This window comes from Periophthalmus magnuspinnatus, chromosome 23 (genome assembly GCF_009829125.3).
Source record: "Periophthalmus magnuspinnatus isolate fPerMag1 chromosome 23, fPerMag1.2.pri, whole genome shotgun sequence".
NCBI classification, from domain to species: Eukaryota; Metazoa; Chordata; class Actinopteri; order Gobiiformes; family Gobiidae; genus Periophthalmus; species Periophthalmus magnuspinnatus.
The window spans coordinates 21,209,263-21,352,720 of NC_047148.1; the positions used below are offsets into that span (position 1 = coordinate 21,209,263).

General features: G+C 40.3%; 8 protein-coding genes across 15 annotated transcripts; 2 read left to right on the top strand and 6 right to left on the bottom strand.

The window, feature by feature from the left end:
- The first annotated feature begins 21,083 nt into the window (after positions 1–21,083).
- LOC117391395 (inactive tyrosine-protein kinase PRAG1) lies at positions 21,084–31,080 on the top strand. The gene is made up of 6 exons (XM_033989191.2): positions 21,084–21,412; positions 23,742–24,065; positions 24,142–25,790; positions 28,073–28,215; positions 28,534–29,285; positions 29,416–31,080. Exons 2-6 carry the CDS (start codon positions 23,817–23,819, stop codon positions 30,511–30,513), a joined length of 3,891 nt encoding a protein of 1,296 aa, XP_033845082.1. The 5' UTR covers positions 21,084–21,412; positions 23,742–23,816; the 3' UTR covers positions 30,514–31,080.
- Positions 31,081–31,847: 767 nt separating this feature from the next.
- edf1 (endothelial differentiation-related factor 1) lies at positions 31,848–34,076 on the bottom strand. The gene is made up of 5 exons (XM_033989226.2): positions 33,855–34,076; positions 33,025–33,076; positions 32,598–32,758; positions 32,397–32,490; positions 31,848–32,307 (listed from the first exon to the last, which is right to left on the bottom strand). The coding sequence occupies exons 1-5, from the start codon at positions 33,930–33,932 to the stop codon at positions 32,246–32,248; spliced, it is 447 nt and encodes a 148-aa protein (XP_033845117.1). The 5' UTR covers positions 33,933–34,076; the 3' UTR covers positions 31,848–32,245.
- An 8,523-nt stretch (positions 34,077–42,599) lies between these two features.
- Positions 42,600–57,660, bottom strand: prrc2b (proline-rich coiled-coil 2B). 3 transcript variants are annotated; one of them, XM_033989185.2, is made up of 30 exons: positions 57,494–57,659; positions 56,130–56,307; positions 55,872–56,049; positions 55,662–55,764; positions 54,738–54,945; positions 54,343–54,656; positions 54,138–54,262; positions 53,887–54,050; positions 53,720–53,807; positions 53,481–53,637; positions 52,850–53,186; positions 52,572–52,759; positions 51,728–51,917; positions 51,455–51,656; positions 49,404–51,383; positions 49,142–49,299; positions 48,946–49,061; positions 48,722–48,863; positions 48,578–48,654; positions 48,221–48,508; positions 48,043–48,144; positions 47,769–47,961; positions 47,598–47,695; positions 47,402–47,529; positions 47,058–47,298; positions 46,556–46,723; positions 46,390–46,469; positions 46,243–46,315; positions 45,672–45,881; positions 42,600–44,482 (listed from the first exon to the last, which is right to left on the bottom strand). In XM_033989185.2, the coding sequence occupies exons 2-30, from the start codon at positions 56,242–56,244 to the stop codon at positions 44,318–44,320; spliced, it is 6,588 nt and encodes a 2,195-aa protein (XP_033845076.1). In that variant the 5' UTR covers positions 56,245–56,307; positions 57,494–57,659; the 3' UTR covers positions 42,600–44,317. The 3 variants fall into 3 exon arrangements, with proteins under 3 accessions (XP_033845076.1, XP_033845075.1, XP_033845079.1); XM_033989184.2 differs by having other exon boundaries at positions 52,850–53,189; XM_033989188.2 differs by having other exon boundaries at positions 44,347–44,482; positions 45,648–45,881; positions 52,850–53,189; positions 57,494–57,660.
- Positions 57,661–58,730: 1,070 nt separating this feature from the next.
- Positions 58,731–61,893, bottom strand: LOC117391412 (inactive phospholipid phosphatase 7). The gene is made up of 2 exons (XM_033989224.2): positions 60,904–61,893; positions 58,731–59,797 (listed from the first exon to the last, which is right to left on the bottom strand). The coding sequence occupies exons 1-2, from the start codon at positions 61,364–61,366 to the stop codon at positions 59,409–59,411; spliced, it is 852 nt and encodes a 283-aa protein (XP_033845115.1). The 5' UTR covers positions 61,367–61,893; the 3' UTR covers positions 58,731–59,408.
- A 641-nt stretch (positions 61,894–62,534) lies between these two features.
- fam78ab (family with sequence similarity 78 member Ab) lies at positions 62,535–71,762 on the top strand. Of its 3 annotated transcripts, none has more exons than XM_033989222.2 (3): positions 62,535–62,971; positions 64,135–64,438; positions 67,723–71,702. In XM_033989222.2, the coding sequence occupies exons 2-3, from the start codon at positions 64,176–64,178 to the stop codon at positions 68,246–68,248; spliced, it is 789 nt and encodes a 262-aa protein (XP_033845113.1). In that variant the 5' UTR covers positions 62,535–62,971; positions 64,135–64,175; the 3' UTR covers positions 68,249–71,702. The 3 variants fall into 3 exon arrangements, with proteins under 3 accessions (XP_033845113.1, XP_033845114.1, XP_033845112.1); XM_033989223.2 differs by having other exon boundaries at positions 62,535–62,898; XM_033989221.2 differs by having other exon boundaries at positions 62,535–64,438; positions 67,723–71,762.
- A 4,250-nt stretch (positions 71,763–76,012) lies between these two features.
- nup214 (nucleoporin 214) lies at positions 76,013–91,965 on the bottom strand. 2 transcript variants are annotated; one of them, XM_033989190.2, is made up of 36 exons: positions 91,788–91,965; positions 91,181–91,376; positions 90,964–91,115; positions 89,917–90,115; positions 89,768–89,838; positions 89,624–89,687; positions 89,438–89,541; positions 88,865–88,971; positions 88,714–88,780; positions 88,440–88,563; positions 87,475–87,633; positions 86,948–87,347; positions 86,737–86,873; positions 86,579–86,667; positions 85,606–85,689; positions 85,367–85,516; positions 85,088–85,246; positions 84,895–84,998; positions 84,544–84,714; positions 84,346–84,431; positions 84,173–84,259; positions 83,770–84,087; positions 83,531–83,689; positions 83,210–83,318; positions 82,817–82,892; positions 82,439–82,505; positions 82,288–82,351; positions 82,051–82,103; positions 80,521–81,978; positions 80,028–80,092; positions 79,777–79,945; positions 79,530–79,682; positions 78,505–78,676; positions 77,828–77,991; positions 77,709–77,742; positions 76,013–76,490 (listed from the first exon to the last, which is right to left on the bottom strand). In XM_033989190.2, exons 1-36 carry the CDS (start codon positions 91,827–91,829, stop codon positions 76,460–76,462), a joined length of 5,844 nt encoding a protein of 1,947 aa, XP_033845081.1. In that variant the 5' UTR covers positions 91,830–91,965; the 3' UTR covers positions 76,013–76,459. The 2 variants fall into 2 exon arrangements, with proteins under 2 accessions (XP_033845081.1, XP_033845080.1); XM_033989189.2 differs by having other exon boundaries at positions 79,777–79,948.
- Positions 91,966–92,577: 612 nt separating this feature from the next.
- On the bottom strand, positions 92,578–116,317 carry LOC117391404 (nucleus accumbens-associated protein 2). Of its 3 annotated transcripts, XM_033989213.2 has the most exons (8): positions 115,827–116,317; positions 112,813–112,869; positions 99,230–99,411; positions 98,391–99,146; positions 97,467–97,643; positions 97,221–97,326; positions 96,904–97,001; positions 92,578–96,821 (listed from the first exon to the last, which is right to left on the bottom strand). In XM_033989213.2, the coding sequence occupies exons 3-8, from the start codon at positions 99,339–99,341 to the stop codon at positions 96,298–96,300; spliced, it is 1,773 nt and encodes a 590-aa protein (XP_033845104.1). In that variant the 5' UTR covers positions 99,342–99,411; positions 112,813–112,869; positions 115,827–116,317; the 3' UTR covers positions 92,578–96,297. The 3 variants fall into 3 exon arrangements, with proteins under 3 accessions (XP_033845104.1, XP_033845103.1, XP_033845105.1); XM_033989212.2 differs by lacking the exon at positions 112,813–112,869 and having other exon boundaries at positions 115,827–116,316; XM_033989214.2 differs by lacking the exons at positions 112,813–112,869; positions 115,827–116,317 and adding an exon at positions 100,374–101,096.
- A 1,548-nt stretch (positions 116,318–117,865) lies between these two features.
- LOC117391415 (transmembrane protein 250) lies at positions 117,866–119,399 on the bottom strand. The gene is made up of 2 exons (XM_033989227.2): positions 119,278–119,399; positions 117,866–119,023 (listed from the first exon to the last, which is right to left on the bottom strand). The coding sequence occupies exon 2, from the start codon at positions 118,857–118,859 to the stop codon at positions 118,440–118,442; it is 420 nt and encodes a 139-aa protein (XP_033845118.1). The 5' UTR covers positions 118,860–119,023; positions 119,278–119,399; the 3' UTR covers positions 117,866–118,439.
- Between the last annotated feature and the right edge of the window lie 24,059 nt (positions 119,400–143,458).

The following is a 143,458-nucleotide window of genomic DNA, read 5'->3' on the forward strand; positions in this document are numbered from 1 at the left end:
AAAAAAAAACGTTTTAGTCTTTGTTTCCTTGACTCGACGCCTTTCATCCAAATAACTAATGCAAATGCAGTCTTTGGTGATCCTTAGATCCTCACCCTCTGGCCACACTTGAATGCTTAAAGTGAATAAAATCAATAATGTCTGCAGGCTGTTATTTTTATCGATTTGAGAGGACGGTTTAACGCAGAAACAGAAATGTAAGCAGCAAACATAAAAACTGGTCACAGTTTCTCCTTAAAAGAACATATACAACACCACAATAACCCACTTGTACTTGTACTTCGCTCCGATCACACGTCTGCGCTGTGTGAATGATTAGCTTTAACAGTTTCGATTGTTTTTTTTTTCAAGTTTTGGTCAGATTACTGCTGGACGCTGCCTTATATCTGAGTTTCTGTTTGTTCGCCAGGTCTACAGCTACAGGAAGTGTGAACTGTGCCTGAGTCATAATCATTCAGGCCCTTAATGGATGCTCTTACACCTATTAGCATACTGGCTTGGACGCGCAGTAAAACGTCTTCACTCCTACAACTTTTTGTCCAGTTACAGGTTTGATTTTCTCTGTTACGGTGGATCAGACCTGGGCGACTGAGGGATTACACACACATGTTTGATCACACGTCACACAAAGCCTGAAGAGAAAGGAAACAAAGGACAGACAACGAGAAAAAAGTCTGTTGTGGAGTATTAAAGGAGCTGTGTCACGTGACCAAGCAGCAGGCTCCACTGTAGACGTCTTAAAATAAATATGTGTCGCGTTTTTACTGAGAAACACGTTTATCTCAATGTTTGTAGCACAGTGTTCAACACCAATAAAAGAAAAATCATGATTTCAAAAGGGAAATCTATTCAAATCTCCACCCTGCTTCCTAACCTTGTTTCCTAACCCTGCTTCCTAACCCTAACCTTGCTTCCTAACCTTGCTTCCTAACCTTGCTTCCTAACCCTAACCCTGCTTCCTAACCTTGTTTCCTAATCCTGCTTCCTAATCCTTCTTCCTAACCCTGCTTCCTAACCCTGCTTCCTAACCCTGCTTCCTAACTCTACTTCCTAACCCAGCTTCCTAACCCTAGCCCTGCCTCCTAACCCTGCTTCCTAACCTTGCTTCCTAACCCTGCTTCCTAACCTTGCTTCCTAACCCTGCTTCCTAACCCTGCTTCCTAACCCTGCTTCCTAACCCTTGCTTCCTAACCCTTGCTTCCTAACCCTGCTTCCTAACCTTGCTTCCTAACCCTGCTTCCTAACCCTGCTTCCTAACCCTGCTTCCTAACCCTGCTTCCTAACCCTGCTTCCTAACCCTGCTTCCTAACCCTTGCTTCCTAACCTTGCTTCCTAACTCTGCTTCCTAACCTTGCTTCCTAACCCTGCTTCCTAACCCTGCTTCCTAACCTTGCTTCCTAACCTTGCTTCCTAACCCTGCTTCCTAACCCTGCTTCCTAACCCTAGAATCATAGAATCAAGACGATGTCAAATCCTCCGTCAGAAAAGTTACGTATTCCAGGTTTAACGTCATCAGCATCGGCACAGAAGGCTAATTAATTAAAACAACTCCAGCTGGTCATATGATTCCAACCCTGGCGAAGTTTATTTCTTGCTTTGACAAGTAGAAACGATGTAGTCCTCAAGTTTATATTGCCAGAGGACACAACAACAGCGAACAAACCACTGCACATGAATCACTGATACAAGCAGACAGACGGTGAGGATGTCCCAGGTGTTGCCTCCTGGTCAATTTTGTCAAGGAATTGGCACAAGTACATGGCTGCTGTGGTGGTGTACCCCCCGAGGCTTCTGTGCCAGCCTACATGTCCCATCATGCCTTGTGCAGGGAGTGCTCTCACTAAATCTCGCTGAGCCTCAAAGCGGTTGGCATCCAAATAGTGCGATTGTAGCCCCTTCTCCTGTGCATTCCAGTCATACCAAGAGGCCGACCAACGCCAAGATTAAACAAAGGAAGCACATCTTTTTTCCTAATGCATATTTATTCAGGAAGTCCCAGTTAGAGCGGGGTTTACGCGAGGTTTACGGGAGGCGACGACTTAAAAGGCAAACGCAGCGACGGTTCAGATCAGTCGGGCTTTAAATGAAACGAAATGGATTATCATTCCTGTTTAATGTCTAATGAAACCCTCTCAAGATACACCACCTGTTTTGTCCACAGAGATCTTACTGCTTTACCTGGAATGTTACACAGTAGGGCATTAAGCTTATCTATTTGCATGGAGACAGGTCGTATCTGTGGAAAGGCGACCCCTCTCGCAGTAAGAACGCAACTCGACTCAATTTCGCCATACAGTGATACGTTCCAAGCAAAGTAATAAATAATAATCCGGTGGAGCTACAGGTGTCAGGCCCCACAGTGAGACTAAGTTACAAGTCAGGTCTGTGAAAAGGCCACCCAGTTCACTGTAAGCCAATAAACCTGCGAAATAGTGGCACATTTCTGGTATTGTCGCAACAAAATGCGTATAAGCTAATGCGTTAGATACTTAAATAAGACCGTGGTGAGTCAGAAGTGCACATTTAGAAAAGTGTCATCTTTCCTGTTCTGGGACAGGAAGAGAAACTGCAGCTCTCTCAGATAGACTGACCACACACACACACACACACACACAGAACGACGCACAACAATAGGCCGGTACAGGACGACTCTGACACCGTCCTTCCACCAGCCTCTCTTTGTTCACGCGGGTGATTCATGGCCAAAAAATGCTTTCACGAGTCTCTTTTGTTGAACTAAATGACTTCTTTGTTTCATAACAGACAAAAACATACACCTTCAGCATATTTTGGAGTCACAGCCAAATTAATCACACTGTAAACTGTTGTCTCATCAAAACACACCTGATAAAACAACGAGGACGTGTCTTATACAGTGGACGGTGTGTGTGTAGGAGATTCGTATGGTTTTATGGCTTGTATTGTTACTGGGGGATCACGTATGATCAGGGAACAGCGTCCAAAAGTGCATTTACACATGATCCATGAAGCTTTCTCAATGTGGATGAGAAAAAGAAAGAGGTTTTACCATAACTTGAACAATTAAGTAAAGCTGTCATCATTGGCTTTTGTATAATGTCCAGTTTTATGTCGTATCCATAAAGGTTCTATACAATTTTAAAATTAATTAGTAATTACAAAGCCAATTGATAAGATATTCAGTCCAATTCATCTTTATTCCAGACTCATGGTCAAGGACAGTGCAAAAACAAAACAAACAGTAACATTTAGGTTTTAAAAACATCTTGGACTGAAGCGGATTGCACTGAATCTTATGTTTGTGAGTGAGATTATTTCATTTTCTGACTTATTCTGCTGCAAATAAAACTGTACATTAAAGTTCTTAGTACGGCAAAGTGTTCACTGGTGCATTGACAAACATCTTTATTAATTAGATTTGTTCTTTTCTACTCAGTGGTTATAAACGTTTTAATCATGTTGCATTTTTGTATTTCAGGCGTCCTGTTGATTACTGAGACACTTTTGGAAATGGCTCCTCCTCAACAGAAACCACAATGTGTATCATGGTTTATTGAGACAAAATGGGAGACGCAGACTCAACGAAACTACAGGACAAAGTATAGAAGAGACCAATCAACACGTCTGTCTATTCCTGCATGGCACAAGAAACGTTTGGAGACAGGGACAGTGTCAGAGAGAAAGAGAAATGGGTCAAGAACATCTGAGGAAAACATTGATTGTGTAAGAAATGTGTGTTAAAGATCAAAAACTATAGTGGACAACTGCCTTTGTGATGCATTTTTTTAATTGTAAAGAGACTTAATGGACAGTTTGTATTTTAAATGTGTTTATGTGGTCATTAATTACGATAAATTTACATTAAAAACAATTATAACTCCACTTGTTCGACTCTACTGTACTCTGGGAACCCATAATAAGCGAGAAGCAAGCCAAGAGCTCAATGCAACCTTAACAGTAAATAAGAACTCTGTGTGGGCTTGACTAAACTGCTAACAATGTCTGAACAATTGAATAGATTATGCTTCACCAAGTTCAGGTTGGCGCGCTCGCTCTGACTCGCCACAATACCACAAACAGAGCATGGCCAATTAAACAAGAGGAGCAGTGGCTTGGGCTTACTGGAAACTCACAAAAGGGTATTGTGTTGAAGCTCCAAAAAGGACACTCCAGCTGAATGTATGGGAAAAGATTAAGCACGCGTATTACTCCGGCCAGTCTCTAACTATTACACAGGGTCTCGTCCGGCTTTTAGCAGCAGAAGGGATTGTCAAAATTGAGCGCCAAGCTTATTTGGGACAAGGATTATGTGGATTAAGAAAGAAACTAAATTTAATCTATGGTGTGAAAAGTGTATAGCGAGGTTACAGTGTGGAAAACAATCGGCTGAACTGGGCCCGCAAGTGGAACGTCGCTCGCTGTTACGCAAAAAGTGCTCTTGTTTTGAGTGTAAGATGGAAGAGGAAAGGCTGAGAGTGGAGGAGAGACTGAAGGGGAGATCTTGGAGGAAACAGGCAATGAAAAATAAGAGAGAAACCGAGCGCCAACCTGGGAAAACGGTAAAATAGGCCCCGGCGACAATAGCACGCGTGTGGAGGGTTTGGCACTCATTTGGCTGTGGGTACCTTCCCAGAAAGTCCTACAAACGCTCCTGACAATGGCAACGGTAGCTGACCTCCTGTCGTATTGAATGGTGGATCACAGATACAGACTCGGGGTACAGGTTTAACAGTTTATTGCCAACAAGAGGACGTGAATGTCGGTTGGATGAGCTGGTAGTAGGAAGCTGGGTCGGAGGCTGAGGTGCACGGTGGATCCAAAAAAAATCGGAGGATACTCTGAGAAGAAAACTGGGCGATGACACGAAGGATGACTTGTAGAAACACAGGAAGATGACATGAAGGTGTGTAGTGGGTGGTACCAGAGTCTCCGCCCAGCTCCAGGCAAGGAAGGGAAAAAACAGCACAGAAAACACAAAAAACCCAAATCCTGACAAATCCAAAAAAATACTACTAATAATAAGACTTTTGGACTTCATACATGTAAATTTGGAGACATTTGAGACAGTAAAGGCGTATCTTGTGGGTATTATTACTCAGATGTGTCTGTGGAATCCCTCAGTCGTCCAAGTATGATCCATAGTAAAAGAAACAAAAAGTTACGCTTCTTCAGTTCTGGACAGATTACTGGTGGACACTGATAGATATATCTGTCTAGAACTGAAGAAGCGGCTTGGACGAGCAGTAAAACGTCTTCACTCTTACAACTTTTTGTCCATCCATCCATTTTCTTTTGCTTATCCGGAGCCGGGGCAGCAGTCTAAGCAGGGAATCCCAGACTTCCCTCACCCCAGACACATCCTCCAGCTCCTCCAGTGGGACCCCAAGGCGTTCCCGGGCCAGAGGACAGACAAAGTCCCTCCTGGGTCTTCCCCGGGGCCTCCTTCTGGTGGGACATACCCGGAACACCTCCCTTTTTGTCCTGCTGACAAATTTAATGTTTCTTTTACTATTACTCAGATGTTACCCTTTCCTTTCATGAGTCACTTTCCGTCAGGAGTCACGTGAGTTTCCGACCACCTGCGGCCCCTGATAGCACCAACCAGCAGCACCACTTTACAACGTTATGAATCAAACCAGAATATGAATAAAACACAAGATTACGCACACATATTTTTGACTGATTTACACTTGACATTTACGATGAGCTCTTCACTTTGGGCCCGTGTGAATCCGGGGCCAGCAGCACATGTTTGGAGTTCCTTCCTTCTTGTTCACAGGATGTTCACACAGATTTTAAGAGAACCCGCTTCTGTCTCGGTATCTTTGACAGTGTCGGAGAGGAATGCGGCAAATCATCGCCAATGGGGGAAAGTGTTCAGGAAGGCTTGTTATTACACTTAGCAGTTTGTGTTTGGCATTCTTTCCATTCACGGACGGAAAGGCATCTAGTATGGATCATATATAGAGATGATGAAGGCTTTGAAATGTAGAGAAGAGGTTTATATGATCTGGCAGCTGAAATTACAACTCTGTCAATGGAAAGCTTCAGACTCTTATCAAATACAGGGTGTCTATGTCCCAGGACTCTGCTCCAAACAGTAAACTCAGTGCTTTTCTCTCACTCTTTGTATTATCACGGGCGTTTGGAACACCACATTCAGCACTTCACTGTATTACAAAAGCAATCAGCGGTGTCCCAGAGCGCTCGGGTTTAGACCGTCTTATTTCCTCAGAGACAAGCTGCAGTTTTCTCCCTGTCCTCTGAAGGCAGCGTCTTCTTCTCCATCTTATCAGCGTGGGCTCGGAGCTGCTGATGTGTGCGCCGCGACTAACAAATCTATTTTCGTAAAGCCACACACTTCCCTTTTTCACTATTATTATTATTATTATTACGCAACCTGATGAGACAGTTTATTTTTGCTGTTGGGACAATATTCCGTTCGGCGATAGCAACCAATTTTGACAATGATTTTTAGGGTTTTTTTGCTGTAAAATTACACCGTCGCTGCAAAATGACAACACTGTACAGTTGCAATACATTTAACCATGATATTATACTTACAAGTGATAATAATTAGGTAATAAGTAAGTACGGCAGGTCCCTGTGTTGTGTGTGTACAGATTTTAGTCCCTCCAAAGTGATATATACCTTCCCATACGCAAATTACAATTGATTTCATACAGTCTTGTAATAATAATAGATCTTCATTACTTAGGATCAATATATTCCGTTGCACACATTAGTTTTAGTTATTTTATATCACAAATGAAATTAAAAACACATTCCATCATCGGGCTGACTATGTCTAGACTCTCCCTATCGATTTTGTTTGTTCGTTACAGTCAAATAACACTAGAAACTGGCTTTTCTTAAACCGCCAGCAGCTTTCAAAACAACCTGAAATATCCAAACGTTTGCTCCTTAACGGACACCGACTCGCCCGTCGACAAACGCTCGGCTAATTTCTGTTGTGATTGGCTTTTGCAAACACACAAACGCTCACGCAAACACACACACACACACAAATCAAGCAGGAATGTCTGGTCTTCCCCTCACCCCACTCCCCCCCCAAACAGGTGCTTATTAAGTTGAGTTCCTCTGCCCGGGTCTCCAGGCCCATTTGGCTCCAGTCCTGCATTTTAATATGAAGAAAGAGAATAAGAGAAAGCGGCTTCCCCAGACCACCCACATGTCGTCAAAGCAAGAACAGCTCTTTCTGCAGCAGGGCTTCAATTACCACAGTTCTGTCGCATCATCCTGGAATCTTTAGTGATCTCTGTAACACTTTATATGCAGTGATTCATAATGAGTAAATGGTTTATTAAGAATGATTCAGTCGTAGCAGCTAATTAATGAGTACCCGAAATCCTAATCCCCCTGATAAACAATTTGTTCATTAGGAATTAAGCCCTTGGTCTTGTTTTACTAAGGTGTAATTTTTATGTGTTTATGCCAGACGTGGATTAAGTGAGTGTGACGTCACCCACAGGGCAGTTATAAGGGCCAATTTGGAGCTGATTTCCATATTTGGAGCGCTGACTGTGAGTATCATAGCAACCAAAGAGCCAATCAGGAGGGAGAATGTTGAAGGTAAATAAATGGATAAATAAATAAATGGATAAATAAATGGATAAATAGATAAATAAATAAATAAATAAATGGATAAATAAATAGATAAATAAATAAATAATTAAATGAATGGATAGATAGATAAATAAATAAATAAATAAATAAATAAATAAATAAATGGATACATAGATAAATGAATAAATAAATAAATAAATGGATATATAAATAAATGTATAAATAAATGGATAAATAGATAAATAAATAAATGGATAAATAAATAGATGAATAAATAATTAAATTAATGGATAGATAAATAAATAAATAAATAAATAAATGGATAAATAGATAAATGAATAAATAAATAAATGGATAAATAGATAAATGAATAAATAAATTAATAGATAAATAAGTAAATGGATAAATAAATAAATGGATAGATAAATAAATAAAAGGAGAAATAAATGGATAGATGAATAAATAAATAAATGGATAGATGGATAAATGAATAAATAAATAAATAAATAAATAAATAAATAAATAAATAAATAAATAAGCTTATATAATGCCTTCTATCCTTACCTTTTATGGATTGATTCAGTTTGTCTGCAAGGCTAAATCTAATAATCCTGAAATATAAACCAAACACAGTGCTACTGGCCCCACAGTTTACAGACACTGACCTTCACGTTGACCAGTCCAATGGTCACGCATAACAAACAGCTTTCTAAAAATACACTTCTAATGGAGAAGAACATTAAAACAGTTTTGTGTTGACGTGACTTTCCAAAGAGCGTCAAAATAAATCTATACGCAGTAAAACAACACCTTTAATATCACTCTCATGCATTTTTAAAGCTCTGCGCTCGCTGTTATCTTATGACCAGCCATGTTTTCTCCTGACCCCACAAACTGTATAATAAATCTGCACCATTCCGTGTAACGCTGAGCTCTGCAGTTTGTAGCTGGTTGTGTTTTTCATATTCTCCCTCTGCTGTGGCTCTCCTCGGCCTGTTGTTAATCTGCGGAGCGTTTGATATGAGAGGCCTGGGTCTGCGGGGGCTTCTGTGGAGACTATTGAAGTACTTGTGTGTTCTTTATGAATCAGTGATCAATGAGCGTGTGTGTGTGTGGGTGTGTGTGTGTGTGTGTGTGTGTGTGGGAGGGGGGAGTACTTCCTGAATGTGGGCATGAAATGTGGCACTGGGCAAACTCAGCTGTGAGGTGTTTCCCTGCCGACTCCAGCACTGGCTCATGTCTAAAGCAAGTGTGCAATAAATATCACGTCTTTCTTCAAACTAGAAACGTGATACTCATGCACACAGTTTCACTCAGTATTTAGCATAGCCTGCGACGTGTGAAGGATTTATATTTTTTACATAGTATTATCTTTCATTCTCAAAATATATCCCCAGTGTGCCAGTTAAAAATGAATAAAAACACATATAAAATGCATTTTTAAAAATGGACTGAGGCTGGAATTATTATTATTATTATTATTATTATTATTATTATTATTATTATTATTATTATTATTATTATTATTATTATTATTATTATTATTTTATTTATGTATTTATTGTTTTCATTATTTATTATTATTATTATTATTATTATTATTATTATTTTATTTATGTATTTATTTATGTATTTATTTTTTCATTATTTATTTATTATTATTATTATTATTTTATTTATGCATTTAATTATTTATTTTTGCCATTATTTTTTAATATTATTATTATTATTATTATTATTATTATTATTATTATTATTATTATTATTATTATTATTATTATTATTTACTGAAAAAGTCTGACAAAACAAATTAGCACTTTCGTTGCCATTCCTACACAAATACAAAAATTCGATATCCCACTTACCTCATCTCTCTTATTTCCTTTCTCCTATATAATAATTAATCTGCACATTTTAATTTACCATCCTCATCTCAGGTCATCAGCCCTTGTTTCAGTCGGAGATAAGTCGTGCAGTGAGCAGGTGCTCTCATTATCTTAATGCACTGCTGGTAATGCAATCTCGTGGGCAGACGCCGCTCCCCGCCGTCCACAGGGTCCCACGAGACGATACGGACGCTTACATCACACCCTCAAATGGACAGCACTGTAAATGATTTATTACATTGATATTTGTATTGCTCGCCGGGTTGATATCTGCAGTTACTTCTACACTTGTGGTCGACAAACATATACCGTTGACCAAAATGTTTCCCTTGAGGTCATGACGGGTATAGGAGGTGTCAGCTCCTCCTTTTTCTCAAGTCTGTCCACAGCTGAGACCCCAAACATCTCGGCAGTGTCAGAGGAACGCCTGTTATATCCACCAGAGAGGCCAGATCGTATGTGGCGTAGACTGCGATCACCCACCACCATCGCCACGGGGCTGAGTGCCAGATGTGGCCTTGTTCAATTATACATGACACTGTCTGGCTGTGTGTCCTTGAAGCTGCACGTGTCAATAGCGTTTTAGCTCTTTGTGGAAACCTCCTTATAAAATGCTTGAATTAGTGACATGTTACTATACTATTGCATGAATTATGAGAGAAAAAAATGAGTATATCGTTACCAAAGTCTTAAATTATATTGAGCTAAACTGGCTACTTCTGAAACCTCTTGTGAATAAAGTGGTCCCTCGTTTATCACGGTTGTTACGTTCTAAAAATAACCCGTAATAAGCGAAATCCACGAAGTATCAGCTTTATTTTTACAATTATTCTATATGTTTTTGTCTGTAAAACCCCTCACCACACACTTTATACACTTTTCCCACACAGGCGTTAACATTTTCTCACATTTCTCTCTCGTTTAAACTCTCTCAAAGTTCAAACCTTCGCCTTTGTCGGTGCAGAACGTTTCATCGACATTGTGGGTTTTGTCGGGGAGAAAACAAATTGCAAACATACAGCACTTCAGAGTCACACTGCGATACAACGTTTATGTAAATTTGTCTGAACACATTCTGTACTGGACAGGAGACACGGCACGGAGGAGACTGATGGACAATGGTCTACAGTCCAACAGCCAATCAGGACGCACAACACAATGGTCTACAGTCCAACAGCCAATCAGGACGCACAACACAATGGTCTACAGTCCAACAGCCAATCAGGACGCACAACACAATGGTCTACAGTCCAACAGCCAATCAGGACGCAGAACACAATGGTCTACAGTCCAACAGCCAATCAGGACGCAGAACGCAATGCACGCTCAGACGGTGTAAAAAATCATGTAAAATTGCACCAAAAAAATCTGCAAAAACAGCGAGACCGCAAAAGGTGAACCGTGATATAGCGAGGGACAACCGTACCATATTTTCTGGATTATAAGTCGCACTTTTCATCATAGTTTGCCCGGGGGTGCGACTTATATGTGAATATATATGTTTTTTTGTTAATTTTTATGCATTTTTTGGCTGGAGCGACTTATACTCCAGAAAATACGGTACATATACTGCGCTAATAATGTTTTTTGGTGATTGTAATAAAAGATGTAGAGGAGGACACTATTACATCATCAACACAACAGTTTTATTTGAGTTTTATCAGCGTTTTCAGACAAAGATCACAGTATTATGAACATTATTATTAAAATGCATGAGCTCACTTTGTCGTTTATGTAGTAAGTGCTGCTTCAGTTAGAATAAACATTGTTTCTCGTGCTGTTTTTGTGTCTCTGTGGTTTCTTTGAACGTCGACGTGTTCCTGTCTGCTGTCGTCTGTGTGGTTTCACATGAGCTCGCTTAGGTGCTCGACGTAACCATTTCCGTACTGGAAACGCCACATACAGTTCTAGATCATCTTGTTCTTGTTTGTACAAAATGTGATGCGCAACGATTCTATTTGCACGTTAAATGTATGCAAGTTCAGTTCAATGTTATTTTTACAGTATAGCACATTTAAAAAACAACTTAAGTGCGTCACATAAACAACAGCAACAGATAAAAACAGATATACGGTACATAAAATACGACACATAGGCAAAAACAATCATGAAGTACTGGTACAGAATATCAGCTGTCAGACAAAACACAGACTTGTACATAACGACACAAACTCAAATATGTCTTTCTTAACTCCTGACATGTGTTTTCTGGTTTAGTCCTGACTCTAGTTGTGGGTGAGGGTCCACACAGCAGCTTCTTGTGTCTCGTTTGATAAATGCAGAGTGAAAACGCACTGGTCTGACAGGTTCCTCGCAACTTGACCTGACTTTGACTAACCTGTGAGGAATTTCAAGCTTTAGTGGCCAAACTGCTTTTGAGAGGGACAAGAAATGTTACACATTCTTCAGACGGCTCTCGAAGCGGCGTTGAAGTTAGTGGGAACACAAAAATAAAAATGTACACCAGCATTTTTAAAGATAAGTTTAGATTTGTGTGGAAGAAGATAAGAAAAGAGTGTGAATAAAGCGAACTGGGCACAAGTCGCTCAAATTTAAAGCTGTAAACACATTTTCAGACATCACCCACCCATCACTTTATGAGATAGTTGTGGCTTTATTTTAATCTGACTCGTTTTTGTTTGTGTTTTTGCAGTTTCCTTTACAATGAGCCTACACTTTTGTCATTGCACGTTGAAAATAAAAGCGAACGGCTACAAACTGTGGTCTACGGAGAGAATCGCCGAGGTCTGACTGAGCCAAAATGTTATTATATGTCGTGAGGATGGTTGCGAATACAGTAGAAAGTACCCAACTTATCTTCATTATTTATCTGAAAGTCTGGGCCAATCAAATTACCCTTAAGGCCGCATTTTATTCCCACGTATTTGAGCAATTCTTGTCTCGCCCCGGTGCAGACACAAGCAGCTCGAGACGTTAAAATACTGTAAGTCTGCCATGTGCGTCTAATTATGGATACGGTTTTATTTTCCGACAATCGTGAAATGCACGTTTAGCTTGATAGTCGTTAAAAAAACCCAAAAAAAACCTCTTCTCTGGTGTCTGAAGGTTATGAAAAGTGCTTATACTCATCTCTGTGAATAATTTGGCATGAGATAAATCAGGAATAACTGCAAACCATTCGTTTTTTTTACACATTTAAGTCAATAAAAAACAGGTACAGCCCCTTTGAGTCCATCAGTCCATGTCTTTCATTTGCCCCCATTAGATGTTTTGTTGTTGGACATGAAATAGAGACACACTGACCTCCAGAGGGTCACACCGCAGAGACAGGAGTTGGGGGGAGGTGAAGTGAAACAGTGTGATTCAGTCTCGGCTCACGCTCGCTCGCTCTGCACTTCGCCCCGGGGACTGTACACAGTGAGGGGAACTTTTGTGTGTGGGCTTTATAAAACATCGCCGAGATTATTAACTGTAAACTTCACTTGAAAACAGACAAATTCCCAGCTCAGGGTGCATTACTGCGCGCCTTTGTACAAGTCTTTAGTGAAGCACGCCGAACAAACGAGCTGTCGATAGTCAATCAGTTTATTTACTTAGATATGTTCACGTTCTTTCATTTATAAATATATTTAAATCTCAAATCATAGACTGTTTAAAGAAGTGAGTGTGACGTCACCCACAGCGCTCAGCTTCAGTCAAATGAAGCACATAGAGCAGTTATAGCGGCGAATTTGGAGCCGCTATAGCCACTGTGAGTATCATAGCAACCAAAGAGCCAATCAGGAGTGAAGCTGTTGAAGGTAACGCCCCTTTCCGTCCGTATAGCTGGTTTAGCAGAGAACAAATGCTTAACAACGCTTGTCAATCAAACCTGTTGCTAACGCTAACTCGGGGAACGTCAGGCAGTAGATTTGTCTCTTATTAACGTTCATATTTTGAGTTATGGACACATTAGCGAAATAAAAACAGCAGGATCACGTAGAGCGGGTTAATACAAACATTTAAGACCAAAATGACGAGGCTCAGAGTCGATGGAGCAGGACGCGCAGCACATGATCAATTCCGGTTTGAAACGTCCATTTATATAAACAGTCTATGTCCCAAATACTTTACTATTAAACATCACACAATGATTAAAGTAGGTAAAAGATAAACAGCTCCACAAAAGTCACAACTAAATTGAGCTATATACAGTTGTCCGTCGCTATATCGCAGGTCACCTTTCGCGGTCTCACTGTTTTGCTGATTTTTTTATTGCAATTTTGCGTATGTGTTCAGCCAAATTTACATAAATGTTCGATCAACACTGCAGCGGAGCGGCGCCAGGACGAAGAGGTACAGTCAGAGGAACTGTGAAATACATGAGAGCCACTATTAAGTAATGAAACAAGAGAGAAATGTGAGAAAATGTTAATGGCTGTGTGAGAAAAGTGTATAAAGTGTGTGGTGAGGGGTTTTACAGCTGCACAACATAGAGAATAATTGTGAAAAATAAAGCTGATTTCGCCTATTGCGGGTTATTTTTAGAACGTAACGAGGGACCGCTGTATTTCACTTATGCCAGGGGTGTCAAACATATTTTCACCGAGGGCCACATCAGCAAAATGGCTGCTCTCAAAGGGCCAGATGTAAAATAAATCTAACTCATTTTTCAACTTGTTAATTAACTGTTTCTGTATTTATGACTTATTCAAATTACAAATATTGCATATGCATTTGCCTAGATGTAAAAATATGGATGTGTAACTGTGTAATTTTAAGACCATCATACCTTTTAATTTACCCTGTCGAGGGCCACATAAAATGATGTGGAGGGCCGCATTTGGCCCACGGGCCTTGACTTTGACACATGTGACTTATGCTAAAAAAACAATAGTTACTTTCCCAAACCCCTCCTGCCACGTCAAAGAACGTCGTCATTAGCAGCAAATTGGTCAATTACCCCGAGCGACCCCCAGCGCGGCGTTAACAAAGTCAGAACGAGCTCACAGCGACAAACCAGGACACAAATAACTCAACATCACAACCCAAATGTAACAGTAACACGGACGAGGTTTCACGGGATGTACGAGGACCAGTTTGTTTTGTATTTAACCGGATTTTTCACGTAGCAGATGTTTTGGTGCATGTCTAGGGAAACTCTAAAATTTGTTTATGTGGGTTAATTACTCAAGCAGATCAGTGTCACAATGTGGGACAAACAAGTCGCCGTCGGGTCAAAGGGAAGTGGTCAGCTGCTCTTCACATGTGTGTCTGATGAGATTACAGGAGAAGATGGAGTCAAAACATGATGGATTTCAACTTTAGCTTTGGTCTCGCAGTACTGGGCAATGTTGGGAAGAATAGTTTTAGAATATAGTTACAGAATTGTGAATAGTTGTATTAAAATGTGTTTTGTTTGTGTGACAACGTGGGCCTTTGTTTGTCCCATAATTTTGTTGATTCACAATTGCACATTTGTTCATTTCCAATAATTTTTCATAACTATCCTGGGTTTGTTTTGTTTAGTCTTTCAGTCACACACACACGTTTTACTCTAAAGATATTTGATTTGGTTATATTTAGTCCATTAACACATCCATTGACTCTTACCTGGATCACAACATGGTCCAGACACAGAAGGGGCGTGTCTTATGTCGGCCATTTTTAAAGCTCTGGGCGTGGTTGTGGGTCGGACCATGTGGAGCAGAGAACCAGTTAAGATTATATTTTTGTGTGTTTCAATGTTTGTTTGTTTTTTATTTTAAACTCTTTCTAAGTTAGTTAAGTCTGCTGTGTGTGATAAGAACCTGCTAAAGTTGTACCTGCCCGTTGAACCCGTGAAGTAAATGGCGTTTACCTGGGGGAGGGGATATAAACAGGGCACGTCAGGCATTCACGGAGAATCAAGTAGCTGGGTGCATGTGGGTTTTTCCCTTAGTTTCTCAATTTCTGTTGCGTTTGCTTTAGTTACGCACTGCTAATTGTCGTAAATACGTATTATTTTTCCACAGTGAACCACGGTGAGCTGTAATAAATGTTATTAATAGGGAATTTTTCTGAGTTTGCCTCCTACTTCTAACACATCGGGTCAGCTTCTCCACAGTTATATGTTCTGTTACAGCACATGTCAAACTCAAGGCCCGTGGGCCAAATGTGGCCCGCCATGTCATTTTATGTGGCCCGTGACAAAGTAAATTAAAAGGTATGACTGTTTTAATATGTCAGTTTATCATTAGATACACAGTTAAACAGCTATTTTTTCATATCTATGCAAATCCATCTGCAGTATTTGTAACTTGAATAAGTAATAAATACAGAAACGGTTAATTAACAAGATTCAAAAGTAGCTGCATTTAGTTGACATTAAATTTGGTTGCATTTAGTGACATTTATCTTACAGTTAGTTACATCTGGCCCTTTGAGAGCGGCCATTTTGTTGATGTGGCCCTTTGTGAAAATGAGTTTGACGCCCCTGTGTTACAGTATATTACAATAGTACAACACTGGTAATAGTGGCCTACGCAACAATGGTAGGATTATGATGGAGATGTGACACGCAGACTTCAGCCTCTGCCCTTTGTTTTATTACAGGTGATGGATTTAAACTCATCACTGTGTTCTCTGTGGAAAAGTGGGTTGGCCGTGACTGTCTGTTAGAAGAGAACAGCCCCGTATGAAATGTATCTACGCGGGACGACTTCAAAACCCGCCAGAATCCTTCACCTGCTGCTTGTTAATCATTGATACAGAAACATTTAACCCCAGATCACGTGACTGCGTAAAGCAAAGGACGAGCCGCACCAAAACTGAGACGGGGAAAGAGAGTTTTAGCTGCTTTACTTCACAAAAATGGAAAACACTTCGAGGAAAAGCAAAACTGGAGACGTTAGTGACACAATCGCGGTTTAATAATCTGGTAACAAACTTTTCTTCACACATCAGCTCGTATTTTTAATGTTTATATGGACTTGTTTTGTTCGTTTTTCTGTTTTTTTTAAAATTGCATTTTAAACAGGGCGTCCATGAAAAGGGCCCAAGTGCTCTCATTGTTCCACTGTGTAAATAAAGACAGCAGAAGAAGAAAGAAGAAGCAGACAAATTGTTAAATATCAAACTAATTATTATTAAAAAAAGATAACATTGTGAAAAGTTGTCAAAGTTGAAAATCTTTCCTAATTTCGCTCGATACTGTGTTGTACCACTTGAGTAATCCGGATGATGAAGGCGGTTTATATAAGCCCCTGTTAATCTTATAAAGGAATTATGTGGGGTGGATGTGGAAATGAAAAGTGGCAGTGTAGAGCATTTCATAAGCGCCGGCGCGGCCTGTAGGGGCAGGTGCTGGAATGTGACGAGGAGCAATCTCGTCATCAGAGCATGTGGGTGATACGACTTAAAGGAGGAGGGCTTGTGTGTGCGAGGTGCGGCTCGTTCTTGCGTTATCTTTGGTTTACCCACTTTACACGGTGTCATGGCAACAAAGGACACAAGAACGGAAACTTCTAGATGTAGATGTACACGTACGGCGTATTGACATTAGAAAAGGAGAGAAAAATGTGACGGTCAGAGTCAGCGGTGGATGAAGTACTCAGTTTTGTTGCTTATGTAAAAGTACAGATATAGAGGTAAAAAGTTAGTCAAGAAAAAGTAAAAGAAATGTACTTAAAGAGTAAAAAGTTAAAGTATTTCCCACAAGTGTCGTTAACTTGTTGTTGTATTTTGGTCAACAGTAGCAATACGACTCAATTTCTCAATTTTTCTTATAAATGTTGCGTAGTTTTGTTTGCTCAAAGTCAAAGCTTGAACTCAAAAACTTTAGTCAGGATGTTTCTACGAACATGGTAAAAATAACCCTTCAAAATACATGAAAAGTACTTTTTACTTTTCAGTCCAGTTCAAAAATGTAGTGAAGTAGAAAGTACAGATACTGCTCTCAAATGTACCACTGTAAAAAGTACTTAAGTAAAGTACAAATACCTAAAAATTTCTACTTAAGTACACTGTTTTACTACTTGTACTTTGTTACCTTCCACCTCTGGTCAGGACATTTAGTTTTGGGAAAATAAAAACTCATTCCCAACAATTTATACTTACATTTGATGATATCCCTCAATTAAAACCTGACTCAATTACAACAAAACCTGTTATTTTTACTTGTAAATCACGTACAAATATCCTATAATCCTAACATAATCCAAGACCAAAACCAACAGTATCTCTGCCCCAGCTGCACTTTGTTTAAAGCTTCTTTCCGTGCGGCTGGTGACTTGTCGTACCATCTATCCTGCCATTGTCTTTGCCCTGTGTGGTCTTGACTGTCTCACTAAATCAAAAGTGATAATTTACACGGCTCCTTTCCCCCCCTACTTTAGTCATTTTTGCAGTAGAGTAAGTAACAGTACTTCTTGATAATTGCAAGGCAGCTCTTTCTCCCCATAGAAGTGCCACGTCGCCAAAACACCACTACTGTACCAGGCGCACAACATCATTAGATCCAGGTGGCTGGCTCTCAAAGGCATACAGTTACACAGCGAGGTCACCTTTAAACTTTAAGAGGGACGACCTGTGGAGAAGAAAGCGAGTCCTGGGGGGGCAGGTGTACATTTTGGCCTTCTTTTGTCGTTTTTCTGAAAAGTCGTAAACATGGGCAGACTACAAACAGCTCGTATCCTTTCATCCCAGTCTTCAAATTACACCCGAACCCAAAACTCGAGCCATTTCGCAGTAGATTTCCATCAAAGGTGAATTGGAGAGCAGCGTTGGATTTCAAATGGTAAGTCGCGAGTATCGAGTAACGAGATTAAGAGTATTTCTGACGTGTGGGCCAATCGCAAACAAAGGCCTTTTGGTGTTGTGACAGGACGTCTATTATGGGCCTCCTGCAGAAGAGGGAAGTGACACGCTGAAACAGAAAGCAGAACAGAAACGCAGTTCGTCAATCAGGCAAATAAACACAGCATGAGTCAACATGGAGCTTCTCTTTTAATGGAAGTAAGGTTGACGCTAACTGGAAATACTATAAAAAGGTTGAGATTATATAAGCTAATCAATAATTATCAACTAAATTAGGAATCAAATCACTGCTATGGACGATACACGGACTGTAGAACATGCCACGTGTTGAGAAGAGACGTTTTGTGACTCAGACAAAGCAGTAATTACACCAAAATGAAGCAAGAAATGAGTAAAATTGTTGTTTTGTTTAAAATCGTACCTCTATATGTTCATTTCCTATATCGTCTTTAAGTCTACCCCAACAGGAAAGTCTCAAACGGCGTCGCTTTAGCTTCATCTGGACCCAAAAGCAGTACATAACCGGGAAGTAGCTCAACTGTTTATCGTCCAAGCTAGTAATCAGGTAAATGTGGTAAGTATCAGGCTGGGGGGTCCAGAGGTGCAGGTAGGCTGGGCTGGCTAACAGGCGGGTAGGTAGGCAGGCAGACAGACAGACAGATAGGTAAGGGGCACGTAGGCTGGTAAACCTGGGAGGAGACAGACAGGCACCTTCTAAAAATAACAACATAAGCACCTGGACACTGAACAAAACACTGAAACTGTTAACTTGTCTCATGGAGCTAAACGCCGCTACTAACTGGAGTCGTATCAATGACAAACTGGCGAGGAGCACATGAAAAACTAGGCTTCTTATACTGAAGGTAATGAGGGAAAAATGATCCAGGTGTGCAGCTGTCAGGTAAGACGACGCCCATGTGGGAGGAGAGACAGACAACGCACAAACGGAGGGAAAACAGCAGCAGAGAGGAGCCTGACAGGTCAATTTGAGTAAGTTTGTATTCGCGACTTTCACCTCATCCGTGTGGAGATTTAAACGGAAGAAAACGACCATTTGAGACGGCGTAATCCTGCATTTGTCCAGAAGGGAGTTTAGTGTAGAAACGGTTTCAAAAGTGGTCATCTGGACACTGTTTCTGCAATAAAGACATTTCAGCTCCCATCCACAACTTATTCTCAATTTGATGGTACTGGTTTAAAAAATTCCCAGTGTTTCAAGCCAGTACCACCAAATTGAAAATATCTTGTGGATGGGAGCTGAAACGGAGTCCAGATGACCACCGCTGAAACCATCTCTACATTTTTTATTCACACACAGGATGCCCTTCCTGGTGCAACTTCCTCCCTTTTCCCCATTTACCTCCTGACCTACCTCAGCCTCTCTGACAATCACAGTCCAGTGTCTCCAGCAGAACAGGAAGACCGACTTCCCTCATCTGCACGTGTCCTTCCTAAAAATACAATTGTCTTTGGTTAAATTTCCTGAAACTGGAAGTTAAATGCAGGCTGTTTAACTCTTGAAACTACACTGTTTGCCTTTCTGTGTTAGGACATGTAGGAGAGTGATACTAAGACCATACATCACTACATTGCTCATATTCCTGTCTCCTGATGCTGCAGCAGTGTTGGCTCTTTTCCAAAATCATCCCATATTGCAGTATTTGCTCATTGCCTGGTTTCGTCTTAAAAAAAAAAGGTCTGACTTGTCTGATGTGCATTTCTCGTGACATTTCTTTGATCAAAACTGAAGAGATTTTCTTTTCCATTTGACATATTACACAGGATGCCCTTCCACACAATCCCTGCGCATTTGACTTGGCTTTAATGGATTTGATATGGGATATAAATGATGAAATATTATGTGTGTGATTCAGAAACAAACATTTCCCGCATGTAATTTCAGCTGAAGAAATGATGTGGTGAGAGCCTTTAATGGATGTAGCTCCCGTGGCTGTTCTGTAATTAAAATTCTCACAGCATCAACAATTATTTGGAGATTTCCATTTGCACTGCTGTTTATGAAGGCAGATTTATGTCCTGCCTAAGCCTTTGCAACCAAGATGATCATAATTATGCTCATGATGCAGAACAAAGTATGTGATATGAATCTGGGGAATACAATTTTTGCATATATACAATTTCCCTCTTTGCTTTTTTTAATCTAGTTATCATTTCTCACTGGATCAAGCATGTGGTGTGTGGCACTGTTATAAATCTTCTGATTAGTTTCAGGAAACTGGGAGGAGCTGCATATCCAATTGATCCACACACATATAACCATGTCCTTCAGAGAAAGTGGGTGCACTGTGGGGTGAAACTGTTCTGTCCTTTGCCTTTTCTTATAATGAAACTGCATCAGTTTCATTTGGCTCAGCTGTGCAATAGTTGTTTTTTTCTGTAGTAGTACCACATTCCAAGATATGGAACAGCTGAGCAATGATAAGGAAACAAATGTGTCCAAACTGACCATTTTGGTAACACTGTCATATTCATATAGTCACTGCTTCACTGTTCAGTTCTTCAAACACATCCACTCCTCTTGACCTAAATAAACAAGAAACATGTGGATCTGACTATGAAGTGTGAACTTTCAGAAGGTTTTCCTACACATTTAACTTCTGTACTTTTTAAATAACTTTGCTTTTTGTGAGTTTCAGAAAATGAGTCAATGGAAATGAAATAAAATGTTCAGGAAACACGGTGCTACGCGCAGCTCGAGGCCACTACAAACCAGGCCCATAGATAGATTTGGGTTTGGATTTAGCTCGATTTAGCCTTGGTTTATCTGCCTACAGCATGAAGCCTCTGTGTGTGCGGACGCAGTGCTGTCTGTGCTGTAAGAGGACAAGCCCAGCCGTCTGTAAACTGTGTAAACTGTGAAAGCCACTGGACACAGGGCGCATGGCTGTCGGCTCCTCCCACCTCCTTGTGCGGCTCCAGTGCGCTGCCTGCTGCTGCAGAGGAGTCTCGCTTGTGCTCCGCCTGTTTCAGTCACTCCAGTCCACCTCTGCACCGTGCAGCAGTGGCAGTATGCCCGGGCCGACAGCCACGACCAGCCCCTGCGTCTCCTGCGTCTCCAGCCGCTGCAGCGCGCGCTCTGAATGACCACGACCAGGACCGTGACCACCGCACTGTCCACACCTGGAATTATAGCAGTTTTTGGCTTTAATTTTTCACGCTTTATTGAAGAGATTTCGTGTTGCCAGGGAAGAAAGTCTAAGCAGGTAAGCAGCCAGTTTGCACCAGGCAACACTGGACACATCAGAAAGATCACGCAGCCCTTTTGTTTGAGCGCAATGTCTAAATGTTTGACACTAAATACTCAACCTACATCACCTCTTTTAAATTAGGCTATGCCAGATGTTTGAGATTTGCTAGAATCCTCTTTACTTCAGCATTTATTAAACTTGAATGATCAAACTATAGGCTGTAATAGACGCTGCTGTGGGACCCAAACAAGCGCACGTCCAAAGCGCAGGATAATGTTACGTTTCGCCTCTGAAACAGGTGGTGGCTGAGCTGCCAAACACTTGTAGTCTGCTGCTTTGTCTACGAGGCGATGCTGCTTTAGTCTGTGAACTTTTGGCGGAAATCTTTTGCGACTTCTGGGGGAAACAGACTTTGAGTGAATGGGCCGTGGGAGCGGAGTGGACAAGCGTGACACATTCTGCCCATAAAAGAATTTGTATTCAGTGTGCGTGGCTGACTGCGCGCGGATGGAGCAGGGCAAACAGACCTAAACACACACGGCAAGTGCAGCATTCACAGTTTAAATGATGTCCCAGCTGGACGTAGCCCACTATGTCCACTTTTATCACCGTTTTACCAAAGTATTATTGTTTTAAAAGGCTGTGGGGAAACATGGGAGACTCCTAACCTTTAAGCAGCAGCACATGGCACGTTGCTCCTGTTGTGCCTGGGCTGTGTGCACGCCCTCTGCAGAAAGATTTGGGCAGGCGTTTTAACAGCTGTTGGATGTAGATAACGTTGCTAATTGGGCTCCTTTTCACTCATTAATTCTTACTATTCTAAAGCTTATATATTATTTGGTTTGAGCCTGACCCACTGCTTGCAATAGTCTAAATGGATGTGATTACTTTCATACATTTATACATATTACTGAGCATTTAAGACTATTGTGCTGCTACAAGTGAGAAATATTGGACCTTGAGCTTGAGAAGGTGTGGGGACAGCAGGGTCTATCTCTGTTCAAACAAGCACAACTGAACATGTCAACAGGGACTGCATTTACCTCTTAAGAACTATACTTCAGTCTGCTCTGTTTGCACACAGTTTGTCTTTGAAAGTAACTTGTCATCTGTTGTCGTTTCCTGCTGGGAAAAGTGGAAGAACAGAGATCTATCTGTCAGCGTCAGTCGCGTTTAATTTACTAAACAGTCGACTCTCGGCCAAAGGGCACAGTATGAATGACTTGACATTGTTTTTATGGCCTCAATTGTCCCACAAAACTCCATTCTTTCTGGCAACACAGACTTTTTGTAGCCTTCTTGTAGTCTGTGTGTCTGATCAGTCATCTCTGCGGATGAGTCATATAAAAACATAAGATGTGTTAGGCAATTTCCCCTGTGGGTGCGAGTTATACAAACAATGGACCAGTGGGTGCTTCCACGCTTTAAGTCAGGCAAATGGATCAGAGAATATTGTAACTGGTGATTTGTTGGATAAGAAAGATCCCAAAGTGTGATTTTGGTAGATTTCATAGTGGACACTCAAGCTGTTAATTCTCTACACTGTTGTCATGGTATTAACTTAAATTATCTTGAATAATTTGGCAGTTTTTTATTTAAGATCTGGTCATTCCAAGTCAAGTTTGTCCCCCTTTTTCTCTGTGTGAATAATGAGTTTAGGAGGTGGGCTAATGTTCCTAGGATGTCATTGCAGCACCTTGTTGAGAAGCAATTAAAGCAAAGCAAAGAACATAAAGTGGGACACGGTGCCACAGGAAAAACAAGGGAAGGCTGTGAAGCAGTGTTGATCTTTTCACTGTCAAAATGGTTAAACAGGACACAGCGGCTGTGGGAAGAGGAGGACACACAAGGAGAATAGGGTTTTTGGGTGACTGTTTGTAGAAAGAGGAGGGGGCAGGGGGTTGTTGTGGGTGTGAAATTCACCCTGGTGAGACCTGCGGCTTCAGACATTCCTGACATTCCGACCTCTAGGATGCTTGAACCTTCTTCATCTGCTCGGTGCAGCGGGGGCAGTGGAGGACTCAAGAGGGACTCGCTGTTTTAGTGAACAGAAACCACATACCCTCTAATTTGGGAGACCCTGGGAACAAGTAATGTAGCGACTCTTAGGTTACCAGTGTAGACGGCAGCTTAAGTAGATCTTCAGTTAACTGTGCAGAGCAGGAGATGACCTGAGGGTGATGTGTGTAAAGGGATGCTTTGCTCAACATCTTTCATATAAGAATCCTTCTCACTAAACGTGCCTTAAAATGACTATTTAAGCATTGATTAGCCCCAAGCGATCAATGTGTGAATATATCAATACTTCCGTGTTTTTAAATGTCTGTATCTGTCTCTCTTTTAGCAATGACAGCGCTTCAGCTCATTGCATCATCACACCAAAGCCTCTTCTGACCAAACATCACCAAGTGCATCAAAGATGTCTGCCTGCAGCGACTTTGCAGAACACGTGTGGAAACCCGGCTCTTGTAAAAACTGCTTCCACCCACTCAGTGCACACCGGGCCGGCAGCGGGCCCACCCTGAGAAGAAACAGCCAGAGAGGTGATGAAGAGGGTGCAGTAACAGCACCTTCACCTTATAGTAAGCCCACCATTGCTGTCAAACCCACGATGATGAATCTGGAGTCTAATGAGACAATGACAGATATCAACATGAACATCGAGCAGGTGAGTATATTTTTATATGTTTTGTATTTATGTCTGTGAACCGTGTTATTCATTTTGTGTGTGAATTATTTCCTAGGAAAGTCCCAGGAGTCCAGTCGACCGATTTGGACTGAAAAAGCTCCTTGGTTTGTCCTCACTGTACATTGATAAAAATGGATGTAACAAGGTTCCCAGAGAAACTGGTCTGCGTAGCCCTGAGAATAAGATGGATAAATGCTTCTCTTTGAGCGCTTTGTCTCCAACTAAGATCCCTAAAGATTCAGTGCTTATCAGTAACATTTTTGTTACACAGGAAGATGGTCAGAACTTTAGAAAGAATGACATTTGCAGACAGATAAACTCCACTGAAGCTGCCCGAAGCAGCAAAAGCACTTATATTGGCAATGGCGTTAAAACACACTATCAAGAGCATGATCAAGCTTCACGGGGGATGGATGTCAGTGTTTCTAGTCCTACCAAAGTTCATAATGGTTATGAATCCAAAGCCTTGGTCATTACTGAGGCCACCAGCACTTCCTTTAGCACAGTCTTAAATGTGGACACTAATGGCAGCACTCCACTGTCTTCACAACAGTCCCCTCCCAGTCCATCGGGTTCATCCTGCTCCTGTCAGAGCAGTAATGGTTCACTTTCAGATGGTTTTGGAAGTAAACATGAGCTCGGTAGCACCCAAACCCCAACGAGCTCACTTTCAGTATCTGTCTCTCCCACTGGACCTCTGGACAAAGAGCCTATATACGCAGAAAGCACGAAGAAAAAGCAAAGAACACCTGACAATTTGAAATCACCAACCAAAATCAAGAGATCTCCATGTTCTCCTGAAGGTTCGGGAGAGTGTCAGCGGGCCACGATCACTGTAATGGCCGCTCACACAGAGGAAAACAACAGGACATTTTATCTGAGCAGCCCTGATTCAGCCGTCAGCACCCAGTGTCACTTTAGTCCATCTGCCCGAAAAGACACAAGCTCCCCAGCCTTCCTGTGGCCCAGTCCCAGCCGAAGTGCCCCGTCATTGACACCAGAGACCGTTGCTTGTCTGCCTGTTGTTCCCAAACCCCAGACAAGTCCACCTATTCCCCCAAAAAGAACTAACCGGACGCCTAAACTGGGCACCTCCAGCCTCACATCTTCTTTTTCTTCTCCTGTGCCTCTGCCTGAACTTCCCAAACTAAGTGCCTCCAGTCTTACCCCGTCCGCCTCGTCCTCTGTGCCCCTACCAGAACTTCCTATGCTTTTTCTCGTCACATCCAAAGAGTGCCACTTTAAGGTCCACGCTAACAACCAGAGCCTGGCTGCTGATCGGCACAAGTCTCATCACCACATTCCTGGATGGAACTGTCGCATTGAGGAAGAGGAGGAAGATGAGGAGAAAAACGCTAAAGAAGGTGAGAAAAAGCACTCGGCTAAACATCAGGGGACCACCGCTCAAGAGGAGAGGCCGGTCAACGGTGAAGCTGCAAACCGGAAGGAGGCCAGGACATGTAAGGCCCAAAGCAGCCCTCCACCAATCACAGAGCCAGGCACTGCCCCCGTCGCTGCCACCAACAATGGCCCCTGTCAGGACGCTCTGCATGGCACCGGTGCAGGGGAGGAAGGCAAGCAGAACGGCAGCATGCCAGCCAAGCAGCCATCGCATGTCGGCTCAACTGAGCTACTGGCAGGAGGGAAGGGAGCGTTCAACTGTGAGACCAATCCCCCACCACCCCCACCCAAGAAGTTACACAGGTGAGGACAAATACACCCTCACAAGACGGGATATAGAGTGAATTGTATTTATTTATTTCTTACTTTTAATCATCCTGTTGCTGGCAGAAAGGCTGGATTCAAAATAACGCTACAAAACAGCTCTATCTTAGAAAATTTGAATCATCTAATTGACTAATCTCTGTAAATATTACTTCATGTCTCTGTAATACTTCTTATACTTTGAGCCCATTCCACTTTATGCTTTAAGTTTTGATTTGGGGGGTAAATCTGTGGCTCACACTGGTGCTTGGTGGTGCACGTACACACTCGCATCTCAGTGTCGTGTGTGCAGTAACTGTTGTTTTCATTCACAGCATCATTCTCCCTTCACTCTCATGACTTGTGATCACTGAGCCTGGTCCGGTCGATGGCTCAATGCGTGCCTTGTTCCATTCAGGACAGTAATGTGACTTTTCAATTCATCATCGCCACACAAAAAGTACAGTTCGATCCAGTCTCTGCTGTGTCACTGTATACAGACTGACAAACAGGTTGCTTAAATTTAACTCCTGATTTTATGTTGTTCCTCGCCCTGACAACTATTTGCAACTATTTACAGTTTCAAGTAACGCACGCTCATGAGTTAATGTAGGTGTTTTCGTGGCTAAGTATACATACACTGCTGTCTGCAAGTTCACTTCTGCTACTTATTTAAGTTACCGACTCAGTTTTAAACCTTAGCTGATATCCGAAGTGCTTTAAGATGGTATTAACTTCGAGCAGATGTTTTAAGCGAGTGTGTACCTCTCAAATTAAGTAATGGCTGATCACATTTCAAGGGTCCTTATGTTTATGGTAATTCTAGAAAGGGCCTAACTCTGCTGTTATGACATTGCAAACATTCTGCACCGATAAAAATACACCTTGTTGAGACACATGTGGCAGCACGCCTTTAGCCGAGCCGTGACTGTTGTGTCCCTGTGTTTGCCGGGGGGGTAGGTGGTACGTGTACACATATCGCAGTGACTGGTGAAAATAAATAAACGGATATTATGATGATTAAGTGTCTGATGGGGAAGAAACTCTGCATGTACTGCGGCATATCCGTCGTGCACCTTCATTTATTGATTCCCAGGCTGATCCCACCACACCGAGTAATTTACAGTTTAGTATTTATGTGCTGAACAGGTTATTTGGACCAAAAGGCAGTGATGAAGACGAGCAATGATCAGATGTTGCCCTAGGGAGGGGTTTTACAGAGCAGATTGTTGCCCAGGGCGACCCCCAAACAGCCCCCCTTTGGCACTTAGTCATCAGCAGGAGAAATACAGCACATTTATAGACTGGGCATAGATTCAGTTTCAGGGGGTCTCATTCGGATTAGAGTCTTTAATGTTTCATTGTAGGACCCCCCCCCCCCATGCCCCGCCCACCACTGTGCCACTTTGCGCCCTCTCTGCTACACTACACATAGCATCTTGGGGCCATAAGACAAAGTCGGGGCTTCTCTAAATCGATCGGCTTGCATTGCTGAATACTGTGAGGGTATTTTCATTTTGCGGATCTTTTCCTGTGGACAGTACCTTAAAATACACCTATGACTCGTGTGGATGCAGGGTTGTATTACTACTTTCATGCTGTAGCAAAGCACAGTGTGATCCAGGGGCATTCTCAGTCTGACACCTGAACAAGAGCTCTTTCTTTTTCAACATGAGGTAGGCACCTGTTGGCAGATTATGTTCATTTAGATGTCAAAATGATACCTTAGTGTGGTAAAGTTTGACAGGGCGATGCAATCTTACAAACATAAAATGAGCATGTATTCTGAAAAAGTAATGGTATAGTTGGACGCCATTGTCATGTCACTGAAGGAATATCAGGATGAGCACAAATGCAAAGGACCTCAGTTTGTTTCGGATACAAAACTGAAGAATCTTTTGGGCCATGGACGTACTGGAATCAGCACTTCTCATGCATTTCAACATTGATATTTTAATATTTACCACGTCTGTCCCTGCGTTGAGTGTGAGCCAGTATCTTTATAAATGAACATTGAGCAGAGACCATCTTGCATAATTCGACGCATTGATTTAAAATGTGTTAGTTTTATCCGTGTTTTTTAATTGTGGAAGTAAAGCACTTGACAATGTCTTTAATACAACAACAGAAAAAAGCAAATAAAAGGGGAATTGGAAAGTGTGCTTTGTCGTCACATGATGCCACGGGAACTGTTTTTATATCACATTTTATGTCACCAGCAGACAACTGTGCACCCTAGTTTTGAAGTGTTTTGAAGTGTTATTTTTTTTGTACCTTTTTAGACTATGTGGAAGAATGAGTGGCAGTAACATGGAGCTGGATCGCTGCAGTAACGCAGGGTCAGTAGAGAGCTGTGCGTCTTCTCATCGAGGCCTGGGGCATGTCAGTTTACCTACAGCCTCCACTGACAGTCTGGCTGATCCTGGTGAGTATCCAGTGTTAGCTGTAAACAAAATTTTGGACAGTTTTAAGCTGTATATATAACAATAAATTTAGAACAGATAAGTGCACCCTCATTATCAGGCTGAAATGTTTTTACTCTAGTCCACTGGTATAATGCTATGCTAGGAGTGTTTCACGTTTGGATTGTTTTTACCTGCTAATTGTCAAATAAGTTGCCTCTTAATTAGTAGTTTTTAGTAGGACTTATAATGAAAGTGAAACATTGTACGTGTCTTTGTCTCTAAACCTAACAAACTGTCTGAAGACGATCATGACTGAAATGCAACTTCTGCTCACACAGGGTCCCGAGATGTTACACAATTGTCCTGCTCCTCTCCATTTCCTCGCAGTCCATTGCCATCAGCCCCAGGCTCTCCTCATCCAAACACAAGTGACAGCACAAATAACCAACCTCCTCCTCTCCCAGAGAAGAAAATGGTCAACAGAACCATGTCAGCTCCTGATAGTGGAAAACAGTTCATTCGGTCCTATCCAAACCTTCTATTGACTGGTTCAGAAAGCCCAAGGTGTCAGCCTGAAACCACCTCCCAGTCGAGTTTACCATCCAGTCCTGTGGACCCAAAGTCCATGTTCTCCTCTAATGAATGTCTGGAGCGATGTCATGCTCCCCTCAGTAAACCCTCCAGATCAAGAACATTAGATGAACCATTCAAAAGACGGCTTGGGGTCCACTGTCGAAGCAGCATCACCTGTTCTTCATCCCCTCAACTCAGCGACCCTCTGCCAGCCACTGAACTAGGTACAGGTCCAAATGTAGGCTCTACTCTCCAGCTACAGACACTGCTCAGTAACATCGACAGTAGAGAAGGAGTGTACTCCAAACTTGGGGGACTGTATGCAGAGTCTCTGCGAAGGTTAGCTCTAAAATGTGAGGATCACTTCACTCGCTCACAGAGAAACCCCCTGAGGTTTGAAGAGAGCAACTGGTCTCTGTTTCGGCTCATTTCCAACAAACCAAGCTGCATTGGAGGAGATTCAGTGTACTATTCAGCTGCCTGTGCTTCAGACCCCAGTAACTCCTATGCTGTTAAGGTAAACAAGCACACTATTTTTGAATGATTGATGAGTCTGTGGTAGTTAGTTACTGCTCTAACAAGAATTCCCATTATTTTTTACTCATGTTTATTAGTGGAGTTTGACCTTTTGATCTCCTTGTTTTTAGATCTGCAAGAGTCCATTTGTGGAGGCCAAGCAGGGTCATCTCTATGGCCTGTCTGTGCTGCAGAGCATGCCCACACACTTCAACCTCCAGCAGGACTGTGGACACTTCATGGCATGTGTACCTCAGAGTATGTTGCCCTCTGAGGAGGTAATCAAGCCAACAGCCTCGTCCAATGCCCAGCCAATGGACAGAGAAAGAGTGGTGGTCATCACTCCGGATGTCCCACAACAGACTGCAGCAGATTTTGTCCGTGAATGGGGGGCATTCCATAAAGAACAGCCTGAGGTGTACGAGAGGAGAGTGTGCTTCCTTCTCTTGCAGCTGTGTAATGGACTTGAGCACCTAAAGGAACATGGAGTGACACACAGAGACCTCTGCCTGGAGAACCTTTTATTGGTTCCACATCACCGGCGACCACCGACTGACAGTGATTCCAACCCTCTGGCCATTCAGCGCCACCTCCCTCGACTCCTCATTAGCAACTTTGCAAAAGCTAAGCGTCGATCTGCTGAAGATGGAGCTTTCCACAGCGTGGACCCTAGAACCAAACGAGACCATGCCAGACTAGCTCCAGAAATTGTCTCAGCTGCTCAGTATCGCAAATTTGATGAGTTCCAGACTGGCATCTTAATTTATGAGCTCCTTCACCAGCCCAACCCATTTGAAGTTAGTCCAGCACTAAAAGAACAGGACTACCGCTGCGAGGACTTGCCTTCCATCCCATCTGTGTCCCTGTATTCAGATGGTCTTCAGAAGCTGGCCCAGCTGTTACTTCAACCAGACCCCATCAAACGTATCCACATACAGGAGGCTAAGCGTATTCTCCAAAGCCTGCTGTGGGGCCCAAGGAAGGACTTAATGGAGCAGCAGAGGGAGAGGCATAGCCAGGGGGCCAACCTCATGGATGCCTCCATACACGAGGGTCTCCTCAACTGGCTGGATGTGAAGCGAGCCTTGCTCATGATGAAATTTGCGGAGCGCTCACTGGAGCCAGAGAGAAATGCTGAGCTGGAGGACTGGCTCTGCTGTCAGTATTTCTCCTCAGCTCACCCTCTGTCTCTGTGCCACACGGCAGAACTGCTCTACTCTCTCAAATGACAGACTTCAGTGGACTGTGGAGAATGGCTGTGCAGCCCTATTATACATGTAAAGGTTCTTTTCTTCATGTAGTAAATGTGAATCTGCAGTGTTAATTACAGTAAAACGTGCCACAAACATGAATGAACAAAGATGCAAAAGGTTCTTTGATCAAGCTGAGGAGCAATGAATGTTTGTGGTCTGGCTCTGGCGATCAATGAGGTACTAATGTTTCATCCAGTTAGTTTACAGTATGTTGCTTTGTAAATGTGCAGCTAAACCTCATATGTCTTACTTGATCTGTTTTTAAAAATGCGACTAACGTATCCTCATTAGCACATAGGGCTATTTGTTGTTTGCCACATAATCTGTAAAACACATTTTGGCTAGAATTCATCATTAGACAGCATTTTACTGAATTACACTGAAATGTAAATGTCATGACATTTGTGACAGTGCCTTTTGTTGTTTTGTATGTTACAGCAACTTTGACACAATGTAAATATATTTGAGTTTTGTGAAACTGGCATTTCACATCCTTGTACACTGATTTGAAGTTATAGATTAAAAGAAAATCAACAAGCCCAAGCTGGTCTTAAGAATGATATCAGTATCACAGTATCAGTTAAGTATTTATATTGGTTTCATTTTCTCTAAGTGTCACTGAAATGTTTTTACAATCATTTTCTATTCTAGACACAGAACTCATAACCAGAAACTATTATTTTTCACGCTCTATTAGATTGGATTCTTACAGGTCCTTTTAATTCTGGTCTGATTTAAAATTAAACTGATTTGGTGAAAAACTTCTTTCTTTGCATTTTTAAATAAATGTGTCAATTATTTCATCTGAATTGTGAATGTTTCTAAAGTGATTCAATGATCTATGGCAGTTTGGCATAAAGCAGGTTTCTGCGTCACTTGTTCAAAACACTGTCTGGTCCCATGTTATAGGTGGAACTTTGTTGCTATGGCATCTTGACCAATGGAATGGCATTGCAGGTCTCCCAGTTTTCATCCAGAGCAGTGTTAGCAGGAATCCATGAAGCATTTCTAAACAAAACTGGCAACTCTGGGCCCGGCTTTTTATTTTCTAAAACAGTACATATTTGACGAGTTCAGACGCGATTGTTTCCCAGGTTCAATTGTGTTAAGCTGCCAGAGTCAGTGTAGCCCAATGGTCCAACAAAGAATAAACTAATAGTGACACCTAGTGGTAGCTCTAGATCACGTGTGTAGGAATCAATACCACTTCTGCTGATATTTAACGCCCCAAAGATAAATTGGATACTGGTGACATCTGGTGGTCAAACGCTCCCAGTACAACATCTCATTTTTAAAAGATAATCGCACACATTTGCTATCTTTATTGTGTTGGTTGAAAGCACAAAAAAATCCACCCATTGTGAGATACAATCAAGCACTTTTGGCAGAATATTAAGTGTGTGGTCATGAAATTGATTCATGGACAGTAACCTTTAATATGAAGTAATCATACCAACGCCCATGGCAAAGAATAAAAGTCTTCACAAAGCTTTTCAAGCAGAAAATGCATTCAATCATTCATTTTAAGTATAACTGAGATTTTGCCAGTATACAATGAAGCACCAGGTTCTAACACTGGTGTGATCAGCCCAGAAGGGGGACAGGGGGGCAATTCAGGTAAAGGTATAAGGGGCAAGGTAAGGATGAGATTCAAAGGACATTATTAGGAACAATGGGTGAGGGGAGGGCTGATTTCGAGGCTTTGTGTTCATTTCTTTTTGGGTTTTGCCTCTAGAGGTTGGCCAATTTCCCTCCCACGTAGTTTGAGCCCTGTAGAAAGACAGTTCACAGTTCATTCACGGTTTGTAACAAACTTGAGTCAATACATTTGTGAATCATAAAGTATGAATTGTCCTCACCAATCGCTCTTTCTATTTTGCCCATAATCTGGTTGTTGGGGATTGCTTTTCCAGCCTCATAGTCTGCAATAATCTGGGGTTTCTCATTTATTTTCTATAGTGTAAGAAATTAAAATTAGGAGTGGGTTAAAACAGAGCATTTTACAAAACATTAAAGCCACTAGTAAAGTAGTAAGTAAGTTCTGATGGGGAAATACTCACAGTGGCCAAGTCTTTCTGAGTCAGGCCTTTGTCTTGTCTCCCTTTCATAATAACTTTCCCCACTTCAAGTGGAACTCTATCATGGTGCAGCTCCTCAGTCTCTCTATCCAGTTTGGCTGTGTTCTTTGTAACAAGATGCTGCTTATTCTGTCCTGCAGACCCTAAATAGAGGGGAATACCATGTTAACTGCCCAGATACTTCTCTGTACAACATATAAACACATGAATTATCTGAGGCCACCATTACACTCTTGGGCAGATTCAGGTAACTCAATCTTCACAAACGTGTATAATGATCATAAATATTGATTGTAATTTTATAATTACATATTTAGTGTAAGCCTAAAGCAATAATAAACTTTAAGTAACTTTAAAATAGACTGGACAATTACAACAAACTAAACTGATTAAATCTGCAGTTGTTTACATTTCTTGGACGTCTCCACCTCTTCTCCACGCCTCTGGGCCGCAGTGATCGCCTGGACACAACAGAACAACATGGATTTTATTGGCAGTTGACCGTTTGTGTCAATAATTACCCAGTTTATGATCACAACTGACACAAAACTGGGGCTTAACAAAAAGGAACAGCTTAATTACAAACTTCCAGCATTATAAATATGACAGATAGTTAACTAAACAGCAGTACCATGTGGTGGGCTGTAGTTATTTGTAGTGTAACATTAGTTCAGTGAGGCCTGTCACAGTTAGCTTTACTGTTAGCATCATGACCCAAAAACACAACAACTCTCGAGAACTTTCTGCAAACTAACACGTCCATCTTAAATAAATGCTTAGTTTCTGTTGGGCAAAGTGTGACTCGGGTGGTTCTCGTGAATAGATAAGATTAACATAAAAGCCTGAGGTGAAACTGTGTCTGAAACGGGACACGGGCCGAAGCACGAAGCGTCGGACTGAAGCGCAGCAGCTTCACTCGACACATAACTTCACTTTCTGTTTACGTAGTCTGCGTTAAACTGTGAGATAGTGGTCCAACTAGAGAGATAACATGCACATATTTACTTTTAATCAAGTGTTTTCAAACTGCCAAAGGAGGAGATGAACTTTGACCCTCCCAAACTGAACGAGCTCATCATGTGTCCACTTCACACGGACATAACTGACCGGAACTGGACATTTCAGTTGTAACGTTTACACCATTTTCCGATCCAGCGTGAAATACAGTTGATTAATAACGGCTTTTACTTTAAACATGTGTGATATTTGTGTGTTAGTGAGTGTAGCCGCGTTGCTAACCTGTTTGGATCTGGCCTGAGCTGCGGTCGGCCCCTTCTTCCTCAGGACGGTCACTGTGTCCCAGTCGCTTTCGGCCATGTCTTCGACCTCGTTTAGTTTACGTTATAAATACTTTTACTTGGCTTTAATGTGGTTATTGTCTCGGATCGGGACGTTACGCCGTTCCTTCTGGAAGTCTCATCCACGCGCCACGGCTCTGCTTTATTTACAACACGCGAGATAAATATAATGTGCCTTTAGCGACACTCGGCGGTGAGGAATGGAACTACACCCACTCCTGTCTTTATTTACAACACAAGATAAAGAGCAATGCGCCTTTAGCGACACTCGGCGGTGAGGAATGGAACTACACCCACTCCTGTCTTTATTTACAACACAAGATAAAGAGCAATGTGCCTTTAGCGACACTCGGCGGTGAGGAATGGAACTACACCCACTCCTGTCTTTATTTACAACACAAGATAAAGAGCAATGTGCCTTTAGCGACACTCGGCGGTGAGGAATGGAACTACACCCCACCACTCACTTTGAGCTGCTCCACCAAGAACTCAACTATTCTTTAAATGGTAAAAGCCAAAAGTAAAATCTGTCAGCTGGACAAAAAATTTTTAGGGTGAAGATGTTTCTTGTTTCTTCAGTTCTGGTCAGATTACTGCAGGACACCGCCTTATATCTGTCTGAAGGGAGAACTTAACTACACTGAAACTGGAAACAGCTTTTGTTTACAGTTTCTATTTGTAGGCTCGGTCTATTGAGCTACAATAAATGTGCACTGTGCCTGAGTCATAATTAGTAAATACATTTAACTCTTAATGAATTACTATGGATCAGACCTGGTCGACTGAGGGATTACACTGACATCATACTTTAAATATTCTTTACATTGATTTCTTGCCCGTGCAATTAAGGTGTACTAATGAATACAAAAAAGCTAACTGAAATGCATTTGAGGAGGCCTAACATTAATTGAAGTACTAAATCTACATAAAGGCCTATTATGCAAACACATGCAGCTACATGAAGTGACCTGTACCTGCTGAATGATGTAGTCCAGTGGGTCTGTCACGTGTAACTGGACCATTTCATGCTCATCCTCTGCCCCCTGCTCTGCTAATAAGAAAGTGAGGAGTAAACATGTTGCATAATACACCTTAATTATAGTTTTATCATTTTTCCTCATTGTTGATTATTAAAAACAGACATTAATCAAGATAATTCAATTTATTACCCAGCCCTAAATGTGCAGCCTGCTAAAAACGCTGATCTATGGAGCCAGAACTACACACTTTGACAAAACTTTGCAAAACAGAATGTAGAAGGGACTGGCCGGTCAGGCAACTAAAAACATCACTCTGGTTAAAAAGACAAAAGGTCACCTGCTCAAATGTTGCCATTAGCCAAAAGAAAAACGTACAAAACTGTATTTGTCAAAAAGTTGAAACAAAACTCATTTCACACTCAAAAAACATAATTTACATGATTTAAAAAGTATGTGTGTAACAATGTATGAGTCTGAGCCTTGAGCATAAAATGTCACTGAGGTTCAGGTTTGATCTATAGTTTTTGTCATACCCGGGCCTCCTGCCTTGTCCTTCCTGGTCCTTCCTGGTCCTTCCTGGTCCTTCCTGGTCCTTCCTGGTCCTTCCTGGTCCTTCCTGTCCTTTTCCTTGACATTTGAGAGCTACGTCAACAGTAAGTACCAAAGAAGAGTAAGGAGCAGTGAGGAGAAGGAGCTGTGGCAGTGGGACCAGCAGCTGTTCAGTAAAAACTACAACACCCATAAAACGGACTACAAGCGCATCATCCTCTATTGTGCTGAGTCTTATGTGAAATATTTCAACCTTTCAGGCTTCAGAGTCAGTGTTTTCATCACAACACAAACAAAATAACTGTACATGACTGAAATGAGAGATGTTAAATAAAGAGCTGCACTAAACCTGCACGTGTATCTCTGAAAAGTTTACACAGAAACCACCTCCAATGTGATGTAAGCACAAGTGTGGACACGAGCAATTTAGTGTATGTGTCTCACCATCAGCAAAACACACCCCCCGTCACAGGAAGAACAAGTATATTACACTTATAGCAGCTGCAGAAGGACTGAGCTGTTATAGTTTATGCAAATTATAGTTTATAGTTTATGCAAATTAGCCAAGTTGTTTAAAAACCTCTTTCCTACATGTGGTTTTAAGTTTCCTTTCTGTAAAATGTAAACAAATATGTGCAAAGCTCAAACGGGCTGATGTGGCTCTGCAGTAGAGAGTCAGTTGTAGTAAAAGTTTAATATGTTGTAAAGTTGAGTTTATGCAGAAGATTTTCATTCATAATCTGCTACAGTGTGTGATTTTCACATTAGTATTTGAAAACTGTGGGTCTGATCTGTGCAGTGGCTCCGAATTCATCAAACTGGCCCCGAAGCTCCAGAGTCCAGACACTAAAACAGGACGTGACTGTCTGCCGTGACAAGGACCGTCCACGTCTGCCGTGACAAGGACCGTCCACGTCTGCCGTGACAAGGACCGTCCACGTCTGCCGTGACAAGGACCGTCCACGTCTGCCGTGACAAGGACCGTCCACGTCTGCCGTGACAAGGACCGTCCACGTCTGCCGTGACAAGGACCGTCCACGTCATCACTTCAGCTGAGAAGCCTGCATGTTCTCTTTCTCTCTTTATTTGTTTCTCTCTTTCTTTCTCCCTCTCTTTATTTGTTTATTTCTCTCTCTCTTTCTTTCTTTGTTTATTTCTCTTTCTTTGTTTGTTTATTTCTTTCTTTCTCTTTCTTCCTTTCTTTGTTTAAGGCAAGGCAAGTTTATTTGTATAGCACAATTCGTACACAAGGTAATTCACAGTGCTTTACAGAATAAGAAAGGCATTAAAATCACACATTATTATTTCTCTTTCTCTCTCTTTGTTTATTTCTTTCTCTTTCTTTCACTCTTCCTTTCTTTGTTTATTTCTTTCTCTTCCTTTCTTTGTTTATTTCTTTCTCTCTTTCTTTGTTTGTTTATTTCTTTCTTTCTTTCTCTCTCTTTCTTTCTTTGTTTATTTCTTCCTCTCTTTCTTCCTTTCACTCTGTATCTGTTCACTACATCATGACATCAGGGACGATTTGGACACTTTCTTTCTCTCTTTCTTTCTTCCTTTGTTTATTTCTCTCTTTCTCTCTTCCTTTGTTTATTTCTCTCTTTCTCTCTTCCTTTGTTTATTTCTTTCTTTCTCTCTTTCTTCCTTTCACTCTGTATCTGTTCACTACATCATGACATCAGAGACGATTTGGACACTTTGTTTATTTCTTTCTCTCTTTCTTTCTCTCTCTTTCTTCCTTTCTCTCTTTCTTTCTTTCTTTGTTTATATCTTTCTCTCTTCCTTTGTTTATTTCTCTCTTTCTCTCTTCTTTTGTTTATTTCTCTCTTTCTTTCTTCCTTTCTTTCTTTCTCTCTTCCTTTCACTCTATCTGTTCACTACATCATGACATCAGGGACGATTTGGACACTTTGTTTATTTCTTTCTCTCTTTCTTTCTTCCTCTCTTTGTTTATTTTACGATTTGGACACTTTGTTTATTACAGAAATCAAACTTAAAGTCACACGTCTCATTTGCATAACTCTGCTGATGGAGCCTGGAGCACCACCCCATGCTCCTGCAGACGGACTGAAGGACGGGGTTTGGTGGAGTATTTGTTGGGACAGAAGCTGGAGGAGGAGGAGATGTTGGAGGTGGTTCATGTTGAAACTTTTCAGAGTCAGATCAGAGCTTTTTATTCCACAGCAGCATCTTCTCTCTTCTCAACAATCGGGACATTTATGTGCTCGGCCGTGTTGAAATTCTCAGGCCCCTACGCTAAAGGAGATATAAAAGGACGCTCCTTTTCTTACTTCTTCCTAACTTCACTGATGAATTTGGCTGTCATGGCTGAAGATGGAGCACTTCCGGGTCGAGGCAAGGAAAGGAAAGGAGGTTCCTAGACACGTTTAACCGTTTCGGATGGGGCCCGGCTGTGTTCTGAGCGAGGATCATTATTCTGATGAAAGCGACTTCTGCGGGAGCGCTGTTTTGAGTCATGTTTCCCAGCTCTCACACAGGGCTTTGGATTCATCTGTAAAGAGATAAAAAGTTAAATAACATCATACATAGGTTGTTCTTGTTTCCACAGGTCAAAAAAGCTCTTTATATATTGCCAAACGTAATGTCTCTGTGCACTGTCCCAAAAAACTAAACACAAATGAAAGACATACAGCAGTTAGAAGGCTATTTATGTCGACACTATTCCATCTTATCAGTTGGAAATATTTATTATTATAGCCACATTTCATATAATTAATTATTGCACAGTGTGATAGGAGCGTCTCAAGATATGGCGGCCATTTTGGATCATAAAGAGCCATAGTGGAATGGGCAGTGACTGTGTTTTAGTCACCTCATTGTTACTTGAAAAACCTTTCTCCTTTGAACAATATTAAATCAACTGGGTATTTTTTAAGCAAATTGTGTTTTCTATGTAACAGCCTGTCCCGAAACTCCAAATGCTATAACAAGGAACACTATACTATGTTAATCCACTCCAGCTTTATTTATAAAGCACTTTATTTATTTATTTATTTATTTATTTATTTATTTATTCATTTATTTATGTATTTATTTAAGTATTTATTTATATATTTTTTATTCATTCATTTATTTATGTATTTTTATTTATTTATTCATTCATTCATTTATTTATATATTTATTCATTATTTTTATTTATTTATTTATTTATGTATGTATTATTTATATATTTATTTATTTATTTATTTATTCATTCATTTATTTATGTATTTATATATTTTTTTATTCATTCATTTATTTATGTATTTATTATTTTTATTTATTTATTTATTCATTCATTCATTCATTTATTTATGTATTTATTATTTTTATTTATTATTTATTTATTTATGTATTATTTATGTATTTATTTATTTATTTCTATATTTATTTATGTATTTATTTATTTATTTATTTGACAGGGACAATGCAATCAGACATAGTTACAAAATGAACATTGCAGCTGATGTGATGCATACAGAGTTTATAGTCCCGTCCCTGGTTGGACTTTTTTACAATTTACTTTAATATGCAAAGTATATTAAAACACTTATCCCTTAAAATAGTTACAATATACATTTAACACTCACACTTTCTCTCACTCACCAACTGTCATACTACTTATTTACAAGTGGGTACAGTTTGGACTCATTTTCAGCCAGTTCTTAACCCTAGAGGTGAACATTTTTAACTCAGAAATGTTTTTTATTTCAGTGGGCAGTGAGTCTTTACACTGAGTTAAAAGCCAAACTAAAAAAAAAAAAGAGTTTTAAGAAGAGATTTAAAAACAGGAAGTGAGTCGTCAGTGGAAGTGCAGAGTCCAGAGTCTTGGAGCAGCCACTGAAAAAGCCCCATCAGCCCTAAGTTTCCTTTTTGGCTTAGGGACCACGAGGAGAACCCGACCTCCAGACCTGAGAGAGCGGGAGGGCATCTGAGGCACCAGCAGCTCAGACAGATACAGAGGGGCCAGGCCAAATAGAAGAATCTTAAAATCAATGCGAAACTGAACAGGCCAATGGAGAGATTTGAGAATGGGAGTTATGGGATCAAATTTCCCAGAACCAGTTAAAAGACGATGCAGCGGCGTTCTGGACCAGCTGAAGACGGGAAAGTAAGGTTTTGTTGAGACCTGAGTATAAGGCGAGATAAAAGCGTGGATTAAAATTTCAAAATGATGTCGAGATAAAAGCCTCAGATGAAAAAAACTGGTCTTTACAACTGCCTTAATTTGAGCATCAAGTTAATGCAATGTGCTCTTTCTATTCAAACAAATGACAAATATAACGTGTCACCCCTTTGTCATAGTTCTGTAGTTTTAGAACTCTTTTGAAGAACCCATGAGGACAAACATAACCCAAAGACGATGAAGTAAAATCACCTGAACAAAAACAGTTGTATTCATGTGAAGGTCGTCCAAACGTTCTGACAAGTCACTTAACCAGGCCAGATGGTGTGAAACCGCCTCGTTTAAGTCGCTTCTATTTGCCTGTAAAGAAGAAAAGGGAGTTCTTAGTACAGTCAGTCTATTTCAATCTTTTTACACTTGTGTCTTTAGGGCGAGTACCGCTGACAGATTTTCCTTAATGTTTAGTGCAGCGAGGCGAATGTGTTCAAGTTTATCAATCTGCTCCTTAAGGCGATCCTCCAGCTCCTGCATCATCATCAGATTTTCGTCGGGTCTGACTGCGCTCTCTGGAGCCATTCTGAATCAGAGAAGAAGACACTTAAGAGTCATTTAGGGAAAGGCAATCCCTAGAACAGAGGTTTACCAGAGCGGGAGTCAGGAAACTGGGTTGAGATCATTTAAAACATGGCATTTTAAAATTAAGATACTGTAGTTAACCATAAAAAAATAAAAAAAATCAATACATAAAAAAAAAATTAAATAAATAAAAATAAATCTAAATGAAAATAAATAAAAAAATAAAAAAATAAAATAAAATGAAATAAAAATATTAATTAAATTAGATAAAAATAAATAAAAAATAAATACAAATAAAATATGAATGAAATTAAAATTAAATAAAAAAAATTTAATTAAAATTTAATTAAAATTAATTAAATTTAATTAAAATTAAAATAAAAAAAATGTCTGTCTACGAGTTTCAGAGTGACGAATTAATTAGGATCATTACCATGGCAACAAACAATATAAAAATGTTTTGAATGGTGAAAAATGTTACCTACAGTTTAACCAGCAGTTTACGTACACTATATACAAAGACATATGCACTTTTTGTCCTCACTTTCTGACATAAAATCAGACTAAACTTTACATGCTTTAGGTGAATTAGGATTCCCAAAATTATTTCTATTTGCTAAGTGCTAGAATATTGAGAAGAGATTTTTTTTTCATTACATTCTCATCTTTTTTGTCCTCAGCCAAAGTTTGTAGACGGCCTTGTCCGCACATGGATTTTCAGGTCTGCCCATAAATTTCCAATCGGGATAGACCAGGGCACCAAAACATTGACTTTGTTATCCTTAAGCCACTTTGTAACCAGTTTGGCAGTGTGATTCAGGTCACTGTCCTTTGGGAAGACTGATTTGTGCATTTCACTGTGGATAATGTCACACTCTCACCAGCTTCAGCATCTTCACAAAGTCTTTTGCTTTTGTTCTTGGGTTGATCTGCACATTTTGGACCAAATCACGTTCATCTCTGGGACAGAACCCGTCTCCTTCCTGAGCGGTGTGATGCTGGACATTCCCATGGTGTTTATACTTGTGTATAATTGTTTGAACAGATAAACGTGGCTCCTTCAGGCATCTGGAAATTGCACCCATAATTCTCTTCCTGATCTTGGCTGATAACATCTTATATCTTTTGACTTTCCCATGATGTTACACAAAGAAGCAGTGTGTTTCAGGTGTGCTTCAAACACATCCACAGGTGTGTCTCTAATTAACTCAAATTCTGTCAATAAACCAGAAGTTTCCAAAGACCTGACATCATCATCTGTGTTTTCCCAAAGGCAGAGTCATTTTACTGAAGAAAGCAATAATTCTAATACTGGCATTTAGCAAATAGAAATGATTTTGGTTATCGTAATTGACCTAAATTATATTGTAATAGGAAAAGCATTCAAATTTCAAAGACTCTGTCAAATACGAGCACGTTATCTGTGTTATCTGTGTTACAGGTCACAACAAACCACTGTGTGTGTTCTCTGATCCAGAGGAGAGAACACACACAGTGTGGTCACGTGACTCGAAATCTGATTATCATCAAATTATAATGATTATATTCTATTAAGGCTATTAAAATTTTTAAAAAGCAAAATAATCTGATTTTTTTCTCATCGTGGTCCCTCTGATTACTCACATCAGATTTTATGTCTTACATGCAAATTAAAAAATCTTAAAGGTCCAGAAATCAGATTATAATCAGACTTTGGTGACATAATCTAAAGAACAGTTTTATAGAGACTATTGACTGTTTCCAGCATTTATCCACATTTCCACTTCTGCTGTGGTAGAGACATAATCACGAGAGAGCAGTTTTAAAGATTTGTGTTTGTCTCCTGCATTTGACCCATCTTTAAAATGACTCAAGTGTTGCCTGGTGAGCCAAAATGATGTTCTAGTCATATTCTGTACAGAGAAATTCTGTTAGTTTCAGGCAAAATAAGTGAACCATAACCTTTGTACAATAGACTCCTGCATCATTGGATCATTTTTCTTCACATAAAATCATGCAAATTCTTGAATCCTCTTCAACTGTGCAGTCTAAAAAAAACTGAGTAATAACAACAGAGCTAGAAGTAAACAACTTTTATGACATAATTATAACGCTGCAAGTTGTGTACTCCTTTTGAATGAAAACAATGTGTGTTAAACAAGTGTTAAAGGTTTGTGTGAAAATCGAACCATCGGAGATAAACATACCTTCTTAAATGCAATGTAGAGTTCACCCTCCTACTCTGAAGTTAGGTTACAACTTACAAGTAATCCGGTTTCCAGTAAAGTGAGCGGTTGATTTGCCAGCCCTTTGGCCAGTGGGGCGGCCCAGACATGCCCGTGTATGAAGTGGGCTCGTCTGAAACAAGAATCTGAAGAATGTGTCGTAGGGGGCGGGTCGAGCCTTGAGACATCAGGGTTTACACACAGATAACAAATGCATTCTGTTCAGTTCACAAATGAGAAGACGGCTTTACTATACATTTATGAAATCACCACTGCTTTATTACTTTTCTTTCAATTGTCGCTTTTTAACAAGGGAGCGCAATAACCAAGTATCTGAAAGGATAAAGATCAGTAGCATAAGTGCTGGACCAGCTGTAGAAACTGCTAGTACATTGACAATGAAATAATGAGTCTTAAAAGTACAAAAAGTTGGTAAAACATTTTGATACAATGAGAAGCATCAAGATCTTTTTGCAGTAATAGAGAAGAGGCAAAGCACTTCAAGCCCCGCCCAAAACATGAAAAGCTGTCCATTCTTAAAACACAGTGACCTTTAAATGATAAATCTTATAGTGCCACAATATTTATTTGAAATGAAATGTGTGCATTTAGGCCTCTTCTGAACCACTCAACTGTACATTTAAGAATGCATACACAAATAGTGAAACACTGTAGAAGAGAAACTGCAACATTTTGTAGTGTCATGAAGCATTTTAGTAAGCAACATTTAAACGGTTTGACATGGCATTGTGAGTTTTAAAACAAGTGATCATTACAAAACCAAAAATGAGTAATTTCAACAGCTTCACATTTTGAGAGAAAAAGTTTAAAAGTCCTTCTTTGTCCAATGAAACGACACTGCTCACACAAAAAAAAAACACCTCCAAATTTAGGTAATGCCAAACGACCGCTGTACTCGGACTCAGACAGTTCCTTGGACTCTACATGTGATTATATCTAGGCAGCATGTTATTGCTTGTGCCACTTGAGAAAAAGCTGAATAAACAATGGCAGAGCTATCCTCGAAGCACAAAAAAACAATTTGTAGAACAAGTTTTGACCTTAAACAACAAAAAGGAAAGAAAAGTTGAAACACCAGATTAAATGTAAAATCACATTTTTATGTGGCAGTAGAACTCCAAAAATCATAATTATGCCACCACTTCAATCAGCTATTGTGTTTTACAGCTATGGTGGATCAGTTCAAGACCCTCTCCCAAAAAGCAGTTGTCACCACATTGTTTGATCACAGTATGTGGCTCAATTTGAGTTAATGTTTTTTATGTTCAGCACATCACATGCACACATTGTTTAAATGTCAGTTGTTTTCATGGAAGCAACATGATTTTGGTAAAATGTTCTCAAGCAAGCAACAGCTGAAAAGCCCCCATATATCTTCAAAAAGCCAAATAACAGGCAAAAAAGATCACCCAGGAAAAAAAAATGCATTGACATGCAGTCAGTTTTCTGCTCTGATTAAAAATCAGTCCTTGAATTTTATAGTTTGAGGCTCTAATATCGAGCAAAAAGCCCAATAAAGTGTCAAAAGCCTCTCTGCACTGTTCTAAAAATGAGTTTTGCTTAATGATATAAATGCATCCTTTGTTTTGAGGGCTAGATGCTGCAATAGTGATCGCTGCAATAGTGGGTCAATATTTTGGCAAAATATTATGAAAATCCCAGTCTTTCCCCCACTTTAGGAACAAACGCACAAAACATATTTTCTCTATAGCATTTTGCTCTTAAAATGACTAATAATAAATTAAAGATGACATTGAATAGATCTGCTTAAAAGACTGTTTATTTCTATGTATATATATTTATATATCTCTATATGCGGTGTGGAATAATGTCCAGTTCTGAAAGTCTGTGAGGACATTTTATTTTGTTAGTCCCTTGCCCTAAGAAAAGAGAGAGGGGCAAGGGGCTGTGTGTTTGCAGGCTGTGTAATGAGGATTTTAGGGTCCATTTTTACGCCTTGCCCTCCTCTACTTTAACAGCCTGGGGTTTGATAGCTCCAGTGCGTGCTGGTTTGGCTTGCCCTGTAGGAAGAGGCTCCTGTAGTTTGCTGGTTAATCCCACTGGTGGTGCCTTGCCTTCACCAACTGCCTTGCGCACATCTCGGATGGTTTTGGTCTATAAAAAAACATTTTCATTAGATGATGTTGTAAGTAAACATTGAGATGAGCAATTATTTTTGCTTAATAAAATATTTGTTTTATAAATAAACTGGGCTCCTTTTTAAGAAGCAGGTAAAAGACAAACTCGAGCTCAATTAACCCTGAAAAGAAAAGGTTTTGTTTCAAAGAGAATGTTAACCTGCCTTGTACCGCACTTCTCTGAACTTATATAAAAAAATACTGTAAGCACAAGATAAATGATGATCTATCCAGACACATGACTTTCTGTTTGGCATATTCTTCCCGCGTGACTTCCCATGTTAACTCTTTTTATTGCATTGATAATGTTTTTGCCCTCTGCTAAACTTAAGTTTAGAATCTTATTGCTTGGCTCTGCGCACGGCGGTCGCGGGCTAGTCCCAATCAGAGGGAGGGTCAGTGCGACCATTTTCGCTCTAATGTAATATCTATGAAGTTTTTGCTGAGTTGTGTGGAAATCAATAAATCCTGACAAATCAGGCAGTGGAAAGACTGTGCTGTGGGTGGATGTCACTGACACATGTTAAACACTTACATATGTGACATGTGTGGGAAACACTTCTGTGTTTACAAAGGTGTGCCTTTTTGAGTCTGTGCTAACACTAATTTTGAAGCCTAATAAATATTTAAAACACCAGACTAAAATTATCTACAACACATCAAGAAATAATCAGTTGGGTTTTTAAAAAAAATAAAAGTCAGCATTAGCATTGGGACACAAAGATGTCCCTTAAACACTGGCAAACTTCACAAATGAAAAGTTGGAAACTTTTCGGTGACATCCACCCACAGCGCCCTGTCCACTGCCAGATCTGCCAGTACTTCTTGATTTTAGCTCGGTTTGGAAAAAACCTCAGAGGTTACATTAGAGCGTGAATGGCTGCACTGATCCGCCCTCTGACTGGATGTAACCAGCTGCCTTTGTGCACAGGGCCTGTTGTCTAAACAGTTAACTTCTAAACTGACAATTAAACTCAAGAGTTGCTTAAACGTGCTTTGTGAAATAGGGCCCTGGAATGTAAGATCAATAGCTCTAAATATTAAAAACATAACACAAACATGCTTAAGATTCTCACATATCTAACATGAAAGTCTAACAGAATGATTTGTGTGGGAGAAGTAAAATAAAATGATTGAATTACCTATATTTACAGTGGGTGGCTCACCTTCATGCCATCCTCTGGCCCTTTGATAGGGGGCTCAGGGGCTGAGGGAGGAGTAGAGTGAGGAGGGTCACGGCCAGGGTTGGAATAAGGGGGGGAGCGGATTATGACAGATTTGTTGACCTGCATGACTGGTCTCTGTATGGGGTTAGGGAAAGGGCCTGTGGTGGGTGGGCGCATGTGCATCATCATGCTGCCCTGAGCAGTGGGAACCTGGAGCAAATTAAAAAGGAAACATTAACATTCGAATGTCACACAACCCGAGATCATATGCAATGAAGAAGTTTGTATAAAGCTCAAAACAATGTCTCCTCAGAGATTACATTACACTAGGCATGTTTAAGTGCCTAGTGTAAAGTCTGTTGGAGCCACGTTTCAGTATTATTATTTTTTTAATATGGAAATGTCCGGTTTTATCTAAACAAAAATCATTGGTATTGCCCATCTCTGACGTAGTGACTCTAGGGTTTCTAACGTATTTTAGGACTTCCCACTTTCCTTAGCACATCATGCATGCCCCTAAAATCTACATCATTTGGAAAAAATATTAGTTTAGGCAAGAAATAAGCTATACCTGTTGAGAAAAGTGCGCTGGCAGAGGTCCTCCAGGACCAGAGGGCTTCCCACTGGGACTTGCAGACCCAGGCCTAAAACAAAATTAGCTTTAGAACACAGAATAAACAGCAAATGTCACTATTGTGAACAGAATGGTTTAACACACCTATATGTTCCTCCAGAGATACCCGGGGAATGACTGGGTTTTTCAGAAAACTGAAAATTCTTCATGTCCATCTGTGACCCCTGAGATTAAATAAACCAAACATGTAAATATTTGTCTAAAAGTCAAATCTGACAAAAATAACTTGTGCTGGGGGACATGTATGTACCTCTCTACTGCCAGGCATGACAGGGGGCTGAGAACCTGGAGGCATCATTCGACGTGGCGCTCCCACAGACAAGTTCTGCCCCTGTTGCAACTGTATGGACTGGGGGAGAATCAGATGCTGCTGCGCAGATCCATAGCGTAGCTGGGACCCAGGTAGAGGCATGGTCACCTGCAAGATAAAGGTACTCTACAATAATGGATTGGAAAACATTCAAATCAAGAGTTAGCCTACTATTAAAACAACTTATAAATGCCAACTGGTTTAATAAAAACATACAAGACGCCCGCTCAAGCTCACAAAACTATAATGCTTCCGTCCTAAACTGCACAAGACCACAAGCTCAAGAGAGTTTGTGTGATAACCATCATGTAACAGAAATGTACTACTAAAAAGCGTATGAATAATTCTTCATTGCTACTTTACCAAGGGAGTTTCTACATAACCTTTTTTTTTTTAAACCAGACTGACAAATAAATAATGGTGCATCAACGACCAAACTGACCTGGATGAGTTGAGAGTCCATCAACTGGGAAGACCCCATCCCAGGACCCTGATTCATCTGGTTATCATAGACCATAGGCTGGTTGCCATTCATTGGCTGATAGTGGGAGCTAGACTGAGGCTTCACCATTTCAGACGGCTGCATACCAGGAAAACCCGAGTAGGGCCCTTTGAGGGGGGCTCCACCTGACAGAACCATGGGGTTGGGCTGGGATAGATTTGGGTGCATGTAAACCTGGGATCTAAACAAAACAAAAGAATATGTATGACATATGGCAAACAGCAAGTGGTACATGCAGGTAGCATTTACATTTCCAAGGTTGTACCACATAGGATGGGCAGTACCTGAATGGGGGAATTGAACTGAACATCTCTTGAGATTGAGAGACAGGAAGACCCCCTCGAAGCCCCAGCTGAGCCTGAGCCTGAAGAGATGTGTGCAAAGAGATAGGAATCTGCTGGGCTGCAGCCGCCTGAAATGAAAAACAAATGTAACACACAGACTACAAACGAATGGAGATGTTTCCGTTTGTCAATGTACCTGTTGATAAGACTGTTGTTGTGTCAAGGTGGGTGGCACAAGGCGAGGCTGGCTAGGAAATACATGACCGTCCAAGTACAAAGGGGGGATATGGTTTCCTACAGAGACAAATCATTACGTTATTTGTGTGAAATGAAACATTGTGTAATGAACTGTTTTGTTTTTTTTTACCTTGCATTGACATGGAGGGTGCGACTGATGCTACAGGCATTGGGGGCATGGACACTCCACCAAAAGAGCTGTAGCTGACACCACTAGATGAACCTACACTGCATGGAGGCTGAGGGCCTGAACTACTACCTCCAGGAGATCCCTGCTCAGGCAGTGACTGGGAGTTCTCCCACGCTTTACGAGCAGACTCCATCTGCACGGTAAAAGAAGACATCTTTGATCAAAAACAGAGAAAGGTAAAGAAATATAATGTAATCTTAGGCAAAATACATACTTTCAATGTCAAGTCAGCAGAAGGAAATGATAAGGGATTGAGGTTTATACCAGGCTGCAAATGGTTTGAACGGAGCATTGGGATAGTCTGATTAAGCGCAGTCTAGAAATAAACATATTGGTGTATATAATGTTACTCTTTTGTAAATCAATCTGATTTTAAAGTTTAAACCACTTACATTATTGGTAAGTGCATCCTGAAGCTTGTTTACAGGATTTGACACAGGCACTGCAGTAGAACCTGGCTGTATACTAAAATCAGAGTCTTTGGCACTAACACCAAACTCAATCGGAGGCACAGGCAGCACACTGTCCACATGAAGATCCACACCATTGACTGGAGTAATAGGACCACCTTCAAGCCTATCAACACCCTCTGAACCTTTGCGGTTCTTCAAGGAGCGTTCGTTTCCAATAGGACCTGGCTTGTGCTGTTCTTTGCTTTGATCTGGGCTTGCATCAGAGTCCTGATTCAAGAAAAAAAAAACATTTTTAGAATATATTACATCTTTGAACTACAATTTGAGGGAGTATACCTCAGAGTTGGGCTCACTCCCCGTGTACGAGACCTGTTTAGTCCAAGAATCTCCACCTGAAGCGGGAACTGAAAGAGCTACAAAATGGTAAAATGAAAACATGCTCTAGGTTTCTCTTCATTGTAAATATTAAGATCAAAGTACCTGAGCTATTCGTTTCCCAGATTTCTGTTCCAAGATTATTAGAAGAGAGTGCATCCTCAGGATGGTCGAGAGTCACGCTTCCTTGTTTTTTTGCAAAGCGAGGAGGAATCTTGGATGCCATAACCCTGTTCTTCCCTGGCATCTAAAAAAAAAAAAAGAGGAAGAAAAATAAAATTTACAAATTATACATTCAGATTGCCAGATTGAGTAAGTGCTCATCTTACTGTAGCTCCCTGTTCCTTTCTCCTCCTTTCTTCATCTTGTGGCCGTCTCTGCTTCTTAGACAAAGCTTCTTGGTAACCATCTGAGCTTGGCACTGGTCCTCCTGTGTCACTTTCAACTATCGGAACAATGCAAATAGTTCAAATATACAGCCAGTTATAAAATACTTCACTGAAAAATACTGAAAACAGAACTCACGTTGATAGCTACCAAGCTCATACTGTGACAAGGATTCAATGTCTGTCTTCACAGGTCCTTGCTTCAGGTCCTTGTTTAACTTCTTCCCAGTGGACTCACAGGAGTCCCTTTCCTCAGGCTGATCTATGCCATAAACTGATCCTGCCTCTTCTGGGGTCCTGGGTTTAAGAAAAGCCATTTTGTAAAGTTAGGTTAACACATATAAAACCATGAAAATCTATGCAATACAATACACAGAAATATGCTAAAGCTTAAACCTTACCTCCTACAAGACACATTTCCATTAGGCCAATTGTCACTTCTGTTTGATGAAGTTGGAGGATTTTCAGGTGTACGTGACATCTTGTTTGTTTCCAGGACAGGCGGCTCTCCTTTTCTGTTCTGTCGATCTACAAGAGGTCTTTGACTGGAAAAGCTTCTCTTTGAAAGTTCTCTTTTCTCACTGGCACCTGGTTCACCATGACTTGGGTCTGAAGGGATATCAGAGAGGCCCTGTTGAGCTGAGCTGCCACTTCCACTCCTCTTGTCCCGCCAGTCCCCAAAGTCACTGTTTTCTGAACCAGTTTCCCATTCCTCTGCTTGGCCATGTTGAGCAGAACGCCCAGTATAGGATCCACTGGGCCAGCTGTCATCTCCTTTGGCGCGTCCAGGCCAGTTTGCAAAGTCACCGTTTAAGTATTCATCACTTGTCCATTGGTTTGAGCCAGGGTCACGTTCTTGCCTTAACCTTCGGAAACGTGGGGGTTTGTCTTGACGTGGAGGTCTGCGTCTTCTTAAAACTTGTCTGTCAGGGTTGTCATTGTCAAAGTAGTACTCCCCTTCACGGTCTTCAGTGCCATTTTCATTTAAGGATACTGTAAATTTAGGGGTGTATTTCAGATTCTCAACAGCAGATCTACGGGAGTAGACATTTTCATGTCCTGGATCATAACCGTTTTCTTGCCCCGATGCACTGTTGTTAGTAAACTGAGTTCCCCGGCCCCTCCATGAGGACATGTCTCTAGACCCACCATAGTTTCGATTGTAGCCTCCACTCATGTTCAGTCTTGGAGGAAGGGCACGACCTCCAACACCCCTTGCTTTAGGTTTTTCTCTGGAATCAGTTGATGCTTGGTCATCAGTATACACCTTGTTTGATCTCCACGAATCCCTGTCAGCTTTCCGGACTTCAGATTCTGTGTATATTTCACTATTTTCTGAGCCCTTCTGGCGGCGTCTCTTGGGCATTTCTTCATATTCTGAAGCTTCGCTCAAGGTTTCACTGACATTGCGTCTCCTCGGCTTACCCCTTTGGAATTCTTCCATTTTTACATGATCCCTAGGGACTGCACGGCCTCTGCTTGCCCGGTGAGGGGCACTTCCACTGTTGTTATTGTTGTAAGTTCCTCTGAGACCATCTCCATTTCTTCCACCTCTCCCTCCACCTCTAGAGTTAAATTCCCTAAAGCCACGACTGCCACCCCTCCCTGTGACCCTCACACCACCAAAGGCCTGCTCTTCATCAATAAAAATCCAGTTATTACGACGATGCAACTGTGGCTCACGACCTTCATGGCCATCTCTAGGTGAATGAATCTTGCCATTCTCCCAGCTGTTGTCTTTTGTAAAGTCTTCATTGTGGGTGCTCAAAGGTTTGTCAGTTTTAGTAGGAGCAGGGGACTGACGCTGCTTCTCTTCAGGCTGTTTTTCAATAGGTGAAGCCGAGCGCCTGCTGTTTGGTGGCTGGTTGTCTTTCTTCAAGTCATATACATTGGTGAGAACTTCTTTTTCAAAGCGATATGGTACAGGTTTCTCATCAGGCTCCGGTTTAGGCTTCTCGTTTTCCTTATCTTCTACTTTTAGAGCTTTAAGAACTGGCTTTTTGATTGGGCCAGTTCTGCGAGTAAGCATTCTGCCACTAGTCTCAGAAGGCTGTCCAACACTGCTGCAGCTGGAACTGGGTTCAGACCACTGACCATTGTCTTTCTTGAGTGAATCCCTTTTCCAAATATCCTTGTCTGATGCATCATCATGTGACTCAGCTGCCTCCCTCATGTATTTGTCTCTGTGGTCCAATCTTTGATAATCCGTGTCTCCATGATGAGGAGGGTGAGCTGGAGACAGTAATTCATCATGGTGTCTGTTTTCCCTGTCCGACCCTCTATTGAGGTATGAATGACAAGGGAGATTATCTTGAAGACGGTCTAGGCGTTCTTTAGCTCTCTCCTCATAAGAGTCATGTTGGGGGCATGTCATGTCACCTCTTTAAAAAAAAATAGAAACAAGTTAATTACACGAAAGTACAGGGTATTTGTATCAGCATAAAATATTTGCCTGTCATCTCGGCGCAAACTCTCAGAGCTTTCATGTTGTCTTTGATAGGGTGGAGTGAAGCTGCGCAAGGGATAGCTTTCTTGGTTCCACATGGTGCACGATTCAGTGGATGGTGCTCTCCTCTCTGGATGTAAACTTGAATGGCAACCTTCATCAGACACAGGGCTGTGATCCTGGGGCATCATAGGTTTTATCATCCCAGCTAAAAAAAATAAATAAAATGTATTACTTAAAGTTAGCTACATTCATATATGCACAGTAATCACAGTCTACCTGACGATGAATAATATTCCACCGGAGATCTTCCTTGGGTCATGCGGGGATCCATATAAGGTGGCATCATCATCCAGCGAGGGTCAAATCCGAGAACATGTGGGGGATAATAACCCCGTTGAGCATGGCTTGAGCTCGTGGTAGAGGGATGGCCTGATTGTTGCCAGTGCTGCATTTTGTATGATTGCTCCTAGTAAAAAATAAAAATAAAATTAGTCTCATAATAACCTGTGTGTTTTCCACACTGACCTCTAAGGATATGCTCACAATAGCTCAATTATACTGCACCCATGGAAAGACCCTAAGGCGCATTATGTTTGTCCAGTACAAACTGGACAAACTTGCGTGCTCCTTTATCAGATTTCAGACATCATCGAAAATCTCATATCTGTTGCTCTACATTAGATATATTTCATGACACTGGGCTTATTTGTTCCACTACATTGTTGGCACTTCAGGTGACATGTACACATACAGAGCTGCATGATGACATTTACTTAACGGTCTCTGATCCATCTTTAAGTTAATGGTGTTATTTTAAATACAAACAGAATTGGCCTTGAAATTTTAATATAGTGAAGGATAGGGCTTCTCAAAATGTGGGGCCAGGGGGAACTCATGGGGAAACGTTCGTAGTACATGGATGAGTTTTAAGCAAACAACAAACTTTCGACAAATGCAGTGTAACTCACTGACTTAATATGCAGCAAATTTTGCTTGTATTTTCTCAAACGTCACGCGTGAAACTCGAAACACACCAAGCAACATCGGACAAGCTTAGACCCCAATACACGTCTTCCTTTACTTGTGGGCTGGAAATACCGTATTTTCAAAATAAATTCACCTGTTGCTGGTGATGTGGCTGCTTTTGAAATCGGGGAGGAATTGGTTTAGTTGTATGGCGAACAGTACTGTCTCCTGGGGGGGAAGAGGACTCTAGACCTTCCTCGTCACTTCCACGGTAACCAGAGAAGCCCGACTCCTCTTGATAGCTATGCGCTGAAGTGTTATCAGTGGCACTTTGATTTCCATCTGGTAGGTAAATGAGAAGAAAATGTGCAGTGTTAGCACCAAATTGTTACATAAAAAAGGCAACATTCTGAAGACTAACAGCATTTTTACCTTTTGTGCTGTATTGCCAGTTGTCATGGTGGCATTTATTTTGATCTCGGTTGGGAGAGAGAGTAACATCCCTTCCCTCTAGATCTTTGTGACCGTCATCTGTTTTAGAAGTCTGTCTCTCAATTTTGCCAAACTTTTCATCTAGTTTCTTAAGTTTTTCAGCACATGCAGCTAATCGTTCCTCCCGCGCTCGCCGCTCCTCCTCCTCCCGACGTCTGCGAGCTCTTTCAACAGCCTCAGACAACTCGGCCGGCACAAACTTCCCCCTGCCCGGAGGCTGAACATGAGATTGCCGTTGATGGTCCTCTTGTTCCAGTGCAGGGTCACCATGGTGTTTCTGCTGTGGTTAATTATACAAAGAATAAAAAATAAAAAAGTAAGTGTGATTGTATGCAATTAAAAGTATAAACATTATAAATATATTATTATGGCTGCATCACTATGATAACAGGGTCATCTGGCCCAATTCACAAAGGCTTAGAGACATTGTGCCTTTCATATTCCCTTTAGTGTAGGTCTCTCAGGAATTTTAATCCTTAATGTGTTCACTCTGTGACTAACAACGTTAGAGTTAAACTTAGCCCCGTTGTCTCAAAAGAGAGAAGAAAAACAAGATGCCATATGGATAGACCTGACTGTCTGCAGAGCTGCATCTGCCGCTGGTTTTCCTCAGAGGTTCATGATGATGTTGGTAGCGATAGTTATCTTCTGGGCTCTCCTGGGGGTGAGAGTCGTCTATACTTAGGGAGGAGTGGCAGTCACGCTGGTTTTCATTTTCCCAATCAGTCCTGTGGTATTGTAAACACAAACAATCAGAACTATATGGTCATGGTATTTCTTAAAACTGTTTCAAAGAAAAAAAGGTTTTACCATGCTTTGTTTTTCTCACAAGGGGCATGATCCTCTTCATCATCACTAAATTTAAGTTTTTCACTATAATCCACTTCTTCATGGAGTCCTAAGGGAGACACAAAAATAACATTTGTCATTTAAAAGTGTCCAAGTTGTACCTTGAAATCTGATTGTGAGACAATTACCTGCCCATCCATCCTCACAGTCATTGTCTAGCTCATCCAGATCCTTCAGGTCTTCAGGATTGATGATAGCTGGCCGAAGTGGCTTGTCACCTGGCCTATGGATGGGCTGAGAGGAGACCCTGGGTGGTGCACGAACAAAACGATTCTCTCTCCTCAAGTCTCCGCTGCTCAAATATACAATTCAAATTAGCAGTGTGCTATTCAACCGTCATGTAATTTTCCGTTACTGCATGAGCCGTGTGTGCACTTACTTTACCAACTCCGGTTTAGCATAATTGTGTTTAAAAGTTGGTTTACTTTCAAAACGAACGGGGGCTGATACAGTATTATGTGCATGGTCTGGTCCTGGGGCTTCCCGTGTTTCCTTAGAACACATCTATGGAAGAACAAAAAATACAAATTGTACCTGGTGTTTAAGGTCCGACCAAAGAGCAGCAGAGACTTAAATGTACTTACAAATGCAGGTAACATATCATGGTAGACAGCGGTTGAAGTGTGTTGAAGTTGGTATTGCAGGGCTGTAGGGACTGTTGTTCTGCGAACAGGCTGAGCTGGTCTCAAGGAAGGCTCTTTAGCATCAAAGCTTGGTGACGGAGTTATTGTTGAAGTGGATGTAGTGGTAGCAGTGGCAGAGGAAGGGTGAGATGAGGCTGGGAGTGTCCCAGACTCACCTATGGCAGTAGGCTTCCCCTCAGGATCTGCTGGCACAGCGAGGGTCAGGGATGAAGGTTGAAGGTTCCTGCCACCGCCTTCCCTCCAACTTGTTACATCTAGTGAGAAACAGATGTATAGAGTTATAGAGTACTGCCACTCAAATACAGTTCAGAGAGGCAGTTTAGAAGAGGACTTACTCTGGGGGCGGAGGCTTGGTCCTGGCCCATACGACGGATCGAAGCCGCTTCTTTCCTTGCCAGCCTTGTCCTGTTCTCCAGCTGCTTTCAGTGTGGGAAATTCCTCGTGAGAGAAGGGTTGAAGTCGGCTTGAGCCCCTTAAACCATCCGGCTCTACTCCCTTTCCATTTAGCTGGGCCCATTGCTTTGGTCCACCTGTGTTTGTGTTCTGCAAAGACACGTGAAAAATAATCACCAACTACATTCAATGACAAAGTACACCAAGATGCTTTTTACCACGTTTAGTACAATTAGTCTAATCATGTATTATAGTAGACAGTTTTACAAACGCATCCATACAGATTACATATAGAGTCCTAAGCTTAACCATGGTCAAAATATGAGTTTAGAGCTAGCCCAATGTATTAACTTTACAAAATTTATGTGGAACATCTTACACCGTTTTCACTTTAGTTTAATGCAGTTTAAGAGGTGGTGGGGCAATTGAACAAGCGACACTGCAAAAAAAATCGAATTCTAATTTCAACTGTTAAAAATGACTTATCTATATAAATGTAACTTAAGGCATTTTAATTCTGGGGCTCTGACTTTGATTAAAATCAATTTAAAATTGTAATCATAAAATGTTTTTATCTTATTTTTTGGATATATCATCTGGCCCCAAGAGGCAGTGACGCAAAAAATGCATTAAAATGATTGGATTTGTTTAATGATGCATTCACCATTTCAAGAAATGTCTGCTCACGTATATGAGCACATTCGTAAACCTAATTATCAGTATTGAGATTAGGTCTGAAAAGCCGTACTGGTGCATGGCCACACTGTGTATAATTCCATAGACAATACAGCCACCACAGTGGTCATGTATAGCCATTAGGTGAACGGTATTCCACACTGAGCAATACAAAACCATAAAAAACACACCTCTGGGTTGGCTATTGGTGATGGTTTCTGAAGATTGGAGACAGATTTCTGTAAAGCCTGCTGTGGCTGCAACTCCTGCAGCTGTTGTATTGATACAATAGAACTGTAGAATAAAAAGAAGAAAAAAAACAACCCTTGAAGGTCTAATGGCGGACATGTCAATTTTTAATTTCTCTGATGACTTTGTAACCAAATTTAGCCTCCATTTACCTCTTTTGATCGGGTTGTTCCTGCTTGTTTGCCCATCCTGTTCCGTCTTTAGGCACAATGACCACGTTTGGATCGTTTCCTTTGTTTTCAGATTTTAAACTCGGCAGATGAGCAGGTGGGGGCATACGCCGGGCTGTTGCCACTTTGCCAAGACTCTGTAAGCCATGTCGAGGAACTACTACATTTTTGGTGAGAAAGGAATATTGAAAATTAATATTTAATATTTTCTGAAATATAAACAACAGTAAATGCAATTACCTGTATTTTTGGGGGTTTCTATTGATTTTCCCTTGTACTTGTCAAATAGGCTGAGCGAGGAATACTTGCTTTTCCCATCCTTGGACTTGGTAATTTGCCCCAAACGATCGGACATTGCGATGTAATGTCATCGAGTATGGAAATTTTTCTTTTCTCCTCTTCCCAATGCCTTCTGATACTTCAACAAAACACAAATTGTATGACAGAATAAAAAGTAATAACAGTGTTATTTTTAGTTTTACAGTAGATTATTGCAACCTCTCAGCCGTAAATATTTCTTTCTGCCATTGCCATTTTATTAACCTAGATACAAGTTTCACTTGTAGAAAAATGATCCACTTCCACTTAAAAATGATATAATGGGTCAGTCCACAGGCCCACACATTTATAACATGTTTATAATGCTACAGAGGTCTGACAAATGAAGAGTGGAAGGAACTTGAAATGTGCCACAGTGTTTTTAAAACACATGGAGATATGACAAAGTGGAAGAACAGTTAAATCACAGCGCAGAGCCTTGGGTCTGTGATGTAATGGAGTTTTCATATGGCTAACCATCACAAGGGGACAATTACGCTGCTTTTGGGGTTTGACGAACAAAATATAATCTATAATAGTTTTACAGTCGACACAGCACTGAAAACACACAATAATACATGATGTTATCCAGAGACAGGCCCTGGGTCACTCTCACACTCTCAACTACACTAACAGGCCTATGAGCAGCTCTTGTTTTGTTTTTTGAAAACAAATGCAGGTTTGAAATACAAATATCGCCACCAAATACACGAAGTTTGCCCAAATGACACTGAAGATTCACGAGCTCAGCGCAGAGAAGCAGCTAGTGGAAAATGCTAGCAGCGGCTAGGCTAATGGAAATGGTAATGTAAACATTAGACACTGGTGGCTACCATTTTCATGTTCGACATTCTAAAGACAACTCACCAGGCCAAATACAAGTGTTCTTGACTAGTATGGGACTATAATACTTAAATATAAATCACAACATGCGCCAAAGCTGCATTAGAGCTTGATCGCAGGTTGTCCACAAACTAGCGAAAGGACATTCCCATTAAACTAGCCGCCTACTAGTCTCCCCAACAACAACCATGACAGGCCATGGAGCCACTGTCTTTATTTGCACACACCATAATCAAACGCACAGTGTGTTATGGACATTTCCAGAGCTCTCCCATGTGACTGTTATTAACCTCAACATTAGCAAGCTATGGAGACAGAAGAGAGAATGTAGGGCAAGGCGATTAAAAATGGCTGCTGCCCAGAACAAAGCAACAATAAAACTAGGCAGCGAAGAAAACACTAAAAGTGCACATTTCCCTCAGTCATCTGCGTCAAATACTTACCCAGTGAATGACTTAGTATGTATTCCAAAGGATGGCGGAGATATATTCCCACAAAATGCAGTTTATTAAAAGGATGGAAGGCGATTGTAAAGCCCGATCTACATAGGTTGAATTGATCGCAGAGTTGTTGCTGGGGTCCTACCCGGCCTGAGACTGAGCGGGGCAGAGTGGAGCACGAGCCGCTGTGGAAGAGCGTCATGCGTCACCGACGACGGAGAGAGACGTACCAACCGACAAATTCAAAATAAAATAAAAATAAATAAATAAAAAGTAAATAGATATAAAATACATAATCAATAATAATAATAATACAAAATAAATAATAAAAATAAAAAATAAACTCCCAACCAAACGCCCCCGCTCACGACAACATGCACAACAACTGTCACTAGGTGGAGCAATTTCTACATAAATGTCAGAACATGTCATGATTGGCTTCTTTTGCCCTCTATTGTCATTTTATATGGTGACCACCTGTCCCGTGGTTAGTTTTAGACCTATTGCTGGAACTAAGGTCAGATCCGGCCTATATATGGCTACACTGAAAGATCAAAAGGTTTTGGTGAGACACATTTGTCACAGGAGTAAAAGGTGGGAAATCAGAGGCTTCTTTCAAATGGAAATATAATATTTCAGTGTATTCACCCCTGAAACAAAAGGGTCTTCCACATTTGACATTCAGTTTTGATTAGACAAAATGTTTGCCCTTAGTTTGTATATCACAACTTATATTTTTCTTAGTTCATCCCTATGTCCCACCAAATCCAATTAGCTTTTATTCAGTCTGATTCCACGTTCTGCATTTCTCCATATGTTCATTTTTTGAGATCTGGGATTTTTTAAACTAGAAAAAAAGATTCTATAGGTTCACAGATCTGTCCAGGAATATGACACCTATCACAGCTGAATAAAGTTCCTGACTGAACAAGCTGTAATTATTTCAAAGTTGCCTTTTTAAATAAAAAAAATCCATACAGTTGGTCTGATGATGTTCTACACCCAGTTTCCACTGTCAGTGCATTAGATGCCAGTCTTTCCTGTATGTGTAAAAAACACTTTCTGTTCCTCTTAAGTAGAGTGTTTCACCACACCACTGTTTCCTGGTACATGTTTCTACTGCAAGCTCTTATGGAAACAGAAGAAGCTGCAACAAATTTAAATATGCATATAAAAGCCAATTTCTAAGGTGATTACTGTTCACATGCATCAATAACGAAATAAGTAAATTAGTCATTGTTAAATAGCCAATAATTTTATTAATGCATTAAAAATAAATGGAAAAAAACATCTACAGAAACCTGTACAGATGAACAAAGCTATAATCACAAATAAAGCACTGTAGAGACTGACACAAAAGTTTAATTTTATATCTATAAAAGAAATTGGTATCAAATATTTGTTTTTTTCAGGAAAGCAATACAAATGCTGGATGGATGGACCTGCATAGATATCTGCATCAGTAAAACAACATTTTTTATGGAAAATGTAGCATAACACAAAACTGTCATTGTTTGAAAGATGGTGCAAACTTGTTTATGCGTCAGGTTCCATCTGGAAAATAAAAATGTTTGCCAATATGAAATATAAAAAATAAAATATATGTTTGTTTGCCTGTTGTGTGTGCAGTGTTACCCACACGTTTGTTTGTTTGTTTACTTACCAATAGTGTGCAAAAGAGTTTTAGAAGAGGAAGAAAGAAAATGGGTAAGAGGCACAACTGTAACTGAGTAAGCAATCTATGAGAAACTGATGAAATCAAAATGCAAGCGGTTTTATAAGAGGCTCTTTGCTTTGCCAGTTTGTATAGTTTGAGTGTATAGCTGCTGTATGTAAAATCAAATGGTATACATGCAAAATAGGCATCTTTAGCAACCAGCAAAAGATCAGAGAGTTTAAAGACTTATAAAGTAGGAGCTCAGGAAAAGGGACTCCAGCTCAGTGTGCTGATAGATATGAGGGTTTGACAGGTGCTTGACGACAGCCACACACTTTCCATCAGGCTAAAATGGAGCAGGCCTAATGCAAACCCACACACCATGTCAGTGAGGTGGTGTCTACCCAGAAGCACTCGGGACAGGCCCACCAGAAAGGCCCACAGCACTAGGAGGATGCGAAGGGGCACAGCCAGCACCAGGTGAGACAGAAGAAACTTAGACACCATGGCGGCCCGGCTGGCGTGGGCGGCGGGAAAAGAGTATATGTCCATGGCAACACAGTCCAGGAACCCAGGGGCCATCTCCCACGGCCCCTTGCGCTTTACCAGTCTCTGAACCCCAGCTACTGTCATCACGTCCAGGAGAAGGGCTGTTGAAAAAGAGAAAAAGTATATAAGTGAATAACTGGGCATAAAAAAGCAGATGTATTGACCTATTCTTTTAAATGCTGATTTGGAAATATAAGTTATACATTTTGATATTATGAAATCTGGTCTATGACATTTTACCCTTTACTGTTTAACGAAAAATTGTGTCAGAAATCCAAACCTGCTGGTATAAAACATATTTATTTATTGTTCAAAACTGGGATGAATTCAATATTTTGTTGTTATCATAGAATATCTTTAACAGCATAGTATTTTTTTGGCAATGGATCCGAATTTGTTTAATACAACGTTGCAGCTGAGCCAGCAATGCAGCACGCCATCTAAACTAAAATAATAATATCTGCAGATTTCCACACGGTCCATATAGCTTTGGTGAACATAAACAAATCCACAGAAAAGGCAGGACAGTAAAAAGCAAAAGTGAGGAGACATACAGAGTGTTTCCACATCTCTGTTCAAATGCTGGTCTTTCCCTTGGCTCTGGTGCTTCTCTTATTGTAATGCCACCTGTCAATTTTCAATAGTTGTTATTTTTTATTCCTACAACCAGAGGAAGTACCACAGAAAATGAACAAAGTAAATGACTGAGTAGAAAACATAATTCAAGTTTAACTCAAGGCAGTCCAAGTATCCTCTTTAAAATGATTATAAAGATGTCTACAGAAGACACTATACGTCTGAATTATTGTACAAAGGTTATTCATGTTAAATGTTAAAACATTTTAAAAGTAGAAGAACTTTTACAACTCTTCTGACAGGCAGCGGTTTAATTTTGTCTGATGAAGCATGTTTAGAAAATATTGTAATGATACACTAGGCCCAAGTGCTGTATAAATAACTTCTCTATAAATGATCACATTTCCAAACATTAAAGCCATAATATATGAGACATAAGAGAAAATTATGGATTGAACACAAAGGTTTCCATGTTTTAGACTGTAGCCAGCTCATAATAACAAGAGTACAGGTCCATGACTGTGATGGACTGTGGTCATTATCAATAAGGGGAGGCTTAGCAGTGATGATGGTGCAGCTTTTGGCTCATGGTGCGTTTGGTGCGATGTGCGTAAAGTTGAGTGACATTTACCCAAAAGTAGATTGACCAGGACTTCTTGTCCGGCTAACGTGTTGCTCCTTGTCAGACACACGATAGTGCCAATAATCCACGTGATTCCGTGACCAGTGAGAGCCAAAAGGTTGACCATGGATCTGCACCCTCCCCAGGACGAGGACGTGTTGGCACACACCCCCATGCGCTTCGACAGGCAGATATCAATGGCAAGCAGAGAGTTCAAGGCAATGCCTTTGAATGAGGGGTTGAGCTGCATACAGTCCTCCTCGGGCAGTTTGCCTGGCTCTTTCTTGTCCTTACTCGAGCCCTCGGGAGGCTCCTCACCGGGCTGGCTGGTTTGGTGCTTGAACGGAGGTCTCCGCGCGCTGCCTCCCCTCTCCGGCTGCCCTCCGCGCACGGTCTGGTTGAGGGACATAAACTCAGCTCTGTTCAGGACATTGTTCCTCTCACGGGCCTTAGATCTCGCTTTAGCGGGCATTTTGCGTTCGGGAGAAAACTTGTAGTGAGCAATCTTCGAGCGTTAGCTGGTGCGTCTTAACCCAGTCAGTGAAGTCCCTGGATAGAAAGGGGTACAGCAGTCCTCCCCCTTCTGTGGCCTAATAGATATATTTAGACCCCCAGGAATGTGTGCTGGCCATGCTGTTTACCAGCCCCAGTGAGGTGTCTGCATCTGCCTGGACATCATTTAAACCTGATCCAAGCGGTAAAATAACACCAGGGCGTCGCGTTACGCGTCAGCATCGCACAAAGCAACACACAGACGCTTCACTGTAAATAACAACACGGCCTGGACAATAAAAACAAAGGTAATAATCTAGTTACGCTGATGTCGTGTCGCTATCACACCGGATACCAGCCTCACGCGCAGCATCCTTCCTCTGTCTGAACATAAAGAGCCACAGCGTGAACCTGTAGGAGAGAAACGCTCCAAAAACACAAAGAAACATGAGCTAACATACAGGCCTCAAAACTCAATGCAGCACCTGCTTCTCCCCCGATGGTCTTACGTAGTTTGCGTAATTCACGATTCTTTCCTGCGCTCAGGACAGAGCGAAGACAAGGCTCTTAAAAGGACAGGCGTGACTGGAGGAGGAAAATGTACAGAATGAGAGGGGCTGGCCGACGTCTGATCAATAGCAGTAATTTGGACGTATACATAGGCCTTTTTAATAGGCCCAGGGTTTTTAATAAAAACTTGATTTTAAGGCTTTCTTTTTTGAGACCAACAGAGTGAAAGACTTTTAAAGCAGAAAATCAGCTGCATAAAATATTTTCAGCCTATAGGAAGTGCCTCATTCTTCATTAAACTTGTTTTTTTTGCTTAACCCTAGACACTCTGGCAGCACAGCCTGTATGATCTAACAGGACTCAATAAATAGACCTACAACAGACAAAAGTTTGGCCCCATTCATTACCATCAACTTCCTTTTATAGGAAACATTGTGGGGACTGTTTGCAATTAAAATGATATTATTTTGCTTTAAACAGTGAGCCTAATTGTTGTATGGCATCGGAAACGGTCCTAATTTTTCATCATTATAAGCTTCATGGATCCGTGGCCTACATTTCCCATCATACCAACGTCCTGAGCGGAAGTGTCGTCTCAATGCCATCTATAAAGCCGCTTCCCAAGCAGCTGACAGCCCAAAGCGAAGCGGGGTGAACCTGCTGTGGCGGTGGGGCGCGCGCAGAGCACAGACTTCTCCAGTGGGGATTTTTTTTTTATTTACTGAAGTCCGTCCCTCTGTTGTTCCTTGTCACGGCGCACGGAGGAGCGCACGGTCCCCTGCTGCACCCAGACCATGCACGGCAGTCTCCCAACGCAACTACTTCTGTGTTCGTTTAAATGTCCTTAGAATGGATGCGGTCAAATGGCTGAAGTTAACCCGACGGTGCTTTCTTTTGGATGACACGAGGAAATGCTGGCTCTGGGGCAGCGGTAAAACAGTATTAACTAACGGTGCTGGCGCAAGGTGGAGATAACGGAATTACCTGTGTGACCGAACAACTGTGAGTGAGACGCCATTCATTCTATAAGATCGAAACTCAGACTGAAGGAACTCCACACTTAAGCCTCCAATAGGTAGACCTCTGCATGAATTAGGCATAAAACACCCGACTATATGCATGTATTTCATTTCACCTCAATCCAAATGTGACCCGCAGCACTTAATAGCCGAGGTTATATCCTTAAGTTTGACACATTTCCACGAAACGCACCGCTTCCTTTCTTGCACATTATTTAGCTGGTTCATGAAAAAGTCACAACAGTCGCAACATGAGGCGATGAGTCCCACATGTAACCTTAGAGCTGTCTGTATAGAGCCTTTATTACTGCTGACATAAAGTTTTACGCAGCGTCTGGCACTGGGCGCATGTTGGCTAGTACTTTTCTTTTTCATATAACCTTAGAGTTTCCTGTATAGAGCCTTTATTACTGCTCATATCCACTTTTACGCAGCGTTTGGCACAGGGCGCACGTTGGCTAGTCCTTTTCTTTTTCATATAACCTTAGAGTTTCCTGTATAGAGCCTTTATTTCTGCTGATATAAAGTTTTACGCAGCGTCTGGCACAGGTCGCATGTTGGCTAGTACTTTTCTTTTTCATGTAACCTTAGAGCTGCCTGTATAGAGCCTTTATTACTGCTGATATACACTTTTACGCAGCGTTTGGCACAGGGCGCACGTTGGCTAGTCCTTTTCTTTTTCATATAACCTTAGAGTTTCCTGCATAGAGCCTTTATTACTGCTGACATCAACTTTTACGCATCGTATGGCACAGGGCGCACGTTGGCTAGTCCTTTCTCTTTTCATGTAACCTTAGAGCTGCCCGTATAGAGCCTTTATTACCACTGGCACACACTTTTACGCACCGTATGGCATTGGTCTCACCAACGTGTAACCATAGAGCTGCCTGTATAGAGCCTTTACTACTCCAGACATAAACTTTTACGCAGCGTCTGGCACAGTGCGCACGTTGGCCAGTCCTTTTCTTTTGGTGGAGTGACTTGAAACTCCACTGCATGATATCTGCTCCAGGATAACAGTTGCACTGGAAGCATGCGCCCTTCACGGTGAAGATAAGCCTGCCTTGTATCTGACAGTGTTTTTGGATCAAACATGCATGGCTGCTATAAATACATGCTTTTTACTATCTGAGCTATTCTTGGGCATCATGATGTGGAGACAGCTGTGGTGATTACATTTTTTATCTTGCTGTTTCCATGCGTCTGTCTTCCTCCCCAGACCTCTGGACGTTGTTGTGGACTGTGTTGCTATTTAATGCGATGGGCTGTATCCAGAGTATCAGGTGTAAGCCCAAAAGTTTCCGAGACAGTATCATCGTCCTGGAGGTGAACACTTCAATCGATTCCAACCCCACCAGCATCGACGAGTCCTCTAGTGTGGTCCTGCGCTACCGGACACCGCACTTCAGAGCCTGTGCGCGCGTCTTGGTGCCTCCTGTGCCGGGAAAAGAAACATGGACCATTGGCTGGATTCAAGCGTGCAATCACATGGAGTTCTACAACACGTATGGGAACAAAGGAATGTGAGTAACATCATTTAAAGGCTACAGTAGAATAAATGTATGTGCAAAGTGAAGTTAAAAGGCATAAGACTTAACGTAGTAACATGTTATCTGTGTAATCCCTCAGTCATCCAGCTCTGATCCATAGAAACATATAACATCTGTCAACTGGACAAGAAGTCACTCCACAGATTTTATATTTTTCTTTTACTGCAGGCGACATATTAAACATTTTACCATAACTGTGCACCTCTCTACTATTCGCTTTGGTGAAGTTTATCATTTTCGTCTTGGTTGGACATGGTGATATAGCATGAGGTATAGTCTATAAGTTTGCCTAATGTACACGTCCCATATTAACGATTATCCAGCGCAAATACATTACAATAACTTTATTTTCTCCAGTGAATGTTATATCTGCCATTATGAATTCCACCAAAATTTATATGGAAGAAATTTGGTTATGTTTGAATGGAATAAGCTTCATGTTTTAAAAGCCAGCACTACTTTGCAAATTGCTACTTGTCTGGTCTGATGTAAAACTAGAATTTATATTTAACACAAGTCTTATCCCACCAAACTAACTAATATCCAGAAAATATATGACCACCTATATGTTTTGGTATGTTTTAGTTAATTGCAGATGTCAGTCTTGTGTTATAAGTTACTTTTCTAATTAAAACATTCATGTGCAGATACATTTTTTCAGTATATTCCTTCACATTCATTCAAAGTCTACAGTTGTGCGCAGAATTCAAGGACAAGCTCTCCCTTCTCCCCTGATAATAAACAGACAAAACATTTAGGAGAAGCTCACGGCCTCTTGACCATTTACGCTGAAATCATGTAGTTTTCACTTCTCCTGCAAAAACAAGAGCTTCAAAGTTCAAAATCTGTGAAATAACTTGCAGACTAAATTGAAGTTTGGCTGTGTGCTCTGCCTGTTCCATTGGTTTGATGCCTGCAGCTTGACAACACTTCAAAGTGAACTGAGTGTGGGACAATGTGATGAAATAATGATTTTTGACCTTTTGGCAGTCAGCACTTGTCGATAGTGTGTGATTTTTGGCCCCGGCTGTTATTACAATAGACAAACAAACAAGTCCAGTGCGTGTGGGGATACTACTTTGTTGAAATGTTACGACAATAAGAGCTCGTATCACGCAGCCGACCACAGACGTACATATACCCAAAATATGCTTTATCTATGTAGCAGCAGTGGGACAGAGCTGTAAGTCTAAGATTAGTCACCCCACCACGCCCCACACCCCGTCGTGGCCCTATGTGTTTGCATGTGGGCCTCAGAAAGGTCAAGAGACTGTCATTCTCAAGACCCTTCCAGCAAAACATGATCACTGGCAGAAGAGATAAATAAAGCATTATATAAAGCAGAAATACCTTCAAAGATCATTATGCTTGATATACTATAATGATTCATTTTTTGCTACGTTCTTCCCAGCTTATGTAGCCACACAGGTCAGATATTATCTTAGATATTATCATTGTATATCACTGTCACTGAATGCTCTTCTTCTGAGGTGGTAAAAACAAGTAGAGTTGGCTGTAATTGGACAGAACAGCCGAGGATGGGCAGGATTCCTCAGATGGTTTCAAATTCTTGATAAAAATTCTGGACACATTCGATGTGTCTCACTGTCTCTGTGGTGTAAAGGCAGCAGACAGAGGTGGGCTTTTGGCAGTATTTATAAATAAGTCATAAATAAGCAAGCGATGCACTAAGCATCTGACTAAAGTAACATCGCCCTGCAGAGGAAGTGAAAATGAGAAGTGCTGAATGAGGTGGATTACAAAACAAACTGTGTTTTTGTATAAGAATAATATGATTTAAATTTACATAAAATTGATTCAAAGCTTTTGATAGATATAAAAGAATGACACAGAAAAGATGACATCATATATTTGTGCAGTAACATGACTTTTTGTTGTGTACGGGGCTGCAGTGATGCTCTGGTCACTGGTGGATGGGGATTTCAAACATGATCCACATCTGTTGCAAAGACAAACAAAAAACAAAGCAATGCATAAACTGTCCACTGTGCAGTGGGAGAACAGAGGCTTCTTTTCTTGTGATGGTATTGTTATTCAAGTGTCTTTAAAACATGTAATACATAATAAAATTATACCATCCTCATATTATTCCAAATGACCCATAACTTCTGTTATTGAAACTACTGTAACTTTTGGATTTAAATTATCAAATCAAACAAATGTAAGTGCGTGGGCACATTTCAATCAGATTAGGTTTGCAGCTAGGGTAATTGAAAATCCAAATGCTGTAATCAGGGATTATATGGTCAAATCTCTTCGCATTTGGTCAGTCTGTTCCATTTCCCAATTTGCTTTTGTTGCAGACATGGACTATGAGACTGTGGTATTATTTGCATTTTGCCTCCTACTGCTGTATAACGTCTGATGATTGTTTGATAAATGTTTATTGAGCTTTGCTTTGACAGATGAAAAGATCTGAAAGTTCCACTTGCATCAGGTCACATTTTCTAGTTATGATTGTATCGACGCTAACACAGTTTATGAGTCAAACAGTTGGCTAGCAAGGCACTTTTTAATGCGTGAATCATTTCATGTCTCTTTGGGCTATGACAAAACTCAAAACCAAACAGTGAAGACACAAACATAAAGTGAGACGTATCTTGACTTCCTTTAAATGACAGGGGTGCAACTGCCTGTGTCAGTTTCACCCTGAAAACAGCTAAAGATTTGACAGGAATATTCTTGTTGAAAGATGAGTTTGAAAATAAAATTATGCATTCAGGTTTGTTTTTTATGAAAATGATGGAAAGGGTTTGTGTAAACTATGCTGCTGTTTGATGTGTGAATTAATATTTAGCATTGGGGGTTGTGCTACTGACAAAGGCATCAGTCCATGGGATTATGTGATTTTGCACAGTAATGTGTGTGTTGGCGTGTGCACAGCAGTGCACTCACGGTCATGCCTGACATGCTAATCTGAGCCTCTGGCGGAGCACATCCACACAAGCAGAAAGTCATGTGCTGCTGATAATACTGTTATCTGTGTGTAGTCTTCATCCTCACCTTCACAGACCCAAAGGTAGAATGTCTGCTGTGGGATCACAGTTGATCTGTGGACACTGCAGAGGGTCAGAGTCGTTCACAAGATTGTGAAGAGTGGGCTTGGATTAAGCTGTGAATTCTCTTTTTATCACTTACTGCACATATTATATTTTTTTTTTGCAGCAATTGAATCTGCATGGGTTTACCTAAAACATTAATTATAAAAAATCTAACTTTATACATTTCATTTCCAGGTCAAGTTGGGAGCTTCCTGATGTGCGTGATGGAAAAATCCAAGCCATCAGTGACTCAGATGGCGTCAACTACCCCTGGTATGGAAACACCACCGAGACATGCACCGTTGTGGGTCCCACCAAAAAGGACAGTAAATTCACAATTAGCATGAATGACAATTTCTACCCCAGTGTGACTTGGGGAGTACCCGTCAGCGACAGCAATGTGCCTCAGCTCAGCAGTATCCACAGAGACCAGAGCTTCACCACATGGCTCGTGGCCATCAACCAGGCCACGGGCGAGACTCTGGTCCTGCAGACCATTCGCTGGAGGATGCGTCTTCATATTCACGTAGACCCAGAGAAACCCCTGGGACAAAGGGCTCTTCTCAAAGAACCTATAGCCCAGGAACAGCCTCAAATTCTGGGCAAGAATGAGCCCATTCCATCCAATGCCATGGTCAAACCCAACGCCAACGATGCACAGGTGTTGATGTGGCGGCCAAAGAGCGGTGAACCTGTAGTGGTCATCCCCCCCAAATACTGAGCCGGGCCTTGGATACCAAAATATACAAACATCTCCTCATTGTACTGTGTGAACTGGGATCATTGTGAGCTTTGACAGCTTTAACATTTGAAATATTTCAATTTAAGGAATTTATTTTTCAACAAACTATAGACAAAGCAAAGAAAGAAAAAAGGCTCTGAGTCCGTGTCCAGGTGAAGTTGGTTGTTACTGGAGTCAACAATCATTTTACATTCAGGCTGAACTGGGTCAAACTGTGCTATTTTATATGAAGCTCAAATGAGCTTTTGGTCATAATTGTATTTGGTAGTTTCTGCCAAATATGTGTTTGTGAGTGTGTGTGGGAATATTTATTTGGTACTATATATACAGTATTTGCACAAGCCCTACATATGCGAATACTATTTACAGTATGTATTTATAGGCTGGGAGAGAGTGCATTCAGTTTTGTTTAGTTTGTCCTCGTGTGATAATTGCATTGTTTTTTTTAAGATACATGCAAGACATTCAATCCATGCTGCCTTAAGATGCATTTAGCTTCCCATGGCCACATGTTTAGCCTTATACCAAGTGCAATGCAGTATATTTTTACTCCTTCATCAGATCTCTTCCAGATTGTTGGTGCTGACATGTGGGTGTGAGTTTAGGTTAGAAAAGTCAGGTACATGACAAATGTATTAACACTGTGTGGACATGGAGATGAACGTCCAAGCACAACAGCCGATGGATTCACTTCACTCTTTGCATTTAGTGAGAAAGGAAACTTCTCTTCGTAGTATCACTCCATCTCAGGGCCTTAACGTTTTGTCTCTTGTCATCCTGTCTTTTCTAAATAGTGTATAGCAATATGGTTAGTATATTTATTAGCGATTTATGCATCAGAAAGTATAAATTGCAGGTGTAGTTATCATGTTTGCAGTATATTTCCTTCCTTTGTGTATTGACTTTCACCTCATATGTTTAATGTGGGAGAAAGTAAAGCAGGACAAGCTGAATGCTCAGAGTAGATCTGACCCACGAGTGTGTGCTCGTCCAGTGCAGCAGACGTACACAGCCCACTCTTCTATGGAGGATCACCACAAGGGAATTTAAGACGCTCGTATAAACACTTCAGTTTATTTTATCTTTAGAGAGATGGTGCTTTTGAATGAAATTGTAGCGTTAAAAACATCTTTTCGTATATGACAGATTGTAGAAGTTAAGAAAACATATTTGACCAAGATTCAACTTCCAATTCAGAGTTAAATGAAATAGTGAAGTAGAACAATAGTTATTATAAATGGCATTGTGTTGTCTGAACTAATTAAACGTTGCCCCTTTGAAGGTTGTGTTTCAGTTGACACCACAAAAAATTGAGGTGGTGTTAGGGTTGAGGTGCTGTATAGACATAAATGTAGACTATTAGAAATGATCAATAGGCTGCAGTACTGCTTCCTTCCCTAAATCTGGGACATTGGCACATTGTACGTCATTAAAACCACTGACTTGCTTCACTGCGCACATGCATGTAGTACTTAAGCCCGTGTACTTCCTCTGCTGTGGGCTGAGTCACGGGCGGCGCACAGGGGAAGCTCAGGGTACAGGAGACACTGTGGAGCTGTTGTCATTATAATTAGGTCTGCAGTGGTACACTTCAAGAAGCAGCAGACCCTAGACCGGAGTGAACTGTGCTAGCGCTGAGTCACAGGAGAGAGACTGGGATGCGTAATGGGGTCAAACAGCAAGGTCAGGGGTCACGGCACTGTCTGCAAGAGGAGAGCTCAGTGCGGACAGCTCAATGGTCACACCGGAGACTACGCTGCAAAAAAACATAAATTATGCTTTATTAAATATATAATGTGTGATAGGAAATGGGAAACGCTGGGACAAGTACATTTTGTGTAGGAGAATTGCACATTTTATAAAGCATGCAGTAAGTCAGGTGCCTTTTTTAGGGTCAGTTTCAGCTTAAACAACTTTTGAAATGGCAACTTTTTACCCACTAGTCCTATATTTTCAGTGAATGGACCTCATGTTTGAGTTTTTAAGGCTGTAAAAGAATTATACAACGCAAATACTTCAGCTAAACTTCCCCAGGCAATAATCTTTCTAATATTTGAACGTCATATATTCTCTATTTCTCTCTATATCTTGCAGTACTTTTGCTGCAGTGCGAATACAGCCTGAGATACTTCAGCAGAGTCAAAACTATTGACCTTTTTAACAGCTGGCAGCCATGATGACAGCTAAAATAGACAACATGCATTTGGCCGTGTGAAGTCTCCAGTCGGCCTTTGGGAGAGAGGCCAGAGCTGCTGCTGCTGCTGCTGCTGTGACCAAGGCAGGACTTTGTCTCAGAGGATCCGAGAAGGCTGTGTCCTTGTCATGTAGCTCATCCTCACAAACACTGGCAAAGGGAGAGAAAGAGGGAGAGGGGGGAGAGAAAGAGAGAGGGGGAGAGGTAGAGGGAAAGAGAGAGAGGAGAGAAGGAAAGGGGGGAGAGAGGGGGACCCGCTGGATGGGTATTAGATTGTCACTGCGGACTCCATTGACCGGCCAAGCTGACGGATCCCCTGACGCACCGAAGGCAGACAGCCAGTTTGAGTGTCGGGTTTAAAAAGGGAAACAGAGTCCATACGTCTGCTATTATTCATGTTTGTATTTTTACCAACGGGCTTCCTTTTACCAAGACAGTTGCACAGTTTTTGATAAGCAAATAGTGCCAAAATGGAGCGATGCCAAATCTATGCAGTGGGACCTGCACTGTTTTGTTTCTTGGCTTCTTCCAGAGAGTATGTTACAGTTTGTATTGTTTTAATGTAACTTAAACATGTATGTAAATGTACAGTGCTGTGTAAAAGTCTAGTTTATAGAGTCTTCAAATGTTTCCATCACAGAAGAAATGACCTAAAACTATTTCCCCATCGAGAAGCACTGGCTCAAGGATCAACAACAAAATGCATTGCTGTTCCTTGGCCATTTTTTTTAAACTTACAATTGAGAAAACATGAGTTGAACTGAATCTTTTAGACATTTGCACAGCACTGCGTGACGTGCCAATCAAACAAACAACATCCCTCCTAAACCCATAACATGAGAGTTCTTCGAGGAGCTGCTATTTTGTGATGCACACACTTTCCGTTAATGACTGAACCGATGCCGCCCTCGACAGCTGCCTTTGTACCGGGCCAGACCTCTGCTCCTTTCACTTTTCTTTCTACCGTTCTTCCTTGCGTGTTTATTTTCTGTTCATGTAGATCAAAGAGCCACAGTGTTGTCCTTATATTTGTTTGTTTTATACTGCAGCACTGGAATACTTCAAGGTGTGTGCGATTATTATTATTATTTTTTTTAAAACTTTGACTTTTACTCCAATACTTGAAAAGTGGATTTGTTCTGTTGAATATTTCTAACTGTGAAATGCACAATACTGGGAGGTTTACCCCGAAAAGGAAAATAAAAGTTGTGTTCATTGACCATAAATGCAGTAAATGTATTGAATGTATTTATTTATTTATCTGCAAAATACTTTTCACTGTAAAAAGCTGTGAGTATGATTTATTTTTTTTATTTTTTGTGCAATACATCAGCACATACCAACAGCACAGCATCATGAAGAAACAATTTAGATCAAAATATTTGACTTAATTAGAAGATTATTAACATATTTAGGTTTAATTTTTGGGCTAAAACTCTAATTTGTGGGTAAATAAATGCCTATTACAACTAAAGCTACAACTGCAATTTGTTAAAGGTTAAAAAAAAGAGAAAAAAAAGTCTCATGGCAGCTTTCAGCATATATTTTCGTGAGTGTTAGGCTGTTAGATATTGAAGCTCTGTCTTAAGTGTTACCCTCGGGCGGAAATGAGCACATGACACTGAACATAACGCACAGAGGAAGCGGACGTTGCTTATAGATGCTGTTTATTCAAAGCCACAGAAGAAGTCAAAGGAAACCTCGTGCACTGGCTCTATGCAAGAAAACTGACCTTAGGCGAACACATTTACTCCTTTTTTTCACTTGAATATACCATGAGAGATATTGTTAAAGCAAGAGGTGACATGGACTTCTTATTTTTAACCAAAATAGACCAAAAATAAGATCATATTGCACTTAAAAACATGCATCTCTACTGTGAGTGAGCTTGCATCTCCACAAAAATTACTTCTATTTGCCTCTTGTCTCCATGGAAATGTTGTTTCTTTGGCCATAATATAAAAAAAAAACACACATCTATCTGCACAGAGAGTGTTCCTACACATGGTTTTAGTCATGCAGTGTTGCTTTAATCTAGGGGTGTCAAACACATTTTCACCGAGGGCCACATCAGCAAAATGGCTGCTCTCAAAGGGCCAGATGTAAATAAATCTAACTCATTTTTCAACTTGTTCAGTAACTGTTTCTGTATTTATTACTTATTCAAGTTACAAATATTGCATGTGCATTTGACTAGATGTAAAAATATGGCTGTGTAACTGTGTTTCTCCACCTATCATTCACGCACACACCACTTTCATACTAGGCAATGTGGGTGAAGTGTCTTGCCTAAGGACACAACAACAGAACTTGGTCCAAGCGGGACTCGATCCTCCGACCTTCGGGTTGGGGGACCAACACTCTAACCACTGAGCCACTGTCGCTTTAATCAAACCAAAAGTCATATTTATCTACAATTAATCTATTTACTATTACACTACACCAAAAAGACTAAGTCCTAAGTGCACAGAAACCATTTGTTGGACATATTGTTGGCCCGTGCTGCTTATATATAGCCTGTCTGTATGATTCTATCCTGGTCACATTCTTGTCTCACATTCTCGCTGCTATATTTAAAGTACATGTTATTTCTACAGTCATCCACCTGTCCCAATAATCACTCTGATACTGTATTTCTAGCCCTGGGTATTACTGTTAAAGCTCTTACGCTCCATTGTTACATGGTGTGTCTTTATGATGAGAATTATGTTTTGATTCCAGGGATCGACAGCTCGGGTTATTCTGGCTGCAGAAGCATGACCTCTGTCCAATAATCTTACTCACTGTCGCTTCAGCAGTACTGCGTAGTGTATGAGTGGGTAGATTTGTGTATTCCAGGCAAAAAAAGGATGATAATTTTCCATTGATGACAGTCTTAAAACGCCAAACATGCTCAGATAGACAGCTCGGATTTGGCTAAATTAATCAGTGCTGTTTATAGCATCCCACTGCACCCACAATGTATCACCAGACAGTTTATTTATTTCTTTATTTCTTTATTTATGTGGATCCCATTAGCGGAAAGCAATGCAGTCAGCTTGTCTTCCTGGGTCCATTAAAGTATAAATGATAAAGTATTCATTTTATCCTTACAAATATACATTCATTAGATTTGTAGAAGAATCACAGTTGAATTCAAGTTCATAAACAGCACATTTTCACTTATCTTTAGACACATTTGACATTTTTAAGATGCGAATATCAGCTCTTGAGTTCAACGTTTCATCATTTAAGTCTTCAAATAGTCTCTCATCTAGTGCATGATTTAAATATGTAAATGTAAAAAGCTGCGTAGTGGTGAAGAAACAAAAAAAACAGGACTAGATTTTGTGGAAACATGAGGTGCGTGAAGCATTTGGCAGTTTGTTTCCACCTCATTTATGGAAGTGAATGTCGTGCAAAGTCTTTCTTACTACTACGCTAAAAGTAACACATCTCAGTATTGCCTTACTACCTTCTAAAGTACCTAAGACACAGAGTGAAGTGTTTGAATGCTGTTTTGTCAGTATTTATAATCATGTATAGATAAAATATGCAAATAGGTGATGCAAGTAGAGGGTTAATAGTAGTTTTGATGATTAAAGCGACTTAGGTTAGGTAAATCAAAGCGATCTGCATGTTCAAAACAATTCAAAATGTTCATAAATTCATAGATTAATTTACTGTTTGAGGTCTGGTCTGAGTTCTGCCCAGTTTATAATACACACACACACAAACTGCCTGCTTTCAGAGAGAGACAAAGCTTATTTATGGTGCAGTTTTGCCAAAGAAACAGGGGAAAAAAAAGCACAGTGTTCTCCTGGATGTAAGAGTCAGACCACCAAACGTGAAGAATCTCTCACATTCAAAGTTCAAACCGCACCTGGATGAGAAATGTTGCTGTGGGAAACATCAGAGAATAAACATGTAACGAGAAGAACAAGACGCCAGAACGACAGATTTGATTTTTCTTGTTTTCAGGGCATCTTTGTAACCTCAAGTATCAGTCAGTGAAAATAAAGAACCCACTGTTAGAGCAGGTGTTTCTCAAGAGAATAAAATGTAAACTGTGCGGTGGTAACGGTAAAATAAGCACTAAATGTTACAATCAACAGCCCTTGATCGAAAGTCTGATATATGCACTCCTCCGTTTGATCCTTCAAGGGGAACACATTATGCAAAATCTGGTTTCTTTGTGGGTGCTTCTCGTGCACAAAAACGCAGATAAAAAGCCATATTATACAGGTGTGAGTGATGTTTATATTGTGATGGGTAAAGCTCAGAGTCTTGTCATGACACAATCCACTATTAAATCCTGTAAGACTTTAAGCCATTCCAAGCGTAATCCACTTAGAATGTAAAGTGTTTAATAATTGCAGGTTTGGCAGCAACTTTCAAGAGTTTGCAAGAGTGGAATATTTTGCAAAGGACAAAATCAGAGTGAATGGAATAGAAAAAGCTATGAAGAGATAATTTAGTGAGAACTCGAGTTGGTAAAAGTTATCGGGATAAGTGGGTAAAGTAATCCCTTTCAGTTGGTTAAAGTCAGACAGGTTGAGAGAACGAGAAGAGCCAGTGTAAAGCAGGTAATTAAAGTCTACCCGGTAACAGTGAGCTAATGAAATAACAGCTCCCTTAGATTTGCTCTAAAATAAACCATCAAAACTACAGCGCACATCTTTAGCATGCCCTGATTTTTTTGCCTTTTTTCCATCTGGTTTTCTGCAAAATCTCACCAAAACACGCCGCCCACACAAGAAGGTTGAAGCTGTTAGAAGATACCATCACTATAATCCACTGCAGTGCATTTAGAGCAACCAAAGCATCACAACGCATTCACTTTCATTATGTTCTACCCGGTCGGCTCATTGGCAGGGACAAAAAAAGTGACTGTGAAATCTCTATTGGCAGTTTTTAAACGTATTGATTATGCCCACCCACAGCAGCCTATAACATTATCAGCTTGTGAGGAAAACATATTGCTTGCATTATGCTTGGGCAGTGTATTTAGACACCAGCAATACAATTTCACATGCCCTGATTAAATATGTGGCATAGTGCGATGATAAACATGTCAACATTTCAAAGCAGGGCCCGTTGAGAAATGGGTGAGGAGGAAGAGGAGGAGGACTTGGGGGTGGGGGAGGTGCTAAGGGTGCTTTTGACCAATCTATTTTTATCTGAATGCCACGAAGACAGCTGCCGAAGCACAGGAGGGGAACTATCTAACACTTTTGATCCTAAAAAAAACAGAACTGCAACAACTCACCGGTCATTGTACGGTTGGGGTTGCCATTTGTCCTGTGGAGTGTGCAAGGACAGGTCTCGATGTGGCCCCGACAGTTCCACTTCTGAGGCTCCACTGCTCCTTGACCGGCCCCTTAACGACTCCAGATAGAATTGGTCAAAGTGACATTGACATAGGCTACTACCTTAAGATTTGAAATGGCATAGACTAACAAAACAGCGATAAAAATACATAATAAAATAAGAGTTTGCCCAAAGTCGTCTCCTATTAAAAACTCTAAAGAATGTAGTGTATATGTTGAGGAACCTAAAAATTAAGACTTGGGTTTATAAAGCTGTCATTTTATTAAAATACAATTATTCTAGGCAACTTTTTCTACATTAACATGAAGAAACATGGCATGAAAAGAACAAGTTTTTTACATTGAATCTTATAAACCAGAATAAAGTATGTGATCCAGACGAATAAGTGGCACATGAATTAAACTGCAAACCAAAATGTTACATGTTCCACTGTAAGTTTCACAAAAAAAACCAACCAAGTTTGTGGAAGGAAAAACATAAGTAACAAGTTTAAAAGTTAGGTTTTTCAAAATTCAAGGAGCCAAATTATAGCAAACAGTGACAGCGCAGCATCTCCCAATGTGTCGTCGTTTCATGAGGTGCATTGAGATTCACTGCTGCACGATCAGCACTTTGGTCAACTGTGGTTTTTAAAATGTGCTATACAAATACATTTGCCTTAACAAAACTTTGTCAATTATAACCAACTATCTCCAGCCACTGAATGTTGAATTTGATCTGCAAATGAGAAAAACACAAAAGGTTTAGAATTAGTCAATTAAAATGTTACATACATTAACAGAAGGCAATTTCCAAGAACTATTTTAATGCTTCAGTGGTAGTAATAAATAAGAGCATTCAAGAATGGCAAAAATTAATATACAGCGTGTCAATAAAGTGGTTATAAAAGTTTTTAATCACACTGGGGTCTGCGTGTTTCTAGACCGTTGGATTGAAGGGATGGACCTGTTCTGTGGCCACCGCGTTCACCAGATTTCACACCTCTGGATTTATTTTTATGGAGCCATGTTAAACGTATCGTGTATTGAACAAAGATACAGGACATTACTGAACTAAAGCAAAAGATACAGATGTGATTGAACCATTGATGAGGCTCTGCTGCAGTGAAACACGGCAAGAAATCCAGCCCTGTCTTGATGTGGTTCATGTGACAAATGGAGCTCATATAGAGGTGTAATAAATGAGGTAAAGACTTTGGAAACCACTGAGTCCAATAGAAAAAGTCTGATTAAGATTTTTTATTTTTATTTTAAAGAGGCACCCTGTATATTTTTTATTAACCTGATGGCAATATTCAGACATAATGCCAGTCTTTTAGAAATGTGTTTGCCTGTAAATCTGTACCTCTCCTACCCCTCAATAAACACGTACAAGGGATGAATCGTATTTAATATATATTTTTAAAAGTCCATGAAGCATAAAGGGTAAAGAGCCCTTATTTGTACACTCCTGCCCTCCTCAGAGTGCACTCTACTGAAAGACCGCCTGAGGAACTGTGCTGCTATGTGACACAAAACACACTCACACAAAAATACTAAGACAAGACAGAAAAATAGAGATGGGAAAGAACGCAGAAAGCTAAGAAAGCTTGAAAAAAACACACTTGCCATTGAGAATCCCTGTTACATATTTTGTGTTTGTGTAATCTCTGTTGTCCAGATATGAGCCACAGTAAAAGAAAGATTCAAATCTGTCAACTGGACCGAAAAATTGTAGGAGTGAAGCCGTTTCGCTGCTCATCCAAGCTGTTTCTTCAGTTCTGGGGAGAGTTCGGGTTCTCCAGTTGACAGATTTGAATTTGTATCTTATTTTGTTATATTTTGTGCTTAAATTAAAACAGAAATAGGACTATGGCAATCAGTGGGAGCAGAGTTGTGCAAGAAAATCTGTGAACACCCAACAAATGAGATGACTAATTACTTATCGACTACTTACTGATTTGAAGATCCAAAAGCGTTTCCAGAAAATCCTACAATATATATATTAAATTAGTAAGCATTAGATGACAAGGTACAACAAGTTCACTTAAAAAAAAAACAATTTCTGTATCTCACCTCCGCTCTGCTGCTGCTGCTGCTGCTGCTGCTGCTGCCCAAAGCCTGAGAAGCTGCTAGGCTGAGTTCCAAAGGTGGACCCTTGCTGGGTTAGACCCCCGAATGAAGGGGCACTCTGATTAGCAAGTGCACCGAATGTGGGGGCGTTGGAAGAGCTGCCAAAGCTGAAAAGGTTATACATTTAAGTCATGTGTCTAATATACATAAATCAATAATAATCACACAATAAAAATGATCACACTGAGGAAGAGGATGTTTCACTTTTCATAAATCTTTTGGTTTATTGGTGAATCATATTAGGATACTTTTCTTCGGTAGACAGCCTTTGTATACGTGTGTCTATGTGAGGGGAATAGAGGATTGAGAAATGGGGTTTTAGCAGTAATCCCTCCAGCAGGACCCACACCCTCTGCATAGAGAGACTGTAAGGGAGAGCAGGCCAGTGTAATCTGCAGGCAGAGTGAGCTCTACCAGATTATCTGAGAATTATCTAGTCCTGCACAGACCTTCATAGATTTTGGCTCATTTCCACAAAGAAGGTGGTTTAACAGGGTGAGACACAGGGTTTAAAATGACAAATTCTGTCTCTTATGACATGATGCAGTGCCATTTGTAACAAACACAACTTGGATTATTCTTTGTCAAAAGTGACAAAATGCATATAAATGATCTTTTACCCAAATCCTCCCATGCTTGAAGCAGCTGTTCCTTCTCCAAACACTTTGCCAGCAGATGACCCCAGAGGGCTGTTGAAAGAGGGAGCCGTCCCAAAAGATGCCCCAGTGCCAAACGCAGGTGAACCGCCAAAAGAAGGAGGACTACCAAACACGGGCGCACTTCCAAAGCCACCTGAAAGAAGACGATCAGAATTTAATGAAAAGATGATATACATACATTTAATATAGTGCACATACATACATATATGTATGAGCACTATATTATACACATGCATATTGTGCACATACATATATACACAAAACATTGCAACTTTCACAAGTAACAGTAGTTTGTCCTAGACTGTTTAGGCTCCTGAGCGAGCGTTAGACATTTGAAAACTTGCCAACAACAGCCCAAAGACGAGTGGACACTGAGATGAAATTACAGACCAAGCATTATGGGCCAGTAAATAATTGATTAAGCCAAAGTAATAAGATTACATTCCCTCTACAATGGCCCAGAAATAGGCCATTAGTATACATAGAACGTATGTATATGTGTGTGTGTGTGTATGTATATATATATATATATATATATATATATATATATATATATATATATATATATATATATATATATATATATATATATATATATATATATATATATATATATATATATAGACACACACACTTTATTTTTCTGAAGTAATACTTTAAGTTAAACAACAATTAATAATTATACGCCTTGATGGAATCTTTTATTGCTGGTATACAGTAGGTGTAAATATTATGTACCAGAAGTGTAGTTCTGTACATCTACACACTAACAGATGCCAGAACAGAGGTAAAGGTCAAATATAGACCAGATACAGAAACCTGAACTCCAAACAAAACTACATAGACTTGGAACTGCTGGACATAACAGTCTCAGCAATTTCTATTCTACTTGAGCAAAGATGTAATGTGTGCCATTGCCCAATGATAAGATGCAAAATATTTTTGGGCCAAAAACAGTAGTTTGTAAGCTACTCCCACATCTATACCTGGTTTTGTTGGGGAAGCGAAGGAGCCGAAGCCTTGTGCTGCCACACTTCCACCTCCTGCAGAAAAAGTCCCAGTAGATTTCTGCTCTCCAAAAGCAGACTGTCCAAAACTAAAGCCCTTGGCTCCACTGTTCCCAAACAGACTGTTGTTCCCTATCATTTGACAGGAAGTATGTTAGTTGTTTAAAATTAAGGTTGAATGGCTAAAGATTGGAGTCAAAGTGCAAGCGGAGTAAGTGAAAGGTACCTGTCTGTGCAGGTTGCCCAAAGGCTACAGTGGAAACTGCAGAACCAAATGGGTTCTTATTGGCGGCATCTTCACTGGGTTTGCCTCCAAGTCCACTGAAGAAGCCTCCACCAGAGGATCCAGTGGTGCTGCCCGTGGAGCCGAACAGGGAACCGCCAGTGGAGGGTTGCTGCTGAGAAAAAAATTTCATTGTTACTAAGACTTGGTCAACATTTCTGCACAGACTAAGAGTCTAAATGTTCATATTATACCTGTCCAAAAACACTGCCAGTGTTAGTTTGTTGGCCAAAAGCCGGTGTGGCATTGGAACCAAACACTGAAAAATAAATAAGTAATATATTAACATTATTTTAATGGAAAAAAACAGTCACAAGACTTAGCTATGTTGTTCTAAAAATGATTGGTGTGTGCACTTATCAAGTCAATGTCAAATCAAATCAGAGTTAAAACAAAAAAAAGTCAGTTTAAACAATCATAATTCAACTAGAGTGACACACTGGCTGCCAATTTCACATCAGTTGCCCAGATAGAAATTTCTATATAGTGAGAAGAATGTAATTATGGGTTGAGAAATTAATGGCGTTGCTCCATTTCCAATCATTCTGTCTCTGTCATTGATTGCCTCCTCATTTTTATTATGCAACATGTTTCAATATAATGTTATAACTTAATGTATATAATATATAAGAATACACCATCTATAATAAATAAAACAAGCAGTAGATTCCTGTAAGTACAACTGACCTGATTGTTGGGCAAAGCTGAACCCTGATGAGGAGGACGTTGTCGTGTTGCTTCCAAATACAGACGCCTGGCCAAACCCTGAGCTCTGACCAAACACTGGAGTGGCTGTGCTCTGTCCAAAAAGCCCGGTCCCTGTGCTGCTAGCAGTGTTAACACTGCTAGAAGTGTTAGCATTGCTAGTTCCAAAGGAGAAGGAGCTCACATTGCTCGCTGTAGAAACTCCAAAAAGACCACCACTTGTACTTGTGTTTGGACTTGCACCAAATGAAGTTTGGCCAAATGAAAAGCCACCAGAGGCTCCAGAGCTACTGACAGGTTGACCAAAGCCACTGACCTGGCCAAACACAGGAGCGCCAAATCCTGTGCCAACTCCGGAACCAAATCCAGCCGAAGTGAAAGCCGTGGGCTGTGCCGCGGTTGACGGCACAGCGGCGGCTGAAGAGGTGGGTGTGGCAGCAGGCTGCCCAAACACAGAAACAGGTGCCGTGGTGGTGGCAGTGATTACAGCAGTGGGGGTCGGTGTGGTTGCTGTAGTGGCAACAGTATTGATGACTGGTGCAGCTATCACAGTGGTACTGTCTGTGGTAGCAGGTAGAGGCTGGGTGAATATAGAGCCAGGTGTTTCAGAAGTAATCGTCTGTGAGGGTGTGGTTTGGGCCACAGATATGGGAGCAGGATCTGGAGTGGGAAGTGCCACAGCAGAGGAGGGCTCTGGGGCAGGGCTAGCGGAGGTCTGAAGGGCCTCTGCTGCAGGGGGTGCAGGGCTAGGTGCTGAATTGTCCGGGACAGGAGCAGTGGCTGCAGCCTCCTGGGTTGTTTCTGTTGTTTCGGGTTCAGGCACTGCAGTCTTGGCAGGTTCCAGGTTTGGTGCCTCAGCTGGTTTCTCAGGGGGCTGTGTGGGCTCAGAGACTGGGGCTGGAGCTTTAGGGTCACTTGAAGACTCTGAAGGGGAAGGCTTTGAGAGAAGACTAACAAACGATGTTGGTGAGGGCGCAGATATAGAGCTTGACTGGGCAACAGAGAAAGCCTGTTTTGTGGTGGAATCTGGAGGCTTAAACAGACTGTCCTTGGGTTGCTCAGTTCCAGTAGACTCTTCAATTGTCTTCTGAATGGCCGCCCCAAAATTAAACTGTGCAGCTCCCTTTCCAGTTTCAAGTCCACCCTCACCAAAGCTGAAAGCAGGTTTACTGAGAGTATCTTTAGCTTCACCTTGACCTAAACGAATATCTGTAAAGACACCCAGTGTATCTCCGGTTGTCGTCTTGGGGTGTTGTGGCTCCTTGAGAAGGGCTGATAAGGAGGAAGGCGGTTTGACTGATTCCACTGTGGTGCTTGGAGCCGATGAATTACCAAAAGCAGGAGACGTGGACTTTGGGGTGAGAGAAAACTGCTCCTCAGATGTCGAACCAAAGACAGCTTTGTTACTTCCAAATGAGAATTTACTAGTAGCTTCTTTTGCTGTGAAAAAAGGTTTAAATATATATGAAGGAAGAACCTTAAAAAACATAAAAGATATTAGTAGCAGTTTACCTTGTGAATTTCCAGATCCTTGTGCACCAGATGTAAAACTGAAGGGTGTGGAGCTGTGAAATAACAAAAATGGCACAACTGAGATTGCACTTTATTTCAACTTAACTTTTGGAGGACAACAAATTATTTTTTAATAAACTCTTTCTATATAAAAATGTAATCACTAATAAAAATGTGTCTTCTAGAAAACGACAGCAATTGTGAAAGAAGAAAAACTTTATTTGTAAGTAAACTCACGATGAGGTAAAGGAGAACCCTTTACTGTTGTTTTGTTCTGCTGCAGAAGTAGTTGTAGGCATCCCTGGAAAACAAAAATATTCAGAGACACCAACTAACACACATGCCGCTGTGTTATACAATCTAAATGTCCAGTGTTAACAGTGCTTACCAAAAACAAAACCCGTCTGTGGACTAGCCGCATTGTCAGTAGAAATCTGGGAAACTTGAGACGGTATCTAAGAAAATAACACGTTAAAATTATCACATGTTAAATTATTGGGAAGCCAGAGAACACCATCAAGTTCTATTCTGAAACTGCAAACTGCTTAAACGGCCAGCAGAGGGAAGGAGAGTGATGTTTTGTGTGTGCTGTGATACTAGCAATTTCAATTAATTAGTGCATGAATGAACACAACCTTAAGTTTGTTTATTATGAAGGAAAACTTTCAGTGCAATTCAAATCAATGGCCTCCTACTCAAAAACACACGAGTAATCAGATTACAGTGATACAGTAAGTTATATAATCAACATACTTTAAATACTCACTCGTTTAACTTGATTAGAGGGCACAGCAGTCAAAACCTGCTGAACCACTTGAGCTACTGGATTAGATACTGATGAGCTGAAACAGAGAAGCATCAACATTAAACTAAATGCAACTGTCATGAAGTTGAATGAGTATTTTTTTTTTTTTATACATGACTTAGAAAATAGAATATTTCGTGAAAATAAAAAAGCAGCCGAATACCATTTACCAGTGCATTGACAGCAGTTTGTTTGAAATGTTATTTTCTTTACCTTCGGTTGATTATTTGTGTCATGTGTCATATTTAATTCAATAATTTATCTGTAGACTCTCCCTTTCCAATGTCTTAGAATGAAACTGTTCATCACTTATATTCAAGCACAATAACTAAAATAAAAGGAAAAAGACTTTACCCAATGACAGAAGAAACTGGGACAGGTCCTTTGTCTTTCAGTTCTTGGACATTTACAACCTGAGGAACAGTCTTTAGAGTTGATTCTGTCAATGTTGCACTGCTCGCAGCTAGGGGGAAAAACAGAAACATTCCTCAAAAAATTTTTACTGGCAAAAAGACATAAATAAACAAGGCATATAGTGGTTACAAATGGAATCCTGTCTCCCCCTACTGAGTAACATGCAGAAGTGCAGATACTGCCACCAACACCACAAACAAAAGCAATCTTTACTCCATGTCCATTGGGCAGTAGTTTAATGAAACACTACAGCAAACCCACCTGGCTTTTGAATGGCCATTTGTCTGCGCATCGCTGCAGTCCCTGCAGCCTGCTGGGCAGACATGGGGACAGGAGTCCGCCCCTCTGGGAGATGTTTGACAGTCTTTGTGGCAAGTGCAGTACTTTCAGCACCACTGAGATTTATCTTATTACTTGGGACTAAAAATAGACATAATTAGTGAAGTAATTTATTTTTATTATAAGTGTAAGTGAAATGATGGCATCTTCTGATTAATTACCTGGACTCGGGATAGGGCTTAGTCCAAAGCTCATACCCTGCAAAGACTGAAGCTTGGCTAAAGGAGTAGACTGAATGGCACCAAAGCCTGGCTGAATAGAGGGTGTCCTCACAACTGTGGGGTGTCGGGGAGTTGACAGCGTGGGAGGGATAACAGGTAAAGACGCCTGCTGCAGTTCCTCCTCTTCCTCCTCCTCTTCCTCCAGCTCTAAGTGACGTGGGTTAGGATCCATGTACTGGGACACAGAGGATGTAGAGCTCACATCTTCCAGGTCTTCATAGTATTTTGGTGAAAGGAAGGCCGAGCGTGAAAGATTGGCTGATAATTATAAAGAATGAATAGGCTGGTTATCATTGTTCCCGAGTTCAATTAACAACTTCAGTAAATGTTCTGGACGTTTAACCTGGTGCAGTTGATCGGACAGGTGGCATTTGACCCTTTGAAAGGAAGTTGCGCAGCTGAGATTGTTTCACAGGTGAGATCTTGGCGGCTGTAAAAGATAGTTATAAGCTACTGATATTTTATTTGTACAGATTTTAAATATAATGTATTTAGCTTACACCACTTAATGAATACCTTGGGTTTTAGGTGTGTCTTTTGGGGAGCTTTCCAGTTTAGCTTTTAAAAGTGCATCCCTTAAATTTTCTAGCTCACCATCCATACTGGAACAGAACACATACATAAAGTTGTTATACAGGTAACATTTAGTGACACGTATATGCTTATTATGCATTTAACAGAATAATTTTGACTAAAATCATAACCAATACTCACCTAGATGTAGTAGCTGACGTGCTGCTTGTTATAGATTGTGACTTATTATAGAGATGCAGTGAAGTCAGTTGTTTAACTAACTGATCCAGTCTGTTCTTCTGCTGGTTTATAATGTACTGATTGTTAGATAATGTGGTGAAAAGGCTTTCACGTCCTGGTACAACCATATGCCTGGAAAAAAAAAAAAATATATATATGTTTTTATTAACCAAATATGTGGGCTAAAGGGTTGTATTTATGACCTACTAGAACAAATGCAACAGATGGCGTCTGGTCCAGATCATTATTTCTTATGTAAGATTAATGAATTTGCACAAGATCCCTGGGAAATAAAGAATAAACTTTACTTACTTTTGCTTTTTCTTCTTTTCCAAATGTTTCTCCCATTCAACATCCAAGACATCGTTGACATCTTCCACAGCAAACATGACATAATTATACAACCGACGGATTTCCTTGTTGAGATGAAAACAAAATCAATTAGAGCAGTTAAAATTAATTTTAAAATAACTTTGCGTGTTATGTGCCTCCCACTGTCTCTAACCTTCAGTTGTTCATCACTGCGTGGATCTAGAGGTCTCTTGTACAGAAGATGTCTGTAATTTCGGTCTTTGCTCAGTTCACTCTGTGCTTTGGCCTCCTCAGCTCCAGCAAATCCTTCCAGTAGTGTAGTCTTCAGCATGCCGTTATCACCATGCAGTGACTGAAGGAAACACAGTGTCATTGGGAAATAGGACTGCTAATTTTGAGCACATTTGGGAGGAAAGTGGGAAGCTCTTTGCAAACATGAAAACAATGCAATCATTATGAAAATTTGTCTTACTTCGGTGGATTCTTTTATCTCCAGAGTAAAAACGTGCATGTTCTCAGACTCCTTCCTCAGTTCCTTCATCTCTTCATTGGTGCCAACCTTAAAGTCTCCTTTTGCACTTCTTGCTTTAAGGTCATCAAGTTCTTTTTGAAAGTGCGCAATCTTAAGAAAAATATATATCAAGTCCATAGTGTAATTACAATTGATTAAGAAGATTGTACTGTAATGTTAGAATATGTGAGCACATTCACCTCCTCAAAAATGCCAGCCATGATGGGATCAGAGTCTTTCTTTTGCTGTAGTTGCTTTTCCAAGGATTTTACACTAACTGGACCCTGTAATGGTATGTTGTGTTAATGATAACAGTTAAATAAGTTGGCCGTAGTTAGCCTCACAGACTGTTAATGTAGTTTTTAAAGTTGCACAACATAACTACACAGTGTTGACTTTAATCATGCACAGTGTTAAGACAGAACTGGACAGGAAGTAGTGACACTGAGTGTTTGTTTTTTTTTTGCTTAGTAGCGCTAAAATTAATACATATTAAAAGATAAGACAGCGGACAGTGACTCGAGGGTGTTTTTGACAGCATGTTAAAGAATAAACAAACAAATGCTCAACACTGCTACAATGCTAACACTTTTGCTAAATTTGAGGCATACAAATATTAAAATAAGACAGAAATAATCTACATATAAAAACAACTGAGAAGTCTTCACATTAATACATTTTTATTTTAATGAGTTGTTTATTTTTTTATTTTATGCTTTTTTTAAAGTTAGCATTTGGTTTGAGACAGTGAGCTAGCTAGTCTGCTCCTAGCTAGTGTGTGCACAGAGCCTATTGCCTCTTTAATAAAATATACTGATACATATTTTTAGATTAAATATCCCAGTCAAAAAGTACCAACCCATATACATGTTAATGCATTAAAATTAGCTCTGAATTATAGTAAAGGTTTCTCATTTGTATTTATAAACAGCACATTTACTACAAGCTAATGTGCCAAACCTCAATAACCCTAATTACATATGTATGAAACATGTTGAACGTTTGTTCATACAAAGGTCACCAACTTAATTAACTGACCAGTACTCTGTTTAGTGTGACGCCACTCAGTTACACTTGTAGGTTATGTAATAATAACCTACAAATGTTAACACAATTTAATGTGAAAGTGAACTATGAACCAAAGTGAAGTATTGTAAAGACATTAAAACAAACCTGTGATGTCTGAGCTGGGGGTTGTGCTGTTGGCGTAGGCTTCTGGACAACAGTGGCAGGTGTACTGGTTTGGACTGGCCGCACTGGGGCTATGATATGGTCAAGTTAATATAGAAGTGTAAAGCACTGTTTTACAAACCTAAAAACGTCTGACTTACCCAACACTGCAGGAGGTTTGGGGGCTGGCACTGAAGGGGCCATGAAGTTACTGGAGTTAGAGACAATCGTTTTAGGAGCAGATGATATAAATGAAAATGGCTGTGGGGCTGGATTGGTTGTCTCTAGTGAGGAAGATCTGTCATAAAACAGTGAACTGCATCATTATTGAATACAATCCAAGCATAAAACTGTATCTGAATTAAATTTTACCTTTCATTAAGATTGAGTTTAACAGCAGGCGGTGTAGCAACAGTCTGCGGTGAAGGCGCAGATGTGGTCGCGGCCAAAGGTTTGGTGGAGGGAGTACTAAAAGAGAACGCTGACAGTGCTGAGGGCGTTTCAGAAGGGGGTTTGGAAACAAAGGAAAAGCTTGGGGCCCCTGAACCAAAGGCTGTAGATGCACCAAGTGAGAAAGCTGAGGGAGCAGAAGTGGCACAAGTCGAAGGAACTGAGAATGTGAAGCCTGAAGATGACACAGGAGCGGCAGGTGCAGTGCTGAAGGGTGCAGCAGGGGGCATTGCAGGGGCAGGAGGAGAGGGTGTAACAGAGGCTGTAATTGCTGTTGAGGCAGATGCAATTGATGGAGGAGCCTTCTGAGATATAGCTGCACCTGCAGGAAACACATGGCATTACACTATGTTCAAATACAAATAATGCAAGTCGTGCATTACATGCACACATTACAGTTATTATACACATTTGTTGGTTTTGTTAACTTATGGAAAACTTATTTTTACCTGGTTTAGGCAGCCTTTCCCCGTCCAAGGATAAGGGCGTTGGAGGAGATACCAGTTGCTTCATCCCAGGGTTGAGGTTTAGCAATGAGAATGGGCAGAGTAACCCATGTGTAGAAAGCACCAGCATTACAGGTGCTGGAGGTAAGGTCTTTTCATCAGCTAGAAAATAAGTAAGGACTTGAGTTATTTAACAAAACATTAAAACCATACAAGTTAATAAAACAACAACATAGATGCAACACCAAATGCTGCACCAATTTCACTTGACTAAACTTCAACACATTAATAAACAACAAAGCTGCATGAAATAGTTTGACAAAGTAATTTAAATGTAGTACTGAAGAGAGGGGGGAGTGCTGAAGTGAATATGTGGTTAAGCTCATTGGCATTCGGCAGCAAGATTGTCTGGACTGTGATGTTGAGTCCTTCGATCTTGTGAATTTGAGCAGCAATAAACAATTCTATTCTAGTGTAATGTTAAATGGCAGATGAAGGCTTGATCAGACAAAGTTTGGATGTTTCTGAAAATGAAGGTTCATTTTCTGCTCTTAAGAATGAGAAGAATGATGTGACCAGACAGCAGCAGCAGCTCTACGTGAATGTCTGTCAGACTGGGGCAGTTTAGATAACAGTGGACTAATCACTATTCGTTACACATCACACTTCTACTGCAGTTGACACTGGAGAACAACAAGAACTAGAAGAGACTAGGTTATTTAAATGTCCACATACTCACTGAATACATATATTTTTCTACATTTCTGTTTATTAGGTTATATACTAACATTATATAACCAGCCCTAGATCCATGCCACTGTTGTGGTAGTTAACAGAGACTCCATCTTGCTGTGCAAGGTTAGTTGCAGTGGCTAATGTGAGGAAAGTGAGTGGCATGCTCTTCGGGAAAGGTCTTAATGGACACTTTTATTGATTGAAATGGTTATTAATTAAAATCATAAACCTACATATGCGAATGTCCTGTTGGTTTGTGAAGTCTATTGCCAAGCCAAGAGGAAAGGTATCTTCACTGGTTTCGGTCACTGGAAGTTCTGCCCGACTAGAATCCTCAAGAATCCACAATTCCCAGTTCTAAATACATAAGAAAATTAAATCAAATAATATCAGATGAATATTATTTTAGACCAATATTCAAAAAATATTCCTGAAAGGTGTCCACAACAAAACACCATTTGTAAAGCATAAACTTTGCATAAAGTCTTACAAATTTACACAAGTTACCTTATCGTCTTGCCGAGCGATGGGACAGACTTCAAGAGAAGCTGCTGAAGCTGCAAAAAACAGGTCCCTAAAAGGAACAAAAAGGGATAATTGAAGTTTTTTTTTTATTTACTCTAATAAAATAATGGATTATAATGAATTAAATGCTCACCAGTCCTCTATTTGGCTGAGAAAGTAGTGATGCTGCCTCTCTGTGCAGTTGCCATAAACGGGGTCAGAGAAGTTAAGATATTTTGTCTCCATCTTCTCCTCCTTTTTCTGCAAACATAAAATATTACAACAATAGCTGAGGCTTGCCTCAAAAAAGTAGGTTATTTAAAAGTCCTGTATTATAAACTTGGAGGTCCTCCTGGAAGCTCCAGAGGTGTGCTTTAAAATCCATACATCTAATCAGCTTTAGTACTGTCAACCATTGTTAGATCCAATTCCTTCACCCCATCAATCAGCTGTGCATCAGCAGTTCTTGTGCCCTCAGCTGAGGTCATGTATTATACAAATGTATATAATACATACATAAAATATGGGATATATATACATAAAATATGGGATATATATACATAAAATATGGGATATATATACATAAAATATGGGATATATATACATAAAATATGGGATATATATATATATATATATATATATATATATATATATATATATATATATATATATATATATTATACACATATAAAAATAAATGAATAAATAAATAAAAAGACATACTTACAGGCAACGAAACCACTACAAGATCTGGTGGAGTTTCAGGGGAACCATCTGCAGCAGCGTAAACCACAGCAAACACAAATGTCCTCAACCACAACACGTCCAGAACTACAGGGGAAAAACGCTTTGTTATGACACTGATGATGAACACGAATAGCAATTATAGCACATGTTGGGGAAGCATTTATACCTTTAACAGGGTTGTCAGGGGTGTAGAAGTTTGGACAAGGAATTCGTTTCTTTTCTTCAAGGGTCTTTTCCAAAGAAAAATATTCGAATTACTCATAGGCTCTAATAAACATCAAAATAAAGCATTGTTTGTTAATTTCCTTACTGGTATGTATTGACAGACTGTGGCATCCATTTTTCCCGCAGCAATTTGTTTTCCTTTTGGACTCCAGCAAACTGAAATCAAACCATTTAAGATGAACTTCTGGAACAATCAATCAAAATTAAATCACAGATTAAAAAGGTGCAACTTACTGCTTGTGATGCCTGTGGAATTTGGCAGGCTTCCTTGCACTACAACAGTTTCGCCAACATCCAAAATCATCAGGCTGCCATCAGAAAGGCAAACTGCCAGCATAGATGCTGCAACTGGGTTCCATCTAAGATCCTGCACCAAAATATTTGGTTGCACTGTCGGCTGTAGGACTGCAAATGGCAACTTCTGGGCTCTGTTCTAAAAAAAAAAACAAAAAACAAAAAAGCTTATTTTAATATGATAACTTGTTGCCTCAGAAGAATACCACTGTTAAAATCGAATTTTTGACCATGTCAGACATGACATGACAACAATATAATTCAGTTCAATTATATCTAAAAACAAATGTTTACCGCTAATAGAAAATACCTTGAATTTAAAAGAAAAATGATACTAAATGTAGTAGACAGAAGGCTGGAAAGGGGTCGCTTGAATCCTCTATAAACAACAAAGGGTCAAAGTATTAAGTATTTGTTGAATGTATTTGATTCAAATATACATTTCCATAATCATCATTTAAATGACTTCATATTTATGGGCATTTTGTAAAGAAAAGTAAGGCAAAACTGCCCTGTTCAAAACCGACAATATAGAAGTTATTTATATTATATTTCCCCTATTAGGTTAAGGTCCACCTTACACGACGAGGCTTGGTCAGGACTGTCTTAGCTGGAGGACTGTACCTATGGTGCATGTTTTAGGTTGATGGGAGAAATCAGAGCCTGGAGGAAACACACTTAGACATGAGGAGAACACCTCTAACCAGACGGGCAACCCAGGACGTTCTTGCTGTTAAGTACGAGTGCTAGACACTCAGCCGCTGTGTTGCCATTCTTTTATTTTTCTTGGACATGTATATATTAATTTGAAGACCATATCTTATATTTTTAATTTTCCATATAGCTGCATATTCCATGTGCAGCTGAATCTCAAGGCATTTACTAGATACAAATTAAATTATCTTACAGCTGTATTTATATGTGAACTTTATTTTATAACTCTATTTTTACAAAAGATGTTTGTAAAGTATCTAAAAGTAGTCATACCTTATTAATGAAGGTACGGACATCATAAAATGCCAGAGACAAAACTTCGTCAGAAACTCCACATACTGACAGAGTCACTTCATCGCAGCTAAGGGCTATGTGATGTACGAGAAGTCCCACAGCAATCTCTGCTACTGCAGCAATTCCTTCAACTTTAAGAGGAGAATCAGATTATTAAAAGAGAATGACACAAGAAGAAAGATCAATACAAACTTACTTATTTCATTGGGCTTGCCATCAGATTTATCAACATCCAGTAGGTCTTGTGTTAGAAAAACTTTTAATGTTGAACCAAACCCCACAAAAGTAAATCCAAACTTGTTTGAAATTGCGAGGAGATTGGATCTGTCTTTTGGCAGTTCCTCAGGTGCCTCAAACACTCGGATTTTCTTCATCTGACGAAACTGAAAATCCTATAAAAAACAAAGCATGAAAATTAACTTGCATGAACTGAACGGACGCACAAATCTCTCAGTTAACAGTTCGCCAGCATGTTTTTCGTCTGTCACAATTAAATAAATCATCTTCGATGGTGAGAATCATGTAAGTGTCACGTTTGTCCAGAATGTTTAGTTTTGGTTTCACCGTTTGTCTACAAATAACAAAAACACAACTTCTAGTAGGTTTGATTCAATATTCTAACTGAACGCAACTAAAGGGCCTAAAGAATCATAAACCGAAACAAAAGGCGTTCAATTGGTAGTCCCATTGAAACATAAACTTATGTTATCTTAACTTTACGAGCTGTGATAGAAAACGTCATGGAGATGACGGTCTCAATGCTAAGCTAAGTCGTCGAAACAACAAAAACGAGCAGAGCTTACTTTCATTTCCCTCTCCGGAGGAGAATCTGTGTCATCGCTCATTTTGAATCAACCGGCTGTTGGCCAAATTGTTAAAAATAATTATTATGGTGTTATAAAAAACCCCTCACATTCATCTCTTAAAAAAACCCAATGCGCGCTCTGCTGCGTCGCCGCTCAATGGCGTCACAATGTCACTGTGTACGTCATCAATCTGAGACAAAAACTAAAATGTTATTACTGTATTGTTTTTTAATAAACAATGTGCAGCTTTAACACACTTCATTTATTAACTGATTATGGGCAGTTGTCCCAACATTATTATTATTTTTGTTAGAATTACGATTTAAGCACAGAGTAGCAGCTTGTGGATGTAAAAGCTCACAGTGCATTCTTTTGGGACTATTTTTACCACTAGTTTTTCCAGTCTGTATTGTATAACTGGGTTACTTTCATGACACAATTTGATATGCATTTTTGAAAATCAGTTTATATAGGTGCTGCTATATTCCAATATTTGCAAAATCCCTCACTACCCTTCTGTACCTTTTGCCATCAATTTATGCAGTTAATCATAAATTTATATCAGTTAATCATCCTCTATAGCAATCGCTTTAGCCTACACAAGTCAAACAATTTCTCACTTCACAGTCTACAAAAAGCACTGTTTGAGCACTCGGATCAAAATATAGAGGTTATGCAATAAGTTGGAAAAGAAATGGCCTGCGATAACAGCAGTTTCTAGCACTGTATGCAAAAGAAAATTTCAGAGTAGGTCTACAAGAAAAAAAAAAAGACAGACATGTCAGCATAAGTTAATGAAGTCAGGACCTTTTAATAGAAAGCAGATCTTTATTGCATGTCAACAAATCATATACTGAATCACACAACTGAAAGTGATGATTGCAAATACCATGATGGGAATGAAAGATATATGCAACATCAAAAGTGGCAACTTGCATTTCAGTTGTATACATTATTGAAGCTTGAGTCAAAGGCGCATACACAGTTCAACAGTTAATTTGAAACGTAAAGCAGTATCAACATTAAAAGTATCCCATCCTAGTTTTGCTGGTCCAAGCCCTGTTGATAGAGAAGAATACCTTAATCAAAATGCAGTTTGCATGATAAGTTCATTTACTGATGGACTGTTGTCCATCAAGAGGTTACCAGTAAGTCCATACTTGGGCTCAACATTGGCCCATGCTTACCAGAGCATTGCAGATTTGGCCTATGTCAACACAGGCAACTTTCTGAACGAAGCACCAAGGTAAGAGTGTCATAAGTTATCCTTGTTGCAGAAAAACACTCCTTCAACTAAGGAGGCTGCATTCAACTCCATTTGTCTTACCGTTCTACTAAAGTAGGCAAGAAGCTATAAGGAAAGCAAGCTGGAGAATGACAAAGCAAACAGCACTAACACAGTTCATGTCAACTCTCCCAATAGTGCACTTGGGGTCACATCCTTATTCTGATTGTCAGCGCTCTGAGCACATGGCTTTGAAAGTTGCTTTTGTCACTCCTAAATCCTTGACATTTTCTTTCAATTATCTAAATTCTAAAGTGCTGGCATTATATTCAAAAACAAACTGTACGTACACATAAAAAACGTTTAGTGCATTTTAAAAAAGAAATTGCTAAAGGTTCCAAATGCACACTCACTGGGTAGGTAGGTATGATATTTGTAATAGATTGCTGTATTCTTTACAATAAGCAAAACTGAATGCAAACATTCATTTTGAAGGCCAGGGTGTGACAAAACACTGCCCTAATCAATGCAAGAGTTCATAGCCTTTGTTTGCAAACACTGGCAAGTTTTTCAGCATTATAATACACGGTGCATAAGATTCAGAGGTTTCATCGTGTTAAGAGTGGCATCTGAAAGGCATGCATTTTATGATTACAACTGTGAGTTTGCATAATAATGTACAGTTTTCAGGTTAAACAATGTAAGTAATTGAAGCGGTCCTGTTTCATATCAGTCTTACTGTATTATCAGATGAGCTGCGCATGTTGTGATAAAACATAAGAGTTTATTTGCCAAGGCAATCTTGTCTAAAATTGTTTCTTCATTCAACAAATGTGGCCTTTCTGTTACATTTTCTCTAAAGTCATTTTCTCTGTTGGTATAAAAATGGTAAATGTTACAATAGAAAAAATACAGGACAATATAAACATGTTTAATTATTCTGACACGACCACATCTAGCTTATCCTCCAAGAACTAGTCAAAACACATTCTCTAAAAATGATTAATCGTATAATAACAATAGTGCACCACGCTCCTTGAACCTGGAATACAATAGAGCTTTAAATATGACGGTGTAGTAAATGTTGTTATTCAGGTAGCAGATTTGTGTATTCTTTTAGATATACCACAGCAGTATAGAACTGCTGTTATCCATTCTTGTAATCAAACCATTTTCAGCTTCTTTATAATGTATCTTTTTGTATTGAGCATGTAGTAGTTTGTGCACAACATATCCACACAGTTACAATCTAAGGCACTGCTCCACAACCCACCTCAACAAGAACTTTTATTTTTAATAATTTTTGCTTTTTGGTTTTACTGCAGTTGAACATTTTAGATATACTGGTAGTGCGTGTTTTTTGTATGTTTGTATACTGAGTTGTTTGGTTTAGAGAAATTTAGATTCTCAAATGTTTTGGGAAGACAACACATGATGTCAAGTTAAATTTCTGTGGTCTGACGCTCAAGGCAGACCATATATTTTAAATATTCACTAAAATAAGAAACATCTGCATCTCTCATGTCCCCCCAAATGTATATAGAAACAAATATTACAATCAATAGGAAAGGAAAAAAGACTGCAGTTCAGCCACTTCTGTTTGTCATATAAATCTCCCTGGTTTTAACCGCATTGGAAGACCTGCACAATCACAAAAGCTTAGAGCTTTACACCAGCCTCACAGTCAAATGTACAGAAGGGATGCAGCCCTTTTTCAAAAAAATAAAATGTAAAAGGTAAATATAAAAACAGATTTTTCATATTCACTAGTGAAAATCACATGAACACATATAACCTTAGTGATGCTACAGTTTAACTGAACAACACAATAGCAGCTCTTTCCAGGCCTTTTAAAGGGGTGGTCACTTTTTATTTCTGTAAACTTTTCGAATGTTGTGTGCAACTTACTTTATGCCTATTGTGCATCTTAAAATACAAAACAGAAACTTTATTCTTGCAACAACCACACAACTGGCCCGATCTTCAGGTTTCACGTACAAATGAAAGGTGTCATATGTAAATCAACTGATGTATATAATTTAAAACTAATCTTGAATATTACTCTCTATTTTAACCAAGTTAAAATTTGTTAACCAAACACACACCTAATAATCTCATAATCCAATAAAAATTATTGTTATCTGATGAGAAAGAATATGAGATCTTTTGTTTTTCATACATTTTCCTATTACCATTTAGTCATAACAATTACAAATTGACATTCTCCTCATGTCAAGGTTATGTGGGGGAATCTTACAGTCTTTATAACCAATATATCTTGCCAACTAATGTTATTCTTTCCTTGAGTGCAAATGGAAGAAGCCAGCAGAACATTTTTACTCAATAACTTACCCAGCCTCCCTAGTCTTAGACAGGAAGAATAAAGAAAAGAAACAAAAAAATACAATGGTGCCAACCACTCGCTTACGTACATCATGTGAAACAGTGCTTCACTTACGTCACTTAACGTAGTGCACTTTCTGACACTACAGAATACAGTATTTTGACAAAAAAACAAACAAATAAAATCAGTTCACAAGTCCCATTCTATGCAGACCTCATCTCTGTGGAATGAGGCTGAGGTCAGATCCCAGTGAAAATAGAAACTTTCTGCATAAAACTGCTGCAATGACCAGCATCTTAACCTGTAGTTGTTTTGTGGCTTTGTTTTCTCTTCATGTTCTTTTAATGGATTCATGCATGCAAGCTTCGGTTTGGTGTTGTATTCTCGTTAATGTCTTGTTACTTATGTCTCCCAGGATTCTTACAGAAGTTTTAAAAGGTAAAAGCCATTGATGCATTTTCATTAGACGTGTTTAAGTTGCTGCAGTTGTTCAATGTGTGGTTCAGGAATAGGAATGGAATGAAGAAGACACAGGCATCACATGCAAATCTACTACAATTCTGTATTATTGTCAATTCTGTTACAGTCCAAAAAACGTCAAGAATCACATGTTCTTGAGGTATTTTATGTGATGTGGTCTGTTTGTGCACTTGCACGCTAACATCTTTGAGTATTTTAAAGCGGAAAAGAAAAACAGATTAGATAAACCAGTTTAGGATGTCATGCCTGTGTCTACTTTTACAATCAGGTTTTTATTGTTTGCATGAATAGGTGTATGCATCATGCATATTTTTTACGGAACATTTACAGAGGGTTCCCAAGCGCAGACTTTAATTGTTTCCATAAAGGAAGCACGGGAGAAGAGAGTGGTGAAGATGTTATGTAGAAGCAGAAAGAAATGCAGATTTCACGACTTGGATGGCAGCCCTAAAGGATGTTCACTGTCCATTCACTCTCAGACTTTGCCCGAAGCCTTCCACTTGCTGTTCAGATGACACATCACCACCACTGCTGGCCTCTGCCCCATTGACCATGGTTGGCACCCCCAGCGATCCGTTCGCTTCACCTGTCGCAGCCTGCTCCTCTTCGTCATGTTCACCGTGGGCTACTCCATTGGTTTCAGATTCTGCTTCTCCTTCAGGTGCTCCAGAGCCAGGACTGCCCTCCGTCAGAGCAGTGTGAGTCCTCAGAGGTTCTTTGCGCTCTGGATACAACCTTTGCTCTAGCGTTTTGAAGTCGGGGTCAAAGGGAAGTGGTTGTTGAGCTGCTCCTAAAGCAAGGCCAAGGCCCAAAGCTGTGGTCATGCCCATTCCTGCGCGATACACCTCCATGCCATCGGGCAGCATGGACTTGATCTTGGGCAACCACCGCTTTCGAACACGCCTCGCATTGGTGCACATGTCAGCAGCAATCACATTCATTTCACTTTCTTTGAAGTTAGGGTTGAAATTCTGACAGTAGACTGGAATGAAAAAGAGTAATCATTTATAGATACTGTGAGAAATGTGATTAATAACATAAATAAGAAATTAATATATACATACGTTTGACAGCATTGAGGACCCGGCTGTCCAGGGGTTTTCTACTTGGATCACTAGTGGATGAGCGGATGCCTGTCCCACAACTATTGGCCAGAGTGTTTCTGTAGGAACACAAAGTAAACACCAGAGGGCAGCGTGAACAGTAGGCATAAATACTGGAGTTGAGAATAATGGGCAGGCACAAATACTGTACTGAAGCTACACTACACTGCACAACATGGCCACAGATGGAGTGTGAAAGTAGCTTTGTGACAGCAGCAGTAGCCCTAAACACAACTCAAGTGGTACTTTAGAAGGAAACAACACAGATAGTGGCTCACCTATCAAAAAATGTGGCCAGAAGACGACGAAGCAGGACTTTATGTTTGATTCCAGCACAGAGATGACAATTCATCAGCTGGCCACGAGTCATGAATACTTGTGTACCTGTGAATAAAAAAATAATTAAAAGGTGATTTTTATGCAAGCAGAGACACATGAGACAGTTGATTACAGCTTTGTTTCCCTGATTTTACTATGCAGATGTGTGACACCATACATCATTCATTTTGTGTGCATCTTTGTACCAGCAACAAGCTCCAGCTTCTCTCCAGGGTCCCCCTCGGTGTAGAGCTTCGGGTGGCAGCGGTAGCCTATCTGGCTGATGAGACTTGCAGGCAGAGCCACCAGGTCCCGGCGGATAAGGACACAGTTGCGGTTCTCCAAGGCCAAGGGCACCGCAGCCATCTCAGGCTTGTCCTGGACTGATGATGTAAAGAGACAAAGAGAGAGGTAGTGTAAATCCTTCAAATATATTATATGAGGAAAATGGAAATAAAAATGAACGTAACCCGCACCTCTTTTTAAAAAGAAACCATTAATTAGTCTGGAAAAAAAATGTTTCTAACATTTTCCTATTTCATAAATGCATTGCATATGTAGCCCAGAAAAGTAATGATGCTGCATCAGCAATTAGTTTGGGACAGGGACACTGAATATTATTACATTAATATTATTATATGTTACACCACACACAGAAAATATTTAAACAAACTTTCTTTTTTCAATTATGTCCAGATAGAGACAAAAGACACTAAAACACACATCCACACAAATGTAGGAAAGATGTGAAGTGATTCTCAAATAACCCACAATGTCACCCTGGGGTGCTCTGAGTGATTGCAGATAGAGTGGATTTTATAAATATCTGTAATTCTAGATTTTGACAAAACAGTGATACGTGGTGCAAGCACTTCTCTGAAACAAAGCAGCGCTTTGGCTAAAATGCATGAGCTGTAATGTGAGCGCGAGGTAGAATCCAAAAATAAACTGATCTGTGGTACAGAGTTTGTAGTTGGTCAACCTCTTTGTCCTTTATGATATATATAATTAACCAAACACTCAATAGTACTGGGCTTAAATTAATTAAATTCATTAAACTTTAATCATAAATTATGTCCTTTTTAGGAAGAGACAAAAATATGCGTGTATTTACAGTATACAGTACTCACTGTTGTAAGAGTTTGCAGAACGTCCGTAGAGGCTGTACGGGTCATCAGCCATCCCATCGTATGGCTCTTCCTCAAACTCCTCATCTTCATTCTGGTAGGATGTGGGGCTGTCAGTGGTGGGTAAACTGGAGGCTCCAGGGCTTGATCGCTCTGCTCCTGTTCCAGCTCCAGCTGCAGCTGCCCCCTGCAGGAGGAAAGGGGGCATGCCCGGTATGGCGGCTCCTCCACTAGTTGTGTAGAAGAGAGAACTGGCCCTGGCCAGTCGACTTCCCAATTCTGAGGATGACATCTTACTTTGCGTGGAGGGAACTGTTAAGGGAGTAGGCTCCCCTGCCTCGACTTTAATCTTGCGTGGCAAAATGAGCGATTGTGTCCACCCGGGGTTAGCCATAAGCGATGCCATTGTGAGACCACTGATGTTGTTGCTGGGACTCTGTGGCTCTGACCCGGTCTCCTCTAGAGTGCCAGCCGTCTGCGAGTCACAGTGAGGTGAGTTTGCCTTATTAAACATAAGGTCCATACCCTTTTCAACTATATGTTGAATTTGGAGGTAGCCGGCTGTGTACATAACCACCAGCTGTTCACTAGCTGCCATGGTTAACTTCCCTGTGTAGCAGAAAGAGAGGATCTGCTCAAAACAAGCAGGTGTGACAGAGGAGGGCAACTCAAACTGGGTTTTGGTTGAGCTACTGAAGAGGTCTCGGAAGTACAGACTGCTGGCTGCAAGAACGGCTCTGTGGGCTTTGAAGGCCTGGCCTGAAACACAAATTCAGACCTGTGTAAGTTCTAGAAATGTTTGTAATTACGCAGGATTTATTACGGTAGCAAAAAATTCTCACCTTTGACCAGGATGGAAACATCGCAGTAGTGTCCCAGCAGACGCTGCTCATTTAAGGAGCCCAGAACTGTGGCCCCAAAGTTCGGGATCTCCACATGAAGCAGCTGGGACATTTTGGATGTTGAGGAAAAGGAAGATGTGGTTTCAAAAATTCACCGCACACTCTGCCAGTGAGTGAGGCATCTATAAAAGAAATACAGAACAAGCATTTGTAAAGCATGAGGTAAAGCTGTCCTATGACACAGACTACAAGTGAAGTCAAACAAAAACATAGTGAGGCAGACGTGAGGTGTGTGTGTGTGTGTGTGTGATATGAGATGGATATGCACAGATTAGGGCCGAGTTTTGCTAGGAAAAAGGAGGAGCCAAAAAGACTATTGTGAACCCTTAAGGCAATGTTGTTTTACATGACTTAAATTCCAAGAACCTTGGACTCCTTCCATGCGTTGCAAAATGCACCAGTAATAATAGTGCCAAAGAAGCCACTTCCATGACCTCTAAACTGGCCTTGATGTACAAATCTTGCTCTCAGAGATGCTACACTCACTGTACACAACCGGTGACTCAAGTGCTGGCCAAGGTATTGTTTTTGATTCTTTATGGGTTGGTATTTATTATACATCCCGTGTTTAGACTTTTTGTGAACTCTGGAAAGCTAAACAGAACAACTTGCTCATGCTCATGACAAAGAGTATTTTAAAATAACTCTCACATGTATTATACTCCTGGCATGTTTGCACCGTCTGTCCTGTCCACTAAACATCTTCGGCTCCACAAACTCACACAAAAAGACACTACATATACAGTACACACCAGTTTCATTATTGAGCAATGCTGCAGAGCAGTTTCCAGGAATACAAACAAAAAAAATGTCACCGCCTCTCTTGCACAGTCTCTCTCTCGCTCTGTCTCTGCCACTTCATGCACTCGGTATAGGCAGACATGCACCCTGGCATACTTACATAAAAGTGTGCGTGTGGACCCACAACGGCATGCGGCACACGGGCGGCATAGGGAAATGCCTGAGTACTCTGGCATGCTCGCACTCACCTGGAGAAGCCAGCAAATGCCTGGGCACTGCTAAAACACACTTTCCCTTTTTGTCAGACACAGCCATGCACAGTGCTATCCCAGACAGTTCTGACCTGAGAGAGCCAGCCAGTCTTCTTTGCCTCACACATCAGCAGTCAGAAGCGGGACACCAGAGAAGAGTTAGAGATGGAAGGACAGCTTTTTCACTTGAAGTGTCATTCTCTGTCTCAACACTGAGTCTGGGTGTCTGGCTACCGCTCCAACTTCTATTTTCCCTTAGCTTATCTTCTATCAGTATGAAGCCCCATTCTCTCTGCTGGCTGTCCGCTCTAGCGCTGTCTCAAAACCTCCCTCTGCCTCCCTCTGTCATTATCTCTCTGTTTCTCTCCCCCCTCGCTCTATTCTCCAAGGGTTGAATTCAACAAGTGCCGCTGTAGAGGGTGTGTGTCTGTATGTATGTGTATGCAGGAGTGGGGGGAGAGAAAGAGCCGAGCAGAGCAGAGCGAATCAATGATAAAAGGAGTGGGAGGCTGAGTGGTGGTGTATGCGTGTGCATGTGTCTGCGCGTGTGTCTGATCAATGCAGTATCTATACGTCGCAGGGAGTGGGAGGGAGAGAAAAACACAGGCTACAGTTACAGACAGAGACTGGGCCGAGCGAGAGAGAAGCAAAAGGGGAGGGGAGGAAGGGAGAGTTGAGACAGAGAGAAAGTCATCTGAGGACAGTACGAGTAGAGAAAGACAATTAGGTTGAAGCAACTTCTGCCACTTGGCCCTGGACACTTATATGGATGGCAAGACGATGAGGTGACAAAGACAAAAGCAAGATGAAGAAAAGGCTTGCAGAGGCTTATTGTTAATTAGCAAAAAAGCAGAATAGAGGAACTTCTTCAATTCCCATTTGACACAAGTTCTGAGACAGTCTACGATGACTTTGCTAGATGCCAGAATCCTACTTACACATCAAGAATTCAACGCTTCTTTTGTGAGGTTTGGATAACAATAGTTTTAAAAAATCGTTTCATGAAAGTGTGATTCATGCATAGGCACCTCTTCCAAACTCCTACACGACAAGTGCGGTGAATTCTTCACACAACGCTATTCCAACACAAATTGATAAATTAAATGATTAATTTACACCTCCACTTTGGCGCTTGGACACATTCAAGGGCTGTGTCATTTTTTTTTTCTTCTATTGTTTTGCTTTCAGCCCTTCCTATATTCTCGATAGAGAAAGAGAGGAGCCAGATGTCACAAGCTGTAACTAAGAAGGCAACACAAAAGGCATCAGCTAACAGAGAGAACTTCCAGAGAGAGCTGCGTAGGAGGGTATAACTGTATGATTGCTGTGACAGATGACTATGTGCATATGTACAAGTGTAACTTGTAAATGTTCCATGCAAAAAATAAAACAAGCTCCCACTGACCTCTAAGGTTGGATTTCAGCTCGGCAAAAGGATACAGTTCAGATCATAATACCCAAATGTTCACAATCATTTGATATACCTCTCTTTAGAAAGTACCCAGACACATTTTTGGTAGCTCAAGTGTAGAAAGTTTGAGCTCAAACTTTTACTCTTCAGCGGAAATGAAAGGGAGGCTATCACAAAGCTATGAGTCAGACTTTCAAGCGCTCTGGCCCAGCCTGCATGTGATATCTGCATGGTACATATAGGCACACATGAGTGAGCACATACAAAAAGAGCTCAGAGGAAGCCAGCAGTGACACAAATCTACAATAGACTAATGCAAAACGCTGCATATGGCCCGTCTGTTTTCTGCCGCACACACCCACATTTTATTCTATGTCATGGTGTGCACACTCAGCGACATATATGCTATTCCTGTCCTCCTGTCCTTCTTTGAACCCAGTCTGTCCGTGTGTCCGTCCATCACTACAGTGTCCTCATACCGCCTCTCGCTCCCTCTTCTAGTCTCTCTCTCTCCCTCTATGCTTCCCGCCCTGCATACCACGTACCCACTGTCTCACTGCCAATTAATGCACACAGGGCTGCATTGCAGTGAGGTTGGCGCGTGCCAGAGCAGCAGAGCACAGTACAGAGTCTACAGACATGCATGTACGTGCCAGCCGGGCAGAGAGGGATGGGGCGAGAGAGGGGGGAGGGGGAGAGAAAGAGAGCAAAGGAGAGTGAGCGGCGAATGTGTTGAGTCAGGCAGACAGGACGAGTGTGCCACGCTACCAACGTACACACAAGCTCTCCTCTGCATGCCCGTCTTCAAGTGAATGTAAATGTATGCGCATTTAGGAAATAAATAAGACTGTTTGTATATACTGAGGATTTTGTAAGCACATAGACACCCATATTCAGACTGAAACCCTATCCAACCTGCATTAAATATAGACTTTGTACATCCCTGATCATAAATATAAGTCCCACACCTCTGATCTTCCTTATGTGTCAAAGAGCACTCACAGGTATTTGTCAGAGTTGTATAGTTTTATATATATAAGGCGTGTACTATGTGGTTATGTCGTAAATGACAAATAACATTGCATACATGTGTGATAATGAATCTGACAGGGACAAAAGCAGTTTTGTGAGTCGAGAAACTCACATATTCACTGATTAATGTTGTCTGCTTGTTTGAAACGTGTTACCTTCATTTTAATCAAGAATTCATACCTACGCATAGTGTTATTAGCTGTAGCAGCAGGTCCAGGCATATTTGAATAATATGAAGAAATGAGATGATTCACCAGATGGCACATACCAAAAAGACACACAACACAAAAACACATCCGGACATATTACATAGCTTGTACATATATTTTAATTATTTTGCAATAAGTAGCTAAACTTTGGCATTAATTTCAAAGAATATGCTAAGCTTTGTGTTGCACTAAGACACACGGTTTCTTGTTTAAAATAAATTACAAAAGCTTCTCCAACCTTGAAAGTAAAAGTTATTGAATTTACTGAAAAAGAGGTTGGAGAAAAGTTGTGTAGAACCCATAAACCAGACGATGGGCGGCAGAGGCAGACTGCAGCAGCACTGCCTCCTGTTTATGATGCATCTATACAATCTCAATATGAACTGTCTCGCCGTTATAAATATTCAGATCCTGCAGTTGTTCTCATGTCTAAAGTGTACCAGACAACAGATTCTATCCACGTTGAGACAGCAGCGCTACCCTGGCAACAGTTCTACCAATGGGGACGGAGCGGGCGTCTGCCTTAGTCTGTCTGTAGTATTATGGGATGGCGAGAGGGAGCGAGGGTGAGAGAGAGACGCTGCTGATCACTGTTCATAATGCAACATCATTCTGTGTGTATAGACCCCGCTGGGTGAAGTTGTCTGCGCATAGTCAGGATCAAAATCATTGTTTCTTTATAAAAAAAAAAAAAAAAAAAGAGAGAAAAAATCCTCATGATTCACACAGTTATGTAACAACCAGACAACTCTGAAATGAATTGTTGTGGGCTGAATATTGTCTGGTATCTTTCCACTTTGTGTTCGCTCAAGGTGCACCAGTAAAGTTATGGCGTACAGTAACTTTGCACAGGAAGTGATATGTATATGTATGTACTTTGTGTGTATGTGTGTATATGTATGTACTTTGTGTGTATGTATGTACATGTATGTACTTTGTGTGTATGTATGTATGTACGTACTTTGTGTGTATGTATGTATATGTATGTACTTTGTGTGTATGTATGTACATGTATGTACTTTGTGTGTATGTATGTACATGTATGTACTTTGTGTGTATGTATGTACATGTATGTACTTTGTGTGTATGTATGTATATGTATGTACATGTATGTACTTTGTGTATGTATCTAGATATATGTAATTTGTGTATGTAGATGTATGTTTTTTGTGTGCATGTAGATGTATATACTTTGTGTATGTAGATTTTTACTCTGTACTCTTCTGTTTTAATGTAAATTTTATGTTGATTATTTGTGATTTATTATGTTTTGATTTGTGTGATTTTAATGTCTTTCTTATTCTGTAAAGCACTTTGAATTACTTTGTGTACAAATTGTGCTGTACAAATAAACATGCCTTGCCTAGATGTATATACTTTGTATGTACTTTGTGTGTATGTATATGTATATGTATGTACTTTGTGTGTATGTATATGTATATGTATGTACTTTGTGTGTATGTATATGTATATGTATGTACTTTGTGTGTATGTATATGTATATGTATGTACTTTGTGTGTATGTATATGTATATGTATGTACTTTGTGTGTATGTATATGTATATGTATGTACTTTGTGTGTATGTATATGTATATGTATGTACTTTGTGTGTATGTATATGTATATGTATGTACTTTGTGTGTATGTATATGTATATGTATGTACTTTGTGTGTATGTATATGTATATGTATGTACTTTGTGTGTATGTATATGTATATGTATGTACTTTGTGTGTATGTATATGTATATGTATGTACTTTGTGTGTATGTATATGTATATGTATGTACTTTGTGTGTATGTATATGTATGTACTTTGTGTGTATGTATATGTATGTACTTTGTGTGTATGTATATGTATGTACTTTGTGTGTATGTATATGTATGTACTTTGTGTGTATGTATATGTATGTACTTTGTGTGTATGTATATGTATGTACTTTGTGTGTATGTATATGTATGTACTTTGTGTGTATGTATATGTATGTACTTTGTGTGTATGTATATGTATGTACTTTGTGTGTATGTATATGTATGTACTTTGTGTGTATGTATATGTATGTACTTTGTGTGTATGTATATGTATGTACTTTGTGTGTATGTATATGTATGTACTTTCTGTGTGTATATGTATGTACTTTGTGTGTATGTATGTACTTTGTGTGTATGTATATGTATGTACTTTGTGTGTATATGTATGTACTTTGTGTGTATATGTATGTACTTTGTGTGTATATATATGTATGTACTTTGTATGTACTGACTTCATGTTTTTGTCTGCATTATGTATGTACTATATGTAAGTTTGTATTCAAATTTATATGTATGTATAAACTCTGGATTGTATTGGAATATTTTTTATATATGTTTTTGCAGTCGGCAAACGGGCAACGAGGTAAGATCAGCTATTCTGTACTTCATTCTATAGAAAAGGCATATTTTATATTTAGTGTATTAGTTTACAATACTTAACCCAGAGAGAGCAAAAGCAAAACGCTCATAGTGTCTGTGGTTGTTGTATGTAGTATACATATACATAAACATATACATATACATGTACATGTACATAAACATATACATGTACATGTACATAAACATCTACATGTACATATATATATTAGCACATACATATAGGTTTTCTATTTTGTGGCAGCAGGCGATCACTGAATGCACAAACTGTTTTAAACCTGGTTACTATGTAAATGTTATGTACATAAATGCATGTACACACATACATATGTATTTATGCACATATATATCTCTATGCACATATCAATACGTGATAAGTAAGTAGCCTCCTGGATACTTTTCACGTGATGTCATCAAAGCTGCTTGGGGTGGGATGACGCTAACTAGAGACACTGCTCTGTCAGAAGCTTTATTACTCAAGTTAGACTTTAATTTAAGCTTTGTTTCACCACAATCTGGCCATAAAAAAAACAACTTAGTTGGAACAACAACAGGTGAGCAGAACTGTGCAATTAAACAAATAACATTATAGTCTTAGAGAGCACTTTTCCAGATGCTCAAAGTCACTTTACAGTTTTCTGCATTATTCATTCTCTCTGTACACGGTGAAGCTGTTATTGTAGCCACAGCTGCCCTGGGGCGAACCACAGCACTGGGTAAAGTGTCTTACCTAAAAACATGACTGTTTATCCATAGGCAAGTAAAGACTTGGGTGAAGTGGGGTAAGTATTGTGTTGTAGCTGGTCCTGCTCCTTGTAGGGGATGTGGAGATGAAGTATAGACTACGTGTGTGAGAGAAAAGGGCCAACGAAGAGCATGTGTGTGTCCCCAGGCTAAGGCAGGGCTAATGGACTCCAAGTGTCAGTGGGAGGTAAACAAACAGTAGTGGGGAACAGTAACAAACCCAATTCAGATGACAGTGCCTCTGCAGTTATTACAAAGAGTAGGTTAGTTTAGTTATAAGTTAAGATGATTCAAACCAAGTAAATGACAAAATATAAATGAGGAAACAAAACAAAACTACAATGCACTACAGTAAGATTGAAAGTGTTTGATTACTTCACTTACAGTCACATTGCACCATCAGATCATCATCTTGAAAGCCACAAATAATCAATATTAAAATAAATATATTATGATTACCAAATAAACTCATTAGTTGATGGAGAGGGAAGGATAGCCTACTCATTAAAACTTTTCTACTCAGAACGAGGAGCCAGTATAAGTCCACTAGTTACATTGTGTGTTGACACTCTGAACACATAAAGCCAAGTGAGGAGGACAAAACGACACTTTAGTTTTGATCATAAGAAATTCCACCTACACATTAGTAACTATCTCTAAAATGTTGCCAGAGACACTTCCCAAAATGTCATTTTCCAGACAGTGAGAACATTTGAAAGTGTATGACGCTGCAAAAGATTTGAAGGTTGCTTTTTGTGAGCTGTGTTCTTGCAATAATTGAGTGTAAGAGTGAAACGGCAAGAAAGCAAGTTGCGACTCACGCAAGACAGTTTTTTTAAGCACATACTGACACAACTTCAAAAACTCCCCACTTTACAGTATAAAGAAAAAAATGGAGGGAAGGGAAAGTTTGGCTTATATGGACTTCTGCTGACTGTTTGACGTGTGATTTTGGACACTTTTATAACAATAGGAAATCCCTTTATTCAGATAAAAACACAACAGCTCCACGGACAATGGCCAGAGCTTTGAAAAAAAGTAAAAATAATTGATAATGGAGCTCAACACTTCCGATTAATCTGCATCATCAACTTTTCTAATAATTTAAATCTTGAAAATTTAAAGGCACGGCAAGTTTGAACCAGCTATGTGGAAAATAATGTCTATAATGAGGCTGTTTTTAGTCTAAAAAACAGATTTAAAACTTTAAATTCTGTTTATAAAGTTTCAGAAACAGATTTAAAACTAAATCTTTTTTTTTTTTTTTGGAAAGTGGAGAAAATGAATAGGAAATGTACTTCCTCAGCCTGGTGTAGGCGGCCACTGTTGAGCTCCATAATTGGGTACAGCTATTTTAGCAGAATATAAACAATTGAATATATTATAAAGTGGATTATTTAGATCTAACCCAAGTATCTGGAGCATAAATTAAACTGTGCTACAGCCAAAAGGATCAAATTATCAAGGTTCTGTTCTGGTTTAGACTCTTTTCTAAACACGGTTATAACTACAGGTAGAAAATGCTTAGACCTTAAATATAACATGAATCTTTCAACCTGAACTAGTCCTGGTAAAACTGAATTTAGTTTCATTACAACTAAACACACGTGCAGCAGTTTTATAAGAGTGTAAATATTTATAAGTGTTGTTCATAAGTTTCCCTTTAGTCTCCTGTTCTATGATGACCCTGAAATAAAGAACCCGATTGACCAAATGGAGATCCTCATGTAACCTCAAATATTAGCAGAGGCATGTGAACCTATGCCATGTGTAACTGGTGTGACCCGGGTTCTCAGATAAACATTTACACTCAGTCAGGCACATCAGATCTGGGGGATTTGGGCCTGTTCCTCCACCTTAAATGAACTTTCTGCTCCAGTATATTTATATAGGATTATGACCTAGACTCAATAGAGAGTCGGTTAATACTCCAGCAACATCTTTGTTCAGTCCAAATAAAGGCAGGGCGCATAACTGAACACGTTATGTCCGTTAGATCTGATAGAGTTCTCTTTAAAAAGTCACATCTTAGCCTTTGGCATCACATTAAGTTTGCTTTACACTCGCCTTGTGACTCCGCTCAGACAAGAACGTCAGTATATTCTCAAGTCAAACTTTCAGAGCATCTCAAATGAGCATAACGTGGCGAGAGGTATGTCACGCTTAACATAGAATTTATTGCATTACTGTACCCTTTTTCCTCTTTTTTTAATGCTAATTTATTCTTGCAGGTACAAATCCAATTTGTGTGGATGCTTCGCTAACGTCAACGATCACAGAACTAAATAAAAGAGGTTATAAATCCAGAAAATGCAACGTCAGCACCATCCTTCTAGGCATCATGTTCCTCTAGGGAAAACAGTCTATCCCAAGGCCTGCTACATGTCACCCGCTGTCAAACTAGGACAACAATTAGGTTAGATTGTCCATAGCTCGGTGCAGCGTGTTTGTGAGTGGATGTGAGTTACACTGACACACCCTATGCAATTGTGCCGAATCAAATGCAATTGTCACGGCGCATAAAACAGTAAAACTTACAGGAAATAGGATGTAAAAGCATGAAAATAAAGCCTGTGTGAAGACGCTGAAAGAATCTTTAGATGTCTGTTTTGTATTTTAAACTGATCAAACTGGATAAATTAACAAATATAGTTCCTAAAATAACCATAAAACCCAAAATCTTACAGGTGCCGTCCCCTGATCGAGCTCTGTCCGGTACATACACGTCTATAAAGTCACACAGGATGAGCACCGTACACTGCTGCACGTGGACCCACTTCTCCTCTGGACAAACACCCAACCCACCCTCTCTCAGCGATAGGGTAAGTGCGAGAAAGCTTAACCGTGCGCAGGAAGACGAGTTTTCATGCTACTTCTCACGAGAATCCATTTTAGGCCTGTCACAATAAAATCGACTTATTGTTCAATACATGTCACAGATGGAACAATAGCTTTTGTGGGTCAGTATTTATCACACATGTGTTTTCTTTGCGCTAGTGGGAAAATTTGGGATATTTTTCCGTACTACGATGAGATTTGAGCTGCAGAGGGTTGATTTATGAACTTCTATGATTCATTATAGACACAAACTAAGCACAGAATAGCACATTTGGAGTATTTTTGAGGAATAATTTGGTTTTAATATTATCGTTTATGGTCTATATTTACTTCAGCGATATAAAAATGTGTTATCGTGTCAGGACTACTTTCTTTTTACACATTCTCCCGCTGTAAGTTTAATCAGGCAGACCAATCACAGAGCGGACAGGCATACTTCAGCCTATTTTAGCGTCAACACGGAATATTTAGTTTGTGAACGGGAAGCGCTTTGCACATTTACGGACAGGGAAAATATCCGTGCTTTTCTCTCAACTGGATGCAACAAAAGTTTTTCAGCTCGTTCCGTTGTTGTGATGCTTTGACCGATCAGATTCAAATAGTTGTCATGACGTTGTCCGCATTTCCAATACAGACGAGTCGATGTGTACGAGTCACTTCAGAGTGCTACACGTATCTATGTGGCGTGAGCCGGGTTAGGGAAAAGCGGGTATGACGGCGTATAAATAAACTAGAGCTCTGCATCTAGGTCCGTCGGAAAATGCGTGTTTGTAAAGGGTTTTAAGGCTTCGTCACCTGCTGAAAACATTATTGCTTTGCCTGAAATGCTCCACAGTACAGAATAAATGTGGATATATTTCATGTGTGCAGTTAACACCTGGCTGTCTCCATGGATATTGCTAAGTTTTATAACATTTCGTTGAACAGTCCCAACAAAACAACAACACCTCTGAGGAGGAAAAAAGGTTTCAGATCCACTGCCTCAAAATTTACACCGTGTTCTTTTAAAGGTAGAACACAAAACCAAATCACACAAAAACTTAAAGCTGTGGAGTCTCTTCCTTTCCATGGCTCACCACAACAAGAACTACACCACAAACAGAGCACACTACTCGAGTACTAGTACATAGGATGACATGAATGTGCTGCTAAGTAACTCAATAACTCACTATTTCCCTACTGTGAAATCTCAAACTACAAAAACCTTTTTACAACCCTTCTCTCTTTATTTAATCCATAAACAACAGTATTCTTAGGAAGGCACAGTACACAAGTGGCCTACTTTGGTTAGTCGGGCTGCCATGTATAACACATACAAAAATCAATGGCTTTTTCACTTGACATGCTTTAAACAGGTGGTAAGTACCAACAAAGATAGAGTTGTATAAATATAGATGCAATGCAGAGGGCTATCCAAGGTGAGTAGAAGCCCAAAACATATAAGTGAGGTTACGCTCCGATTGGATTGTCACACTTCCAAGTGTGAAAGCAGCTTTTAATTCCTCCAACTAAATACTTTCATATGATCATGGGGCACTGCTTTGTATAAACAACTTGGCATTAGCAGCACATCCGACCGAACAGTATGGTAAAGTTCTCCCTGACAACCCGACGAGCAGCAAAAGTAGAGTGACACATGATGAGCGAAGGTAATAGTGCAATTTGAGTCTCTGTACACAGGTGACATATGCATGACATCAGAGCACTCCAACATGGCCGCCAGAGAAAATGAGGACACATCTTTCAGCATCAGTGCCCCACTGTCTACTGACTGGAGTCGACCACACAGCCATCCACACGGACAAAGACATAGAGATAGGCTGTGCTCTCAGTAGAACCCCGTGTACATGTTTCAATTAGCAGACCGAATGTATTAATCCACTCTGCTGCATGAAAAGAAAGACAGGGAACAAAATGTTTGATATCATGAATAGGTGAATTAAAAGCAGTCTCATGACAAGCAGCAGAGATCTCTCATGAGAATCAGTACAATGTAATCCAGTGTCCAAATGTGTTATAAAATAAAGGCCTGATTGTTCCCAGCAATATGTACACATTTATTTGGAGAGCATAAACACCATCCCCCAGCCATGCCCTCCACCTACTCACACACTCACTTTACAGAGACCTAAGAATCTGGCAGTCAGCAAGAGCCTAAGCCAGCATACATGTACTCAAATAACGTCACCTTAGATAACCTTGCACTAGTTTGTCCAAAACATGGAGGTCCTGCGTAACATGCAAAACCATAAAGGATATGGATTTAGAAGGCTGTGCGGTACTGGGAATATTTTTAACTAAGACAATAAAAAGGCTATATTTAGGAGATTAGTACCTGGGGAAATAAACATCTGTAAACTGTGAGTGTAAAGGCAAAGTTGGTATCGAATCCAGTGTAGTTTGGACTTCGAAACACAATAAGGTATATTATATTTATATTTACAGGACGTCTGTTATTAGTACAGCGATCCATGACTAACTTCCCACTATCTCACACTATGTTTGCATTAAGTGAGGCCCAAGTGTAGCACATCAGTTGCCAACTATTCCAGTCTTTTTTTCCACTGGCCATTAAGTTCACTGCACTGGGCCACATATAAAAGCAGGACAAGAACACACGAGGAGCATCTCTGGACATTTGTATTATCTATGTTACTTTTTGGTCTATTTAGTCCAGTTTTTTTTTTTATTTAACAATATTCTACTCAGAGCCATCGTGCTAATTGTAGTACATGTGACAGTTTTGTTTTTTTGTGTTTGCATGATTTCCAGGAATTACTTAAACATTATGAATATGTGTGTTTGTGCATGTCCGTATGCGTCATTTACTAAATTATAGGTTGGACTTTCGGAGTAAATTGGTGTCCCTTCTCTGAAACCCACTCGGTCAGATCTTAAAACACTCCTCTCCAATTAGTCCTCGGTTACAGACAGGTTTGATAAGTTAACCTGAGATTATAAGATTCTCGGAAGAGGTCAAAACTTAAGAAATTTTGGTTAGCACAGATGGTAGATGATGGTGACAGATATGTTCCTAGAATGAGAACTTACAATCATCATTTTAAAAAGTTCAACTTCACAATTGTTTCCGTGTGTAAAATCAACTCTCAAGACTAAATACCGTGTTGCTAATAATGTACAAATTTCTCAAAAACTGTTTTACGACTCGAAACAGCTAACAGTCTACTCTGCTTAACAATACAATCTCATGAAAAAAGAAACGCTGGTCATATTTCTCAAGATTGGGTAATGGCTACGTGCTACTGTTAATGCTGAAAATACTTGGAACAATCAAATGTGCACATGCCCTCCTTCCTTTATTTCATTTCTCAAGTACTAATGCACATATACGCACACAGAAACACACACCCACACACACACACACACATTCTCACCATGCATTCACAACATCCATGCCATGTGATCTTGCTAGGCACTACGCCAACAGCAAAACATGTCAATTACCAGAAATCTCTGAGACAATGTGAGAGAGCGTGGCAGTGAGAGTGTGTGTGAGAGAGATTCAGCACATTTGTCCATTTGTGAGAGTCTTGTCAAGTGTAACAACAGTACATAGTCAGGGAACATGAAATTTAGCAGCTACAGTTATCTGCAATAGTGTGGGGGCAGGCAGTTCTGAGAAAAAATAGACACGTGATCATAGAGAGCTAATGTGGAATTGTTCTGCGGAACCTGCCATGTTTACTGTTCATTGTCTAAATTCTTGGAAGGCTTCCTAAAAAGCATGTAGGGAGCCAGGCAAATCCAAATGAATTAGGTTTGAGGAAGGCTTGTGGGGGTAGTCAAATTTCTTCATAGTTTCGCCGCGTTTGTGTAGAAGTGTATTGTGAAAGCTGGAGCACTGATTATCTACATAGATTTCCTACCTTACCAGGTGTGCACTTTCCAAGAGCAAAATGGGTGTGCCCAAACCAAATGTGTTCCTGGAAAAAAAAAAATAAGTCAAGCTAAGGGTGTGGAGCTTTCTAGGAACTGCCCTACTTGTTACACAGGTTTAGCAATCATTATTTGACAACAGAAAGGACGCGTATACTACTAAGCATGCCCCAACGTCGGATTTCCTCTTAGACAAACGCACATTGAGAAAATTGGCAGTTAGTGTATATTAATCAAGAGGTCAGTGTTTATGTAGATTTAATTTAGTGAAGTGAATTTGCCTTTTGAGGTCATTTGCCAACCTTGTTCTTGTTGTTCTACTGGGCCTGACTCCCAATGATTTTGGATCTGTTAAGCACATTCGCCGTCAGGAAATGGCTTCAAATTAACTTAACGTTTTATTTGAGTGAAGTGGGTGTTTTATAAAAATCTGAGTCCTCACGTCAAAAGAGTACTTTAATTCTCCCTTAACAATAACAAGAAAGTTCAGAATGACTCGCAGCCATTATTATTGCTAAAAGGAATTCCCGTAGCTTAGTCAACTAAAACCTCCTGACCTTACACAGTGACATGATGTTGCCGACTTGGATTTCACTGAAAGATAATAAAATACCTGGATAAGCTGGTGTGTCAAACGGGCTGCACTTTACAAATCGTACTACCGGGAGGTTTCTGTCCATCCTAGCATAAAGCAACAGCCAGAATTCTCCAAAGACTACTGTACGTGGAAAAAGGCAGGCCGCATACATGACTGGTGTCACATATCATCAATGGTGAGTCATCTGTAATATGTGAATAACAGACGAACATTCACCAGGGAGAGCAGCACCAAACAAATGTGATTGTACTTAAAAAAAACTAAACATTTCTAAAGCTGAACCATTTGTACTGCGTAAACAGGCCATTCAAAGGTGCACCAAGTCACATTTTGGGTCCACCACCTTCTTTCCCTCAAATTTTCCACAGTATAGTATTAAATTTTTCTTTTTTGGTGTTTTTATTCTTCAAAAATACCATGAAAAATATGTGTTATCATGTGATCTGGCTCGCCTCTCCACAGACTGTAACCCTCCATGGAGATAGATAGGTGTAAAGCCATACTGTACAACATTAGGCAAAGCAATAACATCTCCACGGAGACAAGCACGAAGAGTTACATAGTGTACCTTTAAGTAATAAGTGATTTTTGATGCAAGTTTGAGGGAAAGACACCTGCTCGGCTACAAAAATGAACGCTAAAGGATATTTACAGAAAAAAAGGGGGGAAAACTGACGATATTAACGCAAGACGATGTATAATTGTAATTTTAAAAAGGCATAAAAATGTGCTACATAAAAGCGTAATTATTATTATTTTATGTGAGATTTTTCCTGTATAAATCCAGATCTGCATGACTTCCTTTTTTCTTACATCGCTGCACCTTTCTTTGTCCACGGAGCCCTACACTTTTTCACAGTACAGCAGAAAAAAAACAAAAAAACAAAGCTCCCTCCTAATCTATATGAGGTTAGCCTTATTTCACCCACACTGTTGGACCTCTGCATCAGTCGCATTTGAAACAGTACATTGTCGTCTCTCTCTCCCTCTCTCTCCTTGACACTCCCCACTAGCACACAGCCCCGGGCCCCCTTGTGGAATGCTGTATAGTGCGGGGCGTATGGAAGGAAGGGCATCCCAGGACACAGCTGTAGCACACACAGGCTAGCACATGCAAACATGCACACACACACACAGACAAATACAGCTGTTGAGAGCCATCACCACCCCCTGCAGCCAAGTCACAGACAAGTGGTGCTGGAAGGCCTCCATTTAGGGGAAAAAGAAAGAAAAAAAAAAGTCCTACATTTTCCACGTATGTACCGTTTAACACTGAGGATTGAAACTTGGCAGCGCAAAGCCACATTACCTAGAATTGATAGCTCTGCAGAGGGGCGGAGAAATATCATAAAGCAGATTGAATAAACGCTGTCCTTGTGTTACCTCGGCTTGGCAGGTAAGACCTATGGATCCATGAGAACTCACTTGCGCTTACATAACAGAGCAGAAATGTGACATGTTCAAACTCTATAAAGATAAGTGACAGTTCACAGTAAGGTTAAAAAGGCACAGGACGGTTGAGGATGCAGATGTTAGTAGTGATGTGACTTTGTTTGTGATGGAAAAACAGAGATAATGTAAAGCCAAGTGGCCTAATTAAAGCTCCCAGAGAAGAGGCACCGCTGTCAAACAAAGATCTCTCAGAGTTTAGGTAAGGTGAACTAACTCTCCAACTGTCATCTAAACCTAACAGCAAACTGCAAACACTCAGAGTTAAACGGAAGCCAAGAAATACTTCACTGCTCATTTACGAGATTGAAAATATTGTTACTTTCACTATTCTCCTTTTCTATAATTAGATCAAACTCATGTGGATGTTTGGAAGCATATAGTCCAAACCCAAATGATACTGTTCAACTTTAGAAACCCCAAAAGATTATCCATATTTTGTTTAATCCAGACAATTTTAATGCACTTTACATGAATCAATCCACTGTCCATTACATCCATAAACAATGTATAGGGAAACAAAAGTGGAAAGGCACACCAACCCTAACAGCAAGCCAACTGATTTCAATGGAGGGCAAATACTTCATGAATATTTAATAAGCATTACTTCTTAAAAACCTATGCAGCATTTTAGACACTTTGCATTTATAAACATATGGAGCAATAAGGGTGGAGAGGGTGTCTTTGGCCATGACGCACAACACATAATATCACACTATTTACAGGTTCCATCCTTCTAGTCTCCATTCAAACTGCTCTATTCATCACAAATTTAACTGTAACTGTTGGGGAAAGTTCAAGACTTGCGAGTTTTCCCTCACCATCAGGCCGCCAGTCCAATTGTGTGGCTAAGCAATGAGCAACTGGAATAAGGCACGGATAAAACCTATGCGTCATACAAACCAGACACCATAAACATTACAGCAAGACGGACACAGAAGAGGGGGATATATTTACCCAAAAAACGGCGCTATCCCATACACAGCAGTCTGTCAGTGGTCGCAGAGGTGGATGTGGCGGTGTTGTAACCTATAAAGTTTTGTTGAGGTGAAAAAAGCAGGCCCGCTTTCTCTCGTCCGCTGGCTCACTCTGACACTCTTTCGTCCCCCATCTCTCTATCTATCCCACTGCCTTGCTCCGTGTGTGTATGTGCTCGCTTTCTGCCTCTGTCCCTTGCAGGAAGTGAACGCGCTCACATGAACAATGTTAATACGGACATCGAGCGGCAGTCTGACATCATGCACCATTCCGTAAAGTGCTTTTTTTTAAAGACGCAGACGTTTTGCAGGGGCATGCCGGGTTACTGTCAGGAGGCTTTCCTCGTGGCTCAGTCTGCGCAGCAAATGGCTTGGTTCATGTGTGCACTTTCCGGACACATGAACTCGTTGCACTCCGGAGGCTTAAAGGTGTAGCCTGGTGGACCATTGTGTTATAGTTTGTCCTAAAGCAACTTATGAACGGCATATGGGGCAGCACACGGGACGGTACCGCCTCCCTCTGACTCCAGAGACAAGTTACATGTTACCTCACATAGACTATGACATAAAAACACTGCGCATGTGCCCTGCTCTATGCTACACTTCAGCGCAAAGTGGCACTGGGACTTCAGGTTGTTTGCTGCATGCACCAAACTGTTGGCATTTAATATTACAGTGCCATAACCCTCTGGATCAACACTCACAGTGTCCAGTAACAGCCTCAGGGCTGGGTCAACAATGTGAAGAATCTTTCTTTTACCTTTAATTAATTATCTTAAACAAACCCCATAATTATGTGTACTCTCACTGTTCTAGGCTATTTGGTTGGGACAGTACATTATATGATGCCTCTTGTCACATTATATTGTAGCTTAAGGCTTATTTGCATATGATTTCCTTTAATTTACACTTGACAAACAAACAGATTCACACATCATTGTGTAGAGACAATGTGTCTTACCCAAGGACACTTTGTATGGGATCAAACTGCCAATCTTCTGATTACTGAGGCATGTTTGCACAGTGGACACTCCGTCACTTTTCTCTTGTCTTCCTGTACTGCAGAATTTTCTTTGGGTCCTCCTGACCAGGATCCTGGCTCAAACTCCACAGAGACTGGTCCTCAGGGGCCTCCACTGTGTCTGATAGGACAACTCAGGCAGAAACAAAGGAGGCAGTCACAACTTAAATGTTTGACTTTATCTAAATGGAGTCATTCAGTCAGTCAGAAAAGCAACATCAGATTCTGTATTTTTAATACACACCAGCCTATACCAAAAAGTCATCTGGACAATGACTCTGAAAAGATAAAAAAGGAGAAATGAAAACGATGACATCAAGTAGCGCTGGTTGCAACTGTAATTATGTCACAAGACACTCAATGTTCTCTTTTCCCTCCAGTTGAACTAAACTGTCAGATGGCACCAGCTCAGGAGTACGAGGCGTATGATGTGTTGATGATCCAAACAGAAGTGCATTGTAGTGACTAATTATCCATTTACTGCCTGAAGCTTTACTAACCTCCAGCATCTCTTCAACAATGAAATACAACTATTTAGGTCTTATTACTTGGACAATGCTAATGTGTAGGTTAGGATTCATTGTAGAGTTAATTACATTCTTTTAACCACGACAAGACAACCAAACCATGCCCTCGAGCTGATCTTAGTCTGTGCCATGTGACAAGACTATATAAGGTGATTGTTACGCAGCCATTTTGATTGTTATCCTTGGCAGAAGCTACAGTCTAGCTATGGTTGGTGTGTGTGTTTGTGTGTGTGCCAGACCAAGGGAAGCTAAACAGAGAAGTCTGTCAGAGCAACTGTGAAAGCATGTGAAGAGTAACTGAGGAGCATTTGACCCACAAGCCTTTCCAATTCAATCTGTCCCACTCTCTTATGACACAGCTCAAGGGCTGTCATCACGACTGCCAGACGACACAATGGACATACTTACCGAGTTATTTATTTAAAGAACAATTCTACAAACAAAATTAAACAAAATCTTAAAAACGTGAGCTACATACATGCTTAACGTGATCCACCACCAAGACTGCTAGTAAATTAAAGATTGTTATTTCTGTTATTTTGATTCTGACATTTACAGTCATACAATTTAATACAATTACAGAATAAGGCAAACTCAAGACATTTTTGGCACAACAGTTTCAAGTATCAAGCCAAAGACAAACACATTCACAGTGTAATTAATTTGATTTTTATCATTTTATAGTGAGTCTGATACAGTCATTTATGAACAGATGATGGATGTCATTTATAGTCTTATTAATAAAAGGAAAACGTCTAACCGTATATAACCAAAATGCCGTGGGCTTTACACAAACATTATACATACACACTCGAACATGATAAGGATTTTCTCATTTGAGTAAATTAAAATAAAAAATACACAATCCTAAATGTTAGTATATCTGTGAATGTGCAGTTTACAGATTATGGTGCAACAGAAGGCAACAAATGAACCAAAACTAAAATGTGGTAAAGTGAAACTTCCACCATTTCTATTTTTTACAAAAAGGCAACTATGTAGTAAACGCTCACATCACACGTTTTTTAAGCAAGAGTAAAAACAGCTACATATCGACAAAAACCATGAAGCACCAGCCAAGTCCACCCACTAGAAACATGGTAATTTGCATGCTGTAGATGATAAGGTCGTTAAGCACCCCAAAATCCAACCTCCTGTGTCCCAGTAACAGAAGAATCACGGATAGTTTGTACTGTAGCCGCAGGAGGACACGGACACTGACGTACTGCATGAAAAACAGGGTGGAGAGCGCCACCCAGAGCAGAGAGGTTAGCAGGCTGCATCCAAAATACAGCAGAAAACGGAGGAAGCTGTACATGCACCGGGAGCGCAGGTAGAGGTCAAAGTTATTGTACTTGGTGCGCACCAGCTGGGCGGAGTGTGCAGACCCACAGGCCGAGTGCATGCAGGTCGTGTGAGGGCCATGGAAGCTGCGCACGCGTCGAGGGATGGGAATCACAGGCATGAGGGGGCTACTGGAGCCCAACACAGTGCAAAGGAGTCCAGCAAACAGAGACACGACAGGTCCTCCGCGAATCCTGCCTCTGATTCACCCTGAGCTTCATCTGGAGGGAACAGGAGCCAGGAGCAGGTCGGAGCAGTGCATGCAGGGAACTGTGGGAAAACAGTCTAAAAGGAGAAAAACACCATTCAGTGACAGTGCTGGGTGTACATGCATAATAACACTTAATTAAGAACACCAGGCAGTATCTAAAGAGAAGACATCTGTGTAATCCGGGGGAGGGATTACACAGATTTATAAAGAGAAGCTGTATTTGTATTTTCCTGCGTTACTGTCAGTAAAACGGTTAGCACTGACATCACAAAACGCCCTTAATTTAGCAGAAACAGCATGCAAATAAACGTACATTTCTTTCCCTTACCATCTAATAGCTTCACACGACTAAAGCCTCGTATTTCTCCGCTAAACTATCATGCAAAAAGACGAAATATTAGCCATTTCTCTCGTTAGCGGAATTTTCACCACCTGTCGGGTCGGTTGTTGGCACCTGGTTTACGGCATGTCGTAAAACGTGAGCTGTCGCGACGTCGTGAGTTTGTGTTTTACAGTTTACGGCAAACGGAGCTGTTAACGGTTTCCAAACACAAACAAAAGCAAAATTTACTTTAAAATTTCGGCAGTTATACGATGTTTTAAGATACTGTAAGTTTCATCTAATATACGTTATAAAAAAAAAAATAATAATAAAAAAAAGCCGCTGATAATATAAACAAAATTGGCTTCTACCTGTCCGAATCAAATTAATGACCCTCCCAAAAAAATCTCAAAACCCAAATCTTTATTTTCTGATCTGAAAACGCCCACTCTGCTGGTGTAGCCTGAAGTAAATGAAAACTGCACTTTGCATCCACAAGGGGGCGTCATAACTCCATGTTATCCTATAGGGACAGTGGAACGGGTATAAACCAAGTAAACCTATTGTTTTATTGCCAGTAGCATGATGCAAATGATTGTGGTGGAGTTTCAGCCTGGTTGTGGTTGACTATAGGTATAAATGTTATTGTAATGGGGTAGTTTTTTTTTTATTATATCGATTTTAGCCTAGACTTTTCTTTACTGATTTGATAGTACGATCATTATTCTTTTATTCTCCAGTGAAAAGTGAGTTTTTGTTTGAGTTCAGAGCATAATTTAGATTCCAACTCTGTCTACTGGTATTCATGGTCCTGCTTTTGCCAAAATATTTACATTTTTAGTTAAAAAGTATGTACAGGCTGTTAAGATTCAATTTGCCAGAAAAATGTAAATAGCCAAATAAATGCACAAACTTTTACCATAGCAAAAGTATCATGTCAGAATCCAATCTAAACCGTCTAAAAAGGCCCACACTCAAGTTTAATCAATTAATTCATTAACTAAGTAGAGGTCATTGCCAATAGCAGTAGATAAGACAAATTAAATCAATTAGTCAGGCTAATAAGATGACAGAGGCTTTAATTAGTGAAAGTTTAATCAAAGGCTGTTTTTCTTGTGCAGTACCAGCGGCTCATCTGGTAGATCTATTAGAGGTGTCATGGGAAAAGTTTGGCCACATAGATTAAAATTAGACATCTTATAATTAGAGTCTTACAAACTTTCTTCCATTTGTATTTGCCTGAGACATGTACAACAACATTTTTTTTCTTATTTCTGTCAGTTTTTAACCAAATAATTATTGCAAAATTTCATGCACAAATTTCCAGTTTGTGATCATCCTTATCACATGATTAACAGATGCGGCAACGAAAACAAGAAAGAAACATATTTGTATCAGTTAATAAGTGTAAAATGTGAGTAAAATCAGTAATGCATGAATAATAATGCATGAATAATAATGAATGAATAATAATGAATTACTGGGATCTTGCTCTGCAGATCCCAGTAACATGTGATTTTTTATTTTATTTTTTTAATTATTTGGCAGTTAGATAGGATAGGCTATAGTTAGTTAGGCTAAAGCTTTAGACAACAGTGTGATTTTTATAATTTAACAAATCATTTGAATTAGTTTAGTCGATTTGTCTTGATCCAACTCGGTTTATCTTGTCCTCAGGGAAGCGGCTTGTTGCTGCATTGACTCCATCAGACGACTACTGACTGTCACCTCCAGTGGATGGGAATGAGTTTACATGTTTAAGAGGTTTCACTGTAATTCAGAGAGAAAACTAAGAGTCTGAGAGGGATAAAGATCACAGCATCACAGCTCCCATCGCATTAACTGCTCTGAATTCCTCTAGTTCTTTATATGGAGATGAAAAAACACACACCTCACACACAAAGTTTCTGACAGACGACAGATCCAAGTTTAAAATACTTAAATACACTGCAACGAAGTATTATACAGTACTTGGCAGTATAATGCTGTCATGTGTAGGCCCTGCAGCGGACCTCTGGTGGAGGTAAAAGCCCTTTGCACCATGTTGTGAAAGAAGGCGTATGACATCACTATGACATCAGCCTTTTCGTGCCTCATTTTGTCCAATCAGGCCATTTGTTGGATGAGAACCTTGTAGAGGCCACTGTGAGGCTGTGGTTCACTCTGACATTTGTTTCTCTGGAATAACATTAGAGCAGGAGAAGGAATCGAATGGGTGGAGCCAAGAGTTTAATCTGAACTACACCATGTTTCTCACTCATGGTCTCAGTCGCCAAATTACAACATGTCTGGTACAATTTATTTTTTATTTTTTTGTTAATTTGAATTAAATAAATAAATAAATGGGGATACTCACGTCCAGAGGAGAGTGTGAGGGGCGCTACAGGAAAAGAGTCTTTGTGTAGAATGTTCTCTCTGTGAGGATCATTAACCTCTGGGACCGTCTTCCTCTGCTCTGCTTTAAAACTCAAACTGTCACTGAAATAAAACCAGTCATGTGGCCATTAATCAGAACATGTGTTGTACTAACTTCCTATTTCAATGTCGTATTTGTTAACTAAAATGATCTTGGTATCTATAATCCAGCATATATACATTTGTTCAATACAGATTTTCAATAATGTGCATTGTATCAAATTTGTATCAAATAAATCAATTAAAAATTAAAATAAATATAGTGCATATTCCATTGTGTGTCAGAGATGTGAACCTGCTGCTGTTACTGCAGCCCATAAATGATCAATGAATTTACCTCAGCTGAATGTATATAAGCTCATACACCCGGAACATTTTACTGCATAATTGATTAGTGTAAATTTAACTTAGAAAATTACATTGATTCATTTGGGTGGATGGAATATGGTGAGTCTGCTTTTTCATTATCACATCTTTTGCTTTTCATAAATAGTGACTTTATAATCAGAGGAAGAAGTTGAGGGCAAGCAGCAATTTCAGGAAAAGCTTGGGCCAGGCCAGGACAGCTCAGTATATTATAGAGTAATAAGTGAAGTGATCTAAAGGGTGTTGAGTTTAACAAGCATCCAGTGGAAGAGAAGAGGTCAGCGCTAACGAGGACTGCTCAATGAAGGGAGTGCCAATACAGGCTGTTAAAACTCAGATAGGTTAGGAACCCTGGTACAAAACTGTACTAGACGCTTAGTAAAAGGCCCAAATAAGGAGACACAAGTGAAAGGATACTAGAGCTAAAGCCTCAACCGCTGGTCGCCATTAGCCTGATTGGCCCGACAGGTCAGCGAGGTCAATTGATAGGTCAATCACATTGTCGATTTGTTGACCCTGGCACATTGGTTTGGCAAATAGAGGCTTGAACGCTGGACAAGCTCTACCCTGTTACTGAGTTATTGCACATACCACAACCATGCTACATTAACACAGAAAAATCTATTCGATCACTTATACTGATTTATGTTTGAACTGCACCGCCCTGTCAGCCCCACTGACCAACACCAGGGACCGGTTTTAATGCAAGATTTATGCCACAAATGACTTCAGAGTGGTGGAATATCAGCACAGAGGGCAAAACGGTTAAACAGAAACCTATTTGAAATCTCCTCTCAAGGTAACAGGATATTCTGTGGAAGTCACTCGCAAAACATCTACTTGCTTACTAATAGGTATCCGTCATCAATATTAAACCCAGACAGACCTACATGTGTTTTGAACCAAAACGAGGCCCAGATCACAAACACTAGAAGCTCGCATCGGCTTTCAAGACCTCACTGTGCCAGGGGATCCGCTGTATCACTGCCCCATTCATAATACACCATACACTTAAGTACCACTTTTACTTTAAACAGACATATTTACATGTGCCCAGGATCCAAACAAATGCCTTCAGAGGATTCAGGGGGCAAAAGTCAAAGGTCACGTAGGGCGGTGGCTTTTTTCATCGCTTCCATCCAATGCACTAATGAAATGCAAAGGGGACGTTTTGTTTATAGCGTGTTTTTATTATTCGCCCATAAAAATGTAGATCGCCGCACTGTATTTATGCCCATGTGTGTTTTTTATTTTAATCTCAATCACCAGTCACCAGTAATATGTTTAGGAATTGTGTATTAAGTATTAAGAGTTGCCTTTCTATCCCAAAATTTTAAGATCATTAGGACAAAAAACACACACATATTACACAAAATGGACTCTTGTAGCTTTAAGCCATGTTAGAATTGTGTTACATCCGCAAAAAAACAGACCTGGAGTTATGTTTTGTTTCTTTCACATATGTTTGAGTGATACTTTATTATTAGTCTGTCTTAAAACGCTCTGTTCCACCTTGTGATGTCATGAAGTGGTAGTTAACATCTACCGTTTACCTTTAATTCAGCAGAAATCGGCAATTCCAGAAGCGGAAATGATCCAAATGATTCTAGATATGAAGGTGTGTGGAGTTTAAAAACACAGTGGAGCACTTCCTGTATTTACATGATGACATCACAAGGTGGAACAGAGTGTTTTAATTTGCGAGAACTCAGCGTAAACATGCAGGTTTGTTTGTGTGTTAAACGTGCGTGAATGAAACAAAACACAACTCCAGCTGTTTGTGATGAGGAAACGACATGATAAATAGCGTAACGTGGACCCTTTAAATGTCATTTTTGAAATTTTTGTTTGTTTTATTACAGATGTTGAGAAAATGTGCGAAAACTTTACCCAAACTATGCATTAATAACTTTATTGCATCACCCACCTGCGATCAAAAAGTATGTCTCAACTTGAATAAATATGTTTTTATAATGCAGCCCATTAACGAAATACTGAGTACAACATTTCTGAAGTAAAGTTTACCTTGTTTACAGTATTTCCTCCTCTAGATTTTCCCCTTTTATTTGCGCTGAGTATCGGGTGTCCGGCCTTACACTCGATGACCCCAGGCAGGTCTGATGTTACCTCAAACTCCTTCAATATTAAACACAGACATCTATTATCTGCAACTGTTCTCCCTTTACAGTGGGACACGCACGCACCAGTTTTCTTGCGGCACTGGTTTGTCTGTGTGTGTGTGTGTGTGTGTGTGTGTGTGTGTGTGTGTGCGTGTCAGCTAAGGACGGATGGGCTCTTAATAAAATATTCAGAGAGACCAGCACATGGCCTGTTAGGTGTTAAAGGTCACATAACCGAGAAACTTCAGGACAAAAAGAAGTCGCTGGTGTCGTTGACCCCAGGTACAGGTGACCCTTGTATCAGAGGGAAAGTTTTTGTGTGTCGTAGCTCAAAATGTGATATTGCTTTTAATAATATGTGTAGACAATGATGGAGGTTTAAATAAAAAGGCCTTAAATATGAAAACTGATGAAGAGGGGAAAAAGTTGGAAGTGTAGGTCACATTTCTTACCTGGTATTTGTTTCGTTTTGCCATCATGTTTTCCTTACTAATACACTGTCTGACCAAAAAAAAAACAAAAAAAAAACTTGCCACCTGGATTTACAAATACATCTAAGCAAATAGGTTGGGGTTGCTGCAGTTGGTCCGGTCTAGGTTCAGCAGAATGAGGTCAGCTGACACCTGAATATACTGAATGACCAGGTTATTCCATCAGTGGATTTGTTCTTCCCTGATGGCACGGACATATTCCAAGATGACAATTTCGGATTCATCAGGCTCAAATTGTGACAGAGTGGTTCAAGGAGCATGAGACGTCATTTTCACACATGGATTGTCCACCACAGAGTCCAGACCTTAACCCAACTGAGAATCTTTGGGATGTGCTGGAGAAGCTTTGAGCAGCGTCAGACTCGACCATCATCAATGCAACATCTTGGTGGAAAAATAACGCAACGAGGATGGAAATAAACCTTGTGACGTTGCAAAAAACTTATCGATGCTTATGCCGTAATCAAAGCTAAAGGCGGAACAACCAAATATTAGAGAGTGTGACCTTTTTTTTGGTGGCGGCCAGGCATATTTTTTACCTGGTATTTCTTTCATTTTCATTTGTTTTCCAAAAGAACAACTCCTTCTTGGGCTAATTAGAACAATTTGGAATGGTTTTATTTGGCACTCAAAGTATTTTACATCAAGGAACCGCTCACCCAGTCGCAAACACATTCACACACCAAAGTACGCAGACACTGGGGGCGAGTTGTGTTAAGTGTCTTGCCCGAGGACACAACAACAGCGTTCATCTGACTGCTCAACCAATGATGTTCACGTCAAGAGTGGGATTCGAACCACCGACCTGCGGCTCAGTGGACAAACGCTCTACCTTTACGCATCCGAATCAGTCTTAGAACACCCGCGGTCATGTTTTCTCCTCTTGCAGATCTAAACTTTACATTATTTCGACGAGGCTGTGTGTGGTGTAAACTAATTATTTACTTGCACACAGACCTGTTGCTCAGACCTTCAGGGGCCTCATACAGCCCAGGTGGGGTTTTGTCCCAGTCAGTTCAGTACAAAGAGCGTTTAGCCTCTCCTAAATAATCCAATGAGAGCATCCGGCAGATGGGGCCCTGGGGTTGGAAACCTGAGAGCGACATCTGACACAGAGCCACAGTGGGGCCTGGGACTGGATGACTTTGGTGTGGCTCTGCTGTGGTTTCTGGACATGTCACCTAAGCCACAGCTCGGCTCCCCCTCGTTTGTCCAGGTCTAAATAGGGCAGAGTGGCTAGTGGTTGGATAAACACTCTCTCACCTTCACTACAGCCCATATCTGCAGTACAGTACGTCTCCAACAACTCGCTGCTCTCTGTTGTTTTTAAAGTGTCCCACATAACGTCAGGTTTGTCCTTTTCGTCCCGGATTTACTGGATCTTGTTTTAAGGCGTGATCACGGTTTTACTAAAGATTGTGAGTGTGATCAGCTCCACGTTTCCTGGATTTCTACGTCTAGAGAGCAGCGTGTGGTTTTAACAGAGAAAATAAAACAAAATGATTTACTGGACAAAAATAACAAAGGTCCAGGTACTCTGTCTTATAACTTATCTTTTACTTACCTTGGCGAGTCTTCCTCAGGACACAGTCACGAAGTCTCAGTACTTCAGACTTTCGTTTTCTCATAATTTGTCTCCCTCGAGAGCCTTGAAGAGCAGCTGTTTTCAGATAATACCTGTGGTGAGGCGGGTGAGCACTGCCAGCATCATTTCAGACCTGGAATAACCAATCTCCACTGAACAAAAGGTAAAAGGAGCTGTTAAGCCTTGTGCCTTGTTGAAAAAATGCACTGGGAATGTTTCGTACAAATAGTGTGTTTTGATTTTTAAACTGACATACATTTTTTTTGTGAAGGAGTTCTCTTAAAAGTGACATACTGGGGTTATAAATGATTATAAATTGAAGTTGATGAAGTTCACATCTGTCTAAAAACCTGTAAAAACACACTTAAATACTCATAGGAAAAAAAAAAAAGAAAAAAAAAATCACCATTCAGAAGACTTACTCATCATCAGCACATCCAAACTATTTTTGATGAAATAAAAAAATCTTCTACGGTTTCTAGGCACCAATTGTTCAAAAATGGTTAGAAAAATGAAAAGTTGCACCAAAAAATATTTTCCTATTGATATTTAAAGTAGGGTTAAAAAAAATGTGTGTATAATGGGAGTAAATGGATACACACATCTACGAAACATGTTAAGTGTCTGTAAAACTTCTCACGTCACCAAGTTTGGTAGTAACATTCTAACATGGCTTGAAGCACACAAGAGTTAATTTTGTGTAAGACTTTTAGGGTGTTTGTCTAAACGTGGGGAGTTTGGCACCAGTTCAGAGCCGTGGTGTCGTTAGATCAGTGTCAGGGTTGATGATGTTTCTGATTGGCTCCAGAATTTGTTTCTTAATCTATTTCTAAGCTTGAATTGTTGAGGTTTTTGACAAAAAACCTCAACAAAAACCTCAAAAAATGCTCCAATAATATCCCATTACTCAAATACTATAAGCTCTGAATACAATGTGCTCTGTAAAAAGTTTGGGATCTAATATGTCACCAAAAAGAACCAAGAATGAAACCAAACCATATCAGTGTTTCAGATTCAAGCGTCATAACTCTACACGTCTGCACATCTGCCTTATTTTCCAATGAAAACATGAAATCATGAAAAACAGAATAAAAAATCATTGCATTTTTTGTGGTTTAATATAAAGAATCTTCAAATTGATAGATCTAATTTTCAGTATTCACCTGTGTCTGAACAAACTCATCCAGGTGATTTCACGTTTCACTAAAGACTCTCATCATTCAGTCATGTTTGATTTTTGTAAGACCTAAAACTGGGGTAAAGATGGGAGAGACATTCAGCTCTCGTCTTGATGCTGAGGCCCCCGTGCTGCAGCCTGGAGCGCGACACTACAGACATGATGTTTGCGTATGCGGAGTGGGCAGTGCACTTTGGAAAGGCTGTGATTTTGAAAACAAAGTGTACTCGTGACACACCCTAATGGCATATTTTTATTAGCAAATACCTGTTGAGTAAACAAATAAAACATGAAAAATGAGCGCCCCTGTTACTTTGATAGATGCAAAGTTCCACTTTTGCAGCACATTTTCCTCCGGGGCCCGTCTTAATGCAGCTCAGTCATCGCACAGGTTCATGTCCCACCTGTCAACCCATCACAATTACGGTGTATTTGTTGCTTACCCCTGTGACTTGCCCCGCACACTTTTCTCAGTAACTTATCGGCCGCGTCCCTAACCTTTCTGGGCAGAGGGGGCATCCATCATCTTAAAGTGCGATCTATTCCGGTCTACCACTCATCTGAGCCAGCGATTGTGCGTGTGCACCAACACAACTTATGGGCTGTCAGAGCAAAGTGCAGAGCCTTGCCGGAAACTGACATCTACAGAATGACTGACAGTGACATTGCACCATTATGCTCTGTGCTCTATGTGTGTGTGTGTGTGTGTGTGTGTGGGTGTGTGTGTGTGGACAGCCATTGCATTAAAGACCCCCTTGAGTTATAATTCTTACCTCAGTGCTAAGCATTTTTCCGTGCCTCCCCACACTGTCATGTTTCATAATGATAAATATCCCACACTTATCATGACAATGGCTTCATTAATGTCACCGGCAAATGTTGCAACGCCAAATTAGACAAAGCTTCTTTTACTTTTGAAATGTATTTATATGATGTAATGCAATGACAATAGTAATGATGATGTAAAATGACATGAAATGAAATACCTATACTTGTTTTTTGTTTGATATGTTGGAGTTTAAGGTTGAGACTCTTGGAGCTTTTGAAATAATCCATAATTATCTTTTTATATAGTCGTGATTTAGGTCAAGTTCAAATTAAAATCACACGGAAACATTCACACGGAGCTAAAATGTCCCTATGTTTTGAGGTTTTGAACAAATATAAAAAAACTCTTGATACAAATTGTGCCAAGTTGAGCTGTTTAGCGTGTTGAGCGCTGACCCTTTCTTGCCTCCTCAACCCTTTCTCTTTTTTCCTACTTTTCCCCACTTGGTCTAATCTCCCTCCCTTTGCTGATCCGGGTTCCTGCTCTCCTTCTCTCCTCCTCTCCTTCTCCATGTTATCCCTCTCTCCATCTCTGGCTTGACCCTCCTCTTTCCCATCAGCACCCGGGCTGATGAATGCGTGGCCTCCTATTGATCGCGATGGGTGATGGATGATGGCTGCGAGATGAGTGATGGGGTGCAAGCAAAGGTGCCAATAAGGGGGCAGCCGGAGGGTGGGGTCTCCGCTACTGGCGCTAATGGGAGAAGACTGGAGGAGACGAACACGCTGGTGAACGCTTGGCCCCGCCCCTGCAGCCTCCAGTGCAGGACGTGGCCGCATTTCCACCCGGCGTTCGGCGTGGGTAGAGGGTCAGTGTTTTTCTGTGTGCAATAAGCAGCATTACTCTGTGTGTAGAATTGCATGAGGGTGCAGAAAACAAAGCCTCTCTTCTGTGTGTACGGCCAGAAGTTGGTGTGTGAGGGGTGGAGGGGGGGTGCGAGGGGCGTGGAAGTGTACACATGTGTGGGTGGCAGTGGCATTGGGGGAGTGTGGGGTGGGTGGTGGGGGGGTGGTGCTGGGAAGGCTTGAGTGGTTAAGTGGAGGTTAGCGCAAAAAGATGATGGATGATGGGGCAGGAGGGGAAGACTGCTTTCCAGCTCCAAATTGATATCCCGGCAAATGTTTTTGTCTGGTGTGAAAAATGGTGCCGCAACTCTCATCTCCACTCTCACCCCCTCCTCCCTCTCTCCTCCCTCTTTTTTTTTTCCTCCTCTCTTCTCCTCGGGCCGCTCAGCTCCGCAGTGAATCACCGACTGCAATCCATTTCCAGCGTCCCGGGCTTTACTTCCCCTCTTCTCGTTTATTCTGACAGTGCCTGATCATGCCAGTGGCCTCCTGCGCTCTGCTCGCTCAAGTACCTGGCTCTCATTTGCTTGTTTCCATGGTAACAAACTATAGATTGTATTGTGTCACTCCGTCCATCGGCTTGTTCTGGCTGTTGGCACATTTATCCAGCAGCTATAACAAGTATATGGAGCTGCAGATGAAAAACAAGGATATGACTTAAGCTTTAATGGAGGTTTTCAAGGGTCAAACTTTAAACCTGAATTACCCTTTTTTGCAAATTGTGTTTTTGGTCCATAAACTATTTTGTGAAAGCAGAAATTTGCGACGAAAATCAGACCAATTGTAATGTAGGTCAGCAGAGAGCAAGGTTAAAAAAAACACAGACGGAGACATTTATGATTTTATTTCAATAATTTGCAAAAAGCATGTGCCAAAAAGTGCGATATGCAGCAGAAAACATATTACATCTGGTCTGATTGGATAAAACTCTCACATGTAAGCGAAAACAGAGATGATAGATTAACATTAGCTTTAAAATATGAAAATAAAAACTCCAAACCACAAACTATTTACATAAAACCCCTAAACCATGCACCTAGTAAACTTTAAAACCCATTAATAAATAAAATAAAACATCTATCCTGCTTCCAATGTACATTTTCTTGTCTTGGCCCAGCCCAGAACGTTAAAAAGAGGAACTCGTACCTGGGGGGAGTGAACAACAAGTGCAACAACTCCATTCATTAAAACACTATCGCACACATCAACACTTAAAAGCATTCTTAAATAAACTCCACTTATAGTAATTGGTTAAGTCTCCTTTTGCTCCAGGGACCAGCAGCTGCAAATTAAAAGTGCCACTGTGCCTCAGGATGTAAAAGCAGAACAAGCAATGTCATAATTTAGATCATTATTATGTTTTTTATACGTACAGATATGTGTAAAAGTGCTGCGTGCTATCAAAAGTGCATGATGTGTAATTTAAAGTATCTCAAGTCACAAATGGGCCTGTTTATTATACTACGTCATGCTGTTTTCATCGAAGTACACAACATTTTATCGCACTACGTGACTCTTTCGGAGCTGGTTGGCCCACCCTGCTTCACGCGTTTGTCTGAAATTACTACTACTCCAAAGCTGTGCAAGTGGACAAAAAGTGCATGCATGTGAATACTATCAATGTGCAAAGGACGTGTTTTTGTAGTAATTTTGAAATGCACAAAGTAGTAGCCTGTTATAATGGTTTTGTGCTGTCACCACATACGGTAAATGTTTGGAAAAATGGTCTTTCTTATACAATTGACTCGCTGTACACACAAATACCATGATCTACACTAAACTGAATCTAAACAGGCCTGAGCAAACAACTAAAATCATTTTCAAACACATCAAAAGCTGCAGAAAATGCGTACCACACTTTGAGAAACGGTAATGTGCACATATATATTTGATAATTACTTTGCAGCAGGTCGTGATGGGCTAACATTCCCGCAGTATAACGCAGAGTAAGTGTCATGTACTTAAGGTTTATGGTTGAAAATGGGGCAGTGAGGATGAGAAATGAGGGCGTAATGTGTGCAGAAAGGCTTGTGCGATTTGCAGCGAAACAGAGGGGAAAACAGTGGAGCGGAGGATGAGCTCACTTCTTGTGCTGTGCTTAAAGGAGAGGACCATCTGCAGGAGAGATTGGCCCTCAGATTAGCAGTGAGGCAAAGCTCCAGAGGAGAGGATTACGGCTGCAAAACACAAGCAACACCGCGACAATCCAGCTGCCCGGAATAAGCTCTGCCACCAGCGCACACACACACACACACACACACACAAGCTCCACAACTGCACCACAACCATAACATGTAAGCGTGCAAAAATCACTTCCAAACTGCGCTAAATGGGATGATTTTGCAAGTGACTGCATAGTTTTGTTCTGGAGTGTGAAGTACTCATCTCCAATCAACCCTTCTGTGTAAAATACTTCAAAATCACAGCACAGGAAAAATGATTTTCTGTGGAGACTACACTGCGAAACTGAACAAATAAAACACCGGGAACAAAAATACCATCAGCAGAACTCGAGTAAAGCTGCATTTGTCTTACCTCGGGACATATATACTATTTAAGCAGAAAAATAAGTCGGGTTTGTACTGTCTGCATCGGATTATAATGCGTTTTACTGCCTGATGATCACAAAGTGTGTGATTAGCATGCTAGTTCTCAGCTTTACCATGAAAACTCTGGTCTCTAAGTTTTTTTAAATGCTCGCAAACTCATCACAGGTGAATAATTAGGACACCAGAATGAAATAAAGTGTTTAAACTGTTTAAAATGAGCTGTTTTTCATGTTTTGGAGGCAGTGAAAATCAGATAAAGTGTCTTGGTATTTGTTCACTATCTTTAAATATAAAATACTGATTGCTCTGATGCAGCTCCCAGACATAATTGTGCATTTTGATTAGAGGTTTTTGTCAGTTAGATCAAATAAAATGAAGCCTATTCCTTAAAAATGACTCTTCAAAACCTTAAAACAGACTTAAATGTGCTTTGTGTATACAGTACTGCAGTAGGACACACTCCCGTAGCCTCGATCTGCGTCTCAAAGTGGGCTATGTCCGGTGCCAAAGCATGTCGTAAGTGTAATCCCAGTTCAGTGACCGGGCTGCTCAGTCCAGGGGCCAAGAAGCCTTCTCCCATAAGACCAATCTCTTTGACATCTGGGCCTCTGCCTTTCTCTGGGTCCAGACAGATGTTGGAGGATTGTTAAGCTCCAGGATCTTACTGCAAAGTCGTCAACACTGGAGGCTTTGTGACCGTGTTCTCAACATGTGACCCGCGTGTCCCATTTGTCATCTCTTGTTTGAAGGCTTACGATATTCTGAAAGCGTGATATTTGAACCTTCGTCACAACTTTTTCTTGTTCATATAGTTACTTTTTTTTAAAACTTTCTGGTCCAACCTCACAGCAAAACACAAGTAGAAACATACAGCTTCTGGAATCAGATATTTTTCTGAGTGCAGTGTGTGAGTCAGAGTTTTTTTTAATAGACTTGTTTGGCCACATTTTACTTTATGGGCTGGATGGTGCAAGGGTAAAGAGAGATGGGACGGGCCCAAACGTTGAGCGCAGCCAAGTTCGTCTGCGCGATAAAGCAAAAACCAACACAACTTCATATACAACATCATCTACTCAACATAAATCGACTTTTATGAGCTGTTTACCCATGTTACTTTCTCTCATCATGATCTTACTCGACATTATATTGTCACTGATTCATCTACGTTTTGATTTGAAGCTCGAGCGCTCAGAAAATTCCCGTTTTCACCTACCCCCTATCCCCACCCACCGCTCTGCACTTATCCAAACACCTCAAACTTATCATGGATCACACAACGCAGTCATTTCTCAACAACAAAATGTGTTTAAAAGTATGCGTGCTGTATTTATTTGTGCCGTTTGTGCAGTTTTGAACCCGTTTCCACAGCAACAAAACGCAAAACGATGGATAAGAAGCAGAAAATGTCTTGTAATGTTTGTCAGGAATCAACAAAATAAATAAAACTGCTGGTAAAACAAAGCACGTGGCGACAACTTTCAAATCTAAACCCTATAAATACCACTACTACTCGAACAATCCTCAAGTCAGTTCCCCTTTGGCCTTATTTATATATAGTGGCCTAACAAATGACAAACCGTAAACCTCCCCGCGTTCACCCCATAATGTCCAGTTGTCTCTTTGTAATGGCCATGATATAGTTTGATTGGTGGATTAAATACTTATCCCACCCCCGAGTCCGCCTTATCGATTTCCCCCGTTAATCCCCCCCCCTCCCGACTTAAAGGTGAGCTGGACTCATGGCCTGATAAATGGCACTGGATTGATTTGTATTTAATTAACAATTTGCTGAAGACTCTCTCTCCTCCACTCCCCCCCGTCCCACCCCTCTTCTTCTCTCTATAAGGTCTCAGAAGGCTTGTGAGACACGCAATGAGCGGAGGAGAGGTGATGCATGGGTAATTTATCGTCTGATCGATAAGTCCTGGCCTAACATCTCGCAGCGGCTGGATATGAGGGGCCCCAGGAGTGTTAGGACTCACGGGCGGGGAAAGAAGGAGAGACAAAGGAAAGACGTAAAAAAAAAAAAAGGGGGACAAGAAAAATAACAGTTTGGGTTTTAATGAAAATAGTTTTACGTCTTTGTTATCGTGAAATGCCGTGGTTCGCTTAAGAGCTCTTGCCTTGGCGGGGGTCCGGAATATCAGCCAAATAACACGGAACATCACTCCATTATCAGAGTGTTCAGTAATAGAACAAGTATAAGTTTGGCCAAAGTCTTTTACAGTTTTAAAATTGAATTACAAAGGCAGTTGATAAGATTTATGAATTCGATTTGTTCTGTTGCACTCAGTGGTTATACACGTTTTTAATCACGTTGCATTTTTGTGTTTCAGATTAAAGAGGCGCCTTTTGAATGAACCTAAGAAATGTCTCCTCCTCAAGAGAAGGATTTGTTTCTATGAGGCTGTGTTAAACATGTCATGTGTCGGACAAAGATACGGGACATTACTGAGCTAAAGCAAAAGATACAGATGTGATTGAACCATTGATGAGACTCTGCTGCAACGAAACACGACAAGAAATACAGTCCCGTCTTGATGCTTCATGTGACAAATGGAGCTCATAGAGGTGTAATAATAACACCAAGTCTGATTAACACATCTCATCAACTTTATGGACACACTGTATTTAACAGAAACACCACTGAACACTATGAGCACATCTGAACACATCTGAACACTATGAGCACATCTGAACACTATGAGCACATCTGAACACTATGAACACATCTGAACACTATGAGCACATCTGAACACATCTGAACACTATGAACATATCTGAACACTACGAGCACATCTGAACACTATGAGCACATCTGAACACTATGAACACATCTGAACACTATGAGCACATCTGAACACATCTGAACACTATGAACACATCTGAACACTACGAGCACATCTGAACACTATGAGCACATCTGAACACATCTAAACACTATGAACACATCTGAACACTATGAGCACATCTGAACACTATGAGCACATCTGAACACATCTGAACACTATGAGCACATCTGAACACTATGAGCACATCTGAACACATCTGAACACTATGAACACATCTGAACACTATAAGCACATCTGAAAACATCTGAACACTATAAGCACATCTGAAAACATCTGAACACTATGAGCACATCTGAACACTATGAGCACATCTGAACACATCTGAACACTATGAGCACATCTGAACACTATGAGCACATCTGAACACATCTGAACACTATGAACACATCTGAACACTACGAGCACATCTGAACACTATGAGCACATCTGAACACATCTGAACACTATAAGCACATCTGAACACTATGAGCACATCTGAACACTATGAGCACATCTGAACACTATGAACACATCTGAACACTATGAGCACTATGAGCAGATCTGAAAACATCTGAACACTATAAGCACATCTGAACACTATGAGCACATCTGAACACATCTGAACACTATGAGCACATCTGAACACTATGAACACATCTGAACACTACAAGCACATCTGAACACTATGGGCACATCTGAACACATCTGAACACTATGCACACATCTGAACACTACAAGCACATCTGAAAACTATGAGCACATCTGAACACATCTGAACACTATGAGCACATCTGAACACTATGAGCACATCTGAACACTATGAGCACATCTGAACACTATGAGCACATCTGAAAACATCTGAACACTATGAGCACATCTGAACACTATGAGCACATCTGAACACTATGAGCACATCTGAACACTATGAGCACATCTGAACACTACAAGCACATCTGAACACTATGAGCACATCTGAACACATCTGAACACTGTGAACACATCTGAACACATCTGAACACTATGAGCACATCTGAACACTATGAGCACATCTGAACACATATGAACACTATGAGCAGATCTGAAAACATCTGAACACTATAAGCACATATGAACACTATGAGCACATCTGAAAACATCTGAACACTATAAGCACATCTGAACACTATGAGCACATCTGAACACTATGAGCACATCTGAACACTATGAACACATCTGAACACTATGAGCACTATGAGCAGATCTGAAAACATCTGAACACTATAAGCACATCTGAACACTATGAGCACATCTGAACACATCTGAACACTATGAGCACATCTGAACACTATGAGCACATCTGAACACTACGAGCACATCTGAACACACACGCTGATGTAATAGCCTGAGTTCATTCTGAAGAATTCAGGACAAAGTGCATGATTTACCTGAGCCCATGACATAAACTAATGCAAAACCTTTAGTGTTTTAGGCTCATCTCACCTGCATTTCTGCATATTTCCCATTAGGTGGCATTGCTGAGTCCCATCCAAATCCATAACACTATGTAATTTAGAGTACTGCAATAACGCACTGTATCCCTCTGCAGTAAAATAACCCCTATTATGAGAGAAATAGGGAGCTGTAAACAGACACCATTAAAAGTCATAATTTCCCTAAATTTAAAGATGTGTAGAGTAAGATGATTACCTTAAGTAACTCCACAGAAACTTGTGCCAAGGTGAGGACAATGACAATTAGACAGTGGTACAGGGTCTTAATGTGCCATGAATGGACTGGACTTCCCCCGGTGAGACCCACACACACACACAGCCTTTGACCAGTGCTCCGCTGAAGAGGCAGTGTGTGGGATGAGCCTGCAGCGTTTACAACCTCTCCATAAAAGTGTTTTATCACAGATCTTATAATGCAACACATTAAGCGCTGCTGTTGTTATTCAAGCAAGGTCATTTTAGCCCTTCTCCAAATCGTCTGGTCAACACTCTCCTGCTCTGCTGCTGATCTCTTCAGTTTCATCTCGTTAGCATCCTGTGCATGCTCTGATTTCACTGCACGATCATATTATTATCCTCCTAAATGTGTGTAAATATGCACACGGAAAAGCAAAGAGCTGCAACATGACGAAGTGACCAACAACTGATCTGGTGCGTTCACTGTTTGCTGATCCAGGTCTAAAACGTACAATGAATGAAATGTTTTGTCTTACAGTAGATTGATTTTAGTTCATTCTGATACAACCTCAAAAAAACAAACAAACAAAATAACTAATAACTCCTTCCTCAATCACGTAAAACTTAAATGAGAAACAACATCAGTGCTAGTACTGAGTTTGTACTGGACATCTCTGTGTCTCTGTGGGACTGGAGCAGCTCTTCATCCTGAGGGCTGTTCTGTTGCTTTTGTGTCAGACCTACTTATTATTAATTTAAACTCTGCAGTGTTTCAGCTCTTCAGCCTCATCGTCATAATGAACAATGCACATCTATTCATAGACTGTATATTTTTGATCCCTCCTGTAATATTTCAGAGCTCAGGCTTTTGTGGTAATCCTGTCAGTTTGGTTTTAGTCCTGCTTCCCCACTCCTCTTTGTAGTAATAAAAGAAAATGCATAATCCACGTGTAGAAATATGAGATTTTGTGGAATCTGAAGAGCTCGGCTGGATTAAAAGTGATTTGGGCTCAGAGTCGGCTCCCTGTTGTGATCACACCTTTTGTTCTCAGTGTAGGACAAGAAGAAGAAGTCAAAAAACAAAAACATGTTTATTTTGATGGAAGTAATAACTAAAGGGACTAAAGAGGCATAAAGAGGGGGCATTATTCCTTTTTCCACTAATATTTCTTATGCATTTTGTACCATGCAAATAAATAAATAAATAAATAAATAATGAAAATGATTAAAAATATAAAAAATAAATAGATAAATAAATAAATAATAAAAAATGAATAAAAACATAAAAATAAAAATAAATAAATAAATAAATAATGAAAATGAATAAAAATATAAAAAATAAATAGATAAATAAATACATAATAAAAATGAATAAAACATAAAAATAAATAAATACATTAATTAAATAAACAAATAAATAAATAACTGCATAAATATATAAATAAAATAATAATAAAAAAATAAATAGAAAAATAAAAAAATAAAATAAAAAAGACAAATAAATAAATAAATAAATAAATGTAGTTCAAGTAATCTGTCGCTTCCATGGCTCCTTTGGCAGGATAGGTCAATGCAAAACCAGGACTTTTTCCTTGTTTCTCTGTTTTACGACATGTCAGTTATTTCTGTCAGAGGCTTCCCCCGAAAATGCAAATCTGCTAATGCGCCAATGTGAATTTTATGTAAAGTGTTCCTATAACTCTAGCTCATGATGCACCATATGACTCAGTTTCATTATGTAAAAGCCCTCTACAGGAAAAGCAGTCATTATTAGAGCAGCCTCGTGTGACCGCTGGGTTCAGGGAGCATGTGTGTCCTGAGAAATGCAAATGGCTGACGCATTAAATAAACGGCCCTTCATAAACAGAATACGTTTGTTTTTGGGTGGGGACAGATTTTACCATTGCACAGAGGCAATCTACATATGGGCCTAGAACCAAGGTCTCGTCCCAATCATCTCTAATGTAAAGTGAACAAAGGGCTGCTCCCACTGAACTATCGGAGAAACATAAAAGAATATTACAAATCTGTGTTGTGTTGAAGGAGGTCAAAGTGGATATTTGTGTAGTCTGACAATCCCATTTAATCTGCCTAAATGCAAAAGATACTTTATTTCATTTCAATGGATTTATTCTTGTTTATTCTTGTTTTTTCTGTTGTTTAACAAGATTTTGTCTATGGGATTAAGAAAGTTGTGTTTTGACTTTCAAATAATTTAATCTGTTTACAGTTCATGGCATATAAGAAAATAAAAAGCATGTAGTGGTTTCCCTGGACAACATCTGGGGCTAAATATATGATATATGTTTGTTTTTTTATATATATATTCTGTATTGCTGCGGATTTGAACCCACAACCATCTCTTTTGAAAATTAGAACTGTTATTGCCCAGCGAGAGCATGTGAATAATAATGGCAAAAGATGTATGTATTTTGTTGCATTATTTCTACTGTTCCCTCTTTCCTTCTTGTTCTTGTTCTTCTTGTTCTTGTTCTTCTTGTTCTTGTTCTTCTTCTTGCTCTTCTTCTTCTTGGTCCTCTTCTTCTTGTCCTTCCTCTTCTTGTTCTTGTTCTTTTTCTTCTTGCTCTTCTTCTTCTTCTTGTTCTTCTTGTCCTTCTTGTTCCTCTTCTTCTTGTTCTTCTTGTTCTTGATCTTCTTGTCCTTCCTCTTCTTGTTCTTTTTTCTTCTTGTTCTTTTTTCTTCTTGTTATTCTTGCTCTTCTTCTTCTTGTTCTTGTTCTTCTTCTTGTCCTTCCTCTTCTTGTTCTTTTTTCTTCTTGTTCTTTTTTCTTCTTGTTATTCTTGCTCTTCTTCTTCTTGTTCTTGTTCTTCTTCTTGTCCTTCCTCTTCTTGTTCTTTTTTCTTCTTGTTATTCTTGCTCTTCTTCTTCTTGTTCTTGTTCTCCTTCTTCTTGTTCTTTGTCTTCGTCTTGTTGTTATTATTTATTTATTTATTTATTTATTTATTTATTTTGTATTTATTTTTTGTGCACTTATAGGACCTTCAGAAACACCTGATTCTGTGGACAGTAAACGCCATAAACGGTGCACAGGTTGATATTGATCTGTTGTTTCTGGTCGTTCCCGGCGCTCGGCCTCTGCGCCGGTCACATCATCATATTCATCATAAATGGCCGTGCTCTGCGCCGGTCACATCATCATATATTTGAACACATATTTATTTGTGTGAGTGTTTTATACGTCGCTGTGTGCTGCTGTAGAAGACACTCCAGTCTATTGGATTGAGATTCATTCGCTATTTAAGGGTCAGGGTTCGGCAGTTGCATGGCTCACTGATCAATACCACCGCCACACACCCTGCCTGACCCTGGCGTTTTGTCACCGTAAATCCACCCCCCCACACACACACACAAAGCCCCCTCCCTCTCCTGTTGCACTGCCCACTCCCCCTCTCCCCCTCTCCCCCTCTCCCTCTCTTCCCCTCTCCTCCTCTCCCCTCTGCAGGCCTCTTTTTGCTTCTTGAGTCATTTAAAGAAGTGATGGCGTCAAAGGGGAGACACTTTGTCAGCGCTAAATACCTTTCACGTGGACAGTGGACGGTGCTGCACAGGAGCGTTGTGTCCACAGATCTCATCACACGGAGAAGCTGAGTCTCCTCTTTTTAATCATGAATCAGGCTCCTGTCCGAACCAAATAAGATTTCTGAAATGGCATGTGATATAGATGCAATTTAATTTTTCACAAAGAAACTAAAATATTCTTGAAAATTTGACCAACATGTTCTAACTGCCATTGTTATTTAGTGATTAAACATTGACTGAATATTTGGAATGTTGTTGTTTTTTTTAAGAACTCTTCAGAATAAAACATCAGCACAATCCTTTATGTTTACTGTTTCATTATGGCCCAAATAATAAAGGGGGTGGATTGACTTTGTAAGACAATTATAAGTCATTATAACAGAAAACTCTGAAACTAAACTTTCATTTTAAATCACATGTTGTATGTACATATCGTGTGTTGTATCTCGTGTACATATCGTGTGTTGTATCTCATGTACATATCGTGTGTTGTATCTCATGTACATATCATGTGTTGTATGTACATATTGCATGTATCTCATGTACACATGCACACGCTCCTGTTGAGGCTCTGCACATGCTCAGTGTCCTTCCTGTGCCCTTGAGCCTCTCCTCATCCCATCCAAATGCAAACAGTGCACCCCTTCACCCTCGTCTCTGCTGTTCTGCATGCCTCTACTCTGCCTTGTGCTCCTCTTCCTCCCTCGCTCCTTCCTCTTCCTCCATCTCATGTCTGCTGTGGCAGGCTTCATGCCGCAGACACGTCTGCCTGTCGTCTTTGATATAGTGCACCGGGGTTTGCCTGATCACCAAGGTCAGGGACATACGATCAATCCCATCCACTCATTATTATTAGGGCTGTACATAAATTTGGATGGAGGACTGCACCTTGAACTTTGAACCTTTACTCTTTGCACAAATGTATCTTTTTACAATTTTTCCCTGTTGCTTGGTGACAAAAGGCGTGTGTTTCTTTTCTTGTATGTGCAGGTCTTTGTGTGGTAAGTGCATGTGTGCTACAAATCCATTAAGTAAATGAGATGGCAGCAGCCATTTTACATATGCACCATGTGGGAAACAATTACCACGGTCGAAAAGTGTTTTGTTTTCTTGTCTCCCGTCTCCTGATGTTTTGCCCTTTTTAGCAAAATGAGACAACTTCATAATTGATTGTTGCATTGATTGTATTATTTACAAACTGATGCATATATGACATAGGATAAACTGTTATAATTGAGTACATTATGCTGACTTTTGTGCATTTGTGTGTCATTTGTAAAAGGTGATGCAGAAAAATGACACGTGTTTTAGTTGCTGGTCTTGCTCCTTTGAGAAATCCCTCTGTGCATAAAGCTATTGTATATTAAATCCTCCACTGTATTCTGAGTTGACAAAGGCTAAGCGCCTTCTACCTCCTGTGTCTTTGTCCCTGATCTCTCCTCTCCCCCTCTCTCCCCCTCTCTCCCCCTCTCTCCCCCTCTCTCCCCCTCTCTCCCCCTCTGACCCCCCCAAAACCAAATTATAAAATCATCGAGAGCATGATGAGATTGCTGCTCGGTTATTAATCTTCAATAAATACATCTTGACCCAGGGATTAAGTGTGTGCCCTCTCCACCCACCCCCGCTCACACCCTCGCTCATCTCCACAGGTCCCTCTGACATGAATTATGAAAAAAGAGAAATGAAGTAGCAGTGGGCTGAGGAAGGGCTCGGCGCCGATGGCTGCAACCTTCATGTGTCCCCACAATCACAGTGGGATTACTCGGTCGGTCTGGGGAAAAGTAATAGCAGCACTGGACATAGCTCAGAGCGGAAATAAGAAGTGGACTTTGGAGTGTGGGGTCAGGGTCGTTATCCGCCGGTTCACACTTTGTGTTTTGATCCTGCAGTTTAAGACACGAGGCTGTGGGATGAGCTCTGGTTATTACTGAGCGTCATTAAATGTTTATATTCCGCATCGAATCAGTTACAGGTGTTTTATTACTTAAATCTATGCATTCTTTCTGTGTGTGGGCTTGCTTTACCACAGATCTGACCTGTAATTTGGCCTGGTGGTGTCACAGGAGATAGATAAGTTTACTTCGATACTGTGTTTGGAACATTCCAGGCACAGAAATCCCATCGAGAGAAACAGGAACTACGCCTCCTCGAGAAAAGTTACACCTTTAAAGTGAAGTAAATATATTTGTACATTATTTACATCACTTTAACATCATGTATATTATATTATTAAACATAATTTTAACCATTTTAAAAGTGTACTTATATATTTTTTCAGGCTAAACACCAAAAGAGCAGACATTACGCCTCCAGCACAACCAAAACAATATTTATCAGACAAACAAATAGACAGAGGTGGTCATTTGTTTATCATCTTTCCTCCGTCAGTTTCACAAGAACATCACGAACCTCCACCCCCTCCACCCCCTCTTCCTCTTTATCAGGAGCCTCCACCCCCTCTTCTCCTTTAGTACTTCAAGAGCCGGCTTCAAAAACAACAATTAGGCTAAGTAATTTCTCGTCCGTTGAGGGAGCAGAGATCAGAGCAAACGTGGGAGCTGTGTCGTGTTCTTTAGTCAAGTCTCACATCAAACACACGCAGGACACAGGAGTTTATTTCCACGGCTCTGATCATGTGTGTGTGTTTCTTTAGTGAAGTTTTTCTCTCTGGCTCCTCTCCGCCGCCGTCGTAGACCTGAGCAATGGCCTTCCCCGACTGGTAATTGAAAAAGCGTGATGGCTTGCTGCTGCGGTCGCCACCATCTGTGTGTCTGAGTGCTTTGGTGAGTGTGGAGCTCGTGGGTGGGGAGGGGTCAAGGGTCATGTGTGAGCCAGACACATCCCGTGGGGAGCTGTTAACACCTCGTAGGCCCCCGAGATGGCGACGCTTATGAAGACGAAATGTGCCGAAGCTACTTTCTATTGCCGCCGATAAGGATGAGATTACAATAAACGTGAATGCGAATGTTTCTGGTGATGCTTGAGACCGACGAAGAGATTTACACTTAAACGATTTCAAAATACGCACTTAATCTACAGAAAATTAATTAAATTCAAATTTGTTAATAATTTATAGCTTTCATTTGCCAAACGTCTGCTGTTAATAGGTTTTATATGCAAATGAACATGGAGCTATTTGTCAAAATCTTACACAGTTTAAAAATGACTTCACCATGTTGCAGATTTAACCTATAGATGATGTTACACTGATTTAATAGAAATAAAAAATAAAAAAAAGACAAATGGAGATAAATAAATCTCACTTTGGAAAATATTTGTTTCACTTTTCCCTCAGTTTAAGACACGTACACGTTTATTGGAAGAAATAAATCCGGTCTGTGCAAGAAGTTTGAATCTGAAGCATCTTAAAGTTAGAGTACGTAAAGTATCTAGAGTATGTAGAGTATGTAACTTGTGCCAAACCCGAGCCGAACTTGCCAAAAGGACAAACACATTGTCCCAGGACCTGCAGGTATGAACGTCTTTACCAGAACCAGCGAGGTTTTCTCCTGCTCGTTTTAAGTCGTCTGGGAAAATTACAAAGACCTGCTCATGTTTTCTTATTGGATAATCATCATAAGGGTCAAAACATCAAGCTCTTTATCATCATGTGTGAGCGTTTTGTTATTATAAATCAACATTACAGTTTTTATCACGAAAAGATATTTTGATTTAGACATGTTTACCTCCAAACTGGGACACGTAATAAAAAACTGTTGTATAAAGTCATAATAAATTTGACATAAATAAATGCCTTTAGTAGAGGGTATGA

What these genes read in the sequence shown, in the direction of transcription:
- nup214 (XM_033989189.2), bottom strand. Translation starts at nt 91,829, where the DNA reads ATGAGCGATGACACAGATTCTCCTCCGGAGAGGGAAATGAAA. An exon ending in TCGCTCGGCAAGACGATAAG is followed by an intron (nt 88,564 to 88,713) that starts GTAACTTGTGTA and finishes TTATGTATTTAG; the next exon opens with AACTGGGAATTGTGGATTCT. An exon ending in AGGATCTGGAAATTCACAAG is followed by an intron (nt 81,979 to 82,050) that starts GTAAACTGCTAC and finishes CTTTTTTCACAG; the next exon opens with CAAAAGAAGCTACTAGTAAA.
- LOC117391404 (XM_033989213.2), bottom strand. Translation starts at nt 99,341, where the DNA reads ATGTCCCAGCTGCTTCATGTGGAGATCCCGAACTTTGGGGCCACAGTT. An exon ending in TGTTTCCATCCTGGTCAAAG is followed by an intron (nt 99,147 to 99,229) that starts GTGAGAATTTTT and finishes TTTGTGTTTCAG; the next exon opens with GCCAGGCCTTCAAAGCCCAC. An exon ending in GAAGCTGGAGCTTGTTGCTG is followed by an intron (nt 97,327 to 97,466) that starts GTACAAAGATGC and finishes TTTTATTCACAG; the next exon opens with GTACACAAGTATTCATGACT.
- LOC117391415 (XM_033989227.2), bottom strand. Translation starts at nt 118,859, where the DNA reads ATGCCTGTGATTCCCATCCCTCGACGCGTGCGCAGCTTCCATGGCCCT.
- LOC117391412 (XM_033989224.2), bottom strand. Translation starts at nt 61,366, where the DNA reads ATGCCCGCTAAAGCGAGATCTAAGGCCCGTGAGAGGAACAATGTCCTG. An exon ending in CCTGGTCAATCTACTTTTGG is followed by an intron (nt 59,798 to 60,903) that starts GTAAATGTCACT and finishes CTTTTTCAACAG; the next exon opens with CCCTTCTCCTGGACGTGATG.
- prrc2b (XM_033989184.2), bottom strand. Translation starts at nt 56,244, where the DNA reads ATGTCCGATCGTTTGGGGCAAATTACCAAGTCCAAGGATGGGAAAAGC. An exon ending in TGGACTCTCAACTCATCCAG is followed by an intron (nt 46,724 to 47,057) that starts GTCAGTTTGGTC and finishes TTTATCTTGCAG; the next exon opens with GTGACCATGCCTCTACCTGG. An exon ending in ATCTCTGGAGGAACATATAG is followed by an intron (nt 46,316 to 46,389) that starts GTGTGTTAAACC and finishes ATTTTGTTTTAG; the next exon opens with GCCTGGGTCTGCAAGTCCCA.
- edf1 (XM_033989226.2), bottom strand. Translation starts at nt 33,932, where the DNA reads ATGGCCGAAAGCGACTGGGACACAGTGACCGTCCTGAGGAAGAAGGGG. An exon ending in GGTGGAGACGTCCAAGAAAT is followed by an intron (nt 32,759 to 33,024) that starts GTAAACAACTGC and finishes CCCTCTATTTAG; the next exon opens with GGTCTGCAGGACAGAATAAG. An exon ending in CAAAATAGAAAGAGCGATTG is followed by an intron (nt 32,308 to 32,396) that starts GTGAGGACAATT and finishes GTCTTTCTACAG; the next exon opens with GGCTCAAACTACGTGGGAGG.
- fam78ab (XM_033989221.2), top strand. Translation starts at nt 64,113, where the DNA reads ATGCGTCTGTCTTCCTCCCCAGACCTCTGGACGTTGTTGTGGACTGTG. An exon ending in ACGTATGGGAACAAAGGAAT is followed by an intron (nt 64,439 to 67,722) that starts GTGAGTAACATC and finishes TTTCATTTCCAG; the next exon opens with GTCAAGTTGGGAGCTTCCTG.
- LOC117391395 (XM_033989191.2), top strand. Translation starts at nt 23,817, where the DNA reads ATGTCTGCCTGCAGCGACTTTGCAGAACACGTGTGGAAACCCGGCTCT. An exon ending in TGACAGTCTGGCTGATCCTG is followed by an intron (nt 28,216 to 28,533) that starts GTGAGTATCCAG and finishes CTGCTCACACAG; the next exon opens with GGTCCCGAGATGTTACACAA. An exon ending in GTAACTCCTATGCTGTTAAG is followed by an intron (nt 29,286 to 29,415) that starts GTAAACAAGCAC and finishes CCTTGTTTTTAG; the next exon opens with ATCTGCAAGAGTCCATTTGT.